The sequence below is a fragment of the Vipera ursinii genome (assembly GCF_947247035.1).
Source record: "Vipera ursinii genome assembly, chromosome: 1".
NCBI lineage: Eukaryota > Metazoa > Chordata > Lepidosauria > Squamata > Viperidae > Vipera > Vipera ursinii.
In genome coordinates this window covers 99,190,909-99,335,087 of record NC_139512.1, presented here as the reverse complement: position 1 = coordinate 99,335,087, position 144,179 = coordinate 99,190,909, and the positions used below count along the sequence as shown (strand labels likewise).

General features: G+C 37.6%; 2 protein-coding genes across 5 annotated transcripts in view; both read right to left on the bottom strand.

Annotated features, from left to right (window-relative positions):
• SCUBE2 (signal peptide, CUB domain and EGF like domain containing 2) overlaps window positions 1-60,919 on the bottom strand; it is a gene marked incomplete at its 5' end in the record, with an annotated part of 65,246 nt that extends 4,327 nt beyond the window's left edge. Inside the window, 20 exons of the mRNA XM_083348361.1 lie at window positions 705-902; window positions 3,873-4,034; window positions 4,938-5,105; window positions 12,586-12,756; window positions 16,996-17,199; window positions 17,564-17,719; window positions 18,036-18,140; window positions 19,277-19,363; window positions 23,080-23,190; window positions 23,700-23,822; window positions 25,242-25,358; window positions 27,551-27,673; window positions 37,430-37,546; window positions 39,250-39,339; window positions 41,615-41,731; window positions 43,106-43,231; window positions 48,210-48,344; window positions 49,582-49,707; window positions 52,664-52,786; window positions 60,811-60,919. Of these exons, the coding sequence (XP_083204487.1) occupies window positions 705-902; window positions 3,873-4,034; window positions 4,938-5,105; window positions 12,586-12,756; window positions 16,996-17,199; window positions 17,564-17,719; window positions 18,036-18,140; window positions 19,277-19,363; window positions 23,080-23,190; window positions 23,700-23,822; window positions 25,242-25,358; window positions 27,551-27,673; window positions 37,430-37,546; window positions 39,250-39,339; window positions 41,615-41,731; window positions 43,106-43,231; window positions 48,210-48,344; window positions 49,582-49,707; window positions 52,664-52,786; window positions 60,811-60,919 (2,668 nt within the window). The remainder of the gene's footprint in view (window positions 1-704; window positions 903-3,872; window positions 4,035-4,937; window positions 5,106-12,585; window positions 12,757-16,995; window positions 17,200-17,563; window positions 17,720-18,035; window positions 18,141-19,276; window positions 19,364-23,079; window positions 23,191-23,699; window positions 23,823-25,241; window positions 25,359-27,550; window positions 27,674-37,429; window positions 37,547-39,249; window positions 39,340-41,614; window positions 41,732-43,105; window positions 43,232-48,209; window positions 48,345-49,581; window positions 49,708-52,663; window positions 52,787-60,810) is intronic.
• Window positions 60,920-71,272: 10,353 nt separating this feature from the next.
• On the bottom strand, window positions 71,273-143,564 carry DENND5A (DENN domain containing 5A). 4 transcript variants are annotated; one of them, XM_083350088.1, is made up of 24 exons: window positions 143,140-143,564; window positions 128,926-128,997; window positions 128,291-128,400; window positions 125,094-125,754; window positions 119,224-119,411; window positions 118,058-118,378; window positions 116,019-116,234; window positions 114,278-114,512; window positions 111,564-111,714; window positions 110,204-110,297; window positions 102,985-103,116; window positions 99,748-99,900; window positions 99,020-99,124; window positions 93,591-93,675; window positions 91,792-91,876; window positions 90,008-90,136; window positions 85,557-85,678; window positions 83,623-83,768; window positions 81,815-81,933; window positions 80,627-80,808; window positions 77,771-77,853; window positions 76,051-76,174; window positions 74,310-74,478; window positions 71,273-73,072 (listed from the first exon to the last, which is right to left on the bottom strand). In XM_083350088.1, exons 1-24 carry the CDS (start codon window positions 143,276-143,278, stop codon window positions 72,889-72,891), a joined length of 4,005 nt encoding a protein of 1,334 aa, XP_083206214.1. In that variant the 5' UTR covers window positions 143,279-143,564; the 3' UTR covers window positions 71,273-72,888. The 4 variants fall into 4 exon arrangements, 3 of the variants coding, with proteins under 3 accessions (XP_083206214.1, XP_083206215.1, XP_083206216.1); XM_083350089.1 differs by lacking the exon at window positions 99,020-99,124; XM_083350090.1 differs by lacking the exons at window positions 71,273-73,072; window positions 77,771-77,853 and having other exon boundaries at window positions 74,313-74,478.
• Window positions 143,565-144,179: the final 615 nt, after the last annotated feature.

Genomic DNA, 144,179 nt, shown 5'->3' with positions numbered 1-144,179 from the left:
GTTTGCAAGCGGGCCAGATGCTTTGAAGTAGCAATTTCGCTGACCCAAAGTCTCCCTGAGACTGGAAGCTTCTGGGTGCCATGATCTTGTGTGGCAGAAAGGTTGGAGAGGAGACAGATGGAGAGGGGACAGCTCGCTACATCTTCACAAAGTTAGTGACCTGTCATGACAGGATGGGGGGGAAGCAATTGTGGGGAGCATGAGTTATCTCAGTGGGTCAAGGGAGGCCTTGGGAGGCCTGAAGCAGGTGGCCTGTTCCATCACTAGCCCCCCCCCCATGGCCTTCTTCACCCTGATATACCTCATGTGCACTTAACGAACCGCACATTCATTTAGGGAGTGATCACGTTCAAGGTACACCATTCACTCCTATGAATCCTCAAGTTATGAATGGAATGGATTCGTAACTCGAGGACTATCTGTAGTGTTTGAAACTGTACAAAGGAGCTTTTCTCACCTACAAGGCATTAATATCATTTGTACATCTTTTTCCCATTGAAAGGATTACTTTTGTACTGAAGAGATCAGCCCAAGGAAAATAAAACAACAGAATTTCCAGACTTTGGATCCATGCTCCTTTATTCACCTAAGCATTAGTATATGCAAGCCTATAAACACAGCGTAGCTATTTTATTGTTACTTTATATAGAGCGCCAACTGACACAGAAATTCAGAGAAACAAAATCTACTTAATTTTAACTTACAACTTTTTCTCATCACCAAGTAGTCTCCACATTCATCTTCTATTGGTAAAAATATTTCTGGAACTACAATCAAAATACGGCGCTTAGGAGGTGGATTTATGGTCCAAGTGCACTCAGTGTTTGCAGGATAATTTCCAGGATAGTTTGGGGACTCAATGTATCCAGTAAACTCTCCAAGCTCACCCCCGCAATGTCTGTCTGAAAAAAGAATGGAATCTATTATCCATATTATGGCCTACGGAAAAAAAGGTGGGGGGATGGGAGGGTGGGTGGAAGAAGATAACCAATGCCACCAAACTCATCAAACACTGTAAACCAAACTTCAGCTTCTATATAGAAATCAAACATACGGTTTCTTAAACAACTGTTAATATACAACTGCTTGCAATGATTCAAAATGAAGTATGTTCACACATCACCCTATTTGTGGACCTGACATCGTCCATGTTTGACGAAGATAACATACACAGTCCTTCCCCATGACTATTTTACTTCACTTGATTATCTCATTGACACAATGGATTATACCAGTGGCATTTTGGTAGCCATATTCATAATTTTCATAGCTATGCTGATATTCATATCATATGTTCAATCTCCTCACTACAAGGGGGAGGGAAATCAATGCTTGCCAATTATTCCAACCAGAGATTGTCTTTATTGCCTCCAAGATGACCAAATATTGCAACCAATCCACAGACCCCTTCCTCATCACACATTTTATCTTGATATATTGTCTAGAATGACATCCTCCATTACCAACAGCTAATGGTTTCCTTCTTCTGATCTTCTCTATGATTCACCTACACTCCCCATTTGTGGAGTCTGAGGAGAAACCATTACATGGCTTAGTTAAATGGTGACAGTACTGAGTATTAAAACTGGTATGGTTGACTTGATAGAGGATCTGCAATTAAATTGGATAAAAATGAAGCCCTGTTAGATACCCTGGATCTTTTGGTACTTTCAATACATTGGCCTTGGAAATGTTCAGACTGCTAGGTGGGATTAGACTTTGAGACACTGTTCCTTTATGGCTATATCCAGAAGACAGTGCTGGAGCTCTACTGTTCAACACTTACGCTGCTGACTGGTGAAAGCTCTCCAAGGTAGACTAGATTAGGAAACTAAAATGATGCAGGCCAATTATAGGTTTACAGTAATAGAATCTTGCAAGTCTGGATGTTCTTCCCTCCTCCCTCCCTGTTAGGCAGGGTCTTCCCTGAGATGTTTTCAGGTTATTGTTGTGTCCTGAACTTAGATTTATCTAACCTTTTTCTTGGTAGCAGCACTTCCTCCAGTCCCTCAAAACCATCATTTATGAGTGTAAGGCGTTGGGTGGGATGTCTTTAGTACCCAGATGGTGCCAATCTCTGATGCTCCTTACTTCTTAATTCCAAGGAATAATTGGTTCCTTTGAATATTGCCTAATTCAGTAATAGACTCTTTGTGTGTGTGTGTGTGTGTGTGTGTGTGTGTGTGTGTGTGTGTGTGTGTGTGTGTGTTAGGAACAGGCTGAAATGAAATCCAGACCCTGCAATATTATTTCTATACCAATGATTCCACATGGATTCCCAGTGGTTTACATATATCAATTAAATCATGAAACCACAAATAACCCACATTCCCATTAAACCTATAATAAATCTCTCTCATAATAACCAGCCCTGGCAACATTGGACAACATATGTTCTTTGGGACATTCCATTTTAACCACCTTTTTAAAAGCTCTTGGGAAATATATCTTTTGAGTCTTTATGGAAGGCTGCCTAAGTATGAAGGACATGGTAAAAAAGAACATTTGTCTGAGCTTCCCTTCCCAGAACTCACAGAGGTAACCAACATCATTCCAAATCTAGACCTGTTCATGAAGGTCTACATTTGAATGGATACATTTCACTTGAAGCAGAAAGTCCCTAAATTATCAAAATGTCGAACCATGTAGCACTTTAAAGATAATCGCCAGCACTTTGAATTGTACTCAGATGTCAACCAAATCACACCTACAACACAGTTAGCCTTCGTTTTTAAAAAGGAAAAGATCGTACAACTTACTAGACTATCTAAGGAACTCTTATTTCATTATGAATATGTCCAGCTATTAATATCTATAGAAGAGACCCTTTGCATGTGGCCGTTGCTATCAAAGGCCAATCTTTCTGAGGTGCAAGAGCGCCTTTGCTTGTACTGTTCTTCAGTTATGGAGTACACTTTCTTGTAAACTGAGTTTGGCTCCCATAAATTCAGTATTGGGAAGAATACTGAAGATACATCTCTTTTTTTTGCTAAGTTTTTAATTGTTAAATTATTATATATTAATGTTAAATTATGTGTCAATTTTAGTGTTAATTTAAACATGTCAAATTTATGTTTTTGTTTTAATTTTGTTAACAGCCTTTATCTAGAACAAAAAGGTGAGGCATATATGAAATGAAATGAATGAGCCCTTTAGAAGATGGCTGGAATACACTGGCTCCCTACATTGGAATGAGGGAGACTGCTACATACTGCTGGCAGTGGGTAGAAGAGAGTAAACAAGTCTTAGGAAGCAAGGTCTTAGGTACAGTTACAGAATTCTGAGTAGAAACCTTGATGAAACTGTTGGCAACTGTTCTTGTTTCCACTTATATAAGTTGCACTGAGACCGGTACCAAAGAAAACAACCAGGTCAAATATGCTGCATCCCAAAAGGGAGCAGAATCCAATATACTAAAGAAAGCCCTTGGAACACAGTTTGAGTTTTTATGAGTTTCGTTTTATGAGTTAATGAGAAGAAGTGAAAGACAGCAATAACAGAGGATTAAGTACAGGATGCCTAGAAGCATTATTGAAGATTCTTACACTAAGGACACCTCATATTAATTGACATGGTAGTAGAGCAGCTAAACATTTTAGAGAATACGTTTATACTAAAACTGAATCTAGTTGCTCTGGTATTAGCCTGCCTTGACTCCTTGGCAGAATATAAGCTACAATTCCCCCAAGGAAAGAAATCTCATGTGATTAGATATATATAGAAATGTTATCACAGCAACTCAAGAAGGAACTATGGCACAGGATTCTTCACCTATGTGAAAAAATGTCAACTGAACTGAATATAAGCAGGGCAAGTTGTACCGATCTCCTGGATTCTAAAATTTACTATTCTTACTTCGCACCAATCTTCACCTTTGCAATGCAATATGTTTGTGGATCCATCAAAATCAGTAGTTGTGTTTCCAGGGCATGAAATACAGTACTTTTGTCCAAACTCCGGTTGATATGTTCCATTTGGGCAGCGGATACAACGATGCGTAGTTGTATTGTAAAAGTGTCCAGGTGAGCACTGCACTATAAATGAAAATAAGTAATCAGCTTGAGCTAATATTTTGAAAAATTATGGCATAATAGAAGCATACTTCATCTTAAATTCATTTAACTATTTTCCTGAAAATAAATTTATACAAGTCGATATGCTTATAACCCTGTATAATAAAAGCTTGTATGATTTTCATAGTATATCTGCAAATTGGTATAAAAACACAGATTTTACACTATAAAAAAGCATAAAGCATAGATTTTCATAACTGTGTTTATTGCATAATAGATGCATATAACATTTATGACACAAGAAGGCACACAGGTGAAAAATATATTCAATTTCGTGCAAAAACAAAAATCATTATAGGAAGCTCACTATTTGAAATGGCACTGAGATTAAATCTGCCTTGCTTGATTGGAGGATATGCCAATTATTTCTTGCCTAAAATAGTATTTTTGGTCTAATGCAGGGTGTAAAATTATATTCCAGGGGGTGTGAAAAGTTTTCAAAATTATAGTGTATATGCATAGTTTGTTGTTTATTTCAAACTTTTGTAAGGGGTGCAAGAATATATCAGAAGCCTTGTAGGGGTGCGGGGTATAGAAAAGGTTGGGAGCCGCTGGTCTAATGTAAGATATTTTCAACTAGGTGTTCTTATATTTTGGATGGTGAAAAGTATTCCTGTAGGTAGTAAAGTATTATCTATCTTAGCTGGGGAAGGAGAAGTTGTGGGAAGCTGGCAAGGAAGGTCACAAAAGGCAATCATAACTAGTACAACTCGTTCATCATCACTTCATATGGTTGCTGAATAAATGGTTGTCACTCAAGAACAACCTGTATAGAAATTCAGATCAGATCAGAGGGAGGGAGATATGAAAATTTAGGACTGAAATAAATGATGGCTTAATGTTTTGAAATCTTGCCATTCTTACCTTTAGTCTCACAATCCTGAAACACTGTTGCACTGGTAAATTTTGTCATCAGACCTCCTCCACACATAAAACAAGATGTTCGACCTGGTTCAGGCTGGTATGTCCCAGAAGGGCATGAAAGACAGGGTTTAAATCCGTCAGCTGAATATTCACCTGGTGAACACTGTCCTGCGGAGTAGAAAAAAGGGTAACAGACCAGATATAAAAATCTAAAGCAAAATGAGTTTAAAATGATGCCTATAGGCAAGCTTAGAATCAAATGCTAAACTTTTAATATTTATTAAAAAAATACAGAAAACAATTTTAAAATTTCCTGTCTCTGCTCTCAGTTCTAACACTTACATGTAACTTGACTCAAGAGAAACCTGCCTATTTCCACAATAAGAAAACAGTAGCTTCCATTGTACCATATTAGCAGCCTCTCTTTCTGATAGTAGGTTTTTAATAGGCTTGCTTTGTTATTAGAAAATTAGCAATAACAATGGCACTTAATCTTATATGCCACTTCATAGTACTTTACAGCCCTCTTTTAAGCGGTTTACAGTGTCAGCATATTGCCCCCACCAATCTGGGTCCTGATTTTCCTGACCTCAGCAGGATGGAAGGCTGAGTCAACCTTGAGCAGATCAGGATTGAACTGCTGGCAATCAGCAATTAGCATGCAATACTGCTTTCTAACCACTATGCCACCAGGACTCTTGTATTCAAGTGTAATGCACCTAACTAAACTGTTACTAATTGAGAATTGGTTCTGAAGTTTGCTAAGTGCTGAAGAATCATTCTGTTTGTTAAAAATTCATATGTGATGCTGCAGCAAAAAGGGATTTATTACCCTTGCACAAATACAATGGATTAACTTTTCCAAACTGGAGCTATAGCAAGAAGTGTCCTGCTTTCATAACATAGTTGTGATTCAGTTACTTCCTCTCCTGCTCCAGCTGTCTGCTAAAGAAAGAGCTTGTATTCAAGTTAACAGACTTGTATATATCCATCTTGCAATTCTAGTAAAATTATTCGAGATGAATGGTTTGAAAGAGAGAAAGCATTCTTGTACATAGATAATATAGTACAATAATGTGTTATCTAATCAGTAAGATTAAGAAACAAAATATTTTATTTTAGTTAAATTGCAAACAAATAGCATAGTTTAGTAATTGTCCTGGGTCAAACTATTATTCATTCCTACCTTTTATGAGTTGCCTTCCTTTATCTGTCTTCAAGTATACAATTCAGAAAAACCAAACAAAGCTGCAAAACAGGACCCCAACACAATCTGATATAGATATATGTTGGGTCTACACTTTGACACAAATTAAAAATTGTGGCAGTTGTAATCTCAACACATCTGGAGAAGGCAAGGTCAGGAAAAGCTGCAAAAGGCATAACAGCTTAATTTTCAATGTTCCTCCCTACCAGTTATCTATGTAAAAATACTATGCCTTTTTTAAAGAGAAAAGGGATTATAAATTTTCATGTACCTCCCAATATTCTACCCATCTCTATTTTTTGAAGTAATAAGCCCCTTTAGTTTATATGCTGAATTAACAGATAATAAAGAATGGGAGGGTTACCCTTTGTTTGAACATATTTTAACAATGCCTGGTTCTGCTTATGCTTTACTTCCACAGACCTTGTTTTGAAAACCCATTCACTTTCAGTTCAGTTGAAAGACATTTGCAAGGCAGAAATGACAGTGAAACTGTACTCAAAATGTTTTAATAATACATACAAATGCAGGCCATATTGTAAATAGATGATGTAGAAGTAATTACATCCAATTCCTATTCCTGGTCTTTAATATCTCTGCTTCTGAACTGTTTTGATGCTCAGATATTATAAAAACAGAGCTAATCTACCAGAACTGATTATATTCACGTTGCCTATAGTTTCTCTATGTAAATCTGAGTGATGTATCTCCCAAATTTGCAGTAAGCAGATTGCAAAGACAAAACAAGTGATTAAACTGCTTTGTAAGACAATGGATTAGTGCTGCAATTGTTTGGCTATACTGTGGCGTTCTTAACTTTTAAAGAGAGGTTAAATCTGTTAGCTTGTGGTTTACAGCTTCAATAAATCACTTCACCAAATGGCTGTTTTTGTTAAGAGGGGCTAAATTGGCCTTGGCTTCATTTCAGGTTATTTAAGTTCACAGGAAAAAAAAGGCACTAACTGTTCTTGATCAGGGATGAGGATTTTGTTTACAGCTAATGAACTGTGTTTAATAGGGAAAACGGCCTTGGCTTATGAATAAAGCAGCAGAAGGAACCATATGAACTCTTTGCAGCAATGAAGGAAGAAAGTGACATGATAGACACTAAGCCATTAGTCAAGAAAAGAGAGGCATGGAGAAAGCATTTCTTTCCCAACACTTTCTCTTTTGGGCTTGGAAGTAACTAAGATATCACATTATATGCAAATTTAAGTTATTTTCCCCAGATAGTTATATTTAATTTGAATCATAGGATATGCCACTTTCCATTATCAATAGGCCAACATAATTGCAGATTAGCCACACCAGTTACCAAACTATGTTTATGGTATCAAACAACACATCACCCACACTTCTTGATTGAAAACTGATAGTTTAAATGTTGTTGTTGTTAGCTGCGAAGTCGTGTCCGACTCATCGCGACCCTATGGACAACGTTCCTCCAGGCCTTCCTGTCTTCCACCATCTTCTGGAGTCCATTTAAGCTCACGCCTACTGCTTCAGTGACTCCATCCAGCCACCTCATTCTCTGTCGTCCCCTTCTTCTATTGCCCTCGATCTTTCCCAGCATTAGGCTCTTCTCCAGTGAGTCCTTCTTTCTCATTAGGTGGCCAAAGTATTTGAGTTTTAGCTTCAAGATCTGGCCTTCTAAAGAGCAGTCAGGATTGATCTCCTCTAGGACTGACCGGTTTGATCGCCTTGCAGTCCAAGGGACTCGCAGGAGTCTTCTCCAGCACCAGAGTTCAAAGGCCTCAATTCTTTGGCGCTCAGCCTTTCTTATGGTCCAACTTTCACTGCCATAAATTGCAACTGGGAAGACCATAGCCTTGACTATACGCACTTTTGTCGACAGGGTGATGTCTCTGCTTTTTAGTGTGCTGTCTAGATTTGCCATGGCTTTCCTTCCCAGGAGCAAGCGTCTTTTAATTTCTTGGCTACAGTCCCCATCTGCAGTGATCTTGGAGCCCAGGAAAACAAAATCTGTCACTACCTCCATTTCTTCCCCATCTATTCGCCAGGAATTGAGAGGGCCAGATGCCATGATCTTGGTTTTCTTAATGTTAAGTTTCAACCCAACTTTTGCACTCTCCTTTTTCACCCGCAACAAGAGGCTCTTTAGTTCTTCTTCACTTTCTGCCATTAGAGTGGTATCATCTGCGTATCTTAGGTTGTTGATATTTCTTCCAGCAATCTTAATTCCAACTATTGATTCATCTAGCCCTGCCTTTCTCATGATGTGCTCTGCATATAAGTTAAATAGGCAGGGCGACAGTATACAGCCTTGCCGGACTCCTTTCCCAATTTTGAACCAATCAGTGGTTCCGTGTCCAGTTCTCACTGTTGCTTCTTGACCCGCATATAGGTTTCTCAAGAGACAAATAAGATGGTCTGGTACTCCCATCTCTTTAAGAACTTGCCACAGTTTGTTATGATCCACACAATCAAAGGCTTTAGCATAGTCAATGAAGCAGAAGTAGATGTTTTTCTGGAACTCCCTAGCTTTCTCCATGATCCAGCGTATGTTGGCAATTTGATCTCTAGTTCCTCTGCCTCTTCGAAATCCTGCCTGTACTTCTGGTAGTTCTCGATCCACATACTGCTGAAGTCTAGCTTGTAGGATTTTAAGCATGACTTTACTAGCATGAGAAATGAGTGCAATGGTGCGATAGTTTGAACATTCTTTGGCACTGCCTTTCTTTGGAATTGGAATGTAAACTGATCTTTTCCAATCCTGTGGCCACTGCTGAGTTTTCCAAATTTGCTGGCAAATTGAGTGTAGCACTTTTACTGCACTGTCTTTTAAGATTTTGAATAGCTCAGCTGGAATACTGTCACCTCCACTAGCTTTGTTGTTGCTCAGCTTTTCTAAGGCCCACTTCACTTCACATTCTAGGATGTCTGGCTCGAGGTCAGTGACCACCTCATTGTGATTATCAGGGACGTTAAGCTCATTCTTGTATAGTTCTTCTGTGTAATTTTGCCACCTCTTCTTAATCTCTTCTGCCTCTGTTAGGTCCCTGCCATTTTGGTCCTTTATCATGCCCATTTTTGCATGGAATGTTCCCTTCATCTCTCCAATTTTCTTGAAAAGATCTCTGGTCCTCCCTATTCTATTGTTTTCTTCTATTTCTTTGCACTGTTCATTTAAGAAGGCATTCTTATCTCTTCTAGCTATTCTCTGGAATTCTGCATTCAATTGGGCATATCTATGTTTTTCTCCCTTGCCTTTCGCTTTCCTCCTTTCCTCAGCTATTTGCAAAGCTTCCTCAGACAGCCATTTTGCTTTCTTGCATTTCTTTTTCTTTGGGATGGTTTTGGTTGCTACCTGTTGTACAATGTCGCGAACCTCTGTCCATAGTTCTTCAGGCACTCTGTCTATCAGATCTAATTCCTTAAATCTATTTGTCACCTCTACTGTATATTCAATAGGGATATGATTTAATTCATACCTGAGTGGCCTAGTGCTTTTCCCTACTTTCTTCAGTTTAAGCCTAAACTTTGCAAGGAGAAGCTCATGGTCTGAGCCACAGTCAGCTCCTGGTCTTGTTTTTACCGACTGTATAGAGCTTCTCCATCTTTGGCTGCAGAGCATATAGTCAATCTGATTTCTGTGTTGACCGTCTGGTGATGTCCATGTGTAGAGCCGTCTCTTGGGTTGTTGGAAAAGAGTGTTTGCTATGACCATCGTATTCTCTTGACAAAATTCTATCAGCCTGTGCCCTGCTTCATTTTGTACTCCAAGGCCAAACTTGCCTGTTATTCCAGTTATCTTTTGGCTTCCTACTTTAGCATTCCAATCCCCCATGATGATAAGGACATCATTTTTTGGTGTTAGTTCTATAAGGTGCTGTAGGGCTTCATAGAACTGGTCAATTTCATCCTCTTCAGCACTGGTGGTTGGGGCATAGACTTGGACTACTGTGATATTGAATGGTTTGCCTTGGATTCGAACTGAGATCATTCTGTCATTTTGAGGATTGTATCCCAGTATTGCTTTTCCTACTCTTTTATTGACTATGAAGGCTACTCCATTTCTTCTGAGGGATTCTTGTCCGCAGTAGTATACCTGATGGTCATCTGAATTAAATTCACCCATTCCTGTCCATTTTAGTTCGCTGATACCTAAGATGTCGATGTTCAGTCTTGTCATCTCTTGTTTGACCACGTCCAGCTTGCCTTGATTCATGGATCTTACATTCCAGGTTCCTATGGAGAAAAAATCTTTACAGCATCGGACTTTCCTTTCACCACCAGACACATCCACAGCTGAGCGTCCTTTCGGCTTTGGCCCAGTCGCTTCATTCTTTCTGGCGCTACTAGTACTAGCCCTCTGCTCTTCCCCAGTAGCATATTGGACGCCTTCCGACCTGAGGGGCTCATCTTCCAGCATCATATCGTTTTGCCTTTTGGTACTGTCCATAGGGTTTTCATGGCAAAGATACTGGAGTGGGTTGCCATTTCCTTCTCCAGTGGATCACGTTTTGTCAGAACTCTCAGCTATGACCTGTCCGTCTTGGGTGGCCCTGCACGGCATAGCTCATAGCTTCATTGAATTACGCAAGCCTCTTCGCCACGACAAGGCAGTAATCCATGAAGGGGAGTTTAAATGTAGAATATGGGTATTTTACAAAATGTCAAGTGTTGATATTTTATTGCGCACTATGCAGGGATTTGTAAATGGAAAGTATAAAATTCACAATAAAATCAAACAAAAAGCCCATTTTTTTCTGTACTAGAAAAAATAGAGAATCAGTTGTATTGTGGATCAAAATATTAAGCCAAACTATTTAATCAAAAATATTAAGGGATAGAACATTTTAGGGTCACGTATTAAGAATGCAGATAGAGAATTGCAGTTCTATTCCACATTAAGGTCTCTTTTATCAAAGAAATTTAGTATGCCAGGAAAAAGGAATATTGTATTAAAATATAATACATTACTGCAATGGAGATACATCACAATACATTGAGAACAAAGATTGAAGGAAGGTATATTAGATCTTTGCAATTCTATTTTTTCCATCAAGACTTATCCAGAACCTGTGCTACTTATATCCATTAGTATTAAATATTTTCATTATATAATGGCTGTGAAGAAAGAGCTGGTTGCAAATATTCTGCATCCCTTTTTCAGTAGTTAAGGACTGTCAGCTAGCATTTTTTTTCCTCTACGTAGCCATCAGAGAAGCATTTGCTGATTCAGGAAAATAACCGATCAAATAAAAGCCTTGGGAAAGGTTCATAGCCCTAGAAAGGGTAGGAAAGGAAAATACACAGATTCATTCCCACCTATGTCAAGAACAGATCCTGTATGAAAATCTAGATAGCGCTGCCTGCCATTGAAGGAATATTAGGCTAAATAAAAACTAATGAAAATTAGATTAAATGATACCTTCATAATGTATCTACATTTCCCATATCTAGAGCATTTTCTAGAAGTAAAACTGTATTTTTTAAAAAAATATTTTCCCCCAGAATATTCATTCCAGAATCATCCTGTACTTCAGTAGTTCCAATACTTTTTCCCATCTTACATGGCATTAAATTATATTCACAGAAATGGCTTTAAAATATAATAAATTTAGCTCTTTCCTTCTTGGAAAAATTGAATACATTTAAAAGGCAAAACATAGTCTGATTGCTGGATAATATCAACCACAGTTTTTAAACATTTTAATTGGTATATTCTTAACCATCCAGGAAAAAAATATCTAAACTACAAGATTTACTTTATTGTTGCCCTGTTGCAAGCCATTGTCTGTAGCCTCTAATACATAGCTTAAATCACTCTTGTTTACCACAGCCCTGAAATACTACCAAGAGGCCCTGGATACTTCAGTCAGCAGGGCTGAGTTTAGAATTTAGCTTTTACTGATGTACTATAAAATCCTCTCTTGAATGAATACTAGGAACATGTCTGGGCAGTTTTAGACATAGGCAATCTTTGCTGCTCCAGATGATCCGAAACTGGATGTTCAGTAGGTAATATAGGTTATCCTCCTTAGTCTCTAGTATAATCTATTAGTTTCTCTTTAATCCCACTATTCTCTGGGCTACAGGCTATAGAAGAATGCACTGATCAAAGATCAAGAAGTATTTCATAGCTAGGATCGTGCTGGAAGCTGAGACTTTGCTTTTATTCAGGCAAATATTCCCCAGCAAGATTATACAGAGATACCTCTATCTTTTTTCTGCCCATTTCAGAGCAGTTAATTATAGGAAGGGAAATGTTAGATTACACCTTTCACAGATCTCTACTGTACATTCACCTGCAATGAAGAGCAAACCTACTTTTTCCGTAAATTGTTTAGCTAAACTCTAGCACTATAATATTTCTCAAAAGCCTAATGCTAATGAACATTTTTCAGTATATGTAAAGAGGGAGAAGCAACAGCAAGACTTTCTCTCCAAAGACAATGTGTTGCATAACATCCTTACCTCCACATTCAGATATACTGCGAGCACCAACTGCTTTTGAGTCCCCAGAACGTTGAAGATTTGGACAAGGTTCACAGACAATTTGACCTTCATTGTCTTGATAAGTTCCATTAGGACATAAAATACAACTTTCTTGTTCCCCATCAAAATATGTTCCAACACTGCAGCTAGCTAACAATAAAAGGCAAAACAGTCAGTCACAGAAAGTATTTTCTCTTCAGTGAGAAGAATGAATATTAAACAGGGTGAAGCTTTAACCTATGTTTGAACGTACTATTTACAATTAAAGGTATGTTATTTCACTGTATTGCTAACCATCTTTATTATTCCTGAAGAGCTACTCTATAATGTAAATCTCATAACTCATATATTTTCAGAATTTCGCTCATAATGTGTAAATGGCAAATTAATCTTTCTTCACTTAGAACAGGGGTGTCAAACTGCCAGCCCGCAGGTTGGACATGTCATGAAGAAACCGCGTCCACCCCATTGCCAGCAATGGTGAAAAAGCTCCGATACGTCGCACAATGTCATGAGTTTGACATGTCTGACTTAGAGCAACACAATGTTCTGAATGTTCACAACTGTAAGGGATATTTTGGAACAAGAAAATTGGCTCTTGTCCCATTATGGTTTTCTTTTGAGTTCCTGAAGATGAACCTTCTACTTTTCCTTTCTAAAAAAGAAAAAAATGTTCAAGCCATGGCAGATGGACTTTTCCACCTGCTTTCTTTTGTTCTAGGTCCACATTTTTTTTAAAAAAAATGATCTATAAAAACTGAGACATGAACTGTACTAGAAAATCTGTAACACATTTTGAAGACACCTGCTTTCCAGCTGAAATGTACCTTATTTGATCAGCATCTCAACTTAAAGATCCCTGGAAGCCAACTGAACAGGATCTCTAACATACCGTAGGAGTCAACAATTTCCTTTTATTTCCCCGTTCCTTCAGGGAAATATTTTGATTAAATTCCCTACTAAAGAAATTGGGTCAGACTTCTAATAAGACCAATCCATTTTCTTTCTGACACCAATGTTGAAAATGGTGCCAGACGAAGAAAAAGGGGATGTTTGAGTGAAAACATCTGTTTGCTTTAGCCATATTCTTTGAGCTATCCCTTATAGATCACTTCTGAGAGAACGTGGCCTTTGAAGGCAAGAGGATTCTAAACTAATGGCATCACTGAACTACAAGATTAAGCATTCTAAAAAAGAAAGTAGCCACGTCAGCTGAGCAATATTCTTCCCAGTGATGTATGGATTTCAATTAAATAATTATGTACATGTATATGAAGACATTTATAGGATGTCTACAATCCTATAAAACTGAAAATAGGATCCATTACTGGATTTTTCCTAGCTCTACGCGTACATACAATGCATAAAACTAGCTGCAATTCTCCTCCTAATATCAATGGGGCTTATATGTTATTGGACCAGGTTTTTTAAAACTAGTGAATCCATAGCTACTGTCTGGGCTTATAGCTACTTAACAGTTTCAACAGAGGCAAGAAAAAAAGAACAGTAATTTAAAACATCATCTTCATACGTGTGACTAAACTGGAGAGAATTTTAATTAAATAACCAGGAACAGATAGACCCTTTAAAACTGTGAATCCTACTTAAAATAGCAATCTCTTCCACTGCTCAAAATGAAAGCTAGATATCAAATAGTTGCTTTAAGGTTTAAGCATTCTACTGAGATACTCCTGATACTTTTCTCCAGGGTAATAAAGCAGAAATATGCTGATATAAATAATATACTGAATGACAACTTCTAACAGCCTCAGCCATCAGGGACAGGATCTGGAGTACCAACAGTTAGATTGTTGCTTGCCTGTATAAAATTTCCCTCTGTGAAGTAATCAACAGCTGTATACTAACTTTTAAAGACATCACTGATCTTTCAGTATGAACAAAATAACATCACAGCAAAAAAAAAACATAAGGTGTTCCACAGAATACAAAACCCGGCTTCTTTGAAAACAAAGACCAAGAGTTTAGAAATAATGAAACTCCATTAAGGATTCAGCAAACTTTCTGCTTGCTTTTCTTTTCTTTTCTTCAAATGAAGTTAAGAACCATTCACCATTAACAGATTCTGTTCCTGTAACCACCCTTTTCTGTTGTGTTCATTGACCATTAAAACCCTATTCTTAACTTATGCAAGAGTTTCAGGGGTGAAATGAAAGCTATTCTGATGCAAAAGATAGATGTGGAGAGAAGCACCCTAAGGACGCCTGGATTATAAGTTACAAAGACATTTGAAGGTTCTTTCTTCCTATTCAGCCAGTTTTAGCTTTGAGATTTTGAAGCCATGGACAAACACTATAGTGTCTCATTGACTAAGATGGTGAACCTTATAAAAGAGGTTATGATCCACAACTAACCAACCCTTGAAGACCCTTGCCCTGATTTCATAAGAAAAAAGACAAAAACTAATGGATTATATCTCTAAACTACCTCCTATATTGTTTCGGAATCTTTGTTGTTGTTGTTTTGGTTTCTTACTGGTTCATAAACTGTGAACATATGGAGAAATTTTGTGCATAAGAACTGGGCTCTGAAATCTATTATTCCTGAAACAGTAAGGACAGTTAGTTATTATCTCTGATTTAGGAAATACATTAGCTTCTTGTATTCTGCTCAAGACCCTGTTATTTAAAAGGGAAAAAGTAGCAATACACTGAACATCAGACATACAAAACTACACACCAAGTGTACTTGTTTGTGTAGTTTTGTCTTTTTTAACAATTTTTAACAATTAAGATAATAGGATAAGATTTACAATTAAGAAAATAGGAGGAAGGAGTATTAGGTATGTTCATCATCTTGAGTTAGTTAAAAAATAAAGGCAAGATAAACAAAATCCAAAAAGAAAAAGATTGAAATTCTAGTGCAAGTTAATCTGTCTTTGATGAAGAATGACTTCATATTGCTTTCAATATTACTATTATTTATTTGCTGCTTCTTTAAGTGACTTGCTATCATAAAGGTATCTCATAGATTAAAAATTAAAATAATAGAACAGAACAGAACAGAATAGAATAGGAGGTCTTCTAGTCCAGCCTTCCCCCCCCAACTCAAGCAGGAGAACCTATACCATCTCAGACAAGTGACTGTCCAGTCTCTTCTTAAAAACCTCCAGTGAAGGAGTGCCCACGATTTCTGGAGGCAAGCTGTTCCACTGGTTAATTGTCCTCACTGTTGGGAACTTTCTCCTAACAGGTTGCTTCTCTCTTTGATCAATTTCCAACCATTGTTTCTTGTCTTGTCCTCTGGTGCTTTGGAGAATAGTTTGACCCCCTCTTCTTTGTGGCAGCCCTTGCAATTTCTTAGAGATTGAGGGATGCAAATCAAGGGCTGGATTCTTTCTTTCTTACTCTAGTTCAAGTGGTCTGAAGACATATCTTGGCCTACTTCAAAACACCATTCCCGCTATGGAATGGGACATAATTTCACATAAATCTGGAAGTGAATATGAGTGTTTTCCCCTCCTCATTTTCCGGGGTTTCTCAAGAGACATATAGATTCATTTCAAAGAAGCAAAAGTTAACATTAAGCACGTATTGTTGGCCTGAATCGCATGGCATAGTATGGGAATATTTCCAAACAGAAGAGAGGAAAGCACAAAAGCTTGAGCTTCCATAGAATTCATTCTTATTATATCAGCTAGTTTTCCATATAATCCGAAATATAGGTACTAATCCTGTCAATTTGCTATTGAAGCATTTGTTTTGGAATCTCATATTTCCATTGTGTTTTTGTAGTCATAGTTCTTTTTTAGAGTTTTTGTTTTAAAATATGTATCAAGGATTTCACTGCTTTCAGTTCAATGAACTCATGGAGTTAAAACACATGTTTCTAAATAAACATCATTTGTACCATGTTTTCGTGATAAGTGGGATAAACAATAAAGTTCACAGTGAATACAGGACTAGGTATTATGAAACTGACAGATGATTTCAGATAATTGGGGGGAAAAATTGAAAAATGAATAGGAAAATAAATTACAAAGCTTAGGTCGGAGACAATGGAATAGAGATAACAAAGAGGACTTACATTGAGCTCAAAGAAAATAACCTTGACATAAGATTCATTATTTTTCCACAAATAATTTTTTGTGGTGCTGTAAAATGTAGAATTCTAGCATTTATTGATTTAGTCCAGGGGTAGGCAACCTTGGCTCTTTTATGACTCGTGGACTTCAACTCCCAGAATTCCTGAGCCAGCTGGAGTTGGTTCACAAGTCATAAAAGAGCCAAGGTTGCCTACCCCTGATCTAGTCATTCCTTCAGTAGCTGCATGATTTTCTGATATTGTGTCAGACAGATCAAACAACACAAAGAGAATGAGATGCACGTCTGAGAGATTTCATCAATATTAATTTCTGTTCATTCTACTTACCACATTTGTTATCCAGGTGCTTTTGACCTAGGCTGCAGGGATCCTGGGTATCTACTGCTCTGGGAGGCTTTCGAGCCACGCCATGATCTACACCAGAGACGCGAATATGGAACTGCTCTTTGTTGATGACTTTCCGCAAAGTTCTAATAGCTTTACGAAGCCTTTTCTCAGTCCTTTTACGTGCACAGTTCAAATTACACATATCTAGAAAGGAGCAGGTAGCAGTGATTAGGAGCAAAAAGCTTGGATGTATAGAGCCATTACTTAAAAGAGGTAGCTGGTACAGCAACTGAGAAGGCAGCCTGCCTAAATAATGGCAACAAATGTTGTCCTGAGATGAAATTTTCAAGGCACACAAAACAGACGCTAATGTAGAACAATGACATCTTTAGCCACAGTAGCTTCCTGATCATATGGAAAAGAGCTCTTAAGCTTCAAAACAGGAGATACTTTTTTTCTTTTTTGCATAGAAATGGAAATGAAAGAGAGAACTCAAAGATCAAACTGCAACAAAGCTCTGTCAGAAATGAAGCATTTCAGTTGTACTGTGAGTTCTTTTCCAACCAACCTGCCACCTCCTTTTGGTCTGTTTCAAGCTCAAAGTCTGCAGATATAAACATTTCTCTAGCTGCCTTCATTCTGCCGAGGTCTCCAACACTTTTCTTGCCAGAATTGCATGTTAGGTTTACATAGTAGAAGTTCTCCATTATTGAATTATGTTTCTCTGTGTGGACAAAATTAAAGGAAGCAGCAACTTGGCCAAATTTGTTACTGAGCATTTGCTAAAGCTTGATAAATGTTGCTGAGTATGCAGGGTTATATGATTAATTCCAGATGCTTACAAATGACAAACAACTGCAGCTACTAGTTTAGATATTTAGCATGTCACATACCAGCAAATTGTTTTAGAAACATATGTAGTTATATCTCAAATCTGAGAAGAATTGTGAATCATTACAACAACAGAAACCCACAAATCCTATCAAGTCATAAATGATCTACAAAAACAACCATTTTAAACTATGCACTGTCATTCATACCTGGTATTACATGGTGAAGCGCATCCTGAAACATCTTACTCTTTTTCAAATTACATTTTCCTTGATTAAACTTAAAAGTTACAGTTGTCCTGATGATAGAGAGATCTTCAGAAAGAAACAGTAAAATAATTATTTTCAAATTAACTGAATTCATTACCAAAACCAAGCAGGTAATATAGATGGATTCCACATGCCTCATTTAATTCTCTACGTATATGGGTTATGGGTCTAGTCCCCAGAGCATAATGTTTTCTTTCTTTCATTATCTTAATATTTTCCTTTGCATTTGATATATTTTTTAAAAAATTAGCCACTCAGAATTGCAAGGCAAGTAGGCAGCCATATAAATGGAATAAACAAACAAATTATGCAGGAGTGTCAAAAAATGAAAGCAAACAAGCCAAGCCAAAATATATAGTACACAGAAGTTGTAAGAATATTTGAAGTAACTAAAGAACTTGCATCAAACCACATTGTCTAACGGTTAACCCAAAGCCAAACAAAAGTATTATTATTAGTATAACCAGATTGTCATAATAACCCACATTATGGTTTATTTTGGCTAACCATGTCTGAATGCAGACACTGTGGTTAGTTTACAGTTGATGATAGATTATGGCTAGGTTTAGTCAATTTAATAATAAAACATACAGCAGCAACTTTCGTCCACTTTAATGGCAGATGATGAGTCTAAGCAATGTGTCATGGTAGCCCTTAGCAAATGTATCGTGCTAAGTTTAGATAAGCATGTTGCACCCTGAAATCAGCTGCTTGCTCTGATATTCAAAACTTTTGATGTGAAATCATTAAGACATGATGAATGTTTAAAATAAAATTAAAACAACAGTACAGCTGCAGCATCAGTCAAGTAACTGACTAAAAACCATCAATTTAAAAGTTATATTTTAAAATATATTTGTTTTTTAAATTGCTTACAAAAGGCACACATGAAAGCGGTACCTTAAAATATTTATCCTATTTCCCTCCAAAAAGGCAGCAATGCCTTTTCTATTTTTCTGGTTGCTGCAAGATGCAAAAAGAATACATTAAAAAAGACAAAAGTTATTTTAAAGAAAAGTAAAATCTGTTCAAACACAAGAAAAATTAGGCAGGTTATTTAACTAATTGATCAATATTTCCTTTATTGGTAAGCAGCCCTACAAATAAACCAAAATGAAACAGAAACAAATCAGCCATAAATGTTTAAATATATTTTGAAAACATACATATAAAATAATTACCTAAAGTAGTTGATTCATTTGGATTTTGTATTTTTTTCTTAGGTGATAAAGGGTTGCCACATTTTATAGTATAGGAATCTTCAAGGCCTAAGAGACAGATCATAAGGCTATACAATAAAACAGAAACACATGCTAGAGCATAGCTGAAATATACCCCTGAAAGCTCACTCTAATATAGCAACAGGAAAATTTTGACTCTTCAGCTATTGCTGAACTACATTTCCTAGCATGGTCTATATCAGAGGTAGGCAACCTTGGCTCTTTTATGACTCGTGGACTTCAACTTCCAGAATTCCTGAGCCAGCATGGGAGTTGAAGTCCACAAGTCATAGAAGAGCCAAGGTTGCCTACCCCTGGTCTATATTAACTGGCACTATTGAGAATTACAGTTCAGCAACATATAAAGGCCCACAACCACTTTATCCTTACACTAATATATAAACAATGCTTCAAGATTACAAAAATATGATTATCTTTAGTCATTGGGTACGAGATGGGCAGCAAATTTTATAAATAAATAAATACATAAAACCTGTAATTATTTACACAAAGATGTAGACTCCATTTAGTAAAGGAGAGGTTGAAAGTTCTGTACTGTTGCAAGTTATTCAAAATCACTCTAACATTCAATACAGTGAATCAAAAATACTGTTTGTCAGATCAGATTATCAAATTACAGAAGCAGTCTCAACAGACAGACAGACAGACAGACAGACAGACAGACACACACACACACACACACACACACACAGAGAGAGAGAGAGAGAGAGAGAGAGAGAGAGAGAGAGAGTTTAAAAAGAAATTGTCTTCTGAGTACCTTATCTGAGTTTTATTTAGTCTGACTTATGTCAGGCAAACTGTCCTATTTCAAGGTCTTAAACTCTTTAATACAGTTTGTAACGTGCAGTTACAAGTTTTGCATTTTTATCTGTTTAATAGTCCCTATCCCCTAATTTCTGAGACACAGTTTGTGTTAGATAAAATCTGTTTGTTTGTGTAAATTTGTATGTTATACAAATCTGTAGCTTGGAATTGCCTGGCAAGCATAATAACAAGCAATGTTCTTTATCCATGGTGCTTTTTTCTTAGAAAACACAGATCTGACATTTATCATATGCATTACTAGTCATGGCACCCTTTTGATACATGGCCTTACTTATTCCCATCAAAATAGACTACAGTTCTGAAATTATGGAATTGCAATCAGGGTAGAACTCTGGAGCCCTTGGTGCTTTCAAGGAAAACATAAGGCAGACAATCATATCACAGATCAGAAGAACATAGAAGCAGAACCAGCTCAAAGCAGAGAACTGCCCTAAAACACCTAAAGGACCAAAAAGACTATACTACTAGCTGACAAAGACTGAACCATGGTTATCATGGACAGAAGGACAAAGAACCTAATTTACATCACAGTAAACACCAACCCAATACAGAAACTAGACAATTAGATCAAGAAAATTCTCAATGATCTAACCAAGAAAAGTCAAATCACAAAAGAATCATAGTGGTGGATGAAAAGCAGTGCACCAAAATCCTATGCTTCTATGGACACCCAAATACCTCTTCATCAAATTGTATCATTACCAGAGACCCCAACCTAGCAAAGAACTTACAAAAAAAGCTTGGAAAACTCACAGAGGAAAGTGAATATTCTATCAACTCCCTACCACAGTGTTTCCAGAAAAGCTAGATTTCAAAAGTGAGAGTAAAGGGGCAAGTGATGAATTTTATATCTTGATTTGAGGTAATGTGATATAAAAATAGACTTAAATGCTTTATTATCTCCTATACAGCAAGAATTTGAGGTTCAGGAACCAGAGACTCCACTTGTTGGCATATTCCCTAGCACAAACCCCAGTGAAATTATTAGAATAGTGAGTAGAAATTTTTAAAGCAATGTAATCTTACTTTTCCCCTACACTAGTCAGAGAGGACACTATTAGATAATATTTCAGAATTTCATGCCCAAAGAGCTATAGAATTATCTTCAATGGAAAGTCATGCTGCTAGATGAAAGAGTATTCAGACAAATCAGTTATCAATAGATACAAACACATAAATCACATTTACACACTATTCAGAAGAGACAATAAAAAAGCTAGGAAGAAACAGACCAGAAAAGACATCCTCGCCATTAGCCAACACCCGGATAAGCAGGGTTACCACCAGACAAACAATCAAGCAAAAAACAATAACCAATCAAGAAACTACCAAGAAGAAAACCACACCCTATACTGGAAGGGAAGCTACTCTATATAAACAGGGAGCAATCCCCACATTTAGTACCAGTGATGATGTTACTTACCGTAAATAACAAAACATATAGACAAATAACCAAGTCATAGAGCAAAAAAACTCCACAACTATTGAATCTATAACCAAGCATATAATGAAACACAGCAGTTTAAGGAAGTTTGCTGTAGTCAATTCAAAACTGACACAAAAATGCCATTCACATTCTTTCAACCTGAAAACTCAGAGGATAGAGGTCTTCTAAAAGATCCAGGTTATCAAACAAGCTTTTAAATAATGAAATTAAATTAAATCAAATTAAAACATTAGACAGCTAGGATCAGTCAGTCCACCACCTTTATTTCCATCATGTTTTCTACTACTCTCTCTCCATAAAAGCAAGTTCCAGTTGCTATTTTCTTACCTTTAATTGATAGAAACAAGAGGAAGATTTTTGCTTCCATCTGTTTTTTCCATTGTCCTAGCTAGATTACCAGGATTCATAGGAAAGGGCCTTGTGAACCACACTTGACTGACTTATATTTTTCAAAATGTTCATTTCAGTAGGCACAAGAGAAATCACAGAGCTTTAAAGCTCCACATATCTTTTCTATCCTTCGGCAAATTTTAAATTTGTTTCATAAGAAGTCTACAACTCCCCAATATCTATTAGTTGACTAGTTAGCAGAGGACAGTTTTCAAGGAAGGCAGTTCAGATCAATTTTAATCCATAGCACTTCTGCTGCTAAGTAACTTGTGGACACAGTAATGAAATATATTTTTCTTACAGCACATTTATAGACAATGTTTTTAAAAACGTTCTGTGTTGCCATCAACTGATTTCTATGTCAATGGTGAACAATTTGCTGCCATTTCTTTCAAAAACTACCAGGTTATATAAATATTATGCTTCATTTCAGGAGCAACTACCAAAGAATTATTGGAAGAAAAAGCTTCAACGTACATTTGTAGAATAGAAAATAAATACAATTAAAATATACTTATTACACATAGTCCTCAACTTACGACCACAATTCAGACTGAATTTTTTGTTGGAAGTCATTTAATCACCATGTGACTGGACCCCATTTTAAAACCATTTCTATGATGGTTGTTAAGTCAAGTCACCATTATTAAACAAATAACGTGGTGGTTAAGCAAATCCAGCTTCCCCATGGCATTTTTTTCCAGAAACCTATAAAAAACATTCCAAATAGTGATCACGTGACTGTGGGCGGGGGGTTAGTGCGACGGTTTGTAATGGTGCAAATTGAGATCATAAGTAACATTTTCATAGGCTATCATAATTTCTCATTGTGGGAGGAATGATGGTTTCCAATGATCATAATGTAAGTCATAAGTAATTTTTTCAAACACTGTCATAATTTGAAATCATCATTACATGAACAGTTACAAGTTAAGGACCATCTGTTCAAAATGAATTCTCCTATAATGTATGCAAATACATCAAAGTTATCTAAGTTATTCTTGTTTCTCTAATTTAGGGATAATAATAACTGCAATAGCTAACAATAATAATAATATCTCCCATGTTCTGCATGACTTACCAGAAGTAAAATGGACATCTGAGGGGCAGATTAAAAAGCATCTATCATTTCCACCAGTCTTAATGCAGCGCAGAGATACTTTGGGGGAAAGGACATCAGACAAGGACCTTTCTACAGAGCAAAACACAAACACTCACAGGACAAGAAAGCTAACGGCAGGCACGGTTCTAAACTGCAAATACGAAGTTACATGTTACATAATCACTATCAATTTGTGCATATGCTATTCATAATACTGGGAATGAAGAAATACACACAGTATATTATAAAAAGCTGAGGCAGGAGGAAGGGGTCATGCAGACAACTGCAAAAGGAAAAACAGCTTAGATTAAAAGCACAGGAAAGAAAGCATCAAAGACCCGAAAGTATCTCCTGTTTTTGTTTTATCAGCTAATTAGAAGCAATGTAGCGCTACAGATCTACAGTAACTTTTAAGAGACCCCAATGCAATTTGGAAGACCATTCATTGTTTCAGTCTGCGTTGTTCCAAGAATCTGGTTGGCCACAAGTAATGGGGTAATAAAAGGAACATGTGCAGACACATTCCCATATATTATGTGAAGCGCACAGAACTTCAAGTGGTCCAAAGCTGCAAAAAGGTTTGAGACTCTGAATCTTACCCACACAGTCTTTTTTGTTCCAGTGTAATTTATACCCGGCATTACAGTGGCAGTGATAACTACCCAGTGTATTTATGCAGATATGCTGGCAGCCTCCATTGTTCATGCTACATTCATTGATATCTACAGAAGAAGAATGAGGGGGGAGTAATTGATGCTGTTCTGAATTTAGTCAGCAAAGAACTGCATATGGATAACTACTGCCAGGCACACAATACATAAAGAGCTAAATATGTTTTTCTGCAGCACGGATATTTTAATACCGTTGGCAAAAGCTTAAAATATGCATTTGCACGCACAAACCAGCTTTTTCTGGAAACCTCTCACAAAAAGTTCAGGACAAATCATTGGTGCCCAGTTGATGACTGTCTGATGTGCCATCAAGTTGGTGTTAATTATTAGCAAGCATATACATCTGTACAGTCAAAATGTAACAAATCTGCACAAAGGACACCTTACTGATTTTAAGCAATTTTCATTAAAAATGGAAGGTAAGATAGCATATTTCAATGAAGACAATGAGTCACAATGAAGAACCACACTTGCCCCAAAATAAAATGTAGGAACTGCATCCTTCTCTTGGTAAAGATGTCACTTTGAGTTGCTTCCTATTAAGGTTGCTTATAGATAAATAGGGTCAACAATAATTAAAAGACAGACAGAAACTGTATTTGGCTATTGATATATGAAAATGCAATCAATAAAAGTAACAATACAAAACTATCCCTAACCACAAGAACTACTATCAACCATTTTTGGGGCTTGTGTTTTTCTGATTGCCAGTTCTATAGGGACATTGACATTGACCAGGTGATTATCCCTCTTTCATTTAAATTTCTGGGGTACTCTGATTGCTTATATTTGCACTGTTAAACAATCAAGATAAATTTAAGAGTAGCAAAATTTTGCTACATTATGTGTGTAAGCTTCACTCATAAGTACATGGTTGCTAATAGTTCTTGTTAGGAGATAGTTTTTTTGTCTTGTTCCTTTAACTGATTGTACAATAATTAAAAGCTGGTATAGACCACGGCAAATGTATATATGATGCCATTTTCCTTGTTGGTTCATACTCTTCCTAGATGCCTGTTTCATTTAATTTCTCCACAATTTATTTTATCTTTTCTTTTACAGCTATTTTATTTATGTGACCTTTACATATAACAAACATTATCCATTTCTTAAAACCATTCTGGCTTAGCATTTAACCTTGCAGATAATTACTACATGCCATAATTAGTACTACCAACAGTACTTTGCAAGCATGATCTGCAAAATTCAGCTCTTAGTACCCAAGTGTGGAATGCAACTATTTGTTCCAAAACACACAGCTGCTTTCCAGTAAAAGTACGAAAGAAAATTTGTTTTAAGGAATAGTCTAATGTGTACAGAGTCAGGCTCCTATTTCAAACCACTCGAAAAACAGAAAGGCAAATAATCTGAAAAATCTGCAGCACGGAGTTTGAAATGCACATTTCCATGTTGAGAACACAGAAATAGAATTCCATAGAAAATGCCAGCAATACGTTTATATGCACTCACCGCCACAATGTGTGAAGCCAAAAAGAATGTATCCTTCATTGCAAATACATTCAAAAGTGCCTGGATGATTGATGCAGAAATGGTCACATGTCCTTTCAAAAGAACATTCATCAATGTCTGCAATTTAAAAGGGATGCTTTATTACTTCACTTTTTATTGAGGAGACATTAATGAACTAGGAAAGTTGATTTAAAAGTGGAGGATAGGCTAGTCTCATAACAACTCACTGGAAACATTTATTTATTTGAATGAATAATCCACCCAACTCCAATAAGCTCACAATGTTAAGATCACAATGCAGGTCATATATCATGCACGTCAAAGTACTGAAGTATTGCTCTCAATGTGAATTCTTCCTCTTTCTTAAACTTTTTTTTGCTAAAATAGGGTATTATTTAATTTCTTGTATTTCATGAAAACATTGAACTACTTGTCATAGAACATACATCCAATTGTAATTACATATAGAGATGTAGAATTAACATCATTCTGATTTTCCTGTATTATCTAGAAAAAAAATCTTACCATAGGTGAGGTTGAAAAAAGCAGCAAGGAGAACAGTTTATCTCAGGAGTAGGCAACCTTGGCTCTTTTATGACTCGTGGACTTCAACTCCCAGAATTCCTTAGCCAGCATGGGAGTTGAAGTCCACGAGTCATAAAAGAGCCAAGGTTGCCTACCCCTGATTTATCTCATCCTCCAAATCTGCCTATCTTCCAAATATGAATTTCTGCCAGCAGTTTTGAGGTCCTGAATGTGTATCTCATTGCATATAAGGACAAAAACCTAAATGGTAAGGTTGGTTCCATCTCTGTCCATCTTCTGGAACCCCTTAAAACCTGCTAGTGTTTACAGCCCTGAGGCTCTCAAGGGAACAGTAATCTGATGAGGTGGTTCCATTGCTCGTAAGAAATTATGCTCTCTCCTAGCTTTTTAATAATACTATTTTATTTTTGTAATTGTTGATTTTTACAAAAATATTATCATTTTATTGCATGCTGCAGAGTCACGTTTTGTAAGATGGGTAACCATATAAACTACAAACAAAGCTACCTTGAAGGAATGTAAATAGTAGGAAAATAGTGGCATGACAACTTTCTATACACAGCCTGTTTCCAACCACAATTTGGAAGTAGCTTTTCCAGGGTAAGCAGGGCAATTAGAACAGGCAGATTTGAACACCTCCTATTTTCTCCCCCTTAAGCTTCTTCTGCCTCATTAATACCTGCTACAATTCCTCTTCGGCATTTAAGATCTAAGCCGATTGCCAAAGCAGGACTTGGTCATAGGATACTCCCACTGGCAGAAGAAAGACTAATTTTCCTGTTTCCCTTCCTCTTTGCAACTCCTGTTGTCCCAAATACGTTTCAAAAGAATAAAACCAGGTTTGATGAAAAGGCAATGGGAGGAGCAAACCGTGAAAATGATTTTCCTCCTTTTCCATCAATGACAGTACCCATGTGGGACACTCTGCTAAAGGGACACTGCTATAAAGCATTATTCAGGATCCAAGCCCCAGATCTACCTGCAGTCAAAAGAGTTTTGGATTATAGAGAACTTGCAGCTGAATAATGATATCAAAGGCTGAAATGTGAATTGTTGGGGAAATACACAAAAGGACTATTGTGAGCTTGCACGTGCAATGTTTTAAATTATAATATTTAGGCTTGGATTTATATTTTATATTTGTCTTAATTGTCACATTTGTCTTAATGACTTCAGAAAAATTGTACAGAAAGGCAATAATAATTTTCAAGATAAACTATCAATACATCTGCTGAGAATATATTTAATCTGTTGCTATCAATGGAACATTGATATTATTACTATCAATATTCAATCTATTATTATCAATAGGCTATTTTCACCTAAAATTGCCTATATTCAGCACATTCTCAGCCAGAAAGGAAATATTTGTCCTTAGAAGAATCAAACCAAGAATTCTACTGATAGCAATCAATTCTACTTTTGGAAAGTCAGTTAATTATGGTTCCAGATGGTAATTCTGAAAGTGAATCATACTTGCCAAACAGATTAAACTCTGCTTATTATCATTTTACTAAAGTACTTCGTGCTAATTAATCATTCTGTTAATGTAAACATAATCCATAAATAGTTTAAATTTCTCTCCCTGAAATTAATGGAAATTTAGAACACTTGACAAGAAGATCTGAAATTCATTTCTAAGTATACCCTATGCCTATGTCAATGTTTCTCCACCTTGGTCTCTTTAAGATATGCAGAGTTCAGCTCCCAGAATTCCCCATCCAGCATGCATATACATATATTATTGCTTCCCCCACACATACCTTGACACAATTTTTCATCAGTTAATAATTTAAAACCTTTTTTGCAGCTGCAATCAAAACTACCAATTGTGTTTTTACAAAAATGATCGCATCCACCATTACTGCTCTGGCATTCATCAATGTCTGTGAGAAAGAGAAGGGACGATAAGTGATATAATAAGCTTCATTTCTTTTTCCTGCAAGATTTAAACCTGTGTCACAACCTTGAAAGCAAATCAGTCAAAAGTCTTTTAAGAAACATACAGGACTTAAGTGATCTTTTCCTTCCAGTTTTGCACAATTTTTTTTTAAAAAGTATCTTCTTTGGAACAACTGTATTGTATCACCACAAGGTTTAAAATGTGATTACAGTAAGTCCTTGCTTACTGAGTACTTGTTCAGCGATTGTTTGAAGTTGCAATGGTACTTAATGAGCAGTATTTACAATTGGTCTTCAAATCTCTGGCTGTTGCAGTGCTTCCATGGTCATGTGATTACAATTCAAGAGCTTGTCGAGTGGGTTGCATGTATGGCAACCTTAATTCCACGGTTACACAATAGTCATTTGTGACTTTCCCTGCTCAATTCTCACAAGCAAAATCAATGGGGAAACCTGCAGCATAGGTTGCAAGTTGCTCTGATAAGCCTGCCTGGCCTCCCTGTGCTTGCACTGTGCCATCCACCCGGTGGCCTCATTGCACTCAGCCCCTCCAGTCTCTCTGCACTTACACCATGTCAAACCATCTACCCACTGGCCTTCCTGTACTTGCACATGGCCTGTCCTAGGCCTCTCCCAACTCAAATGCAGCCTGCACCGGCCCTCCCAGGGCCTTCTCCAACCCCGTGGCACCCCCATACTCCTTATCTGGGACACTCACTGCTTCCTGTTTAACAACCCATGCATTTTGGGATTACAATTTCCGTTGCTAAGCAATGGAACCACACGGTTACAACCACATGGCTTAGCAGTGGCAGCCCTGATTCCAATTGCTATTATACCTGCACTTTTTTTTGTACACAATAATTCATCATAGTAACTTAGATCAAAGTTATATATTTATTTATGGGTGAAGAGCAAAACCTTTATACGATAAAAATTGATGGAAATTTGAATATGAAAAATTAAAATGTAGAATAATTAATGGAATATATAACAATATCTAATCAAATAGCAATGCAAATTCCACGTTAACCATTCCAGCATTAGACGCAATTCTTCCTTAAAGGAACTGCTACTGAGCAGAATTTAGCAACCTTCCTATTTTACAAAAATGAATCTCCTGGCAGAAAGCAGGCATTATTAGAAAAGAAAGCTAAGATTGGTACATGGGATAATGTAGCATTAACAACTGAGTCAGTTGATATCTTTGAACAGGATGGGAAGTGGTCTTGTAGAGAAAAGGCTTCCAGATTCATAGATGGTATAGTATTACCTGAAGCCAAGGAAAACACATCTCTGTATGAAACAGAAAGGATATTAAATATATAGTTGGCCAGAACAAGCAGTCTACCGCATATACCCTACTTGCAATAATGGACAGTTAAGACTTCATTCTTTCTGAAAATTAGATCCCCCATACTCTACGTATCTCTTACAATATTTTCTCCCTTGCTGGAATGAGAATTACCGTAAATAAATGGATAGGCCACAATAACTTAAGTCCAGTGGTGAGATTCAGCCAGTTCACACCACTTCGGCAGAAACGGTAGCTAATTTTTTGTTTCCCAGGCCCAGAACGGACTTCCGGAAGCGGCATCCATAGTGAGAACCAGTTGTTCATATATTTGAAACCCACCATTGTTTAAGTCTATACCCATATTTTGTTTCTCAAAAGAAATAAATTTGTCAATTGGGGTGTCTGTGTGTATGTGCAGCAGGTGTGTGCTTTACTTCATTTATAACCAATACATTCTTAAATACACCTCTAAGCAATAACAACAATAACAGCTTTCAAACATAAGAGAGCTTCGTATATACAGAAGGGAACATGAAGCAAGCCTGTTATAAAATAATCTGAGTTGCTTCTAAAACTGTTAGGAATTATCATCTACAAGAAGGGAACACGTGATGAAATAAACTTCACATGTTTTGTATTTTTGATGTACCGTATATACTTGAGTATAAGCCGACTCGAGTATAAGCCGAGACCCCCAATTTCACCCCCAAAAACTGGAAAAAGTTGTTGACTCGAGTATAAGCCGATCCGCCATTCTGCAAGCCTCTGCCGCAAGCAGAGGCTCGATCCGCCATTTTGCAAACCTGAATACACAGGAATACCCTGTGTGGCCGCGGCTCTCGGGGAAGCCCTGGCTGTCCGCTTCCTCGCTCCACGCTGCCATTAGGGGCCCGCGCGTTCCCCGGGCAAATCACGGCGCCCAGCAGGCGGGGAAACACGCCCGCTCCATTCGCCCCCCCTTCCCTCAGGAGACGCGAAGCAAGTGACCGCCCGGAGCTTACCGAGGACTTGCTTCGGTGCTTCCAGGATCGCGTGCACCTCTCCCAAGCCGCCGCCGTCCGGAGACCTGCCGACGTTTGGGGAGGTTTGGGGAGGTGCGCGCGCACCTCCCCAAACCTCCCCAAACGTCGGCAGGACTCCGGACCTCCACGCCCTGCTTGCCTGCTTCTTTCCACAGCGAAAAGAAGCAGGCAAGCAGGGCGCGGAGGTCTGCTTCTTTCCGGAGGTCTGCTTCTTTCCGCAGCGAAAAGAAGCAGGCAAGCAGGGCGCGGAGGTCTGCTTCTTTCCGCAGCGAAAAGAAGCAGACCTCCACGCCCTGCTTGCCTGCTTCTTTTCGCTGCGGAAAGAAGCAGACCTCCGGAAAGAAGCAGACCTCCGTGCCCTGCTTGCCTGCTTCTTTCCACAGCGAAAAGAAGCAGGCAAGCAGGGCGCGGAGGTCTGCTTCTTTCCGCAGCGAAAAGAAGCAGGCAAGCAGGGCGCGGAGGTCTGCTTCTTTCCGCAGCGAAAAGAAGCAGACCTCCGCGCCCTGCTTGCCTGCTTCTTTTCGCTGCGGAAAGAAGCAGACCTCCGGAAAGAAGCAGACCTCCGCGCCCTGCTTGCCTGCTTCTTTTCGCTGTGGAAAGAAGCAGGCAAGCAGGGCACGGAGGTCTGCTTCTTTCCGGAGGTCTGCTTCTTTCCGCAGCGAAAAGAAGCAGACCTCCGCGCCCTGCTTGCCTGCTTCTTTTCGCTGCGGAAAGAAGCAGACCTCCGGAAAGAAGCAGACCTCCGTGCCCTGCTTGCCTGCTTCTTTCCACAGCGAAAAGAAGCAGGCAAGCAGGGCGCGGAGGTCTGCTTCTTTTCGCTGCGGAAAGAAGCAGACCTCCGCGCCCTGCTTGCCAGCTTCTTTTCGCTGTGGAAAGAAGCAGGCAAGCAGGGCACGGAGGTCTGCTTCTTTCCAGAGGTCTGCTTCTTTCCGCAGCGAAAAGAAGCAGGCAAGCAGGGCGCGGAGGTCTGCTTCTTTCCGCAGCGAAAAGAAGCAGACCTCCGCGCCCTGCTTGCCTGCTTCTTTTCGCTGCGGAAAGAAGCAGACCTCTGGAAAGAAGCAGACCTCCGTGCCCTGCTTGCCTGCTTCTTTCCACAGCGAAAAGAAGCAGGCAAGCAGGGCGCGGAGGTCTGCTTCTTTTCGCTGCGGAAAGAAGCAGACCTCCGCACCCTGCTTGCCTGCTTCTTTTCGCTGTGGAAAGAAGCAGGCAAGCAGGGCGCGGAGGTCTGCTTCTTTCCGCAGCGAAAAGAAGCAGGCAAGCAGGGCACGGAGGTCTGCTTCTTTCTGGAGGTCTGCTTCTTTCCGCAGCGAAAAGAAGCAGGCAAGCAGGGCGCGGAGGTCTGCTTCTTTCCGCTGCGGAAAGAAGCAGGCAAGCAGGGCACGGAGGTCCGGAGTCCTGCCGACGTTTGGGGAGGTTTGGGGAGGTGCCCGCGCACCTCCCCAAACCTCCCCAAACTTCGGCAGGTCTCCGGACGGCGGTGGCTTGGGAGAGGTGCGCGCGATCCCGGAAGCACCAAAGCCTCGGCCGCGCACAACTCGGTAAGTTTTTTTTGTTGACTGGAGTATAAGCCGAAGTGGAATTTTTCAGCCCAAAAAGTGGGCTGAAAAATTCGGCTTATACTCAAGTATATACGGTACGTTGTTGTAAAGCACAGCTTGTCAATTTTCTGTCATTGTGCTTTTTCCATACCAATTTCTACTCATTCTTTTATGAGATTATTTTTATTTCTTAGTACTTTTTCATAGAGGACTTCTATTTCTCTTCACGGTTGTTCTTCTTTTACTCTAGTTTCTTTCATCTTTTTCCTTTTCTTCCATGCCTATTTCTATTTTTCTTAAGATCCATTCTTGACAGTATCAAAAATTTCCTGTCCCATTTCCAAAACTTCACATCACTTTTACATTCTTCATTTACAGGTACAGTAGTTCTTACTTAATAATGGTAGTTGAAACTGGCAACTCTGTCACCAAGCAATGTGATCATAAAGTGTGACATCACATAATTATGCTGACTTATGATAGTTCCAGCAGTCCCAGAGGTTGTCATTAGGCAGATTTTGTGTGGTCTAGCATTCTGTGATCACGTGATTGCCATCTGTGACCTTTTGCTTGTCAGAAGCGTGCAGTGAAGGTTGCAAATGGTGATCACATAAATGCAGGTTGCTGTTAAGTGCAAGACAGTTGCCGAACACCTGTATCACAATCATGTAACCATAGGGACACTGCCTCAGCAGCAAATATGAGGAAGTCCCTCTCAGTGCCATTGTAACTTTGAATGGTTGTTCAGTGAGGATTATCTGTATTCTTTTAAACTTTCATCATAAACAATTGAATCAATCATGCTTTTAAATTCTTCTTCCCTTTGTATATTACTATTTTATTATTGTTTGTTTAGGAATGCTTATTACAGATTAATTTTGTTGACTATAACAAAATTTGAATTGGTATACTTGCTCTGTAAATTTAACTTACATTACAGCTTTTGGAGAAACTCTATTGCAATAGGTATTATGTCATACTACCATGCATTCACTCTTAGAGAAACAGAATCAACTTCCCCTTCAGCTGAGATAGACAATTCACATTTTCTCTCTCCCTCTCCCTCTCCCTCTCTCTCTCTCTCTCTCTCTGTGTGTGTGTGTGTGTAGATGGATTGGTGGATGAACAGTCAGAATTGTTGTGTATTAAACAGTTACTAATCCTCACACACACAAGGAAAAAAACGCGGCAGCCAGCTGACAGCTGTCAAACGGGCTGCCGCTCGCTAACATGCAGGCGCGGCGACCGGCTGACAATGACAGCTGTCAAAAGCGGCCGCGCAGGCGCAGCTCAATGACAGCTGTCAGGTTGCCGAAGGCTGCGCATGCGCAGTAGCACCTAGCTGTCAAATCTTGCCAGCTGAACGGAGGTGGCACGTTGACAGCTCACGGCTGTCAAAGCTCGCCGCGCCTGATTGGCCGCAGCCTCGCAGTGGGAGAACGCCGCAATGTTATTGGTTGATACTTGTCCAAGTTGTGTATAAATAACAGGGAGCCCTGGCGGTGTTTTTTAAGCCGGTGCTTCCCCTAAATAAACGTCTGAGAAATATGCCTGCTGTCTCCTGGTCTTGCCTCACGCTAATCTACTTGGCGACGAAGGTGGGATGCGGTCTGCTATGCTGAACTGAAGTCACAGAGCTGAAGTTACAAGCTGAAGGAGGGAAGCCGTCCCACCAGCTGACAACCGCTGAAGTCACTAGCTGGAAAGGGAGAGCCCTCCACCAAACCGCCTCATAGCAGACCCATGGACCTAGACAGCATGGCCACTCTCGGACACATAAGGGAGTTCGATATATCGCAACCAGAAGGCCGGGAGTCGCACCTCGGGCAGGTCAAAGGCTACCTCCTAGTCAACAAAATTTTCGAAGACCGTCCCAAGACCGCTGCGCTTCTGTGTCTCAGCGGGCCGGCAGTCTACGATGTCGCTGTCGGGCTTTGCAACCCGGACCCAGTCGCCACAGTTCTTTATGCCGAGTTGGTGGACCGCCTCAACCGGCACTTCATGCCAAGGCAGTCAGAACTATATTGGCGGCTGAATTTCACCCGCTGCTACCAACGACCAGGCAAGTCAGCCACATCCTTCATTGCTGAGCTGCCTGAGATTCCGGAACGCTAAGTGTCACGGCTGTGGAAAGACCGGACACATCTGTGCCGCCTGCCGCAGTATGAATAGAGAAACCCTCAACGAACTGGAAGTCGCCCCGCCAGGTAGGACGTCCCCACAAATCTGGGCCAGGGCAAACCCCAGGGCATCAGTCCTAACCGTCCTCTCGGACCAGGGGCCCTTAGCCATTAACCACCTCAGGCCCAAGTTAAAAATCCAGGTATGCCTACAAGGAATCCCATGTGAGATGGAGGTGGACTCAGGGTCCTCAGTCTCCATCATATCATGGGACACCCTTCAGGGAATTGCACGCCGCTGCAAGCGCCACTTTCCCCTATTTCCCTCGCAAATTCCGCTCGCTCATTTCCAGGGAGCTCCCATCAAACTGAAGGGAAAAACAAAACTCAGGGTCGATTATAAGCAGTTCCATGGGGAACTCACGGCCCAAATTACTGTAGGAAGGCGTGTCAGTCTCATCGGCCTCGACTGGTTCGAAGCCCTGGGCATAAGAATTGAGGGAATAAATCAAACACAGTCCCGACCACTGGAAGCCGTCTGCCATCAGTATGCAGACGTGTTTGACGGGACCTTAGGTAAATACAAAGGACCCCCGGTAAATCTAAAACTGAACCCCGAGATTCTGCCTGTCAGGATAAAAGCTAGAAGGGTCCCCTTCGCCCTCAAGACCAAAATCGAGGAGGAACTAGACAGACTAGTTAAACTTGGGGTATTAGAGCCGACGGACGGAGGCACATGGGAAACCCCCATAGTCACCCCAGTTAAGGCCAACGGGGAGGTCCGCATTTTCGCGGATTATAAAGCGACCCTCAACCAGGCTCTGAACCCCCATGCCTACCCGGTCCCAGCTGTCAAGGATGTCCTGTCAGAAATCCAGTCAAGCACCATTTTCGCAAAACTAGATTTAGCGCATGCGTTCCTGCAACTGCCGGTCTCCAAGGAGACAGCAGACGCTCAAACAATTGTTACTCACCGCGGGGCGTTCAAAGTGAACTGCCTGCAATTCGGCATCGCTGCTCAATCTCCTGTTGCGTACTATTCCAGAACTCTTTCTAAGGCAGAGCGTAACTACGCTCAAATAGATAAAGAAGCACTAGCAAGCGTGGCAAGCGTGAAAAAATTTCACGATTATCTATACGGCCGCCCCTTTACGATCTTTACAGATCACAAACCCGTGCTAGGGCTCTTCACATGGGACAGGCTAACACCCCAAATCCTATCCCCAAGAATGCTGCGCTGGACCACATTCTTGGCAGCATATTCCTTCAGGCTAGAACACAAACCAGGGAAGCAAATGGGCCACGCCGACGGGCTGAGCAGACTGCCCTTGCCCATCCTGGGCTCAGACCCAGCACCAGCTGGCCACATCCTGGCAATCCAAGAACTACCAGATAGTCCCCTGTCAGCTAAGGACATAACCTCAGCGACTAGCAAGGACAAGGTCCTGAGCAGAGTTCTTGCCTGGGTCATGTCAGGATGGCAATCCTGCAGTCTGGGCCCAGAATTCCAAGCTTACTATGTCAGATGGCACGAACTGTCTGCGCATCTGGGCTGTGTCCTCTGGGGTAGCCGGGTCATCATTCCAGACCCTCACAAGTCCCAGGCGCTGCATTCACTCCATGACGGCCACCCAGGTATTATCAAAATGAAGGCACTAGACCGCAGCTACTTCTGGTGGCCGGGCCTCGATAAAGATATCGAGAAGCACGTAGCTGGCTGCTACATGTGCCAACAAACGAGACCCACCACCACAATCCCCCGTCCATAAATGGGAAGTGACTAGGAACCCCTGGTCCAGGGTGCACATCAACTATGCCGGGCCCTTTCAGGGTCAAAATTTCCTTATCGTGGTCGACAGCTTCTCTAAATGGCTGGAGGTCATTCCAGTCTCCAGCAGACCTCAGCCGCCACAATCAGGGGTTTGAGGAGGGTCTTTGACACTCATGGGCTACCCGACGTCCTAGTCTCTGACAACGGCCCCAAATTTAACTCTCGTGACTTCCAGATTTTCACCAGGGACAACTCAATTAGGCACACCACGTCTGCTCCCTTCCATCCATCTTCGAACGGCCTGGTAGAGGTCATGGTGAAGGCCACCAAGGACTCCCTGCGGAAAATCATCTCCGGAGACTGGCACTGCCGCCTGGCCCAATTTCTCGTGGCTCAACATTCCACCCCCTGCTCCACCACCAAAATCACCAGCTGAACTCCGTTGGGGCCGCCGGCTGGTCACAAAGCTAAGCAGACTGCACCTGGACAGAGCAGCCTCAGAAGCCGAACATCCCTCCTTGCCAAGGACCTTCCCTCCAGGTCAACTCATCTGGGCAAGGAACTATGCGACAGGGGACAAATGGCTTCAAGGCGTTGTCTTGGAGCAAACAGGCCCCGTCTCCTACGTAATTGACTTGGGGGGAGGGACCCACATCAGACGACATACAGACCAGCTCAGGACCAGGGGGCTCCAAAACCTCCCCCTTCATCCTTCCCCCAGTCCGGAATGGAGCGAGACACCAGAGCAGTGGAGTCCGACGCCAGCAGCTCTCAGCCCCACCCCCCTCCATCTCCGGCCAATGACCAAGGAGCCCCAGACCCTCCACTTCTCCCCGATGGGGGAAAGGGGGATCAGCCCAAAGAAAACCCCTGCCACTCCAGTAGACCTAAAAAAGCCCCTGCGTACCTTGCCGATTACGAATGGGCTGGAAACAGGTCAAAGAAACAAGAGGGAAGGAACTGCCAAGAGAACCAGCATAACCAAAATGTTGTAAACCAAGCAAGGGGGGGGAAAGGGGTGTTGTGTATTAAACAGTTACTAATCCTCACACACACCATGAGGAGAAAAACGCGGCAGCCCGCTGACAGGTCAAACGGGCTGCCGCTTGCTAACACGCAGGCGTGGCGACCGGCTGACAATGACAGCTGTCAAAAGTGGCTGCGCAGGCGCAGCTCAATGACAGCTGTCAGGTTGCCGAAGGCTGCACATGCGCAGTAGCGCCTAGCTGTCAAATCTTGCCAGCTGAACAGAGGCGCGGCACGTTGACAGCTCACGGCTGTCAAAGCTCGCCACGCCTGATTGGCCGCAGCCTCACAGCAGGAGAACGCCGCAATGTTATTGGTTGATACTTGTCCAAGTTGTGTATAAATAGCAGGGAGCCCCGGCAGTGTTTTTTAAGCTGGTGCTTCCCCTAAATAAACGTCTGAGAAACATGCCTGCTGTCTCCTGGTCTTGCTTCACGCCAATCTAACAATACTGAGTAGTTTCAGGACAAAATATACCCTTTGCAGATTCACAGGCATTTTGCTTCTTATGGGAAGATAATACTGCTGTTTAACCATGTCTTTTGCAAACACTGCAACATAAACAGGAGTTCTGTGCCTACATAATCAAATGACTCTTAGTTTTTTTCATAGTATTAGAAGTTGTTGCTATCTATAGGTGTTTTGTTAGTGGATGATACATGCAGGAATAATTTAATTTAGTCTGATGTATACAGAAATTACTGCCCCTAAGCTCTAGGGTTGTATTAGCACTGTACATTGTACAGGACAGAAGTGATAACCTTGAACTGAATACAAAAAACAAATTGAACTTTTCACATACATATTTCAGCAAAGGAAGAATCAAAGCAACGCATTGTATACTGCTTTCCTATTTCAGATGTTCTTTTTTTTACTGGCTTAGCAAAATTACACTTTTCTGGGATTTTAGGCAACAATCCTCTGTAGATATTTAGCTTGCACATTGCCAGGAATACTGAACTTTACCTTTGCATGTCTTCCCATCAAGCTGAAGAGTAAAGCCAATAGGACAACTGCAGTGGACGCCTGTTGAAGTGTCCTTACAAGTCCGATCACAGCCACCATTATTTACTGCACAAGTTTCTAAGGAAAAGGAACACAATTTGGCATTTGCAGAGAAAAAAACCTAGAACACAATTTGAAATGAGACATTTTTATTTATTCAACAGAATGAATTCTAATCGAATTCTAATGTTAAACAAGCATATCCAAGACTTTTTTCAGAGAGTATCTTAGACTTCTTGGTGATCTCTAAACCAAGTTCAAAGAGCATCAAGAACTCCAGAGGCATTTGTGCAACAGGTAAGTTCAGTTTTAAACATGAAAAAATCAAGATAGGTTAACTATAAGTAGAATTACCTACAGATAAGTATTCAGTTTGGTTTACTTAGGAATCTGAGAAAATCTGTACTGGATCAGGTCTAAGTTTCTATTCCACAAACTGGACATGACTAACTTTTCCCTTCTGTATTCCATAGCAACTGATATTCAATGGTTGGTATTTAGAAGCATATTGCCTCTGATATTATACCAACCAAAATGATACATAGTACTCTAATTTCATCATATGGATTTATAAAGGCATTTAAAAGCAATAGAGTAAGCTCACAATTTCCTGGCTTCTGTTTACTAAATTTTGGATGCAACAGACATCTGGTTGCCATTTTAGATATGTATAAAATTCCACTGATGCACCATTAGGATCCTTTTATTATATATAGCATCCTAATCATCAATTTAATGGATATTCAGGTCTAATGGGCATCCCTTTCTTCTAAGTTTGTTAAATGAAAATTTTATTGTAGGCAATTTTCAGTCCTTCCTTCAATGATCTCTTTACATAGAATTCAACTTTCCCATAATAACTACATTCCCAAGCTGCTGTTTTTCACTGAGGTGTCCATATATTTCCTACATGTCAGTTTGTTTGTTGGGGCATATCCTGGGATTGTTGTGTGTGCAAGTGATTGTTCCTCATTGCATGTAGATATTATCCCACCTAATCTTAGAAAAATATATAAATATCTATATACTATGAGGAACAATCAAGTAATTTTGACTAATTTTCTCCTGCAACATCCTTCATAGTTTGTTGCTTTTGAAAATTATATTTTATTAAACTTCTACAAAGAATAAAATATTAAAAATATTTGTAACTGTATCAAAGAAAATGAGAAATTACTCTTTTTTATTTTCTTTCTCTCTTTTCCATTTATCCCTTGCACTTTGCATCTCCTTATTTTTCATTCCCATTTTTTTCTTAATTTCATTCTTTGAGAAATTTAATAAAGTTTAACTTAAAAAAATCATTTATTGCCTTTTTTCCAGAAATATGAATTAGCTCTACACACCTCTACATATCTGAAAGAGAAACTGCAACTGTAATTAGCACAATAGCATTGTATCTCTATGAAAATGTTTTTCTGAATATATTACATGACAACCGGCAAAAACAGAGAACTTGAGAAGTTCTGCAGTGGCCGGGACAATTGGTGTACTAACTTATTCATGGGCATTGTTGTTTAATCGTTTTTAATTTTTGTATCTTGTTTTTTAATATGTATTGCCCTGTTCACCGCCCTGAGTCCTTCGGGAGAAGGGCGGTATACAAATTAAATTAATAAATAATAAATAAATAATAACCGTACTGAACTGAAACCATATAGTGAAATAAGTATTTTCAGTTTCTGTAAAATCGTTACAGCAGTTGTTGTTATTCGTGTTATTCATACAGCAAAGCTTGGAAATCTCTTACAAACAATTATCAGACCTGAACATCTCTTTACCCATAAGCAGTCTCCGCTTCACTCGTTTATCTGCATCAGCTCCTGCCGTAACATTGTTTTCAGAGATTTCTGTGGTCGCTTCTGTTCTTTCTTGGTATGGAAAAGGGGAAAAAAAGTATCAAATGGTCAGGCATGGAGTAAAAACTGATGTTCTAGAAAATACATTTTAGTTGAGAAAATAATTATCTACCACCTTATCCGGTAACTTCAAAGGGATTTTCATCACTTTCTGCCATATGACAGATTTTATCTTTGCTTGAATTATAGGTTAATCCCCTTTGGGTTTATACCGCACAACAGACCATGTTTACCTGGTTTTGACTTGGCATGTTGTTTTAACCCAAACTTTGTGATTTGTAAACCATGCTATATAGCTTAGCCTATTGTGTAAACCACGCCGATTGTGATATAAGTAAACCATATTTAAGTAATCCTGTGTGATCCAGCTCATATATATCTATTTGATACATGCTATATAAAAGAAAAGAAATTATCATCAAAAATGAAGGACTGTAGAAAATAAGTTTTGTTCTGGCTCAGTTTTATCTAGAATGTGTTTTTTTTTAGTAAAAACTCAAAAACCTTCCTAAGGGATAATGAGTTTCCCTTTGCTTATAAAATATATTTTCTTAGAGCAGCTTCTTTGGCCATCTTGGTTTTTTTTCTCTCTGCCATAAAAAAATTGGTGTTCTTTCCTGCCCAAGTTTTCAGATTATTCCTTCCAACTATTTTTAGAACCCAACCCCCCCCCGCTGCTCTTATAACACTGATGATCTCCTTTCTCATACAGCTATTATAGTCAATAAGCAACAAGTTTAATTTACATAAAGTACCTGATACAATGCCTGATTATTTGTAGAATTCATCAGCAGTAGGCTGGAAAACCCATCTCTAAGGGATGCCATATTACTAGATCCCTGCACTGGGCAGGTGATTGGACAAGGTGATGTCTAGGATCACTACCAACTTTTAAATTCTTTGAGTTTATGATATAATGGCCAAATAAGAAACTTTCTTGATATGTTGATATTTTAATCAATTTAAGTATTTAAGCTTTAAAGAGCCCTGGTGGCCCAGTGGTTAAAGGGCATATTGCAGTCAAACTCTGCCCACAGACTTGAGTTCGATCTTGACAAGGTTCAAGGTTGACTCAGCCTTCCATCCTTCCAAGGTTGGTAAAATGAGGACCCAGATTATTGGTGGCAATATACAAATAAAGCTTTTACATTGTAAACCACCCAGAGAGTGCTGTAAAGTGCTATGGGGTGGTATATAAGCCTAAATGCTATTGCTATTATCAATTCTTCAAGTGAAGGCACCAAGGTTCAAATTCACTACTTATGTTTGAAGAACATATCATGTTAACAACATTACAGTACAAATAATTAATATTTACTACATCCTAATCTTTGGCCCAAACACAGTATATAATTCCTAATATATACTGCCTAGTTTATTAATCATATTAGTTACATGTTTATTCTACCATTGTGACAAGAGAATTCAGGATGGCATTTCTAATGTTTTCAACCATAGTGAAGTTTCTAAAGTACTGGAAAAGTTCTTAAAATTCTAGGGAGATATTCAGAAATGTAGCTTGCTTTGAAAGTAACCCATGCTGAACTTTATAGCATAGCCAAACATTAGAAGTTGACCATAGGGAATGTTTATGACATTTTGTATTATGTCACAACATGTTTTATGATGGTTTCTATTTCATAAAATATTTCATAACATTCTCCAAATTTCATTTCCCTGGATTTTGGATGCATTGATAAGTTAGCCCAATTTGAGGTACTTTGGTTCAAAAATTGTTACCTTACGATGCACCATTTTGCCCAATTAAAGGCTACAGACATAAGAGCTTTAGTAGAATAAACAGTAGATGCTCTAATATTTTAAAAGGGAATATTTTAATTCAGGTGCCCAACCCCCGGGCCATAGACTGGTACCAGTCAGCAGCCCATTGGGAACCAGACCACACAACCAGCGGGCGAACATACAAAGCTTCATTTGTTCACATGCGGGATTAAGTTGTGTGCACGTAAGGAGTCCCGCCCCTCTCCTTCCCCTGCCTGCTGCTGCCACCTCTGAGCCAGAAAGGTTGGGGGACAGCTGTTTTAATGGAAGTTTGTATTTTAATTAGTCAGGACCGTCATCATAGCCCATTGTTATGTGCATGTGCTGTTATGTGACTAACCCCAATCCAACACATTTCTCACTCATAAGCAAACCTGGATTTTCTGCAATTTTTAAGTGAACTGTAAAGAAATCTATATTTTTACTGAGAGAAATCATTCAAAAACTGATACATATTTATTTACAACTTGTCTACACATAATGTAGCAGAAAAGAAGTGAGATACCAATACATGTTTTTCCATTGGCATGCACTGTGTAATCTGGATGACATCCACAGACAGGCCCATCTTCTGCATCTTCACAACTGTGCTGGCAGCCTCCATTTCCATGATTGCAAGTCACTGGAAAGTAAAGGTCCAATTAAACTTCTGAAGTATTTATAAAGTATATATCCTTCTGAACTCAGGTTCTCTCCACCTTGAATGTTGCCTCTCTTTGAGTCCTATATGGTTGTAAGTCTATGAGCCACTTTAGCAGAAAAATTATCTATCCTTGTAACTTAATATAATTCCTAAGTCAACATTTATTAAGTGCAGGGGCAGCAACAAAATTAAAGAATAACAGAATAACAGCGGTGGAAGAGATCTTGGAGGTCTTCTAGTCAAACCCCCTGCACAAGCAGGAGATCCTATACCATTCCAGACATTGGCATTCTTCCTTTTAACAATTAGTGTAAGGCAATTAAATATAATTTTTGTATTTATGAATTTATCAAATGTATATGGCTGCCCATCTTATAAGTGACTCTTATACTATACATTATACTATTCATATGATAAGTTGATAATTGATATTAATAACTGATATTATTAATTAATAGTTAAATAACTATTTAATTATTTAATACTATACATTAAATTTTAAATCCATTGATTTATATTGTATAAAATTGATGAGTCAATGAAAACCAAGTTATTGTAGTAATGTAACAGGCATATTTTCATTTGAGAATCAAACCTGATATTTAGATAGCACTTTCAGTCGTCGGCTTCCACTTAAACCTGCATGGTGTTGAGTATGACACAGTGGTTGAGGCCTTCCCTTGCCCCCACTCTGAATGTCTGTTGATATTGCATACATATATAAAAGATATGGGGCTTCAATTAGGACACTATATCCATTATCTTACAGATTGTTATATCCTTCTGTGGACACCCATGGTCTCGGTTAAACTGCATGGATATTAAGTATGGCAATGCTATTCCTGCCTATTCAAAAATAATGCTGCTTAACTTAATTGAGGTATAGTAAATTTTGATAGGTTAGATTGTAGATTAGTTCTTTGATTAGAAAGTCAACCAGAAGACCTAATACTGAATTCAAGATTGGACACCAACAGTTATTTTACATATCTTTGGCTCCTGAATTCTATTTCAAAAGCTCTAGTTGAATTCAGTTAAAATTCTACAAAGAAAGAAAAAACAGAATAAAAGATTTGGAAGGGATTTCTTCTACAAAGAAAAATTTGCAATCTAATACATCTCTAATGCATGCCATCTACTGCACCCTTCAATCATGCATTCCATCTACTGTATGTGATAATCATTGAAATTATCACAAGGCAAAACTTTGGTGAACAGAAGTGAACAAAACCAAGTGAACAGTGAAAATCTTTTAAACCAAGAGATGATCAGATAAGGGAAGAAAGATGCTCAGCAATTCCTTCAGATCAGAGGGGCTACATAACAGTCAGGTATGTATAGAATGTTGCATACAAATGCAGTCTCTTTGGTTCCTGGCCAGTTCAAATCCAGGTCTGCATTCGCAGTCCACTCCTCCTTTTGGCGCTTCTTTGCAGATATGGGCACAACCATGATTCTTATTCATGCAGCTCACCCCTTCTACAAAACAATCAGTGTGATGTATCAGTATTCTCTGAGCTTTCAAAATACAGGCAACAGATTTTAGATATTTAGACAATCTACCTCATATGAAAAAAGGAACAAAGTTTATATACCAAGAATAGAAACATAATACAAAGGACCTCCACCAAATTTATAAATCTATTATAATTTGTAAAAATGGCACAAATGGGGGAATTAATTGTGGATCAGTGTTACCTTCACAATGTTTCATGGAATAGGATGAGCTGAGAGAGGTGAGTTGGAAGATATATAAGCAGAAGATGGATCCTCGGTGTATTTCAAATGTAGCATACCTCAGTATCAGGACAGACAACTAACAGAACTCAAGAAGTTCGATAAACATTTAGAGAATATCAACCTGGTCACTATACATACAAAATGTATATATATGAGTGAGTCTTCCCCTCTCAATAGATTTTATGGTAATTTTATGGCCAGTCTTTAACACGGACAAGATAAGCACATCTAATTATGTAACTCAACCCTGACAAGACTGAGTGGCTGTACATTCCGGCATCCCGGGACATTCAAAATGTTCCATCTCTTTCTATGGGGGGTGAGCTCTTACCCCCTGTGGATAGGGCTCGCAACTTGGGAGTCCTCCTAGATTCACGGCTTACCCTGGAAGATCATATAGTGGCCGTGACTAGGGGGGCTTTTGCCCAGGTCCGCCTGGTGCGCCAGTTGCGGCCCTATCTGGACCGGGATGCCCTGTGTACGGTCACTCATGCGCTCGTGACCTCTCGCCTTGACTACTGTAATGCTCTCTACATGGGGCTTCCCTTGAAGACCACTCGGAGGCTCCAACTGGTACAGAATGCGGCCGCGAGAGTTGTCTTGGGAGTTTCCCGGTACTCCCATGTTACACCTTTGCTCCGCGAGCTGCATTGGCTACCAGTTGTCTTCCGGGTGAGGTTCAAGGTCTTGGTTATGATCTTTAAGTCCTTACATGGCATGGGTCCGGGTTACCTCAGGGACCACCTGCTGCCGGCGTCAACTTCCCTCCGCCCAGTACGTGCCCACAGAATGGGCCTCCTCAGGGTGCCTCCAGTCAGGGAATGCCGACTGGTGGCCCCCAGGGGGAGGGCCTTCTCTGTGGGCACTCCGGCATTATGGAACCAACTGCCGGTGGAGCTCCGGATGACATCAGACCTCCGAACCTTCCGTCGCGGCCTGAAGACCCATTTATTTGAATTAGCTGGTCTGGCCTGATGGGGGATTATGGGTTTTAAATTGGTGTTTTTAGTATTGTATTATTGTTTTTTAACTGGGCATTGGTTTAATTTTCTTTTAACTTTTGTATCGTTATTTATATATGCCCTGTAAACCGCCCTGAGTCCCTAGGGAGAAGGGCGGTATACAAATCAAATAAAACAAACATAAACATAAACATAATTTTGGAAGATACATTTACTGAAAGTTTGGTCTTCTCTAAAAGACTTGCTACTGGTTCATGAACCTGAATGTAAAATTACGGAGAAAGTCTCCTTGAAATTCATGCTGATATCAGCTAAACATGGAGAAACATACCCAGCATATAAAGAATAAAACAGCTTGTCCTTTCTCAGTCTAAGAAATGTGTAAAACCTTCCTGCATCTTCTACAAACATTTATCCAAGGAAAGAAAGCTACTGATTTATTGTTAGCTGAAGAGGGAATATAATTCATTCTAAATATGTAGACACATGGAATTATCTCTTATTCTGATTTATTTCTTATAACAGACTCAATCAAGAAAACACATATTTGTTAAAGTCTAGATTTTTCTTTATTATCAGCATCTAATCAAAGGGACTTAAAGGAAATTCACATTAGAGACTTTCTGTAATTTCCGATGACCATGCAAAGCATGTCTGTAATTGAACAGATTTCAGTAAGAAAATCTTAATAAAGATTCTAACTCTCTGGGGATATTTTGTTTTCTAACAGAAATAAGAAGGGTGGCTATATAAATGCTTTAAATAAAAAAATAAAAAATATTTTACCCTCCAACCATTAAATCAAATAATGCACATACACATACAAAACTTCCCATATCATGCCAATAAACGTAATAAATATTCAATATGGAATCATTTTTATAATCTGAGGGATGGACGTAGGTTTCGCGGTGAACTTCCAGTTAGGAAAATAATTATCTGAGATGGATCAGCCTTTTTTTTACTATTTCGCATATGCAAACAATTATCTCCATTTAATATAAGGAGAAGCAAGTCTCCCAGATCGAACATAAACAAAAAAGAAATTCTGGAAATGAAGTTTCCAATATCTTTTCTCATTAAACCTTCAGAGCAAGGGAGGACAGGGGGAGAGGAAACATCTAAATCCTCTGGGCATTCAAAAAGGTGGAGACATATGTGGGACTAATTTACAGGCTACCTAATAATGATGCATAATTCATTATGGAACTCCTCATTCCAGCTTGAAAACAGTGTAGTAGTTAAAACAATGTATAATGCATTCCAAATCAAGCTGTCCTATGATTTGTGAATTAAATTTTGTTTGCTGTTACTTTCCTTATCCCAAGGAAAAACTGTGACGGGCATCATACCCTTAGAAAATTCTGCAGCATTTTAATAAGCCACGCTTTCATTCCAACATACTTCTTGTAAAGTGACTTTGACTAACAAAGGGATAGCTGCTATATTGCTTTGATTATTCTGCTCTACTGGTTCCTTGATTCCTTTCCCACAGTGAGAAAACTAGGAATACAATGATGTCTTCGCCCCTCCAGAAACACAAAAGACACAAAAATCCATATTAAACCTGCAAATCACTATTATGCTGTCAGTCCGTCTTTTTCTATTACAAAGGATCACAAATTAGTCTTATTAACTCTTCTGTTGTGTGGCATTTGAAAGGTTCAACATGCCATGTGATCATCAGTTAGCTAAAAGACATATAAAAAGCATTAAGAAAATTAACAGCTTAGCTTCTGCTAACAGCGTGATTTCTTTGTGCACATTCAGAAACCAAGGGTTATACTGTATAAGCAAGTACTTTGGCAAAGTTTACTGAAGACGGTAACTTTTCAAATAGAGAATTCTGATTTGCTCAGACCTGCGTAAAGAGAAAATGTTAAATTATTTCCCTGAGAGTTGTAGTGAAAAAGAAATAGCCACATGCTGAAATACTGCTTTTTACTAATCACAAATATATTATGAATAGTTAAATGCCTTTTGATTGAAAGAGTTTGTAAAATTAAGAATTATTTTTTTCATATCATTTAAATAACATTATAGAAAAAAAGAACAATTAATCTTATTTCTATAAAAGCCTTAAGTTTTGAAATTCAAAAGATACCACTTGTATAGTGATAACATTTTCATGAGGAGTAAATAATGCAACTACGGTGCTAATTAAACTAATTTTCTCTCACAACCTTGAGCTTCTGTAAAATGAATGAGAATAGCGCATAGCAAATAAGTAGTTTGATTTTGCAACTCATCATCCTCATCATCTGCAAACACATATTTATGGCTCCTCCATATCACTAATAGGTTTTATCAATACAAGCTAATTTTATGTGTTCTGAAAATTCCTTTCCAAAAACTTAATATAGAAAATGATCTAGAAAGGAGTTCTAAAGCATTCTGATCAAATATCAATCAAACCCAATAAATGAAGTGAGATTCATAGTGATCCTATAATAATATAAAAGGAATGTCTTTTTAATTAATATTAAAATTGAGAAGAGTTTTGCAAAAAGGTTTCACTATAATCTCTTAGTCAGTATCTTTAGTTTTTTTTCATCCATTTTAAGAATGCTCACTGAGGACAAGTTTCAAGGCTCCATCACTAAGTACAGGTTCTCTGAATTCCTGCTTTAAGCGTTGTGGGAGATGAAAATATAGCCTCCTCCTCATATAACAAGATGAGTCTGGAGCAAACCTGTGATAGGCCCCACAGTAGTGATTTAAAACAAAGCTTTGACTTGAACTTTATATTATTTCACAATACAAACGTACTATCTGTAATCTGCTGAGCTTTGTGCAATATGAAATTGCAAAGTAGATAGGTCTATGGATATTTGGAACGTGAGTATTATAACCATGGGAGAAATAGAGAACTGAAAGTAGCTGATGGATGTGGGTTGCAACGTACATGGGTATATGTGGAAAGTTATGTTCAGCAGAAAGTATATGTGGAAAGTAGGTCAGCAGGGGGTCAGTAAGAGGTCAGCAAAAGTCAGCAGAAGTCAGCAAAAGTCAGCGGACCATCTGACTACAGTCTTAGAACAAGAAAGGGTATAAAAGGTTGGGACTGGACCTGACTGATTTGCCATTGGTCTATAGCTGTCCTACTGGAATTTGTTATAACCATTTGGTCCTCATTGCAATGGGTTATTAATGTACGTGATGATGTGTTATTATGCTTGCTATGTTCCAAATTATTAGAAAAATAAACCTCTGAATCCTAAAGTAAGAATTATTGGTTTGTGTTGCTGTCTCGTCTTTTCCATTGGGTTTTTACCACGACAGCGTATAAACCACAGTTGCTCCAACAAGCCTGTCAAACGAGCATGAGAAAAAGAAGGGAAGAGCGCCTTCACACAGTGGAAGAGGCAGAAGGTATAAATGAGGAATGGGTACCAATTCTGCATCCTTTCTTCCACTAACTCAGAGAATGTTGACTGGTTTTAATGGCATCCATTCCCAAAATGCAATAAAAATGAATTCCTAGCCATGCTTGTCCATGCTTTCCCATGCTGGGAAATTATTGTCTAACGTATACCTGTCAATACAGTATCCACATAATGTAATAGTTAAAAACAGGCAAGAGGCAGGCTACAATTTTTCCTTTTCTCATCAGCATATCATCTAACATCTTTAGAAACTCTACATACTGTATGATTATTCCATATTACAACGTAATTCAAGGAATTTGATTTTGAGTGGTGGGAGAAAAAGGAAGGGCCTCATGCATATTTTTGTAGAAATGAAAAGACTTATACCTTCTGAACGGTGAATGCAGGTGTGCTGATTATCACTGAGAAAAAATCCTTCCTTGCAACGACATTCATAGCTACCCACTGTGTTGATACAAGCATGTTGACAGCCTCCATTATTGACCAAGCATTCATCCATATCTGAAATACAAGCGGTACCAGTTTGGATCCAATTCCATGCAAGACTTGTAAGCCACCCAAAGTTGCTTTGAAGCGAAATGGGTGATAAATAAATAAATAAGTTTATACCAGTTGCACACAAATAACCATTAAGCAGTAATGAACTAAATATCCAGTTGATTGGATAGTGGCCCTATTTTTCCTATCACTCCTCTTTAGACTCAACAAAACTTAACGCCACAGATATTTATTTTTCTAAATAAATACAAAGTTTAATTTTTTCATGAAACTGCCCACTAAAAATGCTTTTTTCTATTTTTTTTATAATTTCATGAATAAAAATGCAGATATTAATGTCCACATTTTTCTTTGAAGCTTATTTAATACAGGTATTTTAATCTCAGGACTAAATTACAGGACAATAATAAAAGAAATCAGCAAGGCCAGATCAGCATCTATTTAATTAAACTCTTTCCTGGTAGTCCCATCCCCACTGTCTATATGTAATGCATTCATTCCTTGCCTGACTAACAATAGATATACAAACCCCCAAACTAAATATCGATAGATACTGAAGATATACGGTATATGGAAAAAGCATAGTTGTAACAAAAATACTTATCATATCTTTCCCTCCAGGCTACCTTTTACTTATTGTCCTTTGTCTTCTAGAAGAAAGCTATGGCCTATTGCTCTCTTTGGTATGCAACAACAAATATATTTCGCTTGGCTAAAATAGGAGAATAACAAATACTCACTTCATTCTTCGATGTGGAATGGAAGTGGGATTTGGTTGGTGGGGACAGGTAGACCAAAACTGCCTTGTGGACAGAAAGCTCTCCTTCAAGCCCTTAATATGGTCCAACACTATAAACATGAACCACAGTAGGCCTTGGACTCTCTTATTCCTTTTCATCTTGGCTTGGGCTCAAGTAGAAAAAAGGGACTTTCCATTTTAGATTCACTACAGTTCAAATGTCATTTAAAGCCCACTTAAAACCCAGCTATGATTAGCTGAAATAAACAACCATTTACAAATATATTTTGTAATTATTTAAAACATGGTTAAGATTAAATAAGGGTTATCTGATTTTGATTAACCAATTGTGATTAATATACAATACACATTTCTGCTATTTTCATAAATACATGGAATAACAAAAATGCTATTTAAGTATTTCGCTGAATTAGCATTTGACTTTTCTAGGCACACGATAATTATGTCAGTACATAATAACTTTTGGGGGCACATCCTTACCAAGACAGTTATGACCATCCTGAGCCAACATGAAGCCATCGTAACATATACAGCGATAATTGCCTGGGATGTTGAAACATTCATGGACACAACCTCCATTGAACTCGTTATCACATTCATCAATATCTGGAGAATAAAGCAAAAGTCAGCATGATAGATGCCTAGTTGTTTGTTATAGATAAGAGGTGACAGGATTGACGTGTCTATATGCTACTAATAAATGCTATTAAATGATTTCAACTTTGCAAATAATGTATTTTTTCAAAAAATAAATTATCTAAATCTTCTCATGTTCAGTACTGCTTCCATTTTGCTTGTGTTTGTTTGTTCAGTGTATATAACTGCCCATCTCACATACAGTATGTGACTCTGGGCAGTTCATGGAGTTAAACACACACATACAAAATACGAAAAACATCACTACAAAACTCCATTAAAACCATAAAATATATTAAAAAACCATAAAATCATAATCTGCAGGAGAATGCAATCCTTTTTATTAATAGAGTAGCCATTTGGTAGGCTCCATACCACCAATGCCAGATCTTGAGGCAAGTTGACAAAAGCAGGTCTTTACTTCCTTCCAAAAGACCAATAAAGTTAGGGCTAATCTGATCTCAAGGGGGAGAGTGTTCCAAAGGTTATGTGCCATGGCAAAAGAGGCTCTCCTCCTAGGTCTTGTCAGATATTATTCCTTAGAGAACAGGACCTATAATATGCCTGTCTGCTGAACCTTAGGGGACAGGTTGATGTAATCTGGGAGAGGAAGTCCTTCAAACAACCCAACGCCATGCCATGTAGCGCTTTAAATTAAACCTGGAAGCAAACTGGTACCCACTGCAGCTTGTACAGCAATGGTATAATTATATGTGCTGATCTAGGGATAAATATTTTGCACCAGCTGAAGCTCCTAAATGCTCTTTAAGGACAGTCCCATGTACAGACCATTTCATGCGGGAAATGATTAAGCCATGAGTCACTGAGTGTAGAGCCTCCTGATCCAGTAATAAGGGCAACTGGTACACAACCCAAGGAGTCTGGAGGATTTCTTTTCAAAAACTGCCCAACAACGTCTCAGCATGGTATGGTTATGATCCAGAAGTTCAGTATAATCCAAAGATCAAGCAACATTTATGAGTATCAAATGCTTCTTTGCAGTTAAATGATAGTGGACAGAATGTCTGGTTAGCATTACCGTATTAAAGACAAAGATGCCAATAATCTCCCCCAGTAGTTTCATGAGGATGTTTTAAGAGCATGGGGGACAAGACAGAATTCTATACAACATTCTAAATGCCGAACAAGTATCTCCCAGCATAAGCTTTTTGACACAGATAAATAGTAAGTAACAATCTACTGTAAAACCTTCATTCCCCCCAAGGTCCAGTTCCACCAGGTGGCCCACTTTACAATACTATGATTAATTATAGCAAAAATAGGAGAAATAAAAGTTTCAGTTTCTATTTTAAGTCATTCACCATGAGGCTCAAAGCAATCTTAAAGCTCTGTCTTGGTCTTAAGCCTAACTGAAACAGAGGTATTTGATCCATGCACATGAAATGGTGAGATTATCACTTTCTCAATCACCTTTTTTCAGAAATACAATTCTTGAGATTGGCCTAAAGTTGCAAAGCTGACCTAAGTTGAGTGAATTTCTCCAGCGTCAGAAGTGGATTTCATTAGACCAGTCTAAAATACAAAGTATGCATACGTATATATAAGTAGGTATGTAAAATAAAACATGAAGACTCTGGAGCTTGACAACCTTTTTCTTCATATTTATCCTGGATGCTGCAATTAGAATGGAGTTGGATCTGCATTGAAGGCATACATAAAGCTGTCTGCCTATGTCCTCTTCATCTTTGCATATTATGTCCCCTGGGTCATCTTCCCTTCTTCAACCAATGTAATCTCTTATGCCTTGCCCTCCCACCCAATCTTAAGCAATCCACCTATCAGCTGACCAGCAGTTTGCAGGAAAACAACTTTAGCATCTTTGAATCAGCTGAAAACACCTGTTCTCTCTCTCTCTCTCTCTCTCTCTCTCTCTCTCTCTGACACACACACACACACACACACACACCCTAGAGTTGGTGGGTGGAAAGTTGGTTCAAACATCATTCTGAGCAAGATTACGATTGTTATTGAATTAACATGTTATAAGAATAAAGGTTTATTACTCTGTATTATGTGTTAATACAATCATTATGGACTGTTCAACTAATCATTGTTAAAATAATGATTTAGCACAATATGATTCTGTATGTGCATACAGATATTGCAAAGAGTGTACAGGTAGTCCTCGACTTACAACTGTTACAACAACACTGGAAAAAGTGATTATGACCGTTTTCACACTTATGACCTTTGCAGCATTCCTGTGGTCACCGGATCAAAATTCAACACTTGGCAACTGGTTCATATTTATGACGGTTGCAGCATCCCGGAGTCATGTGACCATTTGTGCAACCTTCTGACAAGCAAAGTTAATGGGGGAAGCCAGATTCACTTAGTAACCTTGGTACTAACTTAACACCTGCAGTGATTCAATTAACATCTGCAGCAAGGAAGTCATAAAGTGGGGCAAAAGTCACTTAACAACTGTCTTAACAACTAAAACTTTGGGCTCCATTGTGGTCATAAGTCAAGGACTACACATATATATAGTGTCTATCATGTTGACTACTGGAATGTTTGCATGCAAAGAGATACATCACTTTTTTTAAAAAAACAATGTAAAATACATTCGGATTTGAACATGGAATAGGATTTGAAACATTTTGTAACCTACATAAATAACTTTATATGGCTTGAAAAGCAGAAAACCAAACAGCCTGTTCAAGTCTACTGGGAAAAGAACCCGAAATGTACTCACTTAAAAAATACAATCAAGAGACTGTTATAAACCACGCTTTATGAAAGTGTAGTGAGATAAAGTTTGTTAGGTCACAAAAATTGCTTGCCGTGATATATTGAAATAACATAATTTTACAAATACCTGCATTTTGTCACTATTATTCAACCAGATATTGGGAACAATCACATTCAGTCAAATCCAGCTTTATGGTTTTAGTGCACTTACCTTCACATGTTTTTCCTTCTCCACTGTACCCTGGTTTACATGTGCACTTATACAATTTCAAAGTATTCTGACAAATTGCATCTGGGTGGCAATCATCAATTCCTTGTGCACATTCATCCACATCTGTGCAAAGCGAAATGAGAGTGACAATGTAATTAAAATCTACAGCAGTAGCTTCGTATATGCCACGGGTCGGCAACCCGCGGCTCCGGAGCCGCATGCGGCTCTTTGAGCCGTCTCCTGCGGCTCCCAGTCGCCCGGTGCACGTGCACCTCTCCGAACGGGAGGAGGTGCGCGTGCACCACTTCAAAGGTTTGGAGAGCTGCGCGCACACCTCTCTTGCACCTCCGCCGGAACACCCGTGTTGAGACCTACTGGTGTTCGAGCGGAGGTGCGGTTTGGAGACCTGCTGGTGTTCGGGCGGAGCTGCGGTTTGGAGACCTGCTGGTGCCGGTTTAGAAAGCTGCCGCGGCCCGCAGCAGTTTTTTAAACCGTTTTGCGCATGTGCAAAACATTTTGTTTTATGCGCATGCACGTGCATGGATGCACGCGCGCGGCTCCCACTTTTTTTTATGTGTGATGGAACCGGTTCCCAGTGGCTCTTTTGTTTTTTCAGGTTGCCGACCCCTGGTATATGCAGACCACAACATTTGATCAAAAGCAATAGTTAACAGCATGACTTCTACAGACACCTTGGCACCATGATCATCACCCCAAATGGCATGTATAAAACTAAAAAATTAAACAAAAATTAGTTTTTGTGGGTGAAAATGGGTGAAACTTTGATGGTCTGATGTCTTGATTCTTTATGGGGAGGGTCCAAAATGATAACCGGAGCAATATGTCTTAGGATGTCTTTCAGCCTTGGGCATCCAAAGAGGGAGACAGAGTACTTTTCCCTATTGTTCTATTAACCATGGGCTTGATCCATGCCCTCCCCAGTGCCTTTGTTAGACTGAGAAGGCATAATTGAATTTGAAAGGTGACTAAGGGCTGTTCTCAAATCTAGGTAGTATGCAAGTTGTAGCCCTATCTACAAGAGGAAGATAGAATAATTAATTAGTGGAATGACTTGCCTCCAAAAGTTGTGGGTGCTCCAACATTGAAGGTTTTTAAGAAGAGACTGGACAAGCACTTATCTGAAATAGTATAGGCTCTCCTGCTTGAGCAGGGGGTTGGACTAGAAGACCTCTAGGTCCCTTCTAACTCTGTTATTCTGTTCTGTTCTAATCTTGTAATAACTCACATTCTTATCTCCACCCACCTGAACTGTAATAAGTTCTACAAATAGCCAAAACAGTAGTTGGTGGAGAATGCAGTATACTACCATGAATATTTATATCAATATGATAGGCTCTACATTAGCTACAAAGTGCATTCAAACTTAATATGGACCACTTTCTGTCTATATTTATTTATTGGCTTGAAGATAGGCACTTGATGTAGGCTCCATACTGCCTACTTTCAGACTTATAAATAAATATACTTTAATGAAATGACATCCAACTATCCATAATATTTATTCCTATTTATTTACTTATTAAATTCTATGTCATCCCATCTTACCAAGGCAATTCTAGGCAGCTTACAATAATTCAAAAATACTGTATAAAACATTAAAGCAATAAATAAAGAATGTCTGTGGGGCTGAGTTCTGTACCAGCTGAAGCTTCTGGATACTCTTCAAGAGTAGCCCCAGCTAGTTCCTACCCCTGGTCTAGTCCCACATCCTGCCACCAGTCAAACAGATACTATGGTCAGTGGTACTGAAGGCCACTCACAGGTCAAGAAGAGCAAGGACGGATGCACTACCTCATCCCACTTTTGCTAGAGATCGTCAACAAATGCGACCAATGCTGTTTCTATCCCATAACCGGCTCTGAATCTTGACTGGAAGGTGTCCACATAATCCATTTCATCCCAGACCCTCTGAAGCTGCCATCCAACCACCTTCTTTATCACCTTCCCTAAAAAGTAGGAGACTGGATGGAAATTATCCAAGGTGGGTGATATCAAGACATGGATTTTTAGTTCCGGTACATGCGCGCGGCGCTTCCGGACGCACAGGAACAGTCCACTTCCTGCCGTCTGTTTCTTTCTTTTTTGGAGGACCCTGAAAAGGGTCAAAAATCGCCCTGGAGGGGCGATTATCGAGAGAAGGACTTCCCTGCAATCGTGGAAGGGCGGTAGCCCTCCGCTTGAATCCGGGACAATCTCCTTTGGCCTGAAGAAGAAGAAACCAGCCATAAAGATGGCCAATCACTAAGCCGCTCCCTGCCGAAAGCCAAAAGCACTACCCAGCACTAAGAAGCAATCTGGAGGACCTGGGGGAACCTTTACCTTTCCTATTCCCTTAACCATCTTCCCGTGGGACTTTCCTGAAAATCTCCTTCCCCATTTTTTGAGAAAACGGCGAATATCTACTCTGGGAACAAATCTTAAAGCCTTAAAGCTTTAAAAGAAATTTAATTAATTCAGCAAAGAAATTAAGCAATTTCATCTGTATTTACTAAAAGGCTCCTATTTTTTGCTGGGGATCCACTATCCTATCTTCTCTCTAAGCTGTGAATTAAGGAAAAAAATTGGACTAATGTTACAAAAGTTCTATATTATATTAATTTGGAAAAAAAACAAAGAAAAGAAAGTTTTTACATTGCATTTTATATGTTATTGATGACATCTTGTGGCGAAACCTGGTACAGCAAGTAAATTTCTTTTTTTTTTGTTGTGAGAGCTGACTGAATAACAGAGCTGTCCTTGACATTATTCTTAAAGATAAGTGTGGGAACACCTGGCACTGAAAACAACTTTTTTGGAGGTGGATAATCCTTGATTCTTATTAAAATAGCCTCCATGGAAGATTTAGCTGCAAACAATAACGAAACGGATGAATATATCCCACCACTTGACTATAAATTGATACTGGACACGATTTTGGCAATGACAGAGCAAATTAAAGCCAAACTGCAAGAAAAATCTGACAACTCAAAGCCACCAAATCAAATTCTGACTTTAAATGAGGAAAAGATAACCCAAAAACCAAATAGAAGAAGTGGAAACTAACACTAAAATAGGAGATTTCAAAGAACAGCAAAAGCAACCTATAGAAAACCTTAGTCCATACTTTAATGGGGGATGGGTTGGGTTTTTATTGTCACTTTTAATATATGTATTTACTGTTTTTACCTTGGGCATGTTTAATTCTTTTTAACTTTTGTAATTTTGTATTTTTATATGTCTGCCCTGTTCACTGCCCTGAGTCCTTCGGGAGAAGGGCAGTATATAAATAAAATTAATAATAATAATAATAATAATAATAATAATAATAATAATAATAATAATAATAATAATAGCAACTACAAAACTTACAACTCAAAAAACAACAGCACCTAAAGAAAGCAATACTAAGAGTGAAGACACTAAAGGCCTTCAAATATACTATATTGAGAATTCAACTAATCAAATGAAATGAGAATTCAACTAATCATAATACCAGCTACTACTTTCTTCCTAACCCAGATAGAATTGGAAGAACAAAAAGACTTGACTGATAATGACAACTATATTACATCAATCATCAAAAAGTGAACTATCAAAGCAAAACTACAATGGCTACAAAGGGGATATTTTCCTTGCAAAATTGACATTTGGATACGTTCCCTGGATTCAAATAAGGGCTATAGGAAGAAAGGAAGATACATTTGAGAATTTAAAGATGCCAAGTGGGAAGCCTAGTTGGCACAAAAGGAAGGAAAGAGTTAGATTTTAAAAACTGAACTTGTTTCTTTTTTGGGATTCCTAAAGATAGACTATAAAAATATCTTTCTATGGATTAAGGGGAATCTCTAAAAAATATAATTGATTCTATATTTAGCTTTTGATCTGTAAGGGAAAACAAAAATAAGCTCTTAGAATATAATTTTGAACTGTATTATAGAAATTGGAATGATATATCAAAAGATAGTATTTTAACAATTGATGCATGGTTAAGATGACTTATAGATGTTACTTTTGAACTATATTATAGAATCTAGAATTTTATATATAAAAGACAGTATTTTAATAATTGTTGAATGGTTAAGATAAAAAATAATTGGTGATTTGTTAAGATGAAAACTAGACTTTAATGGTAAAACATAAGAATGTTTTGTAACGAACAATGTAAGTTTTGTAGACAAGAGAATTATTCTTTATTAAAATAGGGAATTGTGGGTTACCCAAAAATTAAGCTTTCTTTTGTATACTATAGGCTATTCTAGAATATTTTATTGCAATTAGATAAAATTTAAAAACAGGATATTGATATGTATTAGTGAAAATATATTGAAAATTTTGTTACGGTAATTGACTAGGTACAACTAGAAGTGTATTAACTTCACTATTTTGACTACGTGATAACTAATGGAATCAGAGAGAGAATCCCTGTTGATGCAACCTGAACTATTTACAACTTGTTATTTGTTATTTTGACTACCCAACCACCATATTGCTTCACAAATACATGTATATGTAAATATTAAAAAATCAATAAAACTTGTAAAAAAAGAAGACATGGATTTCTGAGGATTTTTTAAGGGTCCTGGAAACATCTCTTCCTGCAGTGAAGAATTTATCACTGCCTGAATTCACCTGCCTTGGAGGCTTTCACCAGGCAGGAGGGACAGGGATCTAACTGACAGGAGATTGCACTGACAGCATCAAGGACCCTGTCCACTTCATCAAGTCCAAAAGGCTCAAACTTTTCTCACATAATTGGGTAAGACCTTTACCCAAGCATTTCTAATTGACCTGTACCATGCATGGGTTCTAACTGGGAATAAATCCAAGTGACTTTATCAGATGTTCCACAAATTATTCTGCATAATCCTAAAGATGATCACACAAGCACTCCTGTCTCAGGAGGGACTGGGTGATCCTGAACAGAGCCACTGGGTGACACTTTGTAGACACAATAAGGGTGGAGAAATAATGGTGTTTCACCACTCTTACCACCACAAGGTATGCCTTAATAGCAGCTCTGTGTCCAGTTGAATTCATCCATTGTTTTCCTCCAGCAGTGCTCTAGGCATCTCTTAGCCCTTTTCAGAACCCACAGCTCCTCCATGAACCATGGGGAGTGTTGGGAACAATAATGGGTCAAGAAAGGCCACACAGGGATGATCCTGTCCAAAGCCTTGGCTGCCCTTTTATTCCAAGATTTAACTAGTGGTGGGATTCAGCCAGTTCGCACCATACCGGTAGCTATTTTTTTGTTGCCCAGGACCAGAATAGATTTCCGGAAGCAGCATCCACACAGAGAACCGGTTGTTCATGTATTTGAATCCCACCACTGGATTTAACCAAAGCTTTGGCAGGATAGTGCAGCAAGGCCCATGGGTTATCCCCTAGTTCCCTCTACAATTCTGGAAAAGAAGGAATATGAATATGAAATTAAAAAATGAAGAACTGGGAATCCAAAAGTAGGGTCCATTGCCCTTCTTTTTATGGACTGCAAACCCTTCCCCCAATTGGTTAAGACAAAAGTTGGCAATTTTTCTTCCTTTTGGACAGATAATTAATGGCTAAAATGTAGACCTTGCAAAGACTTATTATACCCTTTCACCCAAACTGAAATTCTTACCTTGCTTATATTTGGAATGAATTCTTTAATGTGCTTGATGTGACTCTCAAATGAAACTCCTTTTGAGGACTGATGACGGATGATATTAATACATAGTAATTAATGTTTATCAGATGTATAGAATAGTGTATTTTAACTACTAAAAAGACTTTAGTATCTTTTTGAAATAAACTGTGTTAAAATGAAGACAAAAATCGAGTCAAAAAGACTCACTGGAGAATAAAAAAAAAAAAATCAGGATGGCAATTGTGACCATAGAATCACACGTACAAATGGAAGGCAATTTGACTACATGGTTATGGATGTTTTGAATTTTTTTACTCCACACCATTCCTGCTACCCTTTGAACTCTGTGGCAAAGAACTAAGTGGACTTGTCATTATGGCATCACAATTAAGTAATGCTCTGCTATTAGCATCAGTTCCTATCACTGACATTGCAAAAATGCAGGGCTTTTTTTCTCATAGAACGCTCAGAACGGAGTTCCGGCACCTTTTTTTGGATGGAACCTTGTAGCGCAGGCAAGGTGAGTTGTATGACATGTGTGAGTTCCGGTACCTTTTTCTTTTACAAAAAAAGCACTGCAAAAATGTATTATGACATCACACATGTTCTGCCACTTAATATTTCTATCACAACATTACACACATGTAAGCTAAGTTTATCTTGTAAAATATGTTTTGCCACCTGCCCGTCAGCTCTCCTCAGAAGCGCCTGACCAAATAAATCTCTTATCCTTTCAATGCCATCTGAATAATTTGTCAATTGATTTCTTTTTTCATTTGCTATTTCATTTACTTGTATTCAACTGATTTTTTTTCTTTCTCTCTTTCATCCCACAGGACAGCAGATTTTTCATTAGCATGGTATAATTTTGTTTTTGCAAGCAAGCTCTTTAGGAATGGTTCTGACCAGCAATGTGCAAATATCTGCTCCTTTACACAATTATGCCCCAATGATGAATCATATTCTGGATATCATTATGCCTTTTGCATTTGCAGTATGAAAATTCAGGCAGGTACATAAGGGATGAAACTTATATTATACTACACTATTGCAAATGTTCCATCACTTAGATGCCTATAGTATGTTACAAAGACAAAAGCTCAACTTGAAAAAGGGATCAAATATATACATGTGTATACAGTATGGCTTGACAATTGTTCTATATATATTTGACAATATTGTTTTACAAAATATATTCGAAGGTGAAAGAAAAGCTATAGGAGTAAAAACTTCTATATTCAATCAAATAATTAGGTTCTATTACATCAATATTTTTATTTAATGTTTTTCACTCAAGGTGAAATTGATTAGGCTTAAGTTATTATGTACTGGACACATTATGTGAAGTTGTAGCTCTGATGAGAAATCTATAATGCCCAGAAAGTGAAAAGAAAGAGAATAACCAACAGCAAGGAAACTGGATTTGATTATAGTGACAATGGATGTACTACAATATTACTACTACAAGGCAAGATTGGAGAAAAAAAATCATTATGCAAGTCTATATGATCACTAAGAATCAGTACTGACTTGATAGGATATAATCATTTAGTTTACACTAAGGAGGAAATATTTTAAAAATCTTTTATTTTTGGATTTTTGTAAAGTCCAACTAGGTTCTATAAATTCCTGTCATCCATTTACTTATAAAATATCAGGTGTATTCTATGAACTATTTCTGCCTTTTACAAAACACAATACAATTTCCAAAACTGTCCCTATTGAGAACCTTCTAAGAGTTACTATGCACAACTCTATGCATATTTATTCAAAAATTAGCCCACTGGCTTTAATTATGTTTAATCTTCAGCAACTATATATTGGATCACTGCTCTAGTTTTTCTTAATTGCCATTCGCTTGTTTAAGAGCTAGAAATTGGACCTTCCCAAATGTACAGCACTAAAACGCTAGCCCTAAAAATAGCTGAAATGTCGAATTTAGTACTCACGTGTCAAATGTAAGCACTAAAACAGATGAACTTTATGCAAAAAGGGAACGTAGGAGACCAACTGATTTGCTAGATAACCGCTGCCCATTTCATAACCTCCCCTAGGGAGGCTGATTCCACCCACCTCCCATCTCCGAAGCGTGACCCGCGGTATGCTGTTTTCTTGCCACAAACAAGACAGATTTCCTCTTCCAAAATTCACCCGCGGGCGCAATGTACCAAAAGGACGGGAACTCGCCTCTAAATGAACACGGCTCTCTGATTAAAAGGGTCCAGCAATGCATTCGCCCAAGAGTGCCACAAATGCTGATTGCTCGCCGATTCCCAAGCGAGTTTAACTTTTTAACTCCCCAACAGGCAGGAGCTTTCCCCGCCTTCGGGCAAGGGGCATAGACGGACGCGAGGCGGCTCAGCTGCTCGGCTCAGCGGACGAGCTCCCCGGGTGGCATTAAGGGCGCAGCGCCGTCAACGGCGACGCTCCGCAAGAGGTTTACTCGCCAAACGCCCAACAGAACACCTCGCTCGCCCTGCCGACTAACCGGGGGAAAGGAGCCCGGCGACGCACAACTGACCCTGGGGAGAAGCGGTAAGGAGCAGGAACGGCGGCGGCAGGAGGAAGAGGAGGAGGAGGAGGAAGAAGAGAAGCGCCTGCACGGCGGAGCAAGGATGTCCGGACCCCATCGATCAGCTGGAGCTGCCTTTCCGAACTGCTGCAGCTACTGCTCTTGCTACCGCGGCTCCCGCTCCCTGGCTCCGGCCCTGCGCTCGTCCCGAAAAAGGAGGCGTCTGCCGGCGGCTGTCCCACCCCGAGGCACAGCCTTCCCTCACGTGCGAGCGCTGCTGGCGGGGCAAGGAGCGGGCACGCGCCCAGGGAGGCGGCCACCCACCGCCTTCGTCCTTTTCCCGCGCTTCTTGCGAAGGACTCGCGTCGTAATTCAGAAAGAAGCAGTGGGGGGACGCCTGACTACGTCTCTCTCGTCTAAACAGTAGCACTAGCGATAGCAATTAGATTTATATATCGCTTCGCAGTGCTTTACAGTTGATTTTGTGATCTCCTTCCTCCCCCCCCCGGCCCATATATTTGATATAAAGGAGCGCTTTCCCTTGCTGAGCGTTTTAGCAAAAGCTGAGTCGCTTCGGCCTACACAAATTGAGAATGGCTTCAGTCATGGGTAGAACGGCCTTGAATAATGTTGCAAATTGGGAGGGTTGGTGGCAGCTTGAGGATGAGGATGCGTTTAAGTTTATTAACCTTCCAAAAGTTCTCCCAATTTTAAAAAAAAATCTGATAGGTTGTCATCTCATCCCCGTTTGATCCTCCTGGCACATCAACAAATTGCTAGCTTTCCCAGCCAAGGCTTCTCTTCGGCCCAGCTCCCCCAAAAATACAAAAGGATTTGGGGATCTTCCTACTCAAAGTGTGCAGATTCTGAGCTAACAAACCTTAGTCAGTCTTCAGACATCTGCCATTTTTGCTCAGTGGGGAAAATTTTAATGAGACGTTCCCTTATGATGGGAAGAAAGTGATGGGAGATCTCAGGATAAAAAAGAGTTTATTGAACCACGATAAATACAATCAAAATCACTAGCCAGCCTAACTGAATAAATTATAAGTTCAAGGCCTCAGTGCATGTTCATTGCAAAAAAAAAATGGAGCTGGATATAACTACATTTTGTTTGGATGACATGAGGCACATCATTTTTTCCTTCTGCCTTTTGCGGTTTTGTTTCAGCATTATCTTCAGCTTTAGAGAATTTGGAGAATAATTGAAAGTCAGCTTCTTTGCAAGGACTGTACCTGATCAAGCAAAATGCTGTCTCTGAGGACCTGTGTACAGTATAGCCAGCAAATCAAAAACTATCCAGAGGTTCAAACTACAGTATCTTCCCAATGAGGCTTGGTGGTAAATGAGAAAAGCTTATCCTAGTTTTCCTTATTTCTGCCATGGATGAGGTAGCTTCAATGCACATAGTATGAACAGTAAACAAGGTGAACTAGAAATTCAGTAAATGAGGGCAGATATGATACTGTTGCCATTACAGAAACATGGTGAGATGAAACCCACAAATGGAACACAGCTAGAGGGATTTAAATTATTGAAAAGAAACAGACCAAATAAAAGAGGAGGTGGAGTTGCTCTCTATATAAGAAATAAGTACATCTCTACAGAAATAGAGCACAACAATGATGAAAACTGTCTTGAATGCATTTGGGTCAATATAAAAGGGGGAAAAATGACATTGCCATAGGTGTATACTGTAGGCCACCCAACCAAACAGAGGAAATAGATAAACTTTTTGCTAGTCAGCTAACTAAGGTATGTAAGAAGCACATCACAATAGTAATGGGGGACTTTAATTACCCTGATATCAACTGGGAGACAAACTCTGCACCAAGTGGAAGATCAAACAGATTCCTGACAAACCTAGCAGACAACTTTCTCTCCCAAAAAGTAGAGAAGGGAACTAGGGGATTAGCCATATTGGATTTAATTCTCACAAACAGAGATGAAATGATAGAAGGTGTCGAAGCCACAGGAACCTTGGGGGGAAGTGATCATGCAATATTGGAATTCAACATTATGGAAGCACAAGCAATAGAATACAGCCAAACTAGAGTCTTGGACTTTAAAAGAGCTAATTTCAATAAACTTAGAGAGACCTTGGGAAGAATTCCATGGATGAGAATCCTAAAACAACCCAAGAAGCTTGGGAAATTTTGAAAAGTGAGATTATAAAAGCCCAGTCTAGCACAATACCAACAAAGAAGAAAAATAACAGCTCTCAAAAGAAAAATACATGGCTGCATAAAGAACTCTCTGATAAATTGAAAGATAAAAAGGACAAGTATAAAAAGTGGAAAGAGGGGCACATAACTAAAGCAGAATATCAGCAAATAGTCCAAGCCTGCAAAGATGAAGTGAGGAAAGCTAAGGCTCAAAATGAACTAAGGCTTGCGACCAAAGTCAAAAATAACAAAAAAAGCTTCTTTCAATATGTAAAAAACAAAAAAAGGAAATGATTGGTTCATTAGTGGGGGAAAGTGGTAAGAAGGTGACAAGCAACATGGAGGAAGCAAAACTATTTAACTCATTTTTTGCATCTGTCTTTACACAAAAGGAAAAAATAGTCCAACCTATCAAAAACAGTACCATAAAAAACAGATTAGAAACACAAGTTAAGATAGGCAAGAAAATGGTAAGTGAGCACCTATCCAGCCTAGACAAGTTCAAATCTCAAGGACCAAATGGATTACACCCCAAGGTTCTCAAGGAACTAGCAGATCTGATCTCAGAACCACTGAACTATATTTTTCAAAGATCCTGGAGCACTGGGGAACTACCAGAGGACTGGAAAAGAGCTGATGTAGTTCCCATCTTCAAAAAAGGGGAAAAATGCATCCAGGAAACTACAGACCTATCAGCCTGACCTCAATACCTGGGAAGATTCTGAAAAAGATAATCAAACAATAAATCAGTGAACACCTAGATGCAAACAAAGTCATTACTAAAAGCCAACATGGGTTTGTCAAAAACAGATCATGCCAGACAAATCTTATTGCATTCTTTGACCAAGTGACAAAATTAGTGGACCAGAGGAATGCTGTGGATATAATTTACTTGGACTTCAGTAAGGCATTTGATAAAGTAGATCATAATCTACTACTTGATAAGATAGAAAAATGTGGGTTAGACAGCATCACTACCAGATGGATTTGTAGCTGGCTGACAGGGCATACTTAGCATGTGGTCCTCAGTGGAACTGCATCTACATGGAGGGAAGTGTGTAGTGGGGTGTCCCAGGGCTCTGTTCTGGGCCCAGTGCTCTTCAACATCAACATCAACGATTTGGACGAGGGGATAGATGGGGAACTCATCAAATTTGCAGATGACACCAAGCTGGCAGGAATAGTCAACACTCCAGAAGATAGGCTTAAGACACAGGAGGATCTGGACAGACTTGAACACTGGGCGCTATCTAAATAACTTTTGTATTTTTTGTATTTTATACATCTGCCCTGTTCACCACCCTGAGTCCTTCGGGAGAAGGGCGGTATATAAATAAAATTAATAATAATAATAATAATATAGTGGGCGGTATATAAATTAAATTATTAAATTATTAAATTAAATCTAACAAATTGAAATTAAATGATAAAAAAGGTTCTACATTTAGGCAAGAAAAACTAAATGTACAGGTATACTATAGGTGGTACCTTGCTCAATAGTAGCAACTGTGAGAGGGATCTTGGAGTCCTAGTGGACAATCACTTAAATATGAGCCAGCAGTGTGCTGCAGCTGCCAAAAAAGCCAACACAGTGCTAGGCTGCATTAACAGAGGGATAGAATCAAGATCACGTGAAGTATTAATTCCACTTTACAATACCTTGGTAAGGCCACACTAGGAATACTGCATCCAGTTTTGGTCACCACGATGTAAAAAAGATGTTGAGACTCTAGAAAGAGTACAGACAAGAGCAACAAAGAGGATTAGAGGACTGGAGGCTAAAACATAAGGAATGGTTGCTGGAATTGGGTATGTGTAGTTCAATGAAGAGAAGGACTAGGGGTGACATGATAGCAGTGTTCCAATATCTCAGGGGCTGTCACAAAGAAGAGGGAGTCAAGCTATTCTCCAAAGTGCCTGAAGGCAGGACAAGAAGCAATGGATGGAAACTAATCAAGGAGAGAAGCAACCTAGAACTAAGGAGAAACTTCCTGACAATTAGAACAATTAACCAGTGGAACAATCTGCTTCCAGAAGTGGTGAATGCTCCAACACTGGAGGTTTTTAAGAGTTTCTTGCCTGAGCAGGGGGTTGGACTAGATGACCTCCAAGGTCCCTTCCAACCTATTGTTATTGTTATAACCAAAGTTGAATTCACCTCTCTGAATTCTGAATAAATAAGGGATTAATTTTTCACATTTTTAGCAGATACTGTTGGGTCACAACAAAGGCTAGATATGTGTTATCAAGGTGCTCCATAAAATGATAAAATTCTCTGTATGGAAATACCTGGACTGAATCTTAGGACAGTAGTATAGCATGATTTGAAATATTGGAAAAATACAGATGAATCTATACAGAAATATGGCATACCATCAATAATTTTTATTTATTTATCCCAAAGATGCTTTTTCATGAGGCAGCTGGACTTGTTTTTTTTTAAAAAGATGTTTTGCTTCTCACCCAAGAAGCTTCTTCAGCTCTGACTGGATGGTGGGGAATGGAATGATATATACTCCTTGCAGACAGCTGGTCATTTGCATTCTTTTAGCAAGTTGTTAGTGCTACCTGGAGACTTATCTGTATCTTCAGTCACCTGAGTAGTGCAAATGTGTGTGAAGCCTTCTTAGAACTGTTGAAAGGATTGTGTTGTAGATTGGAGATAGATTATGTCATATCCCTCCTCCTCTGTTGAGGGAGGGCTGTTCAATTTTGAGATAGATAGCCTCTTTGACCAGTGGTTCTCTCTGCCTAAAATGTGGACTTTGCTGTCTTCAAAAGAGTGGCCTTTGTCTTTTAAATGCAGATGGACTCCTGAATCTTGTCCTAATGGGTTTGCTCTCCTATGTTGATTACCTGGATGACTGAGAATCTCCATAGATATTTATTTATTTATATGTCGCCTTTATTATTTTTACAAACAACCCAAGGCAGTGAACACATCCAAAACATTTTCCTCCTCCTATTTTCTCCACGTCAGCAATAATACTAATATATATCACAATTGTGGGGTTCTTGGTGCCGCCTGGTCCTTGGTTGTTTTCTTAGAGAAGTTTCATTACCAAACTAGGCAACATCATCGTTAGATGTTTGATAATGAAACATCTACAAGAAAGTTCAGAGAGCACCAAGGATCCCACAGTTCAACCCTGACCTTCTTTCAAGGGAATTCCAATAAATACAGAAAGCACTTAGTTTATTATTTATTTTATTTATTTATTTATTTTATTACATTTATATACCGCCCTTTCCCGAAGGACTCAAGGCGGTTTACAGGGTAATTAAAAACCAAGATACAAAAGTTAAAAACAAGTTTTAAAAAATTACATTTGTCCCTGTATAAATAAAACCCCAGTTAAAATAAGATTAATCCTCAGCCTGGGCCAGAGAGCTCGAAGAGCCAGGTCTTCAGGTCCCGGCGGAATGAACGGAGGTCGGGGGCAGTCCTCAGCTCCACTGGCAGCTGGTTCCAAAGGGCAGGCGCCCCCACTGAGAAGGCCCTATCCCTGGGTGTCGTCCGCCGGCAATCTCTTACCGGTGGCACCCTGAGAAGACCCTCCCTTTGGGAGCGCACTGGACGAAGGGAACTTGATGCCGGCAGCAGGTGTTCCCTCAGATATCCCGGACCCAAGCCATGTAGGGCTTTATAGGTCATCACCAGCACCTTGAATCTCACCTTTATAGGTCATCACCAGCACCTTAAAGCCCTTATAAAGTTTTTCCCAACTTTTTAAATTAGCATCTTAAAGACAGGAAATAAAGATTGTTAAGCTGCAGCCTAATCTATTTTTTTTAAGTTAACAATCCATATTTTTGAAAACTTTAACTGGAAATACACCCAGACACCTTTCTAACCTTCTAACAAGCAAGAAAATTGAGAACTGCAAGGTAGTGTAATAATAATAAAGTATGCCGCCCAACTCTCAATGACTCAGGGCAATTTACAACAAAGAAATTGCAGTAAAATCAATAGAAGATTAAAAAAAATGCTAAGCAGCATAAAGTGAGATTCTTCTCCCTTGCCAAAGGCCTGGGTAAAGAGCTCTTCATAGATCCTTTAAAGCAGGGCTTTTCAACCTTTTCACCTATTGTACCACTTTTAGGATATGGCAACATCCGAGTACCACCAGTCGCCTAGCAAGGTGTCAAAAACTGGGGATGCTACAACATTCCAGATGATCGGTGCTTCTTCTGGGCTCAGCAGAAGCGCCAGGATCAGCGCCAAGCTCCAGCAGGAGCCTGGCGCTGATCCTGGTGCTTCCACTAAGCCCTGACAGCCCTGAAGAAGCACTGATCCTGGCACTTCCGCTGAGCCCTGACAGCCCTGACAGCCCTGCAGCTCCAGCCATCTCTTGCTTAGGCTTGTGCGGTGCTGCCACCACTTCCCTCGCTACCACTTTTCTAGGTCGCGTACCACCTGCCAGGTGCCAATGTACCACAGGTGGTACCCGTACCACTGGTTGAAAAGCCCTGCTTTAAAGGAGCAGGGTGAGAGCTGTCTGCATCACAGAGGAAACCTCATTCCTGGAGCTATTAAGATGCTAACTCATAGCAGGAGGAAGGGGCAATATCAAGATCTTGGCTTCCCTACTTTGATAGAAAGCAAAATTCTTCCAAACTTTCTTTAACAAAACTCACTGAAAGAGGATAAGATAAAGTGACAGAAATCTCAGCAACTGGATTATTTCTTTAGAATCCAAACTATCTGCCAACACATTTCAGACATGCCAAGTAGAAGCCACTAGGAAATTTACTTTGAGAAAAATCAGCTGTAAGAGACTTCTAATCAGTATATTTTAACTGGTAAGCATAGTGCTCTTGATAAAAGGATGGTATAAAACATTCAGGGTTTTTATTCAGTAATTGCTTAGCTAAATAAAAATATTTAAACATCGTTTTTATGCAATCTCTTGTTTATATACAATTAATCTAAATTAATTGCTTTGAGGACATTTTGGGGGAAAGGCATAAAATAAAATGTTTATCTGCTGCACATATACAGCTCTGTTTTAACAAAAATATATACAAGGAAAATACTATTTTTAAGTAATAGGTTTCAACATACAATTTCCAGATTTGTGTTTTTAAACTGTTTCAGCAGGGTTTTCCTTAAATATATTGGAGTTGAAAAATCACTAGACAACTTTTCTGTGAAAGTTCACAGAAAATATAAGAGTGCAGTAGTCTTAAAAATCTTGTTTTCCTTCCCGTATTTTTGTAAAACTAGATTTCAGTACAATATTTAGTCCACCAAAGATTAAATATTGAAATAGGGTGAATGTTACCCAAAGACTTCTTAAAAACAAATCTCTCAGATATTGCTATAATACTGTAAACTGTATTGCCACATGTAAATTTATAAAATACACTGATTAGTGCATTGAAGATAAAGGAAAATATTAAATCCTAATATATGTATTTCCTTTTTAAAAGAAAGAATTGTACAGCTTCCCCAACTATCCACTTATCTTTGAGTGAACATAAAAGACTATATTGCCAATCTTTTTCCTATTTCTGCTGGTTCCATTCCCCGTCCCAGATGGCCTTCTGACATCCAAGAAAATAGGTGACAAAGCCTATTACACACCTTGAGAATGTCCTTGGATGGTGTTAAAATAAGGTGAAGAATACAGCTTTAATACCGCTGCAGTTGTACCAAAGGTGCTTTTCAAAAGGCACCTGGACTTTGTTTTTTTCCCCCTTGAAAACATTTCACTTCTCATCCAAGGAGGTTCTTCAGTTCTTCAGCTGCAATTGAGGCTGCCTCACTACAGAGCTGGGGACATAAAGAAGAAAACTTTGACAGGGCAGAATAAGTGTTACTAGGGAATATTTCTGCCATGATTAGATGCAAGGGGGAAAGGCCCCAGATTGGTTTAAAACTGCAGTTTTATTCTCTTACAACATTACAGAAGAGGACATAAAAGTTCTCTTTTTTAAAAAAGCAGTTCTATGTCCTTGAAAAATGTAAGAAGCACACATATAGATGAATAGCACACTGGGTAGATTAAAACAAAATTCTATTGGGGGTCTGTAGACCATAAAATGCACATTCTAGTCCTTACTCTAGTCCCCTAAGTCTATATAGTTTATCTAGTTTATACAAAATAATTGGATGTTGAATCTGCGTTGTTTGCATCATCACAGAACAAATTCTGTAGAAAATGAAGTAGCTCTGAAATGGCAACTTATGAATTAATTCAACAGTGAGATATCCTATTCAGAGTATTTTTGAAAAGGAGTTTGTAGCAGAATTTGATGCATGCAAGAAGTATTAATGTGTGATGAAATGCCTCTCCAAAATTCAAGCCATTTAGGATAAATAATTACCACAGATGGCATATTAAATTAATCTTGTTTATATTAGAAAAAAACTTTATTGCAGTTCAAGTAAGCTGTATCTATACAATGTTTAAAAATACAAATTACAATTAGAAAAGGAATAAAATACTTGCAGTTTCTGTTCTATAAAAATGACTAAAAATGTGCCAAAAATTCTTCACATTTTTATTAAAATTACAGCTGCATTTTGAGGAAAGTACAGAACCCTAAGTATAAAAGGAACTCCAAAAATGAAAATTAAAACCATGTAACTTTCAAGATGTTTTCATGTTTCCAGATATATTTAACTATGACACTGAGAATTCTAAAAGACTCCGAAGAATTTCATTCTTCTAGAGATCAACATTGCAGTGTCTATATTGGTGGAATAAAAATGCATTGTCTATATTGGTAGAAATATACAATGCACAAGCACAAAGTTTTGAAGTACTAGTCTGAAACTTAAAATTCTTCATAGTGGAAAAGTATTTGTCCTCTAGATAGAAACGTGATTTAAAAGTTTATGTGCTGGTATAGAAGAAAATTCCACTGAAAGGAATGGATTGCAACTGCCTTGTTAGTAAATGGAAAAAGCTACACTTCTGGTGGTGAATTTCTATTTTGATGACAAATGGTATAGTTGCCTATCATATAAATACAATGCAGTCCTTGTTATTCTCTTATAAACATGAAAATATTTGAATCATACAGCTTAAAGGAGAAATTCTGTTAACTGTTATGCTTTAACAAGAATGATATTTCTAGCTGCTGAAACAGCGTTCTGTGAGAATTAGGTCATCAGTGCCATGCTGAGAATTGAGCTTTTCTCTAGTTTTCTGAGAAATATATCATTTTGTGTGCACAGTTTGAATCTAGAAATGTTTTTGTGCCCTCCATTTAGCGTAAAAGAATAATAAGTGAACTATATTAATATTGCCTCTGTAATTGAGATATTTTGTTTGGAAATAAGTATCTACTGTGTTTTCATCTGAAGAGGTAGTTATATTTATGAGAATGCAATAGCCTAGAAGCATGCTGGACCTTTATTTCCTGTGTATTCATAAATGCAATTGTATACAATGTTTAAAATACTCTCCTAAATTTATCACTATATATGTATCATATTGTACACTTTTTGAAACATGTCCTCAGATTTAAGAGGCCTGTGATACTCTGCAAGATTATGGGACATAAGGTAGATATTTAAAAATTACAAATCTATAGTTGATGTTCATAGAACCAGTGTCATGGTTCTTAAGATAAATCATGTTTGACAAATGTGTTGCTTCAGGTTCCTTTACCAGAAGCAATTTTGACCCACTGCATACTGGGCCCAGGAAACACTTAAAATCAAGTTTCTTGTATGTAGCGGGGAAAAATTAATAACTTTAAATAGTATGCTTGAAATATGATAGGGCAGCACCAAGAATCCTTCAACTGTAAGAGAGTGATTTTGGCATCCTTGAATAATACAAACAAAAACAAAGATAAATCAACCTCCCATTATTTTCTCTGTATAGATGCTGGTGATAATTGTGATTAAGCCATGTGTGATATATACATTCATACATCTCTTTAGTCACACCCTGCATTAGCTACTATTGTGCAAATCTTCTATTAAGTTGGTATCTATCAGAAGACATCTTATTATAAGAGTTTAAGGAACATGGCATTTCAAAAGAAAGTGCCTAAAAGATATGTAACAGATTTTTTTTTATCTTCACAAGTTTAGTGTGCAGTCAGCTAACACTTTTCCTGATAAAAAATTAGGAGAAAAGAGTATGTTTAGGTGAACACACACAGAGATTTCAGTATAGCAATGCAACCAAGATTAGCATGAGTACACAACAACCAATACAATAAGGGTAAATGTGCTCCTTTGATAGTCAAGCAAATTCCTCTTAGGATAAGAGTAAATAGATTAAAAATGAAGTGAAAGAAGGCAATAATGAACACTTTTCAAGATAATAATGAAAAACACAAGGTAAGTAAAAATAGTAAAATTTAATACATGTGCTGTACTTTAAGTTACTGGAAAAATGACCACAAAATGTAGGAATTAAGAATAATGCTACTTGAGTAAACTGACAACTGAAGACTCCTTTTACACAGCTCCCTATGTTAAAGCCTAGTGTTCATACAGAAAAGGCCTCTTACAACAGTACAGAGAGTTCAACCCTTGTCCTATGTATCTCAGTATTATCTCTATTAGGTATGCATCTTCTAAGGATTTTAAAATTCTCAGCTAATAATAACAGTTGTTTCTAGGCATTCACTAGATTTTTTTTCTTGATTGGAATTTTACTATTTATAAGAATCCACATCTGAACTTAATTAGAATAGGCTAATATTTTTACACAATGTTCACATGTATCCAAGAATTCCTGCATTTAACAAAGCAAAAGAATTAAAACATGATATTCGGCATTTGAAAAGAATACGTTTGTTATCTTCTGCCTATGAAGTAGGGTTAACCAAGATCTGAAAATCTTTACATGTTAATCGGTTGAGTAACAGCATAAGTAAGTCACAGTAATACTGACCTCACTCATACTCATCCCAAATGTTTGACCAGAAGATGTGCTTATAATGCTGTAATAAAATTGTGCCAGTAATGTGTCACACAAGCGTGAAATTTTGTTCTATGTGACTGCATATTCATATGCTATTCCAGCAAGTGTCATATTATTACACTGATAGCCATCATGAGTAGGGGATATGCAACCTTAAAATCACATTTGTATTTTATGTTCTGAAATACCATTATATATAAACTAATTGAACTTGAAAGGCATGTCCATGCTGAGACATATTTTTCTGGAGCTTTTGTCTAAGGGGGTTGTACTCAAGTATATAGCATTCTTTTTTAAAGGCAAAGACCAGATCATGATGAAAAAGTTAAATAAATAAATGCCAGTTAAAACACACTTATAATTTTCTCTGTGCAATTTCATGTATGAAAAAATACTACTGATTTCTGAACATCTATCTGCATGTTTTACTCCTGAAAAATCTGCTAAAAATAATACTGATAAAAAAGAAAAAATGCTAATGAATTCAGTGCTTTGAGCCTATTAAAAACATTTACATTTCTAAGTTTCTTGCAGCACAGCAGTGACTCAACATGGAAATGCTAAAGAGATAATAGTGTAACTTGCGTAATAAAATATTAGTTTTTAATTGCTTAGTGACTCTTAGCAGAAATTGGAATGTGTTAATTACATTTTTTCAGGATACAATCTGAAGGCAAGTTGAGAGAATGCTAAGAGCTTCTCACTGCACCATTATCTATGGCAAAGAAATATTACAGCTTTAAAATAAGCTGCACAATACTCATCTAACTCTTTCACATGAAAGCGTGTAAAAGCAAATCAGTAAATAAACTCTAAAAGTAATTCATAAGTATCCTTTTTCCTTTTACACACCAGATGTACAGTTTTTGTTATATTTTTGCACACCATTTGGATCTTCATTCCAGAAGAGTTGCATTGAGTCACATGAATATTTTGGATGCGATGTATTAGCAGATAGAATCTTTGCATACTAACAATAGTTTGTTCCTTGTTGCTTTTTTAAACAGTGCTTGTTGCATGAGGCAAAATCAGATGTCAATTCCTTTGACAAGGGATGCTTCCAGTGTGATATTGAACTCCTGTAATGTTTGCAACACACGGATCAAAGAATTCACAAGTGTATGATCTTTTATCAATGCTGTATCCTCGTACATCTGAGCAGTGATGGGGCAGTCTGCCAACAGAGCAATCCAATGGTGTAAGAGATGATCTCTGTAAGGGAAAGTTTTAGAGGTCTAAAATAAGCATTAAATATTATCTTCTTCTGTAAGAAAAATACTAATTTTTCTTGTGTTATCACTCCTTCTCAACTCAAATTTAGCAATTGTACATCTACTACCTAGTTTTGGTATGAACAAGCTAACTTGAAGGTCTCCACATTTTTTAGAACTCTCACAGTCTTGAATGTCAGCAATCGTAGGTTTAATGGAGAACAACTACATGGTGAAAGCAATTTGTAGACTTCGTGTTGATACCTTGCTTGAGACCTTCAGAGTTCCTGCCAAAATTCTGAAGACAATAAAAAGGAATTCCAAAACATTTGGTTCATTTAACAAGTATTAAGCTAATTTTTTTTAAAGTAGAAACAATTATTTTTAAAAAGTGTATATAATATTTGAATAGAATTATTGCTTCAGTTTGTGTAATTCTTGCCCCCACAAACAAAAAATTAGAAGTAAAATGTGAGGCGTGACTGAAAAAAATGTCCTTCTCTGAACATTAAGAATTTTGAGATATGGGGCTGGAATGAGCAAGAAGAAAAAAAAATTTTTTGAAAAAAATCCTAGCACAATAATTATTTTCAGAAGACCCAAATGGTTATATATATCTTGTGCGCATGTGTGTATATGTGTCTGTCTGTCATCTATCAATTATTTGGGGTTTCAGTCTATACTGGCAAATTGTGTACCTATTCACTGTGGGTTTTTACTCTATCATTATGCAAAAACTATCCAGAGCTTAAAGATTTTTCATTAACAGGACACAGTTCTCAATTTTTAAAAAATTGTATTTACTTCTCTCAATAAACCCATAAAGTAAAATAGTTCCAGATGCTAGCAGTTCTGACAATGACTGGAACTTGATTCTGAAGGTAACTATTAATGAAAGAACAAAAAGGGTTATTTTCATTCATTTACAGTCCCATTATAACATTTGAGGAGCTCAAATACCTTTATTATAGCATAAGGTAGGAAGAGTAGAACTCCTGCTGAATATTCAAAAACAAAAACACTAAGATTTCTTTTTCTAGCACATTAAACAACTTTTTTTAAAAAAAAATCACTTGTCACAAAATAAATTGTTACAGATAATCATCTTCTATTTTAAATTTCTAAAAGCTAATACTTCTTTAAACAGCATCAACCTGACCAACAGAATAAGGAAACAAAATAATTAGGAAAACATTAAAGCAAGTAGCTTGCAGACAAAGCAATAGCGATAGTCATACCTAGCTCCTAGGCAAACTAACATCTGAAATTTGCCATCTTTCCCAATGTTTCTAGGAGTGTTGTTGATGGCTGTTACAAAGCGACAAAAACTCCTAGCTCTTTTCTGCCAGTTTTCTTCTGGGACCAGTTCATTCTGATCAAGAGCTTCATAAAATCCTTGTGCTTTTTCTGAAGGTAGACGCAGAACAAAAAATGGTCATCTAACCACATCAGATTGTAACTGAATTATTTTTGTGTTTTTAAATACAAACATACCAATTTTACTCTGATCATCTAATACAGGGGTGTCAAACTCAATTTCATTGAGGGCCGCATCAGCATTGCAGTTGCCCTCAGGGGGCCGGGTGGGTATGGCCAGGGTGGGTGTGGCCTACTGGGTGGGCGTGGCTAGAGTGCATATGGCCTACTGGGTGGGTGTGGCCAGCTCTACATCATTCGCATCAAGGGTGCCTATGGGGGCCTGGGCAGGAGTGGGACAGATCTGAGGGTCTCTGGCAGAAGGAGGGTCTCTGGGCCAGGGCCAAGGCAGTGGGGGCCATTCCCTCCCTGTTTCCAGGATGGCTTCGCGGGCCACATGAAACCACTTCGCGGGCCGGATCTGGCCCCCGGGCCTTGTGTTTGACATGTCTGATCTAATATCTATGGAGTACAGATAGTCCTCGACTTACAACCACAAGTGAGCCCAAAGTTTCTGTTGCTAAAAGACGTTTGTTAAGTGAATTTTGCCCCATTTTATGACCTTTCTTGCTACAATTGTTAAGTGAATCACTGCAGTTGTTAAAGTTAGTGACACGTCTGTTAAGTGAATCTGACTTTACTTGCCAGAAGGTGGCAAAAGGGGATCACATGACCCCAGGACACTGCAACTGCCATAAATAGGAGTCAGTTGCCAAATGTCTGAATTTGGATCATGTGACCATGGGGGGACACCGCAACAGTCATGTGAAAAACGGTCATAAAGTCACTTTTTTCAGTGCCGTTGTAACTTTGAACGGTCACTAAATGAACTGTTTTAAGCTGAGAATTACTTGTAATATGCCATTGTTTTCAACTTTCTTATATTGAGTATTAGTAGAGAATGTATATAATATATAAAAAGCAAATATCACTACATTTTCAAATTTAAAATTTGACATTCAGGCAATTGATAAAATAAATCTCGTATTTTGCTTAGTGCTCTTAGTACCAAATATTATTTTACTACTTTCTTACATATTCTTACAAGAAAGAGCCTTGGTGGAACAGTGGGCTAATGCCTCCTTAAGTAACACCAGCTGCCTGCAATTAGTGCAGGTTCGCATCCCACCAGGCTCAAGGTTGACTCAGCCTTCCATCCTTCCCAGGTAGGTAAAATGAGGACCCAGATTGTTGGGGGCAATAAGCTGACTTTGTAATAATACCGCTTGGGGTGTGTGTGAAAGCCCTAATAAGCAGGCATATACATAGAATGAAGGCTACTGCTAAGCTTGTAAGCCGCCCTGAGTCTTCGGAAAAGGGCGGGATATAAATGGAATTAAAATAAAATAAATAAATAAATATTGCCTTGTCTCTCTTCAAATATTATCCAGAATAATTGCTTCATTTCATTTTCTTATATTAAGAATGGGTGTTAAAAGTTATTTCTAGTACTAAATAGTGTTTATTGCAATAACCAATAATTCAGATTATCCATGAGGCTCATTTAAGAAGACAAAGTAGATATTATAGGATTATATCTCCAAGCAAGTGTTCCGTACTTACCTAGAAAATCCCAAATAAAAACATTTTTGAAGAGCCTAGGAGATTTAAATCCATGCTGAAACACTTGCTCTAGAGCAGAAACAAGTCCACCTTCTCCACAAAGCAAAAGTGTTAAACTTCCTCTCTGCCAATGGAAAATCAAACAATCAAATGCTTTATTTTTAAGTTGTTTATATATCTGTCTAACCATAAACCACTACAGCCTGTGATAATTAACACTATACATATATGCCATGATATGTATATTTCATATTGATTCCACCTATTATATTAAAAAGGGACGCGGTGGCTCAGTGGGTTAAGACGCTGAGCTTGTCGATCAGAAGGTTGGCAGTTTGGCGGGTCGAATCCCGAGTGCCGCGTAACAGAGTGAGCGCCTGTTACTCGTCCCAGCTTCTGCCAACCTAGCAGTTCAAAAGCACGTAAAAATGCAAGTAGAAAAATAGGGACCACTACGGTGGGAAGGTAACAGCGTTCCGTGCGCCTTTGGCGTCTAGTCATGCCGGCCACATGACCACGGAGACGTCCTTGGACAAGCTCTGGCTCTTCGGCTTTGAAACGGAGATGAGCACTGGCCCCTAGAGTCGGAAACGACTAGCACGCATATGCAGGGGAACCTTTACCTTTATTATATTAAAAAGGTTCAGAAGTAAGGCTACAACAGAAATTGGAAATTTTTAATAGATTACATTTATTTATAAGGTAGCCAAATGAAAACTACAAAATGAGTAACACACTGGAACAGAGATAGATAATCTATAACTTATATATAGCAACAGCCCTTTTACTGAAATAAGTGGAGATCCCCAAATTGCATCAGCAAGAAAACAATCAACTTGTACCATACAATGCAAAGAAAGGACAATAGAGGCAGACCACGTGAAACTGCAGGGAGAATAGTGGACAACTTCTGTTTGCTATGGATGCCTATGCTACTGGGTACCTGCAACAGTATGTAGGAAACACCTTGAAGACGGGAGAAGAAATGTTGCCTAAGGAATGGTCAGATATGAGATGGTATAGTCTGCAACTGGATAGAGGGCCGAGTAATAAGCTCAAAAGGAATCCTCCCTAGCTTCTCAGACTGTAAAAAAGATGGCAGGAATTAGACTTGCCAGAGTCTGTTAATGTAGCCTTACAATAAAGTAGAATTAGTTCATTTGGTCATGTTTCCTGTGTGGCCTGGAAGACTAAGCCTGCAAAGGCTGAAGTACCACAGGATATGTCTACTACTACAAAATAGGGAAAAGAGTAAAAAACCTCAGATGAGAATGTAGTCCGTATATGAAAATTAAGGAAAGTATTGGTGATCCAGATTCACACAAATCAAATTCCAAACCTACCTCTCATTCCCACAGTGTAGTTTACCTGCCCCTTTTTATCAAATACCGGTAATAACAATTCATCAAATTTGTATCCTGCCTGACTCCCAGTGACTCTGACTGGCTCATAACAATCAAAGGAATTACAGTAAAAGATAAATTAGATGTAAATTTATATTTCACCTCTAGTAATACTGATCAAATGAACCTAATTACAGCTTCCAAACACACTTGAAAGTCCTAATAAGAACTGCCACAGTATGAAATTATGTACAATATCATGTATTTGATAATCTACACCTTTACATTAATTAGCAATTATATTAGTCAATTCTAGGCAGATATCAATCAAGGAAGAAATGATCAATCCCCATTATTGCTATGTATAGTAAGCTTACCTCTTTCTCTGGCTTGTGGAAATGTTTCACAATTCCATTTACTGCTTCACCAATAGATTCTTGTATCTGACCTGTATTTAACTCTGTGCAAAAGAGAATATATATATATATATTTAAAAAACCTAATTTGATGTCTAGTTTATACACAGACAAGTCCTTTTAAAAATAAAAATGGAGAACATATTCTCTCTTTTATAGCATTTTTTTCAAAAGTTACTGTGTAGCATACCACAAATAATAATCCCATAATAAAAATAAAATTACGTTATAAAATATATTCAGCTATCTAGATAATAAGGTTAGAAAATTAACTCTTTGTAGCTTTGCTCTAGTTTTGAATCATAGGTCCAAAGAGGACACCTTAATCTCAAGAACAAATCCTGTTCACTGCAGGAAGTGATATATTCCCAGCAAATGACTGACAAGCTGCTTGAACACATCCACTGATAGGAAGCTGTCCAGCTCGCTGGATAATTGGTTCTCCTATAAATCTTTTCTTCCTGTTAGGAAGTTTGTTTGTTCCCCACCCCCCAACATTAAATACAAACTCTTTGTGCAGTAATATAGAAGAGATGATGGTCTTTTCGTTTCTTTTAAGTAGGTGAAGAATACTATTCTACCCTCTCAGTCTTCCTGTATAAACATTCTCAGTTTTTTTAACCACTCCTGTAGGATTTAGCATCTAGTAAAGGACTTGGTACACTGGATGGTGGCTGACCAATGCAGACCAGCAGAACGGAATGACTTCCCATGATGTAGAAATTACACTTCTATCCATGGGGCCTAAAACTACAGTTGTCTTTTTTAGTTGGTCTTTTTTTTTTGCAGTCAGATCACATTGTAGATTCTGATTCAGTTTGTGATCAGTAACAATATACTTGTGCATTCTGCAGTTGTTTCTAGTAAATTGCAAACATAATTTTTCAGTACTGTTGTAAGTTCAAATGGTTGCTAAACAGAACTGTCATTAACAAGGACTGCCTGTGTATACTAGTTTGTGTGCATACAAAATAATAATAATAATAATAATAATAATAATAATAATAATAATAATAATAATAATAATAATAAAGTTGGAAGGGACCTTGGAGGTCATCTAGTCCAACCCCTTGTTCAGGCAGGAAACCTTATACCATTTCAGGCAAATGGCTGTCCAGTCTCTTCTTAAAAACCTCCAGTGTTGGAGCATTCACCACCTCTGGAGGCAGGTTGTTCCACTGGTTAATTGTTCTAACTGTCAGGAAGTTTCTCCTTAGTTCTAGGTTGCTTCTCTCCTTGACTAGTTTCCATCCATTGCTTCTTGTCCTGCTTTCAGGTGCTTTGGAGAATAGCTTGTCTCCCTCTTCTTTGTGGCAGCCCCTGAGATATTGGAACACTGCTATCATGTCACCCCTCACCCTTCTCTACACATACCCAATTCCAGCAACCGTTCCCTATATGTTTTAGCCTCCAGCCCCCTAATCATCTTTGTTGCTCTTCTCTGTACTCTTTCTAGAGTCTCGACATCTTTTTTACATCATGGTGACCAAAACTGGATGCAGTATTCCAGGTGTGGCCTTACCAAAGCATTGTAAAGTGGTATTAGTACTTCACTTGATCTTGATTCTATCCCTCTGTTAATGCAGCCTAGCACTGTGTTGGCTTTTTTGGCAGCTGCAGCACACTGCTGGCTCATATTGAAGTGATTGTCTACTAAGACTCCAAGATCCCTCTCACAGTTACTACTGTTGAGCAAGGTACCACCTATACTATACCTATGCATTTGATTTTTCCTGCCTAAATGTAGAACCTTACTTTTTTCACCATTGAATTTCATTTTGTTAGATAGTGCCCAGTGTTCGAGTCTGTGCAGATCCTTCTGTATCTTAAGCCTATCTTCTGGAGTATTGGCTATTCCTGCCAGCTTGGTGTCGTCTGCAAATTTGATGAGTTCCCCATCTATCCCCTCATGGGCACCCAGTTGCCCATATATGTTACTATCGGCCTTCGCAAGTAAACCAGACAGGACTGGATGCATCTACTTGATATTGGTGTTGTAACAATGTGGCTGCCAGATGGTATTCTTTGAGGATGGGAAGCCATTCCCAAAATCCCTCTCTTTGGAAGAGAATAGGAGATTTGCAAGACTGATGTCAGCCCTCGTAAACCAGACAGGAAACAAGACTAGATGAACCAATTCTACTTTATTGTAGGGCTATATTAACAGAACTTTGCAAATCTGAAGGCATAAACTTCCCAATATCATTTTAGGTGCTTCATCCATTAGGATGGAACTTTCCTAAATATCTTTCTCTGGCCATTAAGCCACTGGGGGCTCCTGCCTCTTGTCTGTTTGATTCTAAGCAGTATCTCTTTTCCTCCTTTCCCAAAGGTCACTTACAATTCCATTATAGTTATAAAGCTATAACAGGAAAATTGGTCCTTGGCAAATGATGTTAATAGCTACACTCAACAGGCTGAGTGCAATCTTTATAAATTAAACAAGAAAATCTCTTAACAGGTTTATGAGATATCCTGCTTGTAATCATTAATGTTTTTAGCTTTATACTACAGATTTAATCAATAAACATTGTCTTTCTTTCCTCAGTCAGTAGATGAACCAATATATAGTTCAATTGCAACAATATTTATGAACTCTCATGCATATTTGAGATAATAACCAATTATATTGTGTGACTTAGTTTTAATAGCATGAATTTTGGAATTATTTACAACTGATAATTACAGAGAACATATTCACAGTTTTGAGAACAGACCAGTGGGTCATACAACTAAGTGTTATAATACTGAGTCTCCCTGAGTATTCTATGCCATTTTTCAGGTAGCTCATTCATAACTACAATCCACCCAGCTTACTTGGCTTGTTGTTAGGTGATATGGTGACAAATCTTCTGATCATGCTGGGGGATTGCTGTAATGGAGGCGTTCTGCACTGTCTTTCATCTACCTCAGTATGAGATGTCAGCAATTCACCCACTAAGATCCTTTCTAAGCTGCCATCATCTACACCTTTTCCAAGCCATCTTCCACATGGAAACCTGAGGAAAAAAATAAAGAAAAGTACTGTAGGGTCACTGTGCTCATATTATACTTTTAAAAAGACAGCACACAGCAGACTTGATTTTGCTCTGTAATGTGACTGTGCTTCATTGTAAATATTTCCAGTTACTGTATAATTGAGCCAGCAGAATAGTGTTCATGTACTTCTGAATAGACCAGGGGTCTGCAACCTTGACAACTTTAAGACTTGTATTGACAGCTACAACTGACCATCTTGAGTTTTTGAAAGATCACTGAAGGCTATTTGATGATGCAATGTTTCCTCTGGAAGAGGCATACTTCATTTTTCCCCCCAGCTCTTTTGTGGAAAAGGTAAGAAGCAGAAGATGGAGAATTTCCAGAAGGAATCTTTAACTTAGACCACACACTTAGCAATAAGCTTTAATCAATCTACTATACTTTGATTATTCTGTTGCTATATTTTGGCAATGCAGGTTTAGGATAACGGGGGTTTCAAATAAACTGCTGGGAACCACTGGGTTGCCCACCTCTGATGTAACTCTTTCTGTCTCACAGGGACACACAGCCTACCTTCTGAAAATAAAATAAAAAAGATGAAGATTGTGGATTTAAACATGCAAATATTTGGAATGGACTGCAGATGGGGTGCACAATAGCACAATTTAGGCTGTCAAATACTGATTTAAAAATCAGGATATGTGTATAGGCTCCATTCTTCCATTAGATTCCAATTTATGCAGAAGTCAATGCATATTTTTTGTATAAGCATGAATCTAATAGAAAGTTACTATAATAGATAAAAGATTATTTATTATATGTGAAGTAGAAAATTCCAAATAAATGTACTTCCAACATTTGCAGATTCAGCTAGTAAAGTTATTAAGATTGATACATCCTTCTTTGGAACAGTTACAGAAACAAGTAAATGAGGCAATCATATTTATTGTAGTACAAATTAGTTTACTCAAGAATTCAATAATTCAAATACTATTTGTACAATGCATAAATTGAAAGGAAACTTACTTGTAAGTGTGACCCGTCACTTCATTTCTGACCATAACATATTCCACTAGCCACTTGGCATACAATCCAGAATTATCGTGTCCTATTTGTACTGTAGTAAGTTTTCCCAAATTCTGACACTAAAAATTAGAAAACAAAAAAAATCAAACAAGTTGCCTTTATTAATGTACATTAGAAGAGGGAAGATATAACAGGACTTTAGGCAGACATTGGAGATGCACATAGACAAAGAATTGAATTATAGTTTGAAAGTCAATTCTGTTTTGCTCTGCAACTGGAAAGCAACAGAAATGCAAGGGAGAGAAGGCAATTGACACTCTCAGAAGAAGATTGGAATTTTAACTAGGGTTAAAAAGATAATGTGATAGTTCCCATTTTCTCCAAGATGATTCAGTAATTGTTGTTGATGGGATCCTCTCTCTCTGAAGGAACAGGTCCACAACTTGGGAACATATGGCTGTTGCAGGAACATCAGAGGAAAGCCATGAGCAGAGAACACATGTTCAGCATTGGCTAATATGCCAGCTGCACCCATTTCTTGCTTATGAAGCTATGGCAACATTTATCTATGTCCTGAACACTACTCTCACATCCTCTATATGGGATTGCTTTTGAAATGACCCAGAATTTGCAGGTGGCACACATGGCAATGGTCAGGATATTAATGGCTAATAATTAGTACTGGTATGTTCTCTCCTTACTGCCCAAGCTACCGATTAGTTTCCAAGTCCAAACAAAATTCTTTATTACTTAAAAACCTCTATGTAAACAAACTCCAGGTTACCTTAGGGACTGTCCCCTTCAAGTGGACACTGATGACACATGCATTGTAAAAGGGAGGCTTTGCTTAGGATCTTATTTCCATGAAAGATCAAATGAGCACTGCAAGCAACATCCCCCTCCTTTGTAACGCTAATTCTAGAGATGCACCAGGTACCCTCCTTGCTGATTTCCCATAAATCACTGAAAGTTCTGTTTCATTAGACCAGACATGTCAAACTTGCGACGTCATGTGACGTCGCACAACATATCGGAGCTTTTTCCCCATTGCTGGCAATGGGGTGGGCGTCGTTTCCTGATGACGCTTCCGGCCTGCGGGCTAGCAGTTTGATACCGCTGCATTAGACCATCACTGACTAATTATTTATGATGGTAGATTTTTGGGTTTTGGATCTTTTTCCCCTTTTTGTTCTGTGATAAATTTAATGATTTTTAACTTTGTAAAAACCTTGGAATCTATTCTATAAACCTGTCAATGTATTACTAAGGAAATTACTAAGGGTAAATGCTACAATTGAAAGAAACAATTTTCAGAATCAGATAATAGGAGAGTTTTCTCAAAACCTCAAGTTAAATGTAGAAAAAGGAAACTTTACTTTTAGTAACCTTTTTGTGATCATAATTGTCAGGGTTTGCTGGAATCCACAAAAGTAACTATTTTCAAAGTTCACTCTATTAAATTCTCTCTCTCTCTCTCTCTCTCTCTCTCTCTCTCTCTCTCTCTCTCTCTCCTGTTCCCTCTCCCCACCCACCCACAATGTCCATGCTTTTCTATTTTGTGTTCCTTTAACTTGGGATAGATAACCCATGGCTCTGGGATACCTGTAGTTTCAAGATATAAAGCTGCTGAGAATTTAAAGGCCAATTGTCAAAGGTGTTTAAGCTATTCCCTGTTTTAAAAAAACATTAAAGGGCTTACATTATTGTAATGTAGCCCTTGATCATTGCAAATTATTTTTTGAAACAAAGCGCAAGGCTTAGAGCCTGAAAAGTTGCTTTCTTCTGCTCAACAACAACATGACAAATACCTCAAATGTCATCTCCAGCATATTTCTTGGAACCTGTAGGATTCCTGTTTCACCCAATTCTCCTGAAATACACATCCATGGGTTGGCTGTAAACATTGAGCCACCAAGTTTTTTGCTAGGAACAATCAATATATGGTATGGAATCACTGCGAAAAAGAAAACACGTATACATCTGGGTAATTGTCTCCAAGAATAAATGCAGGGGGAGCTTCACTGAACTTCTTCAGTAGAATCTCCTACTCCTGAAATGTACATTTCCCCAGTGACAAACTCCCAAGTAAGAAACTTTCCCAGTGAGAATTTCCCTAGTTCATTTTGTCACCTTTCATGCATTAATATATTACACTTTTTAATGTTAGGTTTCAATTGAGTTCTTAAACCTATTACATCTGCTTAACGTTTATTGATTTATGTTCTGAAATCTATCAGTTAAAATAAGTAGTAAGTGTAGAGCGTTATAGGCTTGCTGGGGATATTTTTGAACAGCAACTTAGCAAATTGTGAAATACACACATATTCTTCTTAACTGAAATTACTTTATAGATCATAAAGCAAGCTAAGTAAGGTTTTGAGGAGATGTGTGTAAAAGTTATCCTACTTCTTTAATACTTTTTAATCTCCTGTATCAGCCCAATACTAGCCCCATGAGCCAAATGAAAGAAAAAATGCCAGCAACAGCAAATGGTAAGTAAGATGGGAACAGATCTTACTTCCATCCCTTACACTATTTAAATGTTTACTAAAATACTAGGTTTATACAAGCCAGTTACAATCGTGTTTATCAAATTTACAGATATGTTTTATTCTGTTTATAAATGAGGCAGCTTCAAAACTCTTTTAAGAATCCCTGTTTCCAGGAAATCTATTTATATAAATACACTAACATTTTTGATTCAAGGTACAAGCAGATAGCTACCCAAATATGCACATACAAATACCTGTCTCACAATTTATTTACAAACAGCCTTTTGAAAATTACTCTTCCCAAAACACACTCTATGTGTTTGCCTTATAGCTAGCATTGCATTCAGTGTCCTGTACAGACCAATTTTCTTTTAAATATCCTTAAGCATGGTTTTTCCTTTTTTCACTTCCCACACAAAAGTCATGACTTTCTGGAACAAATTTTGAAGGTAAATGAATATTTGCGTAGGGAGAGAAATTGCTCTCTTTCCAGCTTACCAATGAAAATCAATTATAGTAGTTAAATATATTTTCTATCACATCTCAAAATAATATCATTATAGCCTCCCAGGCTTGAGAAATCCAGAGTTTAAAATTTGAATAATATGTTGGGATTAATATTGCCTTATGAATAATTGGCTTATATTTATTTTAAGATTTTACATAATTTTTAGAATCTGTATTTCTTTCATTTCATTTTCCTATGACATTTCTCCTAAGACTTTTAGCTCTCTATAGTGCAGACATGTCAAACACAAGGCCCGGGGGCCGGATCCGGCCCGCGAAGTGGTTTCATGTGGCCCGCGAAGCCATCCTGGAAACAGTGAGGGAACGGCCCACACTGCCTTGGCCCTGGCCCAGAGACCCTCCTTCTGCCAGAGACCCTCAGATCTGTCCCACTCCTGCCCAGGCCCCCATAGGCACCCTTGATGCAAACAATGTAGAGCTGGCCACACCCACCCAGTAGGCCATATGCACTCTAGCCACGCCCACCTAGTAGGCCATACGCACTCTAGCCACGCCCACCCAGTAGGCCACGCCCACCCTGGCCATACCCACCCGGCCCCCTGAGGGCAACCGCAATGCTGATGCGGCCCTCAATGAAATTGAGTTTGACACCCACATACAAGTCATATGAAAATAGTATTCCATGGATCTGACAAAGTGGAGTCTGAACTACAAGTGCTTACTATAGAAAATTAGGCACAAGATAATTTGAAAATTTTCCAAAAATAAAAGATTATACTTACAAATTGTTGTAAAAACATTGGTGAAGCAGAAGTAATCTACAGCATTGAATGACAAGAGATGATAAAGAAACTGTTCTTTTTCATCATCGCAACGGAGGAAAGCATAGCGTTTGTAGAGTTTTCTGACAAAGAAAATAAACACTTTATAATTATAATAGGAGTTTCATTCTGAAGAATGCACTGGTAATAACTATTGTAACCAATGGATTGCTGTTTTAGAGTCTTTTAGATTCTGTATGTGCTTTATATAAATTTCAACCCATTGTTATGTATACCACTAACATTTCTTTTTAAGGGATGGAAACTATTTTAGAAATATGAAAAAATGTGATTGTTGAAGGGTAAAAAACCAGATAAAAGAAATAAAATGCTGAGTAAATTTGAACCATTAAATCTTTCAATCCTAGTTGTACTATTATCAGCAAATATTTGGAAAGTATGATGCAAGTGTATAAATGCTCTATTCAGATTTAAGAATTGTTGTGTTTAATCGAATTAACTCTAAAGGCATAAGATGCATAGATTTCCACTTCAAACAAAATAAAAATAGTAATTAATAGAACAAGGAAGTTGTAGCTTGATTTACTCTTTTGGCTAAGCACAATTAAACTTAGTCTCTGTTACCTAAAAAGTATGGGAGAACAAAGTGCTGAAGATTAGTATATATTTATTACTGTCTTCACTCAGGAATTCAAAGTAGTATATTTAATACTTCCTCTTCCTATTTTTCCCTAACATCAACAATCCCGTGAAATAGATTGGACTGAAAGAGTTAGCCCAAGGTCACTCACTGGGTTTTGTGGCTTATGTTGTCCAAGAAACTGAATTTTCAGTTTCCTACTCCTAAACTCCTAATCTTAAACATAATCATTTTTCTGTTCTGCCCTAATCCATATATCCCTTTCTGGAATATTTTCATTTTTAAAAAACAATTTTCTAATTAATCAATTTTTTTAGGTAAATCTCTATCTCAGAAAATAATTTCATTCCCTCGAAAACTAGAAAAAAGACATTAAAAGGATTTTTTTCCAATATTTTTCAACATTTCCAAAACTATTATAAGTTGATGTAGAAAAAAAACACATTAATAAGCTGGTACTTTTAGTGCCAGTATGAATTTTGCCTGGGTAGTATATGATAGAGGCAAAGGATGTTTTGACAATAAATAAAATGCTCAGAAAATGGTTCAACACTGAGCAACACAAGTATGTACGATAATTCTTGGTTGTTTAAATTATTTACAGATAAACGTATAAAGAATAGTTGCATATTAAATCTCTGCTCTGCCCACTTTAAGATATTAAAATGAGAGTTGCATAGATCAGGAGAAAGGTGAATGCAGAGGGAATAGGTTAGTAAAAGGTGTGCACGGTAAAAGAAGAGTTGGGACCAAGAATGAATGAGTGCTAAATGAATATGGATTGTATACAAACTGAATCATGAGAAAGAAATCAATCAATCAGAATAGAGTTGGAAGGGACCCTGGAGATCTTCTAGACCAACCCCCTACTCAAGCAGGAGACCCTAGAGCACTTCAGAGAAGGAGCTGTCCATTCTGATCTGAAGGACAAATTGGAGTTGATATGGTCAGCCCACCAGTGGCTTCACTGAACCTGGAGAAAGGGCTGTGCAAAGCCTTCACCTACAGCAGGGGTGTCCAACTTGGGCAACCTTAAGACCTGTAGACTTCAACTCCCAGAATTCCCCAGCTGGCCATGGGATTCATATTCTGAGTTTTTAATCCAAACTTCCTCATGGGGGGAGGGGGGAGGAATGGCAGAATGAGAGGACGCTGAGCATCCGGAGGAAAAGAAGGCCAGGTAATAACGAGGAGGATGGGTGGAGTGGGAGGCTCATCTAACTGATCCAGAAAAAGCTCAGCAGATAGGGCGGGGAGGGAGGGCAGCTTCCAGGAAGTTGTAGACTGAGCAAACTCCTCCTCCAGGGCTACTGAAAACACAACAACAGATGTGTTCACAATCCCCAGGTGTCACACTTGCATGAGGGGGATTTGCTTCTACTTAGTAAGAACAGAGAGCCAGCTGTGTGTCGTGGTTAAGGGATCAGGTGAGAAGCCAGGAGACTGTGAATTCTAGTCCTGCTTGGCGTGAAGCCAGCTGGGTGACCCTGGGCCAGTCACTGTCACCCTGCCCTTGGGAATAGGCAATGGTAATCCACTTCTGAAAAACATTGCTGGGAAAACTGCAGGGATTCACCCAGGCAGTCTCCAAGCATCAGACACAATGGAACAGAAGAAAAAATGAATAAAAATGATTAAAAGAAGTCTGTTCCTTGACAACTTTTAGTTACAGGTAGTCCTTGATATATGATCACAATTGAACCCCAAATTTCCATTGCTAAGCGAAACATTTTGTCCCATCTTATGACCTTTCTTGCCACAATTGTTAAGTGAATCACTGCAGCTGTAAAGTCAGTAACGTGGTTGTTAAGTGGCTTCCCCATTGACTTTGCTGGTCAGAAGGTGGCAAGAATGGATCACACGACCCCAGGATGCAGTGACTGTCATAAATATGAACCAGTTGTCAAGCATCTGAATGTAAATCACATGATCATGGGGTTGTAAGTGTGAAAAAAAAGGTCATGAGTCACTTTTTTTCAGTGTCGTCGTTACTTTGAACAGTTACTAAACAAAGGGCTTTAAGTCGAGGACTGCCTGTACCGCACAGATCTCAACCGAGCCCTCGTGGGAGCAGAGAGGGAAAAGAAGACCACCTACTTGAAGTGATCTGGTCATATATAGAAAATGAACATCAAGCTGCAAAACAAATAAATGAAGGGAGAATGGACCAAAGAATGAGAAGATCAAGAAAGGATAGAATTAATGAGATTCTCATGAAGAGAGGTGAGAAATTTAAAGAAGAGAAGACAAAGTATGAAACAATGTAGGGATACGGTGGAAGAAAAGATGAATTGCAACATTAAATGATAGAGTGAATGGATTGCTTTAAGCCAGGGGTTCCCAAACCCCCAGTCTCTGGACCGGCACCGGTCCACAGGATGCCAGCAAGCAAGCCACACAAACAAGAAAAGCTCCATCCTCAGGATGCAGGCAGCAGTGCTTTTTTTGTAAAAGAAAAAGGTGCCGGAACTCACACATGTCATACAACCCGCCTTGCCTATCCTACAAGGTTCCATCCAAAAAAGGTGCCGGAACTCCGTTCTGAGCGTTCAATGAGAAAAAAAGCCCTGGCAGGCAGTATTCAAGACCACACCCCATCTGGTCTGTGGAAAAACCTTCCTCCGTGGAACTGGTCCCTGGTGCCCAAAAACTTGGGGACCTCTGGTTTAAGCTATATTTAGCTTATTTTTCATTTTCTAAGTCATGTCAGTTAATAGTAGAATTAAGTCATGTCAGTTAATAGTCAGAATAGTAGAATTCTGGGATTAAATTTTTGAGCTCATATCATAATTTGAAAATTATCTTCTTTCACAAATAACTAGGAAATTCATGCAGTATTTATTAAATAATAATAACAATGATGATGATGTTGTTGTTGTAAGGGACCTTGGAGGTCATCTAGTCCAACCCGCTGCTCAGGCAGGAAACCCTATACCATTTCAGACAAATGGCTGTCCAGTCTCTTCTTAAAAACTTCCAGTGTAGGAGCATTCACAGCTTCTGGAGGCAGGTTGTTCCACTGATTAATTGTTCTGTCAGAAAAATTTCTCCTTAGTTCTAGGTTGCTTCTCTCCTTGATTAGTTTCCATCCATTGCTTCTTGTCCTGCCTTCAGGTGCTTTGGAGAATAGCTTGACTCCCTCTTCTTTGTGGCAGCCCCTGAGATATTGGAACACTGCTATCATGTCCCCCCTCGTCCTTCTCTTCATTAAACTAGACCACAGGTCTGCAACCCGCAGCTCTGGAGCCGCATGCAGCTCTTTCAGCCGTCTCCTGCGGCTCCCGGTCCTCTGCCATGTGCAGTCCAAAAAAAAAAAGTGGGACTAAAAAAGTTCAACCAATCAATTCAAATATGCAGGGTAGGTGCATATCTCGCCTTGGCTCTACTCTTCAGTCAAACCCTGTTCTGCGCATGTGCGCATGTACACGCATGCGCACATATTTTTTGTGGCTCCCAGTTTTTCCTTTTGTGAGGGAACCGGTTCCGAGTGGCTTTTTCACTGTTTCAGGTTGCTGACTGGACTAGACAGACCCAATTCCAGCAACCGTTCCTTATATGTTTTAGCCTCCAGTCTGCTGATCATCTTTGTTGCTCTTCTCTGTACTCTTTCTAGAGCAGACATGTCAAACTCGCGACGTCACGTATTCAGATGGTTTTGCCATTGCCGGCAATGGGGTGAGCGTGGCTTCCGGGCCAGCAGTTTGACACCCCTGTTCTAGAGTCTCAACATCTTTTTTACATTGTAATTTTTTTTACATATTAGTATTAGATATGAAAAGTGATTTTAAAGCAAATGATTGTTTCAACATACTTTGTGAGTTCATAATCAGAAAGAAGGTGTTTCAGATGTCTGGAAAGTAATTTCTTTTCCATAGAGAGTCGAACCCAAGCTCTAGCTTTACCAACATCTGTTTTGATCTCACTTATATTCTGAATATGCCTGAAAAGCAAAGCAAAATAAATCATACTGTTATTCTTGCCAAGCCTTTTACTGAGGAAGAGAAATAGGTTCATTAATAATATAGTATCATCAAAGAAAATTATTTTCTCTTCTAGCATAAAGATAAAATATGAATTGTATAGGCATAAAAGGAATACAAAAGATGCATACAACAACAAATGCATACCAAATATATATATATATATATACAGCTCAGGAAAAAAATGATTTTTTTGCGCTTAAGTGAGATGTAGATTTCCCAAATTTACCTGTAGACACATGTTTTCTGGAAGAAGCTTATCTAACTTCCAAACCCCTGAACTTCACAGTCTAATTATATTAAAAGGTGGATTTTGATTTTTTTTTTGTAGAATATTCTGTGAGTTAGAATTTTGAATGCTACATGATAAGACAAGTTTTTAATATTGAAAATAAAGTATGTTCTAGAAAGTGTATAAATATTATGTAATTTAGAAATTTTGTAGCTTCTACCTTGAAGTTCACACTGACATGATTAGAAAGCCTGGAAGTTAGAGGTAAAAAGATTAAAGTTTAGATTAAAGTTTAGAACTGCGATGTAATACTGATCCAGTAAAAACATGACCTTGTGTATTCCTGTACTCCAACATGGCCTGAGAGCAGATGCTGCTCACAAGCAGTCTTGCTTGATTAGCCCAGCTTTGCATTATTTATTTATTTATTTATTTATTTTTATTTTTATTCCATTTATATCCCGCCCTTCTCCGAAGACTCAGGGCGGCTTACAAGCTTAGCAGTAGCCTTCAGTCTATGTATATGCCTGCTTATTAGGGCTTTCACACACACCCCAAGCGGCATTATTACAAAGTCAGCTTAATTGCCCCCAACAATCTGGGTCCTCATTTACCCAGGATTGTTGCCATTTGCCATCTAGTGAGACCCAAGAAGTGTGATGTGTTAGTAGATCTTTGAATTCATCTGCCCGACCAAACCCAGCAAATAAAGCCATAGTATGAGTTTAATCTGGTAATTATTTTATTCTTGGGTCTCTTAAAGGTATACAAAATCAAAATCTACATTTCATTGTCACACTGAGGTTGACTACAGACAGATTATTATCTTCATATATTGTTAGTGGGAGCCAGCAGATGAACACCAATGGTTCCATTTGTGAGTCTTAACCTTACATGTTAACAAAAGCTTAAAATGTTTAATATGTTCTTAAACTATACTGAAATTTTCAATATTCCTTAAAATATATGGCATTAAAAATAAACTGTATTTTGATATTGTCTTTGACAGTGCATTTTTCAACAATGATTCAACAAATATTTTATTTAAAGCAGTTATTGTCTCCTATAGAAAGCTAGCAACATCTTGAGGTAGTGATATCAAATAAGAGCAGGAATTAAAAAAAATTGTGGTGAGAGCATTTTTCAAAATTAGCTGAAGTTTAGATTTCAATCTTTACCTGACTTACTAAATATTATATTTCACTGATTATACCTGATACATTCTTTTCAATAAACTGGCTTAAGATTCTGGTTTTTGCTTAAATACAAAATGATATCAATCAAAATAATAATGAAATAAATTAAAGGAAATATTTTAAACTTAGTTGTCTTAAAAATATGATTAAAACTTTTATCTGATCTTTAGGATTGCAAAAATCCAACCTCATGTCCTGGATGAGGGATACTCTTAAAGGAGACATTCCTGGATTGGCATCTGACTTCCTTCTTTCAGCATCTAGAAGAATTCCTAAAATACAGATTACATTTAATTAAATATTTAAAAAATCCGAATGCTTTGATTTTGAGCAACATTTGAAGTCATTCTACTATATAGGCTTTTATATGAGCTCATCTGTAATCTTCATTGTCTCATCAGTTGATGATTATGTTTTACATTAGTTATGATGCTCATATTAAAGTATAACTTATCTAAAAGACCTATAGCTTAAACAACAGAGATTTGTGTTTTCTTATTTGGCATATTCTCTGAAAAATCTACTCCACCTTGAGTTTCTTCTACTGAGAGCTAGTAGATACAGGAAAACATGACAAAAAATTATTGAGAGTGGGAGTTAGTAGGTCTGAAATCTTTCATCTAAAAAAATCTTCAAAAGTATTCTTTGAAAATGAATACTGTATGGAATTTGCTTTTAGAATAATTCAATTAAGTTTCCAAAATGCAGTTGGATCTGCATAGATCAACAGTTTGGGGGAATGGGGGCAAAGGTCACAATACAAGTGATAAGGCTAGCTGAAATTGTTTGCAGGCTTTGAAGAACAGTTACAATGCATACTGTGGCATGATTTCAAATGTGTACAATGAGCTAATCAAATCTGATTAACCAAAGGCACTGCAATTCAAACACATCAGCTTTTGTGCATTTTGAATTAGATACTCTTATTCATAATCCCAGAATAGAGTGAAGCGCAGAACCTATACTTTTCTTGGCTCAAAATAAGTATATTTTATACATAAGAACCTAGCTCTTGGGTTACACCAAGTGCTAATAAGATATCGTATTAAACATTTTTTCACTAGTTACCATTATATTCTTTTGGACAAATTGAACAAGCAATAGTTTAAGGGAACTGGAGGGGCAGTATCTGCCCTTTGACTTAAAACACTTCATTAGTAAACCTAATTAGATTTCTAAATGGAAAGCCCTTTTTCTTTCATTCATGTAAATGACCGATATTTTCCATATCAGGATTCAGCACTTCTTGCAATATATTCTATTTATAATTAATAGAATATACTGTATTTGTATTAATAAATTGTATAGAAGATACTACTAAAAATTCAGTTTGAAATCAGTTAATTCTGTCTTAAAACAAACCTTTATTATCAATCCAGTTTGTTGACTAAGGTTTAAAACTCTATGTTCCACATCTTGTCCAATAATTGAACTCATCCCAATAAATTTAACTTTTAAAGTCCTAAAATGAACTTATGTCAGGTTCAGTGCAGTGGAAACATAGACCAAAACATATTACTTCAAACATAATAATAGTGCCTTTCTCAGAAAGGATTATTTATTTTAAAATAATAATTCTAGGTGATACCCAATAGAATATTTATATTCCAGAACAACAGTTCTCAAAATATGGTTCAGAGACCCTTACAGGATTCACAAAGTAAATATTTTAAAGATGTTTTAATTTCTAATACAGTAAATATGAGTAGATATAACCCACAGAATCAAAGCGCTTTGGGGTTCTCTCTAATTTTTAAGAATTTAAAGAAATCTTGAGACTAAAATGTTTTAGAACCACTGTTCTAGAGTAATTAATATTCCACTGAGAATAGAATTTGCATTAGATTTAAGCTTTCAATAAATAAATATGTAATCATATCTTCTATGTGCCTCTGTTTTTTCTTAGAATTTAGAAATATAATTTGTTTTTGTGATTTTTTTTCTTGTACAAAATAGCAACATAATTTTTATGGAAGACAACTGCACCTGAGGTACTGAAACTCCCAGATGTAGGTTTTCGCTGTCTGTTTTCTTGGTAATGTAACAAGTGTGACCACAAAGCAGACTTCCCCTTAGATTAAAAAGAAAGATTGGTTGTCAAATGCAAAATAAATTACTAATACAGAGCATGACATATTATATATCTTGTGCTTTATTATAAAAAAGATCGCATAAAAAGTAGCCAATCTATTCAGCCAGGCTAATAAAGTTCAGTTATAGAGGGGAAAAATATTTTCTGAGTCAGGCGTGCATATTTTGGAATAAACTTCAAAAGATTTTCTAGACTATTATGAAAATTCCCATGCTCATATTCAAGATCAGTTTGGGTAATTCTATAGACTGAGATGCAAAAACCCCCAATTCCCTTGAGAAGTCTGTAATGCTGGGAAAGGTAAAGGAAAGAGAAGAGGATGGTCAGAAAGGTGGATTGACTTAATTGCATGATGGGTGTATGTTTGAGAGACTTGAAGGGCCAAGATGAGGACAGATCACCCTGGAGAAGGTTTATCTATGTGATCAGAATGGACACCACCGTGATGACACCTAATCCACTGATTAAGATTGGAGTACTTATTCTGGTATTTTGGGGAGCTGTCTATATTCTCTAACAAAGTGTTTAAATTTTTAGTGGTTTATAAACCTATAAACCTATAACAATGATAATTCAGTACCAAGATTATAACCAATGCATATTATAAACCTACAGATACATGCACAACTACACATATTGTATTCTTTACAAAAAGTTGTCCTTCATTTTAAACCAAATAATTGCATCAAAATGGATTATCAGCTTTTATTATCTTTTTTTTCTTTTGGTAAAGGTAAATTAATATAAGAAGCAAAACTAATTAATTTATTAAAAAGTGATTGTCTCAAATCACTCATTCTCATTCTCAATCTTTTAAACACTATGTGATGGGGTCATTTTATAATCCATAAACTCACACGACAGATTATTGATTATTATTCTCTTTGTAACACAAATGCAACAATTCTCTGCATATTATTTCAGGGGATAAAGGCTGCTTATTGGAAATTTGTTACTGATACTATGCCTGTCCTAGGACAGGGACATCATTACAATTTTAGTTTACATTCTTTTTTTATATAACTGCAATTACATTTTATTTCTCTCAAATTTTTATTTTGGTTCAAAGTCCTAATATAATATGCCCCAGGTTGTTCAGAGACCTGAGCTAATCTCAAAGCCTTTTCTAGATTTTTGGGTTTCCTGTAACATAATACAGAGGACACACAGTTATATAGCTTTATAACAGATAACCCCACAGTTATATTTTAGAATTCCACAGAAAGTTTTATGAAACTGGAATAGAAACTTGGAAATGGGCGCCCTAATCACTATAGATACCTAAAATATAAAGTAATGGGACACAAAATAATTACATAAGAAGTGTTCAATATGTGGAGGGGAAAAAACTTGATTTACAAATGCATGAATTATTCTTCTGCCTATTTCTGCCATTATATCAAAAACTTCAAGCATCTAATAGTAATCATGGAAGCAAAAATGTTCTAGACAGTTCCTAATAACAATGGAGAAAAGGTAGAGCATCCATTCACAGAAACAAGTTTTATATCAATCCAAAGCATCTGCCCAATCTTTATGGAAGCAGGAGATGAACATCCATAAGGCAAATGTCTCAGATATCAGTGGCCAAATATTTCCTTCTTTGTTTATATAGAAGACTGTTGTTCTTCAACAAAAAATCAAGATTACAAATATAGTTAAGAATAAAAAAATCAAGAACAAAAACAAAAATAGAAGAAAGAAGAAACAAAACTTCAGAAATCTTATTACAGACATGTCAAACACAAGGCCCGGGGGCCGGATGCGGCCCACGAAATGGTTTCATGTGGCCCGCAAAGCCATCCTGGAAACAGTGAGGGAACGGCCCCCACTGCTTTGGCCCTGGCCCAGAGACCCTCCTTCTGCCAGAGACCCTCAGATCTGTCCCACTCCTGCCCAGGCCCCCATAGGCACCCTTGATGCGAACGATGTAGAGCTGGCCATGCTCACCCAGTAGGCCATACGCACTCTAGCCATGCCCACCCAGTAGGCCATACGCACTCTAGCCACACCCACCCAGTAGGCCACACCCACCAAGTAGGCCACGCCCACCTAGCCCCTTGAGGGCAACTGCAATGCTGATGCGGCCCTCAATGAAATTGAGTTTGACACCCCTGTCTTATTACATATCCACAAATGAAAATACTTGTATTTTTTTCTTTTCATTTTATTCATGGTTTGCTTTTCAGCTCTGTGCTTTTTTGTCTTGATGCTTTTTTGTTCAATGAACACACGTATGATAAGGAGAAACTTTTAAATCACTCACATTTAGTATTTGTATCTGAATATTTTTGTAGGCATAATTTATCTTGTTAGAAAAATTGTGTTAATATAGCTTAAAATAGTGGACAATTTGAACATATATTTATCCTTTATTGCATAGTTTTCTAAAACTCCTTGTTGTATTTATTTTTCAGCCCCTGCAATTTCCCACATTTTTAAAAACATTAATGCAACAAAAGGTATATTTTAGTTCCCAATCTTGTAATACAACAGAACTAGCCATTCAGAATAGGAACTGAATCACCTTCTTACATTGTTGGATAGTCATGCTTTCTTGCTACTTTTCAAAGTGGGATTTCCTGCTTGGGCACAAACTCATCTATAAAGTTTCTCTCTCTCTCTCTCTCTCTCTCTCACACACACACACACACACAGAGAGAGAGAGAGAGAGAGAGAGAGAGAGAAAGAGAGAGAGAGAGAGAGAGAGAGAGAGAGAGAGAGAGAGAGAGAGAGAGAGAGAGAGAGAGAAACTTCATAGATCATCATTTCACTATTTCACTTGTAAACCTGTGTTTTTAAAGGCCCTGTTTCACCTCTCTCCCTCCCTCCCTCTCTCTCTCTCCCCCCCTCTCTCAGAGAGAGAGAGAGAGAGAGAGAGAGAGAGAGAGAGAGAGAGAGAGAGAGAGAGGGGTGAAACATAGGGCCTTTAAAAAACACAGGTTTACAAGTGAAATAGTGAGATGATGATCTTTCTAAGTAGGTGAATTGACAAGAGTTCTGCCAGTTTCCTGTTTTCATCTAAATGACAGGCAAATTGCTATTGTTGGCTTTTGACCTTTCTGTTTAAGTACAAAAGAGAGTCAAGAGGGAGGGCTCATAAAAAAGATTTCTTAGTGGAAAATTACATGCCTTCAAATACCCATAAAAGTGGAAATGCTATCTGTCTGTTAGAAACAGAGGAATTGGGAGCGGAGACAACTGTTGCTCAGACATGAGACCTGGTATCCAGATAGCAATCTCTTACATCAGCATTTCCTTACTTATTTGCTTGTTTACTTTAAGCAGGTAGCCTAAAAGTGCTATGCAGAAGAGCCCACTGACTCCCACTCTTCAGAACAGAGTTAGAAAAGATTCCCATGATTTCTCTTCTGATACCAAATCCAAAGAACATGGTCTGCTCTTCTTGGAAACTAACTAATCTGAATAAGATAGCAATGAATTGCCATTATAGCTCAGCACTTGTAGAAAAATATTTGAGTGGGTATAAGCTGGAAGCTCAGTCAGGAAGCCATACTCTAAGAGAGGGTTTTTTTCCTTGAAATCACCCCCAGGGAAGAAAAGGGAGGTGAAAGAACCTAAAGTAACCCATGAGAATTTACAGTATTAGAGAAAAATCCTAACCACATTTCTGCAACATTGAGAAAAAAATTGGACGTAAGTAAGTAACTGTGCCTAGAAGCAGAGTCCTTAATGGAGCACCTCCTGCAGAAAAAATATGCTTCTCTTCTAGAAAATTCCAACAAAGGATTCTGTGCAGATGCATTATTCATACGGAGGGAATACAAAGGACATCATTTTTTAAAACCCTCAGGTACCAATTCTTACAGTTATAAAACTTCTGGGGACCAACCAAGGCTGAAACAATTCAAGGAGAGAAGGTTCCCTCAAAGAGCTGATAATCTGAGTTTAGATGATAATAAGGTTCATGTTCAGCTTCTTTGTGTCAACTGAGAAAGAGGAATAGGTAGAGTGAATATGGATATCAACAGATTTTTTTTCCTTTGGGAGTTGAATACATATCTAGCATTATACTGCATTGTTTTAATTTGTGACATAATGTCAAAATACGTTTGTTTTCATTAAATGTGCTTTGTTGCTTAATGTCATGTTCCATGACAGTTCGATAGTACTGTCGAACTTAAGAATCTACTGAAATTTTGACAGCACCATCTGTACCTTAAGTTTAGTTATATGTATTTATCTTTAAAGTAGGACTATGAGAAGCTGGCAGAATCACAGATGCATTTATCTAGCTTACATTTGTCTAATGCATAAGTCAAGTTATGCAAAAGCCTTTGGTTCAGGTTTGGAGCCGCTTCAATATACATATAGATATATCAGAAATATCTAGCTAATTGCAATTTCATATTTCATACAAATTTCAAAGCAATAGCTATCAGGTCAGAATTAGTAAGGATCTTATTCAAACTTCCAAGCCATATTTATTCTGTAATGCATAACAATATTTCCAGATTCAAACAAAACTAGAGATTCTAGAGAATCTGCTGGAGATTCTTTAATTTAATCACCTGCTAATCCAGGCTCATGCATATTTTGACTTAACGAAATATGAAATGTTAGTATACTTCTATTTGAGGCACATTACAACCCAGATTTCACAATCTTGCTTTAAAGTCCAAGATTGGACAAGTTTTTAATTCTAATTTAAATACTGATGGTCTATAATTACAATTGCTATTATACTACTGCAAGTAATAAAAAATACATTTTATATTATAAGGCAAATACAGGTATCCCTGTGAACAATGCATCTCCACCTATACAATGAACAAAGGGTATGGTGACTCCCAGTGCTGGAACGGGGGTCATGACAAGAGCACAAAAAACTGTGTGAGCTGAAAACAAATGAATACCATTATACAGAATTATGATTAAGATCACATTTCTCAAAGCCAAGGGAGAAGAGTGATATGTATGTACATGAGAAATGATAACAAAGAAAATGATTCCAGAACTGACAAATTATCAAACATCTGAAAATTATACTGAATTAATGAATAAAAATTACAAATGAAAAAGAAAATTGATAATTAGGTAACAAACAGGATCCGGTGGCAAGGGAATAGGCAAAAGTAGTTATATGGCATGAAGGTGTTAAAAGAAGCTATCCTAATACATATCTATAAAAGGCATAGCTTTCTGGAAAAATTTTTTAGAACTAGGTTAATATGCTATAAACCAAAGTTTTGCAAAGAAGATTGGATCTGTTGCACCTTTTCCATCAGATTTCTGAATACTCTACCACAACAGACCGTTCAGCACTGTTTGCCAACATTGTTAATCAGTCCAAAGAATTAACCTTATGTACGGTTGGCCGCTTGCTGGTCTGAAAAGCCCAAATCTGAGTTGTAGCAGAGTATACTGATGCTCTATCTTCTAGGATGAAAGTGGTACAGCTTCTATCCTATGCAGCATATAAATGGAAGGGAAAAGTCAGACAGTGTATCCTTCACACAGAAATTGTTACAGTTTAGAAGTGGATTCAAACAAAGGGAGCCCTACTTGAATGACCAATTTTTTTAAAAAAAAAGTTCTATATTTCAAATGTATTGCTCTCACTTTGCATTCATGCATAATCAATAAGGTGTTTACAGAGAAAATCTGTCAATTTCTCTCTCTGAAAGATGTTAGGTATTCCCGAAACAAGTTCATTTTATCATCTTCTAGTTAAAGCTCACAGTAAAAATGCCAGAAAAACAACTAGGAATGATAGAGTTGGATCCAGAATTACCAGAAGTAAAGTTCTGGTCAAAGAAAGGGCTCGTTTTTATCAGTTCAGCCTTTCCTCTGTGCATTGTGAATGCTCTAAAAATCTGCACGGAATATTTGGGGAACTCACTGAAGGAGTAAGAGTAAGTCAGTGATATTGGAACGTGGAAGAGTAATCGAAAAGGTATTGACTTCCTGCGTCTTTTTTGTTCATGGCAGCTTGTTCTGAATCCAACTCTATATTAATAGTTAGTGCTCATTTACATTAATATCCCAAATGTAATCAGCATTAAATATCCCTAAGAGTACATTTCTTACCTGCTTCACCTGAAGTCCGTGGCTCCATATTCTTTCCAAAAGATCACAGAGACTGGCTATCAATGTGTTTTCTTCCACCCCTGTAATGTTCACCTCACCATGACCAAGTTCTATGGCTTCTCGGCCCATTTTTTCCACGAGCATCCTTTTTGTCTTTCAAAATAGAAAGCATATGAAAACATTAAGATTACTTTTTGAAAAAGTCAGAATCCTCTATTACCTCAAATAAGCAAAATAAGAAGTAATGCAATTTAGTTGTTGAACTAATTACAGGATGCAATATATTATATTTCATAGATATAAAATAACCAACAGGGTTTTTTTTCCATTTTGACACTCTGCCAGTACTGATCACTTATCTGCTGTACATATATCTGCCAAAAGAAAAAGATTCAATTGATTCAGTATTTTTTCTACTATGATTTATCATTTTTATCTGCTTTCATTTAGTGTATGTCCAAATCCACAGCACCTGTTCTATATTATTTGAATAACAAGCAAGAAAACTGTTAGGTATAACAAATAGGGAGCTGAATCTCAAAAAAGGAGGAAGTGTATGTTCTTCCTGTTGTATCTCAATATCTGTTAAAAGTCACTCTCGAACACTGGGAAACCCATAAAATATCATGATTGTTACATGTTTCCAAAAAGGGAGATCAAAGGCAATTTTTTTTAATTCATATAAGAAATTCCCCCACATCTTGCTTGATGGATTAAAATAATGTGGTTATAAATAAATATATATATATATATATGGGATATTGGCACATTCTCCCTTTTTATCCATAAATGTTAAAAATTATTATTTTTAAAAGAAAAGTAGAGGAATCAAAAACTCTAGTTAAAAATATAGTAATTGCCACATATTATTTATATTTCACTAACCAAGTTCAAGAGTATAGGCACAAAGATAGTTGGAAAATTAATTTTCAAAAATGTCTAAGCTACACAGGCCATATCGTGAATTCAGAAAAGAGAATTACCTCTGAATCTCTGCAACGTATCTAACCCTTAGGTAGACAAACAATATATTAAATCTGAACAATGTGTTCCATTTTTTCTAGTTTGAAATACCTATTTGCCCTCCTAGAATTTTCCGAGGGGCAGGCAAGTCTTTGTATATTTGCATGGGTCTTTATCTCAAAAGTCAGTCTAAACCAACAATGCCTACCTCACTTGATACAAGCTGAATTATCACAGGAGCAGCCAGCAGACTAAGGATTTTTTTTCTAACAGAGAATTTTAACATACTGTGCTAGAATAGCAATCTGAGGCCAAGGTCAGGTCAAGTTTGATGCCTGCTGTTCTACAGTTTAAAGGTGTTTTGTTATTGTTTGTCCTAGTTTCTCCAGAGAAATCATTTGCTAGGCTGATTATGGAGGATATAGTCATGAACTGCCTGTGGAGGAGTTAACATGTGGAAATAAACCTGAAACTGCTATTACATCAAGGTACCAAGAGAATAAAATTTAACTGCAGCAAAAATAGAATAGCTGGATGCTTTCTGATGCTTCACATTTTAAGCTAATCTTATTGTTCTACAACATAACATTTTTTTCACTCAGAAACTATTAAATAAATATTAATTTTGTTTTAGGATTTATGAATATGCTTTTCCAGTTTTACGTTTTATCAGAGAATGCCAATAAAAACCCAACCCTGCAGAATATTTTGCAGTTGCCCCAGGAAGCAGAAATGATTGGTAACAGATTTAATTACTATCCCATTCTTAGCATATCTATCTTACCCTCTAAGCAGACAAAATACAGACTAGCACAAATAGCACAACAACACTGGTTTGATCCTAATGACTTAAATAAATTTACATTACGGGAATCCACACTTGAAAAGAATAAAGCTTTTTGTGGACATCCTGGGCGGACTGTAGATTCAGTTAATATGTTCACATGGTGCCTATGGAGATTCTCAATCATCCAGCTCATTGGTTGTCCCAGATGTGCTTCTCAAAAGGCAACTGAACTTTTTCTTGAAAACATTTTACTTCTCATCCAAGAACCTTCTTCAGCTCTGACTGAATGGTGGGGAAGGGAAGGATTTATATTCTTTGCAGTCATCTGGGTGTTAGCACTCTGAAGGTTAGCACAGATGACTGCAAAGAATATAAATCCTTCCCTTCCCCATCATTCAGTTAGAGCTAAATAAGCTTCTTGAATAAGAAGAGAAATGTTTTAAAGAAAAAACAAAGGAAGTCCAGTTGCCTTTTGAAAAGCACCTTTGGACACAATCACATGGTGAATTTTTGTTACTGGAGAAGATGAATGCAACAATTGTTTGCTCAAAAGCTTATCATATTTATTTACAAAAGATTGTTGGAATACACCAAATTAAATATTCAAGATTATAGGGAGATAAGAAATAAAGAACTTTATATATAATACACAATGTTAATGGAACATCTTTGGGGTATCTATGTATTATAATTCTAGATTTAAAATCATGGTCAACAAAAATAGCAATCACTGAACCACTCCAAGTTTTTTTCTGATCACTGTTTGATACAGAATGGGAAATGTGACTTTGAATCATAAGATATAGCTATGTTTCACAATACTTCTTTTGTTTGGGCAAAAGATATTTCACATTAATTTTATTCTGGAAGGCTCACTGTCAGAAATGTGACAACAGAAATGGATAGCATATATTGGTATCTTTTCCATAGGTTCTGCCATTGTCAGTAAAAACTGAAAATTAAATTAGATGACCTTTTTCTAAAGCAGGGGTGTCAAACTGCCGGCCTGCGGGCTGGATGCGTCATGCCGAAACTGCACTCACCCCAGCTCCGGCAATGGGGAAAAAGTCGCAATATGTCACGACACGTCACATGACATGGCGAGTTTAACACCCCTGTTCTAAAATTCATATTTATCGAATCACAGTAGTGCATGATGTAGTTCTAAATAGTATTACACTACTTGTGTATTTGATCCTAAGAATTTGAAGTCAAAATATGAAGAAAACTGTATGTTATTAGAATAATCACATTATTAGAATAATCCCATTAGCAGAATGTCCTGATCCATAGACCTATTTCCATCCCAATCAAGAGGACATTTTGTATTCACTGAAACTATCAGTTCTGCCTCATTTCTGTGGAGATGTTACATCAAAGGATATCAGTATTACCGGTATGAGAAATAATCTACTATAATGGTCCAGCTAATTCAACTCCTCTGAATAGCGGAAGCTTGAACAATATTGTCAAGAATTATATCATACCTTATTTCGACATTCCTTCAGCAATCCTTCAACAAATTTCCAATTAGTCTGGGCAATTACTGATGGTGACAGATTAGACAATTTGGGCTGCCGGATAGTACTGCCCAGATTACGAGCTTCTTGGATGTATTTCTGTAGAAAGAAAAGAACATAAAATATATAAAGATATAATTCTAAATTTAAGAAGAAAGCTATACAGTATATCACATAAAACAAGACTATATTTCATGATGGATTGCAAATAGTATTTTTAATTAATATTCCCACTCACATTTAAACAGCCTGGCTGTAATTATTGTACATTTCATTGCAAAAGTAACACTTGTATATAATGCTTGTATTTTTGTATTTTTGAAATAGCACAGCAAGGTGTTACTCACCTGTAACTGAAGTTCTTCTAGTGGCCTTCTGTGCAATGTACCATTGAGAGCTGAACTGTTTTTAGAGGAAGGATATTCTACCCCTATGTGTATGATAATGCTAAGAAGGTACCTCATGCCTTCCATTAGCTGATGTAGAACCTCAAGGGAATAATTGCCTGTGAGAGGATAGAGGGTGGGTTGTGTGAATGCACAGATATCGTGTCAACAAAGTACAGTTGCAGTAAGCAACCTGTTCTTCTGTGCAATGATTCTGTGCATCACACAGATGGGTGACTATCAAGTTATACTTACAAGTAAGCAAGTAAGTAAAAAATGGAAACAAAAAGGCAGTTCTCTATTTCCAAAGGCTTCACTAATTCTTACCCTAATTTCCAGCTTATACAGTATTGTTGAAAAATATTGTGATCATGTTGCAGTTCAGTAAATGTTTGGTAAGACAAAACTCTAAGCCACAAAGCTGCAAAATAGTAAGACCTAGCTCTTTTTGATGAGGGTAGATTTGCCAGCTAGCATGCCAGATGGGTACCACTCAAAAGAACAAGCTATTGAAATGAAACTCTCTGCCCTTGCTTATGGGACAAATCACAAAGTGCAAGTCAAAAAATATTGCTGAGCTCAAGAGGCACTATTATAAGGGAGATCTGTATATGGAGCCAAAGAGGCTGTGCAGCTTGGCCAAGGCTCCGATGTAGATGGAGTCAGAGTAGAAATGGTCGGTGAGAAAAGAGTAGAAGTCACTGAGTGAGCCATTAGAAGGAAGGGGAGTCCTGCAATCCGGTACTGGTCCCTATTTCTAGCTCACCTGCTTCATTCCTAGAGCCTTGAGGATAGATTGTTGTCAATTTTGGCCGCAATTAGTTGTTAGTGAATTCCAGGTTCACTTCTAATTTATTTACATTTATCCACAATGTACTAGGGGATGGACTGACCCTGCATGTATTACTGAAAGATTGTTAGGTGAAAGTTGAAATGTAACCCTCAGAGATCTGTCATCCTAGATTTTGGGTACTATAACAGTTGTGATGCCAACTTAGAGTTAGGCAATGAGAGATCGATTTACAGTTATCAGAATTACCACTTTTGTGAGGATAATGTGTAAGATGAACTTAAAGGTACAAGTTGGAAGATTCTACTTGTGTATTGCTCTTCATGCTGCCTCATGGGTTTCCTGTCTTTGATGTCATCTTTGTAATTCTCCTACTACTGTACTTGAAGACATGCTCTGAGAGGAGGTTTTAGGAAGGCTAGGAATCCATGGCTTCCATAGGGCCCCACATTTGTTGATCTGACTTGGATTTTGGTTTTACCTCAGAATAGCTAATATGTGATCTGAATATGGAGGAAGTTACTGGTAAGTCCTTTGCCATGGTCAAATCATTTCCTAGTATGAATGCCACCCAGAATATTCACAAGGTGGTGGGGCTGATTAAGATTTAGTTAACGTGCCGTACACCAGCCAAGAAGCCAGTGTCTTAACCTTTGTACTTTTAAGATGCCTTATTATTACACATAACTTACAACCACAATTGAGCCCAAAATTTTCATTTTTAAGCAAAACAGTTGTTAAGTGAGTTTTGCCTGGTTTTATGATCTTTCTTGCCAGAGTTGTTAAATGAATCACTGTAGGGGTTAAGTTACCATCACGGCTGTTAAGTAAATCTGACTTCCCCACTGACTTTGCTTGTCAGAAGGTTGCAAAAGATGTTCACAGAATTGTCCTAGGGCTATTGTGATGCATTTGGATATTTTGTTAATATTATAAAGGGTCTCAGGTCCACCTGTGTCGACTGCATGAGTGGCATTCAACGGGGTGACTGGGCTGATGCTTTTTAATGTGATAATGAATTTAATTCAGCTTGTGGACTCTAGTGAAGCGAACACGGTACTTTCTAGCATGAAATTGCCACTTATAAAATGCTTCTCCTTTGTAAGTTTGGGGAGGAGATCTAAGCAGCTTGATTGGGGAAGTGGTCAGCATTTCATAAAATAATAATAATAATAATAATAATAATAATAATAATAATAATAATAATAATAATAATAATAATAACAATAATAATAATATTTCTATACCGCCCTTCTCCCTGAGGACTCAGGGCGGTTCACAGGGCAAGAATAAAATACAAAGTTACAAATATTAAAAGGAAATTAAATAATTGCCCGATTTTAAAACAATTGATATGTTACAATTATAAAACCCCAAAGATACAATAAAGAGAATTATGCTATGTAAGTTGAAGGTGGCAGTGGTACAGCACCTTCATAAGGGATTGGTGAGAAGGTGATGGGGCTTCAGTTACACAGAGCCTTAGAGGAAGGAAACTGTATATTTTTATGTTTATTGTTTTTATATAGTTTTATCTGTTTATTGCTTTCAGCTACATAAATTTGATTAATAAATAAATTTAACCCTTTCAAAGTTCAGAGATGGGCATGAGATATAACTTTGGTAATTCTGGAAGATAATCTTCATCAAGACTTGGAGAGAGGTACTGTGATCTCTCAATCCTTTTGGACCTCTTGATGAATTTCAGTATCATCATTTCCTTCTGTAATGCTAATGAGCACTGGGAATTGGGAACATGGTTATGTGGTGTTTTCATAGTGCTGATGGAGAAAGAAGATTTGTGGGGATTCTCCTGTAAGATGTCAAAAGGTTTAATTATCTCTATTTAATATCTATGAATTTAATATGTATATGTATATCAGTTTTGCATGAGCAACTGTCGATATGCAGATATTATCCAGTAGTGTATCTCCACCTTGTCACTGATTGGAGGTGTCACAGAAGTCCTGAATCTGTAAGTGTTGGGATTAATTGGAAAAGGGACAATAGCAATGCATTTTACTTCAAGGTCCATCCATGCAGGGCTTTAAAAGTGACAAGAAGGACTTTAAATTGTGCCTCGAAGGTAACTAGCAATCAATGTAATTCCAGTAGCACTAATGTTGCAAGGATGATTTATCATATGATATCCATCTATAACTACCTAAGCTACTGCATGTTGTACCGACTGAAGCTTATGTAGTATCTTCAATAGTAGTATGATTAAAGTGATCCACAATGTCTTCGTGTCAAAGGGAACTGTGTTAAAACAGGAGATATCTAGCTGGGCATACACACAAGCAGAGGTGTGGGATATCCTATCACCAAAAAGAGCTCAACCAGAATGTTCTAAATAATATACCGCACAGTACTCGTTTGTGAAATACACAGATAATATGATCAAACATTAAATGGTGCTTAATTAATGCTATATATAATGTGTTTGGATTAAACAAAGCAAATTTTCAAACAAGTTTCTATAAATATTGCAATTGCTATGAAACTGTGTTTGTGTGTATGTATTTTGTCTAATTCATAAATATATACAGTATTTTGCTATATGGATAGACACAAACAAATCAGACTAAAGCAGTGAAACAGATTTAACAGAGTACCTAAAACAAATTTTGCTGGTCTATGTTTTAATATAATAGCAGCTGAAGTTTTCAAAAGAAAATCTAGCTGCTGATGAGATAGAAAAGGTAGCAAAATAACACAAAAATATATAAATTGAAAACCAAATAGTGGATATTAAGTAGAAGCATGTTGGAGCAGCATAACATTTTAAATACTCATACGCAAGGACAGGATAGAGGTGATCTACGATACTTCATGTCTTTGTTGTAAAAAAAATGAATTAATTTTGAATTAACAGAGATTTAAAAATAAAAAATGCAATTTTTACATCAATGCTAAGCACAGTAAAAAAATTGAAAATCAGAAATATAAATCAGTTTTGTGAGTAATTATATTCCAGAAATTAATATTTTCCTTTAAAACTATTATCGCTTACATCATATTGATTTTTTTCTCTTTTGCTTTTGCTCAGTACCTTCAGAGTACAGTGAAAACTTGATTTAATGGACCAGATAGGGGGTGGGATATCCATTATTCTCAGTTGTCTGCTAAATTAGAGTATGTGATCACTGCAATTTATATCATCTGCAAGTGTAATGATGTCATTATACAAATTAACCATTTACAATCTAAGACTAATAAAAATTACGCTGTGCCATTTATGTAGTTACATCATTTGTATAATGATGTCATTTTACAAATAATTTAAATTGACATGATTAAGCAATTGTTACAAATGGTTGTAAAATTTGCTGTAGTGCCTTCAAAGTTATCATGGTTTGGTAAATTGAGGTTTCAATGTATGTTCACAATAGGTAATAACAGTTTAATGGAAAAAAGCCACATGAGTGATTTTTGAGAACTCATGTAGGCAACTTTTAGTACAAACATTTAGGTAAAAGAATATCCCATCTCATAATTCAGTTTGGTATCATCACAGGTTTAACTAACAGTAACAGTATGGACAAAAGACCTCCATCTTGATTTGTCTCTTATTCATTCTCTTATTCTTTCCTACTTAACCTTACCAAGCAGTTTTTTTTCTATTCCATCATCTTGCTGGTAAAAAAAGATGGCCAAAATATGTAAGCATATGGTTGTTGTTTTTTAATTCCATTTATATCCCGCCCTTCTCCGAAGACTCAGGGCGGCTTGCAAGCTTAGCAGTTACTGATCATTGCTTCAGAGAGCAATCAGAATGAACACAGACCCTGGTTTCTTAGTAACCACCTGTAGATTACTTTTTAGTAATCTATATTGCATAACTAGAAATAAGGATCATACACTTATTTCTCTTGTTCCCTTTCCTATCCTAAACCACTCTGTTTCTTCAACCTGTTTTTTCTGTAGCTTCTTTTGTTATAAACCATATTCCGATATGATTTATACAATCAAAAGCTGGCTGAACACAGCAAAGGGAAACCTCTTTATATTCTCTTGCTCTCTTCATATCCATCTTATGTTATTTTTCCTTTCATATCTCTTTGCCTTTTTTGAAACCTGTCCATTTGGCATTTCTCATTCCATGTATTACTTAATTTTTCACTGCTTAGGTGAGCAACTGATGACATTAATGAAATGATTAAGTAGTTTGTACATTCTCTTGCATCAGCCTTTTTCAGTATAAATGTTTGTGAACTTTCCAGGTCTTTGGGTCATAAACAATTCTGTAGTTCAGTCATCTTAAGCTTTCTTATTTCACAGGTTTACTGATTTTTCTTTTTCACTTTCTAATGGAGTTCCTGAATATGTCCTCTTCTAAAAATGTTCCTGTAATTCTAGAATAAAATTTTAATGTAGCCTTTTAATATTGTTTTTTATAAAATTTCTTCTATGACTAAGCTTGAGTAGTCTCACTTGAGCTTTTTCATATATTACTTTCCTATGCCCTTTCTGATCTTAAAGCAGATCTTATTTTAATTATCTTGGTATTCCTTTATATTTGTGGACATTATTTATTTAAGCATCTTTGTCTTTTGCTTGATAATAAGTTTGCATTCAGTTGTCGTATCTCCTCTTTGTTTTTCCATCTTTCTTCAGATGTCACAATGAGATCTTTTTCTCTTGAATTTGGAGAATATTTGTTCAGGTTTTTTTCTGCTTCAATTTTCTAATGTTTTCCCACAGCTTCTCAAAATCTCTTCTACATGAATCTCTTTCTAATACAATCTTATATTCTGGCACTATGCTTTCTAGGTCTTATTTTGCTGGTACATATTAAAGATTAAAGATAGCAAGGAAGAAATTAGTGCTGTCCAGACCAGACAAAGTCATTGTGCAGGTAGATTCCAATCCTAGTGCTGGGAAAATAATTGCCAAAAGCTTGTTGAGTCAGAAGGGCAACAGGAACGTAGAGCTTGATTTCTGTGCTCTTTGGCATGCAGATCTTTTGCATAAATGTGACTTATTTCTTGCCTGCAATGACACAACTCATCTAATAGGGTCAAGTCTGTGAAGCTTTGCTGTTGCCTACTACAGTACTTCCAGAATGCAGGGTTGAATTGCTAGAAGAGTAGAGATGCATAGCTGTGCCTGATCTGAAGTTTGATACATACTTATTTTCTATAATTTTCTAGGTTTAATTCATATATCTGACATCAATAAGTCATGGTTTAATCCACAACCTATTTCTGGAAATATTTTGCTGACAGGATTGCATTTTCCTTTTTTTCTGTTTCCTATTATGCAATCCATTTGATTTTGCCCATTAGTGATGGCCGCATATAGAGACTGTGTTTATGCTGCTTGATGTAGACATTGGCAATGAACAATAAACAAATAATTGTCTTTGAAAGACTCTAATTGCACTGCTGTGTTTATCCAGCTCACATCACCAGATCCTGTCAGGAAAGTTCACTGGCTTTCTCCAGTAAGAAGAGTGCCTTCTGATCTATGGCTCTTAGGATCTGGCACAGAAACTTGTCTAAATATTACAGTCATGTTTTCTATATAATTTTCTGCCATGTGTAAGAGACTTGCCATTGCCCTCTTCTGGGTTTAATTTTTGAATTCTGTCCTCTTAGTTAGGTCGTTTTGTCTCACCCCTTAACAGCCTCACCATCCGTCATGTTGTGTATCACATTCTGCTTCATTTCCACCTTCAAAATTATTGATCCTATCATAAGCTCTGATACTGCTTTCAAGATTCCTGAAAATATGGAGCCGTTTCTCCAAGTAAAGACAGTATCTACCACAAATTACAACTATCAAAAGCTGAACCTAAGATGCCACATTCATTAACAGTGTGTCCCTTATTTTTTTCTATGCAATATATGTCAACCATTCTCCTGAATAAATAGACATAGCTTTAAAGATTTAGAATGCTTTTTCCTTTTCTTTCTTTTTTTTGGTAGAACAAAATCAGGAAAATTACATTACTACTGATAGAAAATCTTGATTCTATAATTGGATAATGTAACAGAACAGTTTTCACCTCTCTCTGATCGTTATCAAGACGCAGGTGCTCTGTGTGCTGTTTCTGTCTATCTTTCCTCCTCCACTGTGCAGGTGCATTGCGTTTGGTCCATCTAGAAAATCAAAAGTGGTATTTTTTAGATACACAAGATAAATAAGGTCAATTATGTTCATCCTGATCTGGAAGTGCTAATAATAATGCAGTTTAATTGCCAACATGTCATCAGCACCAAGTTTACTAATAAGAGTGAAACCTATGGTGTGGAACTCCAGAAGGCAAACACATGAGAGAAAATAATTACGGTATCTTTTTTGGTTTTGTTCATCCATATAAAAATGAACTATCCTTAAATGTAAGATGATCGCTGTTGTATAACTTTTAAAGTGAATGAGACTTGCTAATTCACTTTGTACATTACTCTAGGGAAAGCCGAATTTTTTTATCTACTTTAATTACAATTCCTAATTGTTTTACATTGTAATTAATAAACATTTCATTTTCCAGACAATGTCTCCATTTGCATAACATATATGTTATTTATGCATTATTTATGCATTTACATAAATGGCATGTTGTGACAGTATCGGAAGAGAATAGAAGAATTCCTTTTATTCCAAAACTGACTCAGATAAAACATTCCCTCATCCGCTATATCCTTCAGATAGGCAAAGCACGTTGACAGGAAATGAACTCTCCTACCCAGCTGTGAAACAGTGACTAAAATTCTAGAGATACTCCAGAACAGGCATGTCAAACTCGCGACGTCACATGATGTGGCACGACGTATCGCGACTTTTTCCCCATTCCGCAGGCCGGTAGTTTGACATGCCTGCTCCAGAAGAACAGTCACTCTCTTCCTATGTTGTTTATTTTTTGCACCTTGTGGCAATATTAAAGAAAGGATGGAAGAAATCTGAGAATTTTCCTCTGGAGGGGAAAAACAGAAGGAAATCAGCATTCCCTAGGCACCTTTGCAGTGGCCAGGGAGTTTCATAAGTGGCTACTTTTTCTTTTCACCAGGACACAGATGATCATATGCTATTGATTGTCAGGTCCTAAGAACCAAGAAAGACACATGGAGTTACTTCTGGGAGGTTTCATTTATTGTTCCTCACTTATAGACAAAAATCTGAAGCAACTATTTGCAACACTATAGATGTACTCTGGGAATTGCTAAGGTGGAGCCTTCTTAAGTTTCTCTCCTGACCAAATTTTCCATGTTTACTGCCTCTTTGCCCTCTAAAATGCAGTCTATTCCTCCTGAGAATCCAGACTACATTCCACCACATCGACATATTAAATTACAGCAAGTCACTTTTCTGAGGGAGAAGCTGACTCAGTCAACTATGTCATACTAATATAATGATACAGTACTCACTTATTGCTTGCTGGCCCTGTTGAAAGTACATCAGATTGTAGCCTGGGGAAAAAGCCAGGTTCATATTTTCCTTGTCCAATCTTCATATCTAGTAAATGGGGATGGACTGCAGTATGGTCTATTTTTGCCAATCTTAATTCAATAGCTTTTTCTGGGGGGGGGGGGTAGAATAAAATGTTGAATCATGTTACTATGTACCATAGCTGATGTTAAATTGTGAAATAAAAGAATGAAAATCTGAATCCTAAAAATTAACTAGGACATTACTTCTAGAAATTTATTTTATTTTTTATTTATTTATTTTATTTTAATCCCATTTATATCCCGCCCTTCTCCGAAGACTCAGGGCGGCTTACAATTTAAGCACAAACCAATGTGCTTAGCAATAGCCTTCATTCTATGTATATGCCTATGTATATACATATTCTGCACAGAAATATATAAAAAAGTAAGAGTGTCTCAATACAATTACAGTGGTATCTCATTACCCAAAGTGTGTGTGTGTTTGTGTGTGTGTATGTATATATATATGTGTGTATATATATATATATATATATATATATATATATATATATATATATATATATCTGTATATATAAAGGTTCCCCCGCACATGCGTGCTAGTCGTTTCCGACTCTAGGGGCCGGTGCCCATCTCCGTTTCAAAGCCGAAGAGCCAGCGCTTGTCCGACGACGTCTCCGTGGTCATGTGGCCGGCATGACTAGATGCCAAAGGCGCACAGAACGCTGTTACCTTCCCACCGGAGTGGTCCCTATTTTTCTACTTGCATTTTTTACATGCTTTCGAACTGCTAGGTTGGCAGAAGCTGGGACGAGTAACAGGCGCTCACTCTGCTACGTGGCACTCGGGATTCGAACCGCCAAACTGCCGACCTTCTGATCGACAAGCTCAGCGTCCTAACCTACCGAGCCACCGCATCCCTCTATCTGTATATATAGATATAGATATATAGATATATATGTATATGTATATGTGAAATTAGAACTGAAGAATCTTCTGAATGAGAAGTGAAATGTTTTCAAAGAAAAAAAAACAAGAAAATCCAGTTGCCTTTTAAAAAACAGCACTTTTGGGACAACTATGACCTGGATGACTGAGCATCTCCATAAACAGATTGGAATGCAGTAAGAGTAAATGGTTAAATAGTTCAAATTAATCAATGATTTTTTTAAAAAAAAAGAAAAATAGATAAGGTGCATGTCTTTCAGATCATCAAAAAAGATGTAATAAATCTGAGTGAAGCTGATGTAATCTTGCAAATTGATTAATCTATTCAAGAGGAGAAGGGATAGGTATAATTATGAATAAAAGAGTGAAAATGCATGTCATAAAGTATGAACTGGTTCCATCTAGATTGTTGTGGATGCATAAGAGAGAAGAAATCCATAAGCTTGTGAACCTTATATGTTACATTCTAAAAAATAGTGATAATGGAATGGTAGAGCCAGAGTAAGCTTTTGGAGGAAATTATGTAATATTCTGAATGAATGTTATCCAGGAGGAAAAAATATATATTTTGTTAATAATTAGGCAAGAGAGTACAGAAAAATTGACTGGGCTATTTAGAAACACAGAACAAATGAGAATGGTGATTGCGAAACAAAGTTTATTTGTTTCAAATACATGGTTTAATAACAATAGCCTATTCATGTCTCTATATGGAAAAGAAATTAATATAAATCTAAAAGCATGATTAACTTTATTATTTATGATGAAATATTGACAGGGTATAAAGGTTGTGACGCTTCTGGATATGAAACAGCTATGTGATGGTAGTGGATGATTAGAAAAAAATGTATCAAAGAAATAGAAGTAGTGAAATAAGTTACTGAACGCATAGTGACTGCAAAAGAGAAAGTACAAGTACTGTATGCAAAAAGCATTAGAACGGATTAATCTTAAAAATGAATGGAAAGTGGGAAAGTTTGTGGAAGCTGTGTGGAACAGAATGAGCATTATAGTAAGGTGTGGAGCTATGCTAATGGAAATTATTAAAAAAGGCTTCTTCGTGGAATTATGAAGAGCCTTTGAAAACAAAAGGTGTATTAGAGAAAGATTGTTGCAAGAAATGAAAATGAAAGAGATTGGCATATGTATAGAAACAGATGGTTATAAATAGTGTAGACATAGAAAATAAGAAATAGCTACAATTAAATAATGAGAGATGTGAGAGCAAGTTTGATAAAATTAATAATGGTTCTGTAAGTGGATAAAGGCAGCTATCCAAGGACCTTCTAGCACAGGGGTCTTCAACCCCTGGTGTGTGGACCAGTACCAGACTGCGGCATGCCAGCAACCAGTCCGCACAAACAAGCAAAGCCCCATCCGCAAGATGCAGGCAGCACACAAAACCACACAGTCTCCAGCACAGAAAAATCTATCTCCACGGAACTGGTCCCTGGTGCCCAAAAGGTTGGGGACCTCTGCTCTAGGAGAATGACTAGAAAGACATAATAAATTATATAGGTGTGAATTATTTTTAGGTACATTTTCTTTTGTTAGCTCATGTTTTTAATTTGTATTATTTTTTGTTGTCTAATCTCTTCATGTCTTTCTTACTCTAACATTTTAAAATGCTGCATCTTGTAACTGTATTTTAAATACACGAGTGAGTAGTAGCTAAATTTTATTAGTATATCGTGTCCTTTGCCTCTTACATTTATTTAAATAGAATTAAAATTTGCAGTTCTTACCAGCTTCATCAATAGTAGTGCATTTTTGATACATAGATGTGCGCAAAGTTGGTGTTCGAACATTTAACAATCTAATTTTATCGACTCTAAAGTCAAACACTCTCAAGATAGGATCTTTATCATCCCCATCGTGACACATAATCTTGTTGTCAATAAAAGAAGCAAACATCTGCGTCTCCAAAAATCTTGAGAGGAAAGGCAAATAAGGTTCAGGCTGATCAGACAAGAAGGATGCCTAATAAAGTGAAAGAATGGGTCTTTATTTTTCCTTAAATTGTAATTGCTTTTTTAAAATGACATGAATGCTTTCATTTATCTGAAGTTATTTTCTATTTCATCATAGTCTATTACATTTTGAAAAACACAAAAAGATAAAGATTCTATATTTTTCCCGATTACACATATTTCCCACTCGTATAATTGTATAAATCTAAGGAAAAATTGAATGCATACAAAGGAAGTGACAATCATAAACATTTGGAAACAACTATAGGATTCAATTAATGTACTTGATCAATTTTTAATCAATAGAAATTATAACAATACATCTGCACTTTTCTCTCTATTTTGCTGGAAGAATTCCTGTACCAGGAAAAGCTGCTGCAAATGAAATCAGATCTTTAGTTCTTTAGTCAGTAGCAGTGACTCTCAAAGATTTCAAACATGAATCTTATCTACATCCCTGTTCAGAAGATATTCAATCAGTAAGTGGAAGCATCTCTTCCTTTAAAATGTTGTGACATTTCAGATAATTGCATCAACAATATACAAAGAAGAAGGGAATTAATATTAGAAGAAAAATACTTTAAAGCTATCATGTTCTCATATAAGCCTTCCGGATGTGGCCAAGACGATTAATACAGCAAATATATCACAACAGATATACCCATTAAATAAGTATATTTTTCTCCAATCTTAATAATGTACGGTATCTACTATCATAAGTAGTATCAGAAACAAGCAAAACTCCTTAACTGACTTACAATTTGTAGACATATATTGTGATTTATCTGAACAATCACCATTCTTATTGTTGATAAGGCATATCTGTTAGGCATATGGTGATAGCCTACATAGTTGGGTTGAAAATATATTAACCATGATGTTGTGACTTTAAGATGTTAATTGGCCAATAGGTGTGTAAGTGTTCTCATGGCCATAAGAGGAAACTAGGAACGTAGCTTCTCTCTCTCTGAATTCACTGCTCTCTACTATTATTGTTTTTGCTCTGTTTTGCTGTACTGTTGGTTTACTACTGTGATAAACCTGTACAACTGTGTATTGACCTCTGGACCGGTGAGAAGATATTGTATTTTAGATTACTCCTTGGACTGTTGCTATTGTGTATGACCTGGACTGTTTATTTTTGACTGTGCATTTTTGTTCTTACACCACCTCAAAGGTAAACTACTTTTTGCTTTTACAACTCAGTGTACTCTTGTGGTTACTGTGTGACTCTTACTGCTCTCAGTACCCTTCCTTGTCTGTGCAACTCTTTGGTAGCACAAGGAGACCTCTGCACAACAAATCCTTAACAATATCCATTCACAATTTATCACATGGATCTTACAGAAATTAAATTATTGATGTTGCTGTCAAAAAATTTTTTAAATAATCTTTCTATGCCTCATTTCAGGTCTCCTATTTCCATTTTTACAAGCTATAGTATAGGCATTTGCTTGTATAAACTTGCATAAATTCTCTTCTTCCTCATTTTAAGAATTTCTATTGTCATACTCACTTTATCAAAGTTCTGCATCTGTTCTCTATTAGTAAACCACGACTCTTTGTCCTGACTGGGCTGAATAACAAATACTTCATAATCTGCAAACATCTGAGTGAAACGATTTGCAAAAACTTCCCGTATTTGAATGTTGAGCTGGTAAATCTTTAATTCTTCTTCATCACACTGCATTTTCAAATCCTTCTTGCTACTCATCTCTTCTCGAAGTTCAACCTTTAAGGAAAGAAATGTTCATACAGTAGTGGTTTAGCCTTACTATCTTGAAGAATCAAAATGTATAAGTGCTATTTAAATTGAAATGTCAAAAGTGCACCATTGTTTTATTGGCAGGCAAAATATAAAGTAACTGCATCTATATACAATAGATTAGCACCGTATATTCTTGATTAAAAATAGAGTCCAGGGGAAATTGTCTTTAGAACTTTTTAGATCCTCATACTCATATTCCCGCTAGAAGGAGGAAAGAAAAATGTGTCTATGTTTAAGTATGTGAGAATATGTGAAAGAGGTTAGTTGATATCAGGGACCACATATTACAGGCAAGTAATTGATTCAAATTTTTGTCCTGGCCTTGCCCCTTTCTTTAAATTTTCCTGATAGGTGATCCAAGTATGTAAATTGTGGCATTTAGATGATGACATGTGCATTGTTGTCTGCCCTCATTATCTTTTATCCATAGATATCCCCACAAATATAAAAGTAAGTTATACTGTATGGAGGAAAATCTCCAAGATAAGTTTCAGCTGGAGTTAGGAACATTAGACTAACAAAATGGATAAACTAGTACAGACTTCTTTTTAAAAAAAAGTCTGATTTTTTTTCCTTTGGGGGGAGAGGAGGGATCATCTTAAATTTTGAATTGTCTTTTTCTATTAAAATGTTTTTACCTTCCATACTTCTTTTTTTAAAAAAGATTCTGTGACACTTTTTTCCTGATTTAATCAGATTTTATTTGTCTTTAAAAAAAAGAAAATTAAAAAAGTCATATTTGCCATATTTAGTAGCCAATTTTGAAACATTATTCCACATAAACCTAATCTAACAGAAGAGAATGCAAGGCTATTTACAGTATAAAAGGTAAAGGTTCCCCCGCACATGCGTGCTAGTCGTTTCCAACTCTAGGGGCTGGTGCTCATCTCCGTTTCAAAGCCAAAGAGCCAGCGCTTGTCCAAGGACGTCTCTGTGGTCATGTGGCCGGCATGACTAGACGCCAAAGGCGCACGCAACACTGTTACCTTCCCACCGGAGTGGTCCCTATTTTTCTACTTGCATTTTTATGTGCTTTCAAACTGCTAGGTTGGCAGAAGCTGGGACGAGTAACAGGCGCTCACTCTGTTGCGCGGCACTTGGGATTCGACCCGCCAAACTGCCGACCTTCTGATCAACAAGCTCAGCGTCCTAACCCACTGAGCCACTGCGTCCCTCCATTTATAGTATACATTATCAATTATACCAGATTATTTAGTACCAAAATGTGCTATTACAAATATTAAACAGGTTGTCTTTATTCCTTAATAGGATAATGAATAAATAAAAGGGAGAAATTGTCATATCAGAAAAGCACTCTTTTTTGTGTCAACATCTAAGAATTGGCTAGCTGGTACCTAACCACAGATAAATTAAAACAAAAATTAGGAGGAAAACACTGTGAAAGCTCGGTGGGAACATGCTTGCCAAATTAATGAAACAATCTCATTCTTAGCTTTCTAGGTAGCAAGTTTTAAGTTTAGCAGAAAGTATATAGGTGGACTGAGAATAAAACTACTTAGCCAGGAGTGTCCAAGGGGGGCGGGGGAGGGTTTGTCAAAAAAAAAAAAGCAAGGCAGCATTTGCAGCAGGGTGATCAAAGCCTTACAGATATGCGATGTCAACACATATACAACTTAAGGGATGGATGTATCGATTTAAAACATTCATATGGCCACCAAGGATTTTGCTGTTAGCAGCAACAGCAGTTCAAGATAAAATTTCCAAACAATCCTATATTAATCATGCATTACTGTCACAGAACTAACGTTAACTATTATGCAATTTACCTTTTCTAGACTAACCCCTGTTCTTTTAACAAGTGCTTGCAGTCTTGCTAGGGTTTCATTTTCTTTCAGTAGTTCATAAGAATTCATAGTTGGTCCTCCAATGTTACCATTTCTCTTATCAGAGACTATGTCACAGGTCCTGAGACTTTTCATCATCTTGGAGGCACTTTCATTACAATGTAGGTTTCCCTCAGGCGGAATCCCAAAAGCCAAAAGTACTTCAGAGACTTCCTGAATGAATTCAAGTTTATTTGGAAATTGAGGCAAGTCTTCTGGCAACTCGACATAATGGTTGTCTATATCCACAAAACACAAATTTGCCTAAAAATTAAAATGGGAACAGAGACAAGAGTAATCATAAGCTGAGGCTAAACATTTAGGAACACTCTATATGAAAAACACACACTCTGTATTTATTTAGCGAAAGACATGGAAATTTATTAACAAAAATAATACAAAACAACGCAACCCTTTTTTGCTTATGCCCCCCAAGCCTCTTTTACCTCTGTGACTAGCCTCATAGTTGCTGTTAATAGATTATAATTATCTATATCTAGAAATATGGCCCGCATTGAGGACCACTGATCTAACGGATCACAGGTATTCCATACTCAATATAAAAATAGATATATCCCTTGTTGCAAAAATAGTTAAGTATTCCCAGTTCACCCTCTCCACAGTGATTTCCAATCACATAATGGCAGCAATATATTGTCTGGCTGATTTTTCTCTCCATCTATTTAGAGCAGGGGTGTCACACTCACAACATCACATGGCATGTTGCGATGTATCGTGACTTTTTTGTCATTGCCGGCAATGGGGTGTGCATGGTTTTGCTATGATGCATTTGGCCCGAGGGCCGGCAGTTTGACACCCCCGATTTAGAGCAACAGAAAGCAGAAGAAATTTTAATTCCTCCTCATATATTGATTAGCCATAACCTAATCATAGGAGTGGTTGCCCTACTAAGCAAATAATGAGGCTTTGAAAAGGTTGAGGAAAGGATGAGTGATGATTCTGGTTACCATGCATTTCCTCCTTTAATAAGCTATCACTCTTCTTCTAAGGGTTTATATGCACATCAAGAACAGATTTGAAATGAATTCAGCATTCTTTTTTGTAACTTTGATAAGCAGTGAAATTAAGCTTGATAAATTTTTTCTCACCTCTTGAGGGAGCTCCAGTTTAGACCGGTCATCAAGCCCATTAGAGTGTAATCCCATTAAGTATGGGACAGGAGCGTCTAGGAAATGTAGGAGAGAGGCCGGAAGGATAGGAACATAGACATGTTGCCACTGGAATGGAAACATCAGTGCTGTGATTGTCTCTGCAACAGTCATCAGTCTCTGGTAATCTAAAAAAGCAGAACAATTGAAAACAATCCCTTGAAAAATTTGATTGGCACAAACATAGATCCTTTATTCACTGATTACTAAGGAACAAACAGATTGAATGAAAATGCAAAAGAGATACATTGAGCTGTTTTTATAAAAATACTAAATATTAAAATTGTTAAGAGTAGGGACTAAATATGAAATAAAATATGTATTTTATATGTCTATGCACTATATATATATATATATATATATATATATATATATATATATATATATATATATATATATATACACACACACACACACACACACACACACACATATGTATATATGTATATGTGTATAATATACATATTATTATACTCCAAATTATAAATAATAAAATATTTATTTTTCTTTCAAACACTGCATAGAATGAAGGATGCCATTTTATATTAACTTGCATTGCATGGAGACAGATTATCTTTTATTTCTCTTAACCCCTATTGTATTGCAACTATACCAGCAAGGATAAAGGTTCTGTCATATCCACAGAATCCCCTATGAGGCATTATAATTTCAGTGGATTAAATGATACCCCGTTTTTTTTAATACTACATGAAATAATTAGTGTTTCACTTACAATATTCATAAAACCTATTCATAATGTCACTGTAAAAATCTTAAGAACATCCTTTGTTTTAATCTACATAATCACCATAATCACTACTGTAGGCTAAGCCAAAGATGTGTTTTATCTCAGCACTCAGAAATGTGATCTGTCCCAATGCATATATATCACAGGTCCTAAAGACATTATTTGACTTAACATACATAGAAGTATGATCTTGGGGGAGGAAACAATTATATTTCCTGTTGCTACCCAGCAGAATACGATTGAAATCTATATTATCACTCTACTGGTGAAACGATTTCATTGGCTTGGATCCTGTATGACCTGGGGGAAAGAATCTGATGGCTGGGAATCATGCTTGGAGCAGCTCAACCTCTGTTAAGCACTATAAAAGAGCAGAATATTGTTGAGACAAGAAATTTTTGAAAAGACACCATTCCTTCACCCAGCCTAACAATTATTTCTCAGAACTGCTAGAAAGCTGTATACTGTGGTCTAAGCTGAGAGGGAAGTAGGTGATTAAAAACAATCCCAATTCAGAGATGTGAAACTGTGAATACAATTAATATTTACATTTAGGTCAAATGTAGATTTGAGAGCTTACATGTAATTAATGCAAAAACACATCAGGAATTGGCATTCACAACTGCAGTATTGCAGGTATGGAATATATGTGACAGCTGAGGCTCCTCTTTTCTCCCACACTACCGCCACTGAATACTTTAATAAGGTACATGTACCTTGCTGATATATTGAATATTGCTGCTACATTACATTTGTCATTAAGCATTCTCTGGATAATAATTTATAATAAATACAGCCATCGCACATTCACTGACAAACACTGGTCGTGATGCAACTCCTGCCCCAGAAATATTATGCTCAATTTGTAAGATATATTTAGAATATGTAGAAGGAGAAATCTGAAAAAGGACAAAATCACATCCACTGATTTCATGGAGTTGGGCCAATATTTTTAGCTGCTTCCCCCCTGTATCACCAGGCTCCTGAAAGAATAAAGAAGCAAATGCTGACATCTATTTCTGCTAACAGCTGAATCTGAGCATCAACTGGGAGGCACCAAATGCTCTAGTCATTTCACAAAGTTACAAGGCAGAAAGTGACAAGTGAGAAAAGAGGGGGGGGATAGAAATCAGTTAAATAAGGCCATGATTACTCTGCTGGTCTGTAAGATATTTCAGATCTGATTAACAGTCCTGGTTAATACAAATCCTGGCTTAGTAAATGAATAAATGCAGTTAATAGATATGTATCGGTAACTGAAAAGCTTGACCCAAATGATGGATTCACTCATCTACCCAAGCCTAATGGATTAAGATTGGGATGTTTCTGAATAGGAATGGGAATGCATTATTATTGTACATTTGTGCATTGTTACTGTATCTGAGCAAAATGGTCTTAGGGTCTTTTTATTTGACTTTGATCTTTCCAGCTATCACACTATTGACAAACGTACAATAAATTAAAAATAATTTCTTGGATTCTGTAATTGTTTTGCATACAGCTGAGGTGTCCAGAAAGATCAGCTATACTGATACTGAGAGAAGATCAGAAAAATCATGCCTTATCACATTTTGTTTCATTGATTATGTCCTGCTACGTTGGCTCTTAGCTACCGCATAGCTTTTCTTTATTATGCTTTATCAGACCAAATGACTATTTGGCTAGTTCTGTTTCTATAGCAACTAACCATAAACCACATAATACATCATGATTTCAATTTCAATTTCAGTTGCTATATATTACAATTATTGGAGGGGGGAGAGAGCAGGGAGCTTCTTATTTATTTATAACATTTATATGATTGTCCATCTCACAAAAAGTGACCCTGGGTGATGTACAACAAGGGTCCCCAATCCCCGGGGCATGGGAACCAGGCTGTGCAAGTGGCGGGCGAGTGGCATGCATGTACAGCTCTATTTGTGTGAGCAGTGAGTGCTCCCACTTGGGCACAAAGCTCCAGTTGTGTGAGCAGTGGGTGCTCATGCATGAAACTCCATGGAATTGCTGATGTGTGCACAACCATCTCCTTCCCCCCACTGATCTGCCACGCCGGAAAGTTTGGGGACTGCTGGTTTACAACAATCAATTAAAATAATAAATACATAAAACAAACATTATTAAAGGTATAAAGCAGTCATCATTAAAAAATAAAATCACAAGGCACAGGAGAGAGTGAATCAGCCACTGTGATGCAGCCATCGTAAGATTTCACCAGAAGTTTTTAATTTCCCAGTCTAAGACCGGAAAAGTAGGACAGGGAAAGTCATCCAAATCCCATGCCTAAGTAAGGAGTAGAATCTGTGTTTCCCCATTCCAAGACCAGCACTTGAATCAGTATCCCTCCTTCTTTCATTCCTCCCTCCCTCCTCCATCATTCCTGCCATAATATGCCGAGTTAAGAATGCAAATGACCAACTGTCTGCAAGGAATATACATCTTGCCATTCCCCACCATCCAGTCAGAGCTGAAGAAGCTTCTTGGATGAGAAGCCAAATGTCTTCAAAGAAAAACAAGGTAGTCCAATTGCCTTTTGAAAAAGCACCTGGTTGACTGAGAACCTCCATAGACATTTGCCGAGTTAACAGTTAAGCACAATAATTTTATATAATATGTATGAGATGTAGCTATGTTCCTAACATAAGTACATAGAAACAACTATTTTAAATTATAGCAGCAAGTCTCTAAGCCCACATATAAGTTACATTCAACATGTTACCCGAATCAACATTTAACCAAATCAAGCTCTACTGAATTAAACCTATTCTCTAGGTTCATACAACCTACTAAAATGCAAACTAGACAATCAGATTTTTTTTACTATATGAAGCTAGTGATGTCTCTGATGTAATAGTCTCGACATCACCTTTAAGGACATGTTTATGGATAATAATGGAAATCATTAGCCATAACTTTCATCTTAGATGTTTTTTCAGCTTCCCAGCCAAGCTATAGCCCTAGTATTGCCTGGGGATCTCCTAGGTGTTGCTAGTGGCTGAGGCTTTGATAAAGCAGTACAACATTATAACAACAGCTAAATATTATCTGAAGACATCTGCACAGAAGTTACCAATTGCGCAATATGTCTGAACAGTATATATTTGGTAAAAATACTTTTTCATTACAGAATCTAGCAAGATGAACACATTATTATGCAAATATTTGCTGAGAAAACTAGTTGCGTGCATTTAAATTATGGCTGTATTGATTCGGTAGACTTTCTTGTTTTATTTTATTTTTCTGCTTCAGCATAAAGCAGGGCAAAGGATTAAAGTCATATCTTGTGTCTTTGAAGCTTTATGGGATTATTTTAGATATTCGTGGAAAAAAGCTTTTTCCCTTTCAAAAGATTTTAAAACAAGTGAAGCATGATGAAATGTACATATTCTAAGTAGGTACTTAAGAGTCAAGTTCAAGTCTTTATTCTGTGTTTGGTAAAAAAAAAGGCAAAAAATTAAAACTACCAATTACACTTTCTCATTTGGGACCACTCATTTACTAGAAGTCAATAAAACAAAACTAAGAAATAGAAAAAACACATACACAACCTTCAAAAAACTTTGGAAAGGCTTCAGAATCTCATAATATCTAAGTATGCACATGGGGCAAAAGAATATCATTTCCATGAGGACTGGTGTCAAAATGAGGAACCTCTCCAAATATTTTTGCACATCCCACCCAGTGGTGGGATTCAAATATGTGAACAACCAATTCTCTGTGTGGATTTCCAGAAATCCATTCTGGGTCTGGGCAACAAAAAATTAGCTACCGGTTCTGCTGAACTGGTGCGAACTGGCTGAATCCCACCACTGATCCCACCTATTTATTAGTTCGATGTTTGGCCATCAATATTGCATCTACCTGAAAGAAACACTCTCACTTACTTTACTTACCAAAATCTTTACTACCGTATAATACAAAAGAAGAGAAGTACACTGCTAATGAAAGAGCCTTGGTGGAGCTGTGGGCTAATGCCTCCTTAAGTAACACCAGCTGCCTGCAATTAGTGCAGGTTCGCATCCCACCAGGCTCAAGGTTGACTCAGCCTTCCATCCTTCCGAAGTAGGTAAAATGAGGACCCAGATTGTTGGGGGCAATTAAGCTGACTTTGTAATAATGCCGCTTGGGTGTGTGTGTGTGAAAGCCCTAATAAGCAGGCATATACATAGAATGAAGGCTACTGCTAAGCTTGTAAGCCGCCCTGAGTCTTCGGAGAAGGGCGGGATATAAATGTAATAAAAATAAAATAAAAAAATAAATAATGATGAACCAGTTTGGTATAGTGGTTAAGATACTGGCCTAGAAACCAGGAGACTGAATTCTAAGCCTACCTTTGATACGAAAGCCAGCTGAATGACTTTAAGCTAGCCACTCTTTCTTAGCCCCCTACCTCTCAGCCGGTAGGAGGATTACCATGGGTATGTTTGCTACTTGAGTTATATATTGAAAAGATGAAGTATAAATGTAATACAAATAACCACCAAATATCTGCAAAAATGCCATTTGCTTACAAGCAAGAACTGGTGGGACTACAAAATGGACAAAGTGAACTAAATGAAGAAACTAAAGTACCCAGGGACTTTAGAACTCGAACAGACAAGCATCTGTCACAAAGCACCCCAGACTGAACAATTGTCAATAATAAAGATTAAAAAGTCAGGATAGTGGATGCTGTAGAACCTGGAGACAGCAGAAGAGAAGAGCAAGAACTGGAGTGAATAAAAAAAAATACAAAAACCTGCAAATGGAAGACTGTCTGCAGCAAAAGAAAGCAAAGGTAGTACCAATAATAATAGGCATCTAGAATGTAATCCCAAAACATCTGTAGCACGAACATAATTGGCATAGACAAAATCATCATCAGTCAGTTGCAAAAGGAGCTTTACTTGGAACCACTTACATCCTATGACAATACAGAACACCATCAAACGTCTGCCTATCCCAAGTACTTGGGAAGAACTCAAAAGCTGAATAAAATTGCCAAATCCAGTCTAAACATCTGACTAGACAATAATAATAATGTAGTATTTTTATGAACTTGCCCATTTAAAACAGCTATACTCACGTTGTGAATAAAGAAGTATCTGAAATTCCAAAAGAGCACAGGTGAAAAGTTGAAGCATATTCTCCACTCCAAGTAATTCAAAAACATCTTTGACCGGAAAATCAAATAATGGCAATTCATTTGTGCTTGGCCTCTGGCAGATTATAGGTCCATAAACTCCTGAAAACTTTAGAGATCTTCCTGCTGGAGGGAGAGGAACTTCATACAGAATGTTGTAGATAAAGCTTTCCAAAGGTAATGGTGGTGGCTGAGGTGACGTTACAGCTTGATGGAGTTGTTCAAGCACTTTCCTACATGCCTTCATGAAAGACATTGGAGTGATCAGACAAATACACTTAGAGACATAGAGCGTGTCTCTACTAATGTCGTACGAGTTAAATCGCTGTAGTTTGGATACAGAGGTACCATTACAGTCCTCTATACTGCTAAGGTTATCTTTATCATTGGTAGATGGAGCATGAAGAATATCATATTCTGCATTGTGCATGAGATATAATGTCTGCATTGCACTACAGATTTGTTTACTGGTAACCTCCTCATAAAATGTTAGAGAAAATCCAAATGTCCGTGAGCCATCTTCACGTGTAATGATGAATGAATGAAACTGAGGTTCTCTGGCATCAGCTTGTGTCTTGAAAGACAGACCCTTAGGCATACATAGCTGGGCAAGAGAGAAAGGAAAGTTGGAGAAAAAAATTACACATCACTTATTTGAATACATTTTTCACTCTCAGTACAGTATTAATATTGATTTGAATCTTTTGTTTTTTCTATGATTCATAGTCATGGAAGAAAGCTTTTCTATCTCCACATTCCCATTTGCAGTCTCCTGATACCACCCCAACCACCCCCTGCCACACTCAAATGTATTAGCCAAACTTTTCAAAATGCTGTGAGATAATGATAATGATAATGATAACTTTATTGTCACTTTGAATGTACACCAATCGGCATACATCAAAATGAAATTTCGTTGCATTACAGCTCTCAAAGGGTCACCACCTCCGATATATACTTCTTGTTCGTGGCCCGCTCAAATTTCACATTGTCCATTTTAGTCTCTAGGGAGTGAACGATGGCACACAGGACAGATGGAAAATGGGGCTCCATGTGGATTAGCCCTCAAATTCGCTTGTATTCTGACAACCTCGCCTTCATTCCTTTTTCAGTGGCAAGAGGACTAAAACCACACCCAATATATTTCAAATAAACAAAGGAGCAACTCAGGTTCAAAGCCATTAGATTTCACTTAGAACAGGACTGTGCAATGCTCTGCATTCAATTCAGAAGAGGTGCTTTGGAACATACAAGGGAACAAATGCTACACTACATTAGGATTGTGTTTCTTCAATGAGAGATGGCTGATTTAATGAATTGTAGACAAATAGTGCATTCATATTCCCATGAATAACCTCTTTTGATGAAATCTATAGCCTTATATATTCCTTAAAATGTCAAACAGTGGAAATAAGATCTTGAATCAAAATCATTCCAATTGTTTTTTTTAAAAAAAGCCTCCCAATCATTAAATAGAGAGAAATGTAAATGGACCCTTGTTCTTCTTGAAATAGAGAGGCAGATTTGTGGTCAACATATTTATTAGTGTTATTTAATTTCCCACATATTAGAACAGGGGTGTCAAACTGCTGGCCCGTGGGCCAGATGCATCATCCAGAAGCCACGCCCACCCCATTGCCGGCAATGGCAAAACCATCCCGATATGTTGCGCGACGTCACGTGACATCATGAGTTTGATATGCCCGTATTAAAACAAGTGGATTTAACTGTATAGGTACTCTGAAAATTCCTATTCGGAATTTTATTCACATTGTCTTCACCTCCCCCAAATTTACAAATATTAATTTTAAGGGTTTTTTTTAATTCACTATTTTTTCCTGTGCAAATAAAATAAACCTCAACTTTTAAAACATTGGTAAAAATATCAAAATGCTTATCTTATATTAGCTATAACACTAAAAAACACTCTAAAAACTGTAATACTTTCACCACAAATTAAAAATAAACATGTCAAATATGCTACACAGACATGCACACAGACAAAAATCTATCTCATTCATATATAAGGGACTGAGTTCTTGACCCCGAAATGGATACGTACTGCAGGATCCTAACCCATTATCATCAATAGCTAACCTCTATAGCTGTGCCCTAAAGCAGTTTTCTATAATTTAAACAGGTAAGAAGAAAAACCTCTAAAACAGATCATGGGGAAATGATAGAGTTGGGACTAGACGATAAGATTTTGAAGACTTTATCTACACGCCACTTTGCATTTCTAAATGGATGCCTTTTCTCCTTTCTCTTGTCATTTGGGAGACAGATCTTTATTTCGTTTCACTTTATTTTATGGGAAAGTGTTCATTCTTAAGTTTTTATTTAATAGATAATTATTTTATTTTATTAAAACTTCTTGAAAAGCAGATGGAATTTAACATTTAATTTAAAATAAATAACAACATCTTAAATATACCCAGGAATTTCTAGTCTACTCTAATTCTTGGAAAACCCAAAGGGATGAAAAAAGAAATGCTGGAAATCTATCTGCAATCTAGAGGATACATCTAGAGGATACTTCAGTTGCAGTTTGTTTAAGTACTGGTTAAGTGGATGTGGTAGGTACAGTAGGTACTTTGAAGTTTATGTTCAACAGCAGATTGGCCATCGTATGCTTCTTACTGCATATATATTTATGTCGGTGAAGCAGAATCCAGAAAATAATACAGAGGTGCACACAATTCTGAAAAATATAGTGAATGTTTAATATCTTTTTTTTCCTTGAAATTCACTTCCCATCATTCCAGAATTTCTGTGTAAATTCATCTCTATTCTTATTGGACTCTCTAATAGAGACACGTCACTCGCGACATCGCACGACATAGCGGAGCTTTTTCCCCATTGCCGGCAATGGGGTGGGCACGGTTTCCTTGTGACGTATCTGGTCTGCAGGCCGGCAGTTTGACACCCCTGCTCTAATACAACAGTATTTTAAACAGCTTTCTGGTTGAAAGACCAGTTACAGCTCTATTAAGATCCTGGTGCTTCAATATGACTTGCAGGTGAAAAAAAACCTAAGACCTGATTTATATAACCAAATATGCCCTTGGAAGAAAAGTTACTTTATACCACACTTTATTGGTTCAAGAGCAAAAATGAGACGTAAAATATAAATTACTAACCATTCCTACGGCATCTTGATCAAAAGGATTCCATTCTACATTTTCTGGATAACGAGCCAGAACTTTGGACTTGAATGTTCGTCTTAATGGAGTTTGCTCAAAATTTTCACCTGAAAAATCGAAAAAGAAGTGATCAATCACAGTATTTTCACTCAAACTTTATTAATGTAGATGCTAGAAAGAACATAATTAGGAAGTAAAGAAATATTTGAATTTAGTCCTTTTAATAGAAGCAGGAAATACAAAGTAGTGATTAGCAAGAAAGAGGAAGCAGAATGAAATTACAGTACTGATAGTGCCTTGCATATAATTAACTAGTTATGCTTTTCCTTACATAAGTGCAATACAAGGTATTTCATTTATTTTAAATATTTATTTGTCCTTTAGAACCAATTCCCATTTTAAAATTAGTTAGGAAAAGCACACATAGGTAAAAGATGCAAAACTTAAATAAAAAGTTTAAATATACATAGGATCAATTTTAGTTTTATTTGGTTTTATAAGTCTGGAATCCATCATCTGTTATAAAACAATTCTGTGAAGGAAAGTCTAGAAGGCACAGATGGTCAAGGGACAGAAATACTAGAAAAGAAATATGAACCAGAGTTTTGATTATTTTTCCTCCTGTTTTTTACCTTCTGCTGAACTTGAAATGAAACGGCCACCACCATCTTGGGCTTTAGAGGCCTGTATATACTGGCATAATGCTATATAACAAATAAAAAGAACACTGTGTTATAATTTAATAGTGTCAATACTTAATATATCTACAAATCTATTTCTTAAAAAATCTTCACAAATAATCACTATTTGCTAAGTGTAATTCCATTGTATTTTCTCTATGTATGATGCATATGTTTAGATAAAGTAATGTCTAAAAGAAATAATTAATAGAATTCACAGAATGTTGTGAACTACTGTGAATTCTACAAAAGAAACAGCTGCATTCTTAACAGCAAGCTATATAACAGAAATACCCACTTTAAATATAGAGTATTGACCTTAGAAGATCATTAACTATAAAATGCATTCTAGGTCAGGTGTGAGCAACCTATTGCTCTTTTTGCTGAGTTTCATCTCTCTGCAATCATGGCTAGTGTGTATCAGGAGCTGTAGCTCACTGAAAATTAAAGACCAAAAGTAGGCCACCTTTTCTCATAAAGAAAAATTCATTCCCCCAGCTATAATTAATTGGTTACTAAATAGGAATGTACTCCTCTGAAATGTATCTTTCTGTTGCAATCAATGTAATTTCATACATAACGGGAAAGGAAAGCTATATATGTGTGTGCCTTTAAGTCAGTGTTGACTCCTGGCAAGTGCCTGAACAATCCCTCTAGTTTTTATAGAGAGCCAGTTTGGTGTTGTGGTTAAGGTACCAAGTTAGAAATTGGGAGACTGTGAGTTCTAGTCTTGCCTGAGGGACAAAATCAGCTGGGTGGCTTTGGGCCAATTACTCACTCTCTCACTCTTACGAAGAAGGCAATAGCAAACCACATCTGAAAAACTTTGCAATTTAAAGGCCACAAGTAGACCACTCTTGATCTAGGTCAGGGGTGTCAAACTCGCAATGTCACATGACACATTGCGATGTATTGCGACTTTTTCCCCATTGCCGGCAATGGGGTGGGCGCGGTTTCGGCGTGACACATCCGGCCCGTAGGCCGGCAGTTTGACATCCCTGATCTAGGTTAACTGCCTAAATAAAAATTCATACAGCTATTAACATGATGAATTCTCTAGAATTCAGAATGAACCCAATTTCAACACTAGTGCAACTGCTTGTTTGTTTGTACTTTCTTTTGCATTAACCTGAACCAATGCAAGATTTCTGTCCCAACTCTAACAGCAAGTAGGTAATATATATAAACAAGTATTAATAGCAAGGAGGAAGAGTAACAGGTCCAGAAATCCCTCAAACTGGGTTTCAAAAAATAACACTAATCTGACTTCCAAAGGATTCTACTATGTCAAAATTCAAATACTGCACAAAATTCAAATGACATGTTATGAATAATATCAGATTTTTATATTTTCTAAAATGCTTTATTGGTAAAAAAAAAAAAACATCCCAAACCTCCTTATATAGAAAAGCTATACTGACTCAGCAAATTTCACATTACGGTAAAAAAAAACAGTACAGTAGTCTTAAACACCAGTGAAGAAATTTAAACCAGAAACCTACTATAGACAATTTAATAAAGTCAACATTTTTACACACTTTACTTCCTAAGAATGAAATCCTAAAAGAGGACATTTTTAACTCCAAAAATAAATGTTGTCACCTTTATGAACTGAATAGGCAATGAGCATGCCAAGTGTGACAGCTGTTAAAACAATAGAGGAGAATACATGAAGCATGCTTCAAACAAGCTGAAAGCTTTTATCACCATCTGCAAAGTGTGATTGTGGGAGAACCATTTATTCTCCAATACATTCTGATTAAGAGGCAAGCAATACTGATTTTGGAATGGTTGCTGTTAGTTTTTAATTAATTAAAATTATTCCAGTTTGCATATGCTTATTCAAAATGCTTAGGGAACCTTATACTATTTATACAAAAATGTTCCGTTATCATCTAGGAACATACAATTTACAACATACAACTTGACAATATAAAACTGATTAGGAAAAATGAAACTCTTTGACATAAAATGAGGTAACTCTGTATACATGAAATAGTGCTGGAAGAAAAATGAACGGTGTTTACATATACTTATATTTATAACATATACATTTTAATTTGTATTAGACCAATGAAGTAGTTCAGAGTATGTAATATTTAAAACATGAAACAATGGCACTTTATCACTAGAATCTAAAATTATAATTCAGTAAAATATTTTTAAAATCAAAAGCAAGATGTCAATGCTACTAACATCGGATGTTCTGAACAGCTTCCCAAATGCGCTAAAGCTTTAATTCACACACACACACACACACACACACACACACACACACACACTCTCTGGTGTCCAACTCGCAATGTCATGTGACATGTCGCGACATATCGCGACTTTTTTCCCATTGCCAGCAATGGGGTAGGCGCGGTTTTGCCATGACGCATCCAGCCCGTGGGCCGGCAGTTTGACACCCCTGATATAAAAGGAAAGAAAAAGTCATTGTGAGGTTTGTTGCTAAGGGCAATGTTTGAATCAAGTGAGAGACAGAGTATACAGTGTTTTAAAAGATACATCAGGTGTTTGCCAGCTGCCTAATCTGAAAGGGATTGTTCCAAAAACAAATCTCCCTCTCTTTAGCTAGTTTTACTAAAATGAAAGGAGAGCTGTAGTGATACAAGATTTCCAGCAACTGAATTTTTCTTAATTTACCACTTTATACTTATTTTAATTTAATTTTAATTTATTAATATTTCTATGTACAGTATACATTAGGGCAGAGACTTTCTCAAACTTTTCCTCCCAACCTTCCTCCTTTTCCTTACAGCCTGCTCCTTTTCACTACTTATACAAGATAAACCTTCAACTGTGAATTATTTATGCCACTGCTCTTTAAATCCTTCACAGTCAGGAGAACCAGTTACAGGTGTTCAGAGTAATATTTTTGTTCACATTTTAGTGCATGTATTCTTTTATAAAAACAATAATGAAATCATAACATGTGAATGTTACAAGAAAAATTAAATATAAATTCAGCTTTGGTTCATTAATATTTTATTATTTATTAAATTTATTTTAATATTTATAATATTGGTAGTATATACTATTGACAGTGATACAACTAACAGGAATAGGCATTACAAGGATACAATGCCTATTTTTGCTGAGATTATATCCAGACTTTTGTAAAAGAAAATATGGAAGATCACATAAACTTTGATCAAACCTGAGAGAAAGAACATACATTTTTGATCAAGAAGTAACTTTGGTGAACATTCTGAATGATTCTTTATTATATAGCTAATTATTATTATGGTTGGTCACAAAATCAGCCAATGTTTATACTGGATTTTATCGAGTCCTTCCTAAAAACCTAGGATAGGCAGATGTTGTTTGATGTTGTTAAAGGTATAGATTTTTATCCTCCTTTTTGATATATACAATAGCTCTTGACTTACATTTGGTCATTTAAAAACCATTCAAAGTTACAACAAGCTCAGAAAGGGAACTAAACAGTCCATAAAGCACTTCCAGCCATTGTAAAACATGATGCTGTTCCCACAATCACATGATTGCAATCTGAGTGCTTGGCAGCCTGTTTGCATGTAGACCTGTTGTCAAGTGCCTCACAATCATGTGATCACCATTTGCAATCTTCTTTGCCAGCTTTCCCAAAAAGTCAATGGGGAGCCAGTAGGGAATGTTGCAAACTGCTGCCGCCTATCGAGATGATTCCCTCTCATCTGTGAGGACGGGCTGAAAGAGCTATCTACTGAGTAGAGGTGAACTCTGGCTGGGTGGAGAAATGGGGTTCAGATTCCAAAGATCCAAGTTCCTTTTCTGAGCCTACCAGAGCAGTTCTCTTCCGCACATGGAGAGGAATTAAAGTCCTCCTTCTCCTCTGCGGGGAAACAGAGATCAAGCATAGGAACAGTTAGAGAAGCCTGTTGAGTGACATTAAATAATTCTATACCATTTCTCAATTTGAGTTAACTTTCTGTACTTACCATTTTTTTTATTAGTTTAACTATCGTGAACATGCAGCCTTCCCAGTATAGGAGGTCAATAAAACATATTTCTATGCTGTAATTAGAATATGTAGGCCCCTCTGCTCACACCACTTGGGGAAAAAATACAGTCGGCTGTGAATGTCTCTTGTCAGTTTTTTGCAAAATTAAGTCAACAATATACATACGAATAAAAACAGATTTGTAAAAGTTTCTTAGAGAATTAAAGGAATCGTATGTATCTTGATCTCCTCTTGGGATTATAAATACAACCATGCACAGAATCATTGTGTCATGTCAGCTATAAACAAGACTCTCATACTGTACTGCAGCTCCAAAACAACTTTAACTGAACACAGCTGTTCTTACATCAGCTACACCATTCTTCGCTGATGTATCAGCTACCATATCACGTCTGTCTCAGTTACTTCTAAAACAAAAGAGCTCATTGGTGTTCAGAACATGATATACAACACAACGTTCTTCACAGAGAGGAGGGGGGAAAAAAGATCTACAACAAATGCATTTTTAAGTGTCATTGCAATTCTAATCTCATTTTCCTGCCATGCTACCAAAATAAAAAGCACTTCATTATACAAGAACTACCCTGTAATCTTTAATATTGCAGAAACAATTTTTTAACACTTATACAGAACACTCCTACCAGTAATGTAGCTTTAAAAACAGTAGAAAACCTGGGAGACTTGGCAGAGAAATGTACTGTATGTGACCGTTTATTAAGTTCTGATGGGATACTTAACAGAAATTTGTCAGGAGTTCTGCTGAGTTATTAACTAAATTGCCCATGGAAATATCTTCCATTACTGATTTTGGGGGGAATGAGCTCATAGCTCATAACAGGAAAATACTGTCTCTTCCACCAAAGGCAAATTACGACTGAATGTGTGAAATGCATGTTTAAATGTTTATGCTTAGAAATACTTCTAAACTCCATGTTTTATAGGGATATGCGACGGTTAAGTTCTTTTAAAATTTCGAAAATCCATTTTTGCTGGAAGCAATCTGTACTACTATCTTTAAATTGATAAATGATAAATTATGAATAGAAGTATCTGATCCTGAATCCTGTTTTTCACTAAAAAATGAAACGTAGCTTTCAGCATAAGTAACATTAAGAACATACATAACAGCTAATAAAGTAGGAAGAGGAAAAACAATAAATATAGAGACATATTTAAAAAAGGAAATTAAAGCGATTTGCTCAACAAAAAGAAAGATTTTTAATAGCAATAGAAACAAGTCAAAGGGAAGAAGGTAGCCATACAACCGGTACAGTAGCACCAGTGCTTCTGTGCAGCTACAAACTGTTGTCCAAAATCAGAGCCCAGAGGTTGGAGACTTTTGAGGTGAGTCTCCGTCAGATATAGTAAATAAAAGAGAACAGATGAGAAGCTGTAAAACATTATGGTCAGTTCACTAAACTGAAATAAAAAGAAGAGAAATGAAGAAAACTGCTGTAACAAAGGAATTCCATCTTCTTAATAAAAGGTTTCTGAAAGGTCAGCAACAGCATTCTCATTCAGATGAAGTTTCCAGAGCAAAATGTTCTTTCTTTCTTCTCTATATAGAAGCTAATTATTTCCTAGTATGTGATTATTGATATCATATATACAGGTAGTCCTCAACGTAGCACAATTTATGTTGCTAAGTGAGACATTTGTTAAAGTGAGTTTTGCCCCATTTTATGACTTTTTAAACTGTAGTTGTTAAGTGAATCAATGCAGTTGTTAAGTTAGTAACTCAGTTGTTAAGTGAATCTGGATTTCCCATTGACTTTGCTCGTCAGAAGGTTGCAAAAGGGACACTGCCACCGTCATAAGTATGAACCAGTTACCAAGGATCTGAATTTTGATCATGTGACCATGGAGGTGTTTTAGATGCCATAATAATACACCCCCAAAACAGATTCTGCTTATCTGCAGATGGGCTTATTATCCATTAGTATACTTTTTAAAAAACAGTACTGTACAGATAATTCTTGACTTACACCCATTCATTTAGTGGCCATTCAAGGTTACAATGGCACTGGGGGGAAAAGGACTAAAGACTGCTCTTTGTACTTAAAACCTTTGCAGTCTCCCCACAGGCATGTGATCAAAATTTGGGTATTTGGCAACAGGCATGTATTCAAGATATTTGCAGCATCACCATTTGTGATTTTCTAGCCTGCTTTTGATAAACAAAGTCAATGGGGGGAGCTGGATTTGCTTAATGATTGTATGTTTCACATAACAATTGCAGCGAATCACTTAACAACGGTGGCAACAACTGTATAACTCATTTAACAACCACCTTGTTTAGTAACACAAATTCTGGCTCTGTAAATTGAGAACTACCTGTATACTGAAAATATACTGTGATACTTTTTTAAAAAAATGCCATGAAAAATGGATAATCCATGAATTACCCACAAAAAAGCCAATTGTGAAAATTTAAATTACAAAAAATTCAAGGGTCAGGTTATTTGTGGGTGGTACATTTTATAGAATATTTTGCTTAAAAATTTAAGGATCAGCTTGTCTACAGATGGGCTTGTATATGAGTATATATAGTATATAAAATTAAAGCATGTGACACAAATACTTAATTTGAAATCATGTTCTTGTGATGTTCATAGCCTTTCCTAAGAAAAATTTAATTGCCTTTAAATGGTTTATGAATTATTAAGATTATTAAGTATAGCTGGTAGAGTTGCTTATGGAATTGCACTATTATTTTGTTATGGATTACTGAAAAAAACACTTGCAACTTATTACTGTATTTAAAAAAAAATTAAAATTAAATTATTAAAAGAAAAATAAAATTAATCTAACATTTTATAAAAGTGTACACCTCGTGATTTGTTACATTGGAACCAGCCAAACAAGATGGAATTAAATTCTTTTAAAATTATTTATTGATTGATCTACAACCACAATCTGCTTTTCTGATTCCAGACAACACTGAACAAAGAGAAGGTACAATATTATTATTCTGTTCTGGAAGCATAAAGATTGTTAAATTCATATTTAGAATTAAAACTCCTTTGATTAATGTGGATCCAAAACATTAGTAGCTACTCTGACTACAATCTACAGATTGTTCTTCTGATTATTGTGCATTCAGCTCAGGATTCATCAAGCTTCTAATAATATCGGATGTTCACATGACATCACTGATGTAATTCAAATTAGGTAGCATCCAGTAATAACATGTCTTTAGTTTGCAACAAAATGTGAAAATTTCTTCTGAAGTAGCTCTCAAACTATTTCAGATTTCTCCAAACTTTTTTTGCTCTGGATCAAAATTTATCTTCAATTCCTAATGATGACATTAGGGGCTAACAGTGTAGGGTAAGGGTGTCATACTGCTGGCCCGCATCATAAGGATGCCGCACCCACCTCAGCTCTGGCAATGAGGAAAAAAAGTCACAACCCATTGCAACACGTCACGTGACGTGGTGAGTTTGACACCCGTGGTGTAGGGATTAAGCAACAGTAAGTATACAATAAAAAATCTGGTGTAGTTAAAGTCCTGGGCTAGGGGTAAGAAGGAAACCTGAGTTCTTGCCTTCCCTTAACCTTGGAAGTGAATTGGGTAACACTGAACCAGTCAGTCACTCTCTGCTCAAACTTCCTAAGAGGGCCGGGAGAATGTGAGAGACAAACGAGATATGTATGCCATCTTTTGCCTTGGAACAAAAGACAGGATGTAAATCTAAAAAGCCAATGAATAAAAACAGCTTAAAACAACTGGCATCTAGGAAGGCACTGTATTCTATTACAACTTTGCAACACCAAATCTCTTTTATTATTGTTAGTGATCCCAGCAATCAAGGGCAACATTCCCAGAGTCAAATTTAGTTATTCTGAGAACATTAAGTTGAGCTTAACCTTGAAAACTGCCCTACTATGTATCAGTTAGATTACTGTTTGTGTTTTAAAAGCCATTTTGCTTTATTTAGAATGCTCTTTCTCTCTCCTCCTTATCCTCCTTTTTCCACTGAAATGCCCATTTTTTTCACTTCAACAGTTGCCTCTTAAAAGATAAACTGACTGAGTAGCACAGAGAACTTTCTACAGTTAAAAATATAATCAGTGGAGGAAAAGCTACACAATGGCTCACTCCAGTATGATATCTTCCAGGATGCTTCAACAAAGCAGAGATTATGGAACAAATGTTTTTTTTTATTAAAGAGTTTTACAAAAAAACTTTTTACAATACATATCCCCAAAACCCACCCGCCTCAAACCACCCCCTCCCCCCCACTTCCCAGAGCTGAATACAGGGTCATAGATATAATAATCATATTCTAACTAAAATTATCCATTATAAAATTAACCAAATTCATAATGTGCTTTAACTCCCCTTTAACATTGATACATTCAAATTATTAAAAACATAATAATAATAACTTAAACAGAAATATACTCAATACTAATACTAAAATTAATAACAATCTAAAATCTACTCATAAGCTAAATGGAACTTTTTAGTCCCATATTTATTCTGAATATAATCTATCCATCTCCTCCAAACTGAAATATATCTTTCTTGCGAATGATCCTTCAAATAAGCAGAAATCGTAAGACATTTCTGCAAGATTCGATACCTCAAGTACCCATTCTTCTATAGCAGGCAAACTATTCTTCTTCCAATATTGTCCCACCAGTAACCGTGCTGCTGTTATCAAGTTCAACATCAAAGATTATGGAACAAATGTTTAGCAGGAACCCATATAACCCTTAAATCTAAGAAAAAAAGCATAAAATGGACGAAATGTTTATTATTTACCCTATATAAATACACTTCACAAAATACATAAGGCAAAAACACTCTGCTTGTTTTCATTTTTCTCCTCCTACTTCATGCTAAGACAAAAATTAGTTTGCATGGTTGTAATAAAGCATCTAACCAATTGTGGCTAATTTCAGAAATCATCACTCAAGAAATCATGGAATGCTAGTATTTCTTGAGTTATGACCACTGAATCAGCGATCATTTAAAATTCGAAAGCATTTAAGGTGGGGGGGACTTACAGTAGTACATTACACCTATTGCAGTATTCCCATGTTATGTGATTGTGATCTGGGTGCTCAGACATCCAGCTCATTATTACAACATTGTAGCAAGCCATGGTCACGTGATCCCCATTTATAACATTACCTGCCAGCTTCCCACAAGTAAGATCCATGGGGAAACCAGCAGGGCAGGTTGCAAGTTCTCCTTTAAGTTGACCCTGCTGGTTTTTCTCCTAGGGAGTTCCATTATGGTGTATGAGATCTTGGGGATCACATACTTTATTGTACCCTCCATCCCTGGCTTATCTGCTGTAGTGCTGTGGTTGGAAGTGCTGTGCTGGTACAGTGGTTAGAATGCAGTATTGCAGGCTAACTGTGACCACAGCCAGGAGTTTGAACTTGACAAGGTTGACTCAGCCTTCTATTCTTCTGAGATTGGTAAAATGGGGACCCAGATTGCTGAGGCCAATATGCTGACTCTATAAACTGTAAAACAATAAGCTGTAAAACACTATGAAGTGGTATATAAGTCTAAGTGTTATTGCTATTGCTATCTGCACCCTGTAGTGGCTCCCGCCAGCTAGTCTGCTCTCAGAATTTACTGCACATCACCTCACACATCTGTATCTTTTATCCTGCATGAAATAAATATCTTTAGTTATCCTTCTATTATCTTCTTTACTCAGCTCTCTTATTTGTATTATTTTTATTATTATAATTATCATTATTCTTTTGCTTTGCACATTACATTTAGAGCTTCTGCACCGGAGACAAATTCCTTTGCGTGTCTAATCATAGTTGGCCAAATAAAGTATTCAGTCCAATCCAATCCAATCCCTCTCCCACTCTGGACCCCCTGCGCAGGGCAACCCACCACCTCGTGCAGCACCTAAACACACCCGTGCACTCTTTGCTTGGGATTCCCACCTCTTCCTGCTTACCAAACCACATGGTCCTAGAGTTATGGTGGTAAAGTGTGATGCCACACTTTGTAACCACATTGCTTAACAATGTAAATTAGTTTTCACTGTCATAAGCCAAGAATTACCTCTATGTACAATCAGTCAAACAGTCTATCTCACTGTATAAGTACATAACATTCTTACTATGCCCTACAATGCATTGAGAATGTTCACTCATGGTTGAGTCAACAAAAGATTTCTAAACATGAAATTCAGAAGGAAATTAAAAGCAGAAGTTGTAGAAATACTAACTTTGTTTGATAATATTTACTACAAGAGCTCTTGAGTATTAAAACAGGAATTCCTACATATAAGATTAATTGGTGAGGAAACATTTATTATCTCACCCTAGTAATTATATTTAAATTTGAGGATAAAGGTGACTAGGCTAATATCTCATCTATGATAGGCTACAGAAAGTTTATGCCTTTTTACAAAGATATCCATGGATAAAATCAAACAGGTTAAAGTAATTAATCAGATTTTCTAGGTACTATCTTATATTTTCATTAAGCTCTAGCCCACAGGTCTGTAACCCGCAGCTCCAGAGCAGCATGCGGCTCTTTCAGCCGTCTCCTGCGGCTCCCAGTCCTCTGCTATGTGTAGTCCCCCCCCCCCAAAAAAAGTGGGAGTAAAAAAGTTCAACCAATCAATTCAAATATGCAGGGTAGGTGCATATCTCGCCTTGCCTCCACTCTTCAAACCCTGTTCTGCGCATGTGCGCATGTACACGCATGCGCACACATTTTTTTGCGGCTCCCAGTTTTTCCTTTTGTGAGGGAACCGGTTCCAAGTGGCTCTTTCACTGTTTCAGGTTGCTGACCCCTGCTCTAGCCTGATAGTGCTAAAAGTATGGACATGCAATTTTAAATGCCTATTCAGTCGTAAATTGTCAATGGTAAATGCAAGAGGAAAGAAACACAAATCATAAACACACTGAATAACAGTTAGTAACTGTGCAAAACCTAAATATGTTACTGCATCCCTCTATTTCAGCTTACTGAAATATGAACAAAATGCAACATTTGCAAGTGGCATAAAACTAGTCTTTGCTTTAAGAATTAATAAAAACAAATATTTTAAGACAAGACAGCAATGCCTTAGGCCATAGAAACAAAAACAGGCTAATTCAAACTTAAGCTAATTATTAGGTGAGCCACTCTCTAGAAAAATCTATTCATGAGAACTGAAGTGTCCAAGATAATATATTCATAAAGATTTCAGGAATTGGGGCAAATGTTATATAGTATCTCTTGAGAGGCTATGGCTTCATTACATCTCCATATAAGCTCATATACCTCAAGAATACAATAATTTCCAAAGAATTATACAGAGCACAAAAACATAGAATGTATGATAAATTTTAATATAAATAGTAAATGATGTTACATAAGCAATGACTGATTATTTTCATATTATGTTAGCCCTTTCACACTCTCCATGGATTCCAATTAATATCTGAAACACAGATTGTACTAGCTTCAATTTACAGAACTATTTACAGCACAGGTCCCCAACCTTTTGGACACCAGGGACCAGTTCTGTGGAGAAAGGTTTTTCCACAGAGTGGAGAACGTGTGGTTTTGTGTGCTGCCTGCATCCCGGGGATGGGGCTTTGTTTGTGAGGACCGGTTGCATGCCGAGGCCCAGTACCAGTCCATGGACTGGGGGTTGGGGACCCCTGATCTATAGTATAATGCTGGATATGGCTTGAGATCCAATGGGATATTACTGCACATATGCATCTTCCTAACTACAGAAGAGTTCATTTAGTTAATTCAGTATGCTCACAATCAGTTTTAAGAGTTTCAAGAGTTTATTGAAGCAAGAAATTTGGATCCCCACTTGTAAAATATTAGTGATTCAGCTTGGCATGCTCACTGATGTCTTTACAGTTCATGATTTTTGTTCACCTAGACACTTTAAACATTTTAAAGGATATACCAGTATTACATAATTACATATTATTATAATCTTTGAAAGCACAGGAAAAATAGAATACCTGACTTCCATGTTTACAAAGATGAATTTTATCAAAATAATTTTAAAAAAATTCTATCACTGCATGAACCCGACATATAAAAATACATATAATTTTAATAAGAGAAGCAAAATCTAAAATATTGCTAACAGCAAATGAGAAAATATCCTATATGTTAGATAAGAATACTTTAGAATAAGAAATTAACATAAAGGAACTAACAGTATTATTCCATATAATATTCCAGAAATTACAACAATTTAAGTTCTTCCAGAATCTGTATGATACTGATAAAAATAAGGCTGTTGTAACCAGGAATGTGTGATTATGTTCAGGGTTGAACAGATACTCAGTTTCATAAATACTTAAACTGTTTTTGAAATAAACTATGTGGCTTAGGATTCTTTACATTTGTTTACATATTTAACAATGTTCATAACCCATACCAATCCTAAAACACTCTGTGCAACTATCAGCTATCAGCTCTTTAAATTGGGTCAAAAATCCTGCTGATATTCTACATTGTAGCTTTATTAAAGGCATTATTCTATATGGCACATTCTTCTGGCAGGAGTTCCCATCAAAAATCTAGCTATTAAATTTTGTACCAGCAATAGATTCCATGTTCTCTACAATGGCAGCCCCATGTAGAACAGTATTTAATCAGGTAAAGTAGTATTGTGATCAGAGATCCTAATCCAGATAGGGTAGCATACTATCTCAAACTGGAGAAATGTTGACTATATGATTGTGCTCTTTAACATGCTACATTATGATTTGTTTAATTAGTGTATTAAATAAACGTTTGTACCACATTTTAGCTTAGTTTTATGTTACTTGATGGATGTTGGGTTTGTAAAAAGTAAATGATGCCTTTCATTTTAATATAGAACAGATTATTAAAGGCAGTACCAATGCTTATTATACAGTATATAAAGTTGATTGCATTATAATGGAAAGTTATATTCCCAATCCTGCATATATATTTCACTTTAAACAATGTAATGTGATTATACAAAGTAATTAAATCCTGGAAATATTTCACACATAACTATGAAACTAAATTAAAATATATTTTCAATAATTCTTACACTAGCTTAGAAAATATGGTTTTGTACTGAATCCATTTCCTAACTACATAGTGTTGCTTTATCAACTGGGAGATTAGTTTATCCATCCATTCATGAAGATGGGCAGAAGATTGAAAAGAATTAAAAATATTGGCAGGTACCCAAAAGCCATAATAGGTTTTGCAATACTTCTGCAACTTCTTCTACTTCTTCCATCTCTTCTGCATGCAACTTAAACATTAACTTAAACTTAAACTGGAAGTTTTCATGAAGAGACTGGACAGCCATTTGCCTGAAACGGTATAGGGTTTCTTGCCTGAGCAGGGGGTTGGACTAGATGACCTCCAAGGTCCCTTCCAACTTATTATTATTTCTTTTTTAAAAAAAATGTGTCAAGTTAATACGTTTAAGAATAATAACAACACCGCTCTCCACAGAGTTGGGTGTCGGCCAAAAACACACAAATCAAAGACTGTTTCACTGGAAAATAGAACAGGATTGGAAAACAGGAAAAAAAAAAACCCAGAGAAGTGTTTCCCTGTATCTTATGCGACTGTGGTGAGTGCCACAATCTTAAAAAAAGCCCTCCGAAGGACCAGCTGGAGCAACGTATTATGGAGTTTCAGACGTACTGATAAGCTGAAGGAGAGGAAGAAGAAGAGGAAAAATTTAAGCTCCCGTGGTGACCAAAACAAAGGCAGCAGCTGTTTTCAGCATCATCCGCGAAGGCAGCCTTTGCTTTTCGCACCAAGCAGGGAAAGTCCCCATGCGCCCCCTCCCAATCTGTCACTTTCCTCTCAGGCAACCCGGGACAGGGTGGATCGCTGCTCAAAAGAAGTTGGCGCTCCGTTATGTTAAATGGAGGGGGCCGCCCTTGGAGTCAACGCAGCGCCCTACGAGAGACAATCCACCATCTCTACAGTAGTCCCCGCTCCTCCCTTCCTCCAGGGCAGGGGTCGGCAACCTCGGCTCTTTTATGACTCGTGGACTTCAACTCCCAGAATTCCTGAGCCAGCTATGCTGGCTCAGGAATTCTGGGAGTTGAAGTCCACGAGTCATAAAAGAGCCGAGGTTGCCGACCCCTGCTCCAGGGCATCCAAACGACGCCATGCATCCGGCGGCGGCAAATCCCCTGGCCGTCCGCGCCGCTGTGCTTCCCCAGCGACCGCGGGAGGCTGAGTAACTCACCGGAGAGCTCGTCCGGCTCCAGGCCGGTCTCGGTGTCCAGCCCACAGATCACGAAGTAGTCGGCGAACCGGCCGGGAGCAGACGAAGAGGAGCTGCCGCCGCCGCCGCCGTCGCTTCCTCCTCCTCCTCCTCCGCTCATGCTGCTGGTGAAGCGCCTGCGAGGCGGGACGGCTCAAGTCGTCCGGCGGGGAAAGAAGGGATTAGGAGGGGACGCCGCCGAGGTGCTGGCTTCGTCAGCTGTGCCTGCTTCGGCGGCTCCCGCTGCTGCTGCTGCTGCCGCCGGCGCCGCAGCCTCCATGACGGAGCGGCCAGAGCCGCGCGCCGTGCTCGGAAGCAGGCCCGACAGACCAGCGGACAAACACGCATAACAGGACGCTCCCTCGCCGCCGCCCCCCCCCCGCCTTGCCCAGATGTTTCGAGGAGGGGGGGTTAGGAATGGAAGCAAGAACCGCAATGCTGCACATGTGCAGTGAGCAAAAAGGATGACGTGATTCTTTTGCGGGTGGATGTCTGAGGGGGTGGAGCGATGTACGAGGAGATCCAAGGCCGCTCCTCTGTCGGTCCTTTCTTGGGTACCCAGAGTGTAGCTTTTCCATCTGTGGTATTTCTTCTGTGGAAGCGTTCACGGATTACTATTTCTCTGGGCCGCTCACCCCTCTTGTCGTCTTTTCGGTTCACCTCTTGCTTTCTTCCTTTATTGGAAGGACAGCCTCTCTCTCTCTCTCTCTCTCTCTCTCTCTCTCTTTTTTTTTTTTTTTTACACCATAAATCCATTGCTCCATCTCCGCTTTTGAACTTGATTAACTCTATTTTATGGCAACCTCTCTGCGAGAGATGTACATCCCCAGTTCTCTGCAGAGGATCAGCTTCACATTGAGGGCCCTGTTCTACCTAAAATGATCCTGCATTGACCCATTTCCTTGACATTTTTTAACACCTAGTTCCAAGACCTAGTTCCAAAACCACTAGTTCCAAGACCCCAGGGGGAGATCCTTCTCTGTGGGCAACCCGGAGCTATGGAATCAGTTACCGGTTGAGCT

Bases quoted from the DNA above. Each gene is read 5' to 3' on its own strand.
- DENND5A (XM_083350088.1), bottom strand. From the start codon at position 143,278: ATGAGCGGAGGAGGAGGAGGAGGAAGCGACGGCGGCGGCGGCGGCAGC. The intron at 99,901-102,984 runs GTATGATATAAT...CTATTTTGAAAG, and splicing joins TGAAGGAATGTCGAAATAAG to ACAAAAAGGATGCTCGTGGA. The intron at 83,769-85,556 runs GTAAGTATAATC...TCTTTTTCGCAG, and splicing joins CAATGTTTTTACAACAATTT to TGATTCCATACCATATATTG.